The sequence below is a fragment of the Colletes gigas genome, unplaced genomic scaffold (assembly GCF_013123115.1).
Source record: "Colletes gigas isolate AHSC1104 unplaced genomic scaffold, ASM1312311v1 Colletes_gigas_Sc00040, whole genome shotgun sequence".
Lineage (NCBI taxonomy): Eukaryota > Metazoa > Arthropoda > Insecta > Hymenoptera > Colletidae > Colletes > Colletes gigas.
In genome coordinates, this window is record NW_025106669.1 from 1,592,015 (window position 1) to 1,728,179 (window position 136,165).

Genomic DNA, 136,165 nt, shown 5'->3' on the forward strand with positions numbered 1-136,165 from the left:
TGACATTTTTTTAAAGATTTTTATACAACTCTTGCAACAAATTTAGCTCGTTTTTACAATTCCGGTTACTTCTATTAAATAGCATAACAAATACGATTTATATTACTTTTAGTCGCCATTTATTGCTTATATAACAATTTTTATTTGATTTTTCATTATTCACAAAATAATACGTGATCTTTTAATGATTCGTTTTCAGTTCAATGGGTGTAAATGAACGAAGAATGAAAAATATATAACAACTAACACAGCTTTAGAAAAATATAACAAAATTTTAATAAACACCAAGTGTGCACGAGAACGTTGCCCATTATTAAATAACATAACATTAATAATAAAGTTAATCGATAAGAATCTAACTGTTACAAATCCTTATCTGAATAAATTAAGTGTTTATGTTTGCTCGAGACAAAATAAAAATACAATTTTAAATATATAAATGAGAAATATTTCATCCATCCCTGACTGTTTACTGTTACTGTAACTGTTATCTAATCAATGTTGAATATTTCGTTAGAAATTGATAGAAATTTTTTGTACAATATTGATCGAAAACTGAAAACATTTTCACCAGTTTATAAAAATTATCTCTCGATAAACTTTAAACCTATGTTACAATTACATTTGTCAGCGACAAAATAACCTTCGTGTTACTCGTTTCCTACCACACACAGCGAAGAGCAATAACAATGGATTAGTATTATACAATATCGCATGTAAGTTATAGCATTAGCAAATTCAGTTCTTTCCATCTGGGGACTGTTTTTTCATTTTAAATATCATAGCTTGTAACATTTCGAAATAATCTTTTATGCAAACTGTTCAGTCGTTGGCATGTCCTTGCGGAGAAATAGTACCTCGACTCTATGATACACTGCGTTGTAATTCTTAAATGATATTTATGTTCCGAGTAATTTCAGATTATCTTACTGAAAATCGATTTCGAAAGGATGTATGGTTTTCAATATCATGCGTTAGGGTTTCGCTCAAGCAGGACGTAGCTGTGATCCTACTTAGGAAATACTGCAAGATCATGATAAGAAAGGAACTACCAAGTCCTCTTTGTGCTCAACTTTTACGTCCTCTAACGCTGTCACAGCTTTATTGAGCATTTCGGTGATCTATAAATACAATTTAAATGATTATTTACTAAACTGCTTAAGCGAAGAAGTTTGTACCAAATCGACAAGAGCCATTTTTGATTCTTTGTTCCTTCTTCTTCTATTCTCAATTATAAAATACTTCTAAACGTAGCGAAAAGAGCTCGTAACCAAAAACTACCCTTATCGACATCTGTTCATTCTATTTACCAATTCATGATCTCCGACAGAAATAGGATCGGCTGCTAATATCTTTTCTGGAGCCGGTATATCTTTGAGTAGGCAAGACGTACTGTCAGGGACTTTAACGCCTCCGGTTTCTATGCGTTTTGAATATGTACGCGACCTATCTATGTATTCGTGCTGCTCCAAATTATGCGAATCCAACGCTCCAACATCTATCACATTGCTGGGGGAAAGAAATATTTATTTCTGTTTTATATGATGCTGCTGCTCAAATAAATATATAAAAATGCAACAGAAACATAAAAAGAAACAGTATATTCCTAGCAAAACCTAGTTCATCGATCGGGGTGAGTTATACGTCATTCGATTCGTCTAATTCAATACATTATTGATATGCATTTCATTATCTGAGGAAATTCGTTATTTTTTTATAAACTTGTTGTAAAGTTACGGTAAAAAAGTAAGGTTAAGTATATTTTGACAAGTCCACAGGTGGAAACAGGCGACTGTCGTTACTCTGTTCAAAATGCTAGCTAGTCGAATGCTAAATTGTTAAACATTTATCGAATGAAATTTCTACTATTTCTGCTAATATTTCATCGAATAAACCACCATTTTTCTGTTAGGTACATTTACTAAATACATAACGGCTCAGGCATTCGATGAAGTTACTCTTCTTAAAAATATAAAATATCGATAGTATTATATGTTATAAAAAAGATTAAAAAATGTGTAGCACGCCTCCAAGTGGTTTCAATTTAATTCGTGTAAGCATCGGTAATGGGATCTTCGAAACTGACGCTGTGATTAATTTTCAAGCGACCTCTGCGATATTTTCTATGACAAAATGTTGATTCATCGATCTCGACAATCCACTCTACTCTTCCAATCGCTGAGCAGTATTTTTATTTAATTTTAGTTATATAATAATACGACGTTGCTCATAATTATATGTTAGTATATACGTTAATTTTAAAACATCTACAGCCGAGTTTGTTTTTAGAAAACCCACGTTCTTTGCTTTGCAAATATCTTTATATTACGATGTCTTCTACGTTTAGTTTGATCGACAGATCCTGGAATAGTTATCCCGCATTGGCAATTTTCATAACATTTCCACGTTGCAGATAGTACAAGAAACAGAAGAAAAGCAGAAATTGTTCTCAATAATCATTCGTTTCGACTGTCATTTCTGATTTTCTTCTGTTACTTGTACTTTGCGAATTTTGTTCAACCGTGCTATAAAAATGACCGAATTAGTAGTTCCAGAAGCGTGGACCTTATTTAAATTGCACGAATTTTGTAAAAATAAAGAAGCTTTATTAAAATTTTTTGCAAGATAAAAAGTTGATTGGCAAAAATCTTAATTGTCCGCAGCGTGGAAACGTAATGAAATTGGACGATGAAAATTGGCGTTGTAGAAAAACAATTGCAGCATCACTTAGTGCTTGCAAACGAAAGCGAACTTGTGATGTAAAAATATGTGTAAAACGTGGAACGTGGTTTTCAAAAACAAAGCTTTCTTATGAAATGGTATTAAAATTAACTTGCACGTTAGTCCATAATTTTGATCGATATCAGATTGTACGAGAATTACAATTGAATAAAAATACTGTTTCTCGATGGAATTATTTTGTAAAACAAGTTATGACTGATTGGCTACAACATTCGTGCGAAGTACTTGGCGGACCAGGCAAAATAGTAGAAATAGACGAATCTAAGTTCGGACGAAGAAAATATCACAGAGGTCATCGTGTAGAGGGACAATGGGTTTTTTGGAGGAATAGAAAGAGGAAGTGGAAAAATATTCCTGGTGTCTGTTGAAAGTAGAGACACAGAGTCCCTGCTTTCAATAATTAAACAATGGGTGTTGCCTGGCGCAACAATTATTTCAGATTGTTGGAAAGCCTGTAACATCTTAGAGAAAGAGGGGTACAAACATCTTACCGTAAACCACAGCTTACATTTCAAAGACCCGGAAACAGGCGCTCGTACAAATACGATAGAAACTACGTGGAGGCATAGTAAACACTTTTTGCCTGAATATTGTCGGTTAGTATTTGTAATTTTGCACGTATTTTAATATTTTCTGTAACATACAATACCATAAAATTTTCTATTTTTAGCAAGAAAGATAATTTCATTGGGTATTTAAGCCACTACGTATTTTACAAATTTTCCCAAGCAAGGAAAGGATGTATTTAACCAGCTATTAAAAGAAATTGCAGAAATTTCATTCGATTCTACGGAAAACCAAACTATACCAGACCTGGATGATAATGAAATTTAATAATAAAAAAAAGTTAATCCAACGCACTGCATACAATAGTAATTTATTATATTCTCTACCCGTAAACACTGTTTGGGGGGGGGGCGCAACATTTTTTGCTCTTGCTGCATGTACTGTCTACGTATAAGTACTGTCCGAGTTGGTCTGGGTTATATTTGGGGGGGAATTGTTGCGGCACATGCGTCTACCTGACCGACTCATGGCAAAGTCTATCCGTAACAAAATGATTTTTATGCATACGCATTCTACAAATTCCCGTTCGGCAATCTAGCATTGTCAAATTAGATCAATCATTTATATCTGTAACATGAACATAGAAACGACAGTCACTTGTTTCTATCTGTGAAAAAAATGTACCTAACTTTACTTTTTTACTGTAACTTTGCGACAAGTTTATAAAAAAATAACGACAATGAAGATAATGAAATGCGTATCAATAATGTATTGAATTGTACGAATCCGAATGACGTATAACTCACCCCGATCGGTGAACGGTTTGCTGGGAATGTTCCAAATATACAAAAACGCAACGAAAACATAAAAAGAAACACTCACGCCGCAGTCTCGTGTAAAATTCTATTCAGTGCACTTTGTTCGTCCGTCTTCTTGGGCGCGGAACTTGCATATTGATTAACATAATCGTCGCTGGAAGAAAAAGCGAACGAAGAAGCTTCGTCAAATTTTATAAGTAATACGTAAAGGGAAGAACGATGACGTACCTGTGTACTCTGGGTATGTTCGTACTGTTACTGACGGGGTCTACCAACAAGTGTGTCCTTTCATTTATTTCCCCGCTCTGGGCAAAAGAATTTCAGAAAAAAAATTAGAAAAAAAATTACACTTTTCTCCAAATTGTTATAAATTGAAATTTAACTACTGGTCCGTTTGGAAATTGATACTCGGGTAGGCGTAATCGCGATTAGTTTCTACGGTTTAACGACCGTGCGATAAAAAGTTTTTCAAAACAACAACATCGATCGAAATGTATCGTTTACCTGCGGTCCGCTGTCCTCTTTACAAAAGCTATAACAACATCCCATACTTGGACGATTGATAAACTGTTTTCAACAGTAACACGTTGCGGCGCTCGTGTGTAATAAGAATCATCAACAGTGGATACAACCAACAAGTTTTGTTAAGAACAATATATGCCATGAATACGCACACACACACGCACACTGCCAAACTGACTCTCCGACTTTGGTTTCTCGAAAACTAACTAGGGAGATTCCCTAGGGGGTGGCAAAAACCACGACGTATTATGTTTTATCTGATTCCTGTAAACGATCGGATGAATCATACGTGTACGTACTTTCTCGCCCGCTATAAATAAATTATACATACTCCGAGGCGTGACAGGCTTTTCAAACCAGATATGAATACTCCAATGGGAAGTATCATTTATCAAGCACATGTGACCGACATGTGACGCGCGACTGGCGGAGTCTCGGCGTACTAAGCTCGAACAACATAACCACACTTATTCTCAGTGTACACAATTTACTCTATTTCAACACAGATTACTTAATCTGTTCAAATACACAGTTTCGTGTCGTATAATATTTCATACAATTTACACATATTCTTTCATTTAAGAAGCGTATTAAATTGAAAGTTGATTTTTAAATTATACTCCACAGCTATCAATAATATGCAATATACATGTACAATAAACTATAATTAATAGTTACACAATGTCGAGCATAAAGGTATGCGTTTTTCTGTTTATTTTACTATCGCTGTACGTATCGTTCATTTAAATTTGTTCTTTCGCTTTCAGGAGTTGCCGGAGTTGCAGGTCTTCAAAATAGTATTATTCTATTGCATAGTGATAATAGCCTTACCTGTCTTGCTATTCTTTGCTAGCAAGATCTTTATTTTTGATGGTACGACAGCAACAAACATTATCCGAATGCTCAATTCCATCAATCACATTTCAGCGTTCGACATCTACGAAATACAAATAAGAAAAGAATAATTTATATAAAAATTTACAGAAAAATTGTAACTAATTTCTTTCTCTATTGCTTAAATGTTACACCTTTTCAAGTTTTCTTTTTCTTTAGAGGTTAATTCCTGGCTTTTATGTACATTCGCAATGCAATTAGCGAACTGGAACTTAGCATTGCTCGATAGATAACATTTATGTGCCCCTTCGATCGGCATGCTTTGTACTGAAATATGTTTTTATACATTTTAGGTTTACTGGGGCTGAATCATGTGCCGAGCAATGTTTATTCAGCCGGTGTTGCGATCGTTGCGTTGCACCTGGCCCTGGGAGCTTTCATATACCGCGCGTATTTCGACGACCAGTCGAAAACACAAACGAAGCGAGATTAATCCTTCGTTCGCGTTACAAAAATGTAATTAATTACAACCTTCTTGATAACACATTTATTCGCGTATACTTATCGAAAGAAGGATGTTACATTATCTTCCCACACTTCTTTGCCAAATGTTAGGTAATATTTCTTCGTTTTTTTTTTTTATCGGATATCGTAAACTATGTAGATTGGGCGCGTAAACCTGCGCTGTGTATCGGCCGATGCGATATAACTGCTAAATAAAAAAAAAAGAAGCAAAGACATTCCCCACACAAAAGTTGCATATTGTACAGCGCAAACGTTTGTAACATACATACATCTATGTAGAATAGAATTCCATCGCATTCTATTATTATATTCAATGAATTTTTTAACAGATCTGTTTTATAGCGCCTCTATATGTTATACCGGATGGATAAATTAATTTCAGCGCACTTTGTAATCACAGTATTACGACGATCAGGGGCGAATTTGTAACATATATATATATATAGCTTTAGGCTGTTTGTAGCGTTTGTACCTTCTCAACAAAGTAGAATAATGTATTACAAAAGCGCTTAATACAAATCCGCCCCTGATGATACTGTATACCATACTTAATTTTTTCTTCCTTTTTTCTATGTAAAATAAATACAATGAATTGTGATTAATATACAAGGTAACAATACTATTCATTTAATACCAATGGAAAACAGTACCTTAGAAAAAGTATAAGATTCTTACATTACCGACCGATAACTTCTTTACCGACCGATAACTTCTTTACCGGCCAACACTTACCGACCGATAGCGTATTAGTCAACTACTTTACCGACCGATAAAGTCGGCAAAGTGTTAAAAGGCTGTGATCCGCTTCGAATTATTTCTGTTGTACGGAATTGAATCAAAACAGGGGGACATTTTCTCATTACGAAAGGCTACGAATTATGTACAACGTTATACATCTAACTAGAATTTCGTTTTTAGAAATTTCGTATCATCAAAACTTCCGTTTATAAAATGTACATAAATTTTAATCTGTAGCCCCGGTTACACACACGCCACTGAGATGGTACCGCAAAGCAAATCCTGTAACAAGCTTTCGACGAATTTCATTAATGAAATATTAATTTATTTAAGTATTATAAATGCAACAAAAAGTTCGTGTGACAGGATATTTCGCTGTCGGCCTAAGGAAGTGTTGGAATGAATGCTTATTGTATCATTAAATACATAAGATCGCCAGCGACATTAACTACTTCACAATTTAATTTAGTTCATTAGTTCTAACTTAGCGTCTCTCCTAAATATTATAGCTCGCAAAAGTATTAGATCTTTTCCACCGGCAATCGAATCGAGAGATCTTCTTCGAAAGGACTCCAGTGATTAAAATTTTGTTACACTTCAACGGTACATTAAAAGTTGAAGAATTTTTCGATTAAATATCTTTTCGGAAAAAATAGGGCGACGTATTTTTGTTTTAAACACCGTTCTCGGTGGTTTATTTTGCATTAAAATGGAAAATGTACAAATGTGGCAAAGAAAATTGTCATTCTTTTATACTTAAACTAACACCAAGGGATAACAACACCTTTAAGAGAAATTTCTTATCTAGCATTCTCAGTTACGTGTCAAATTTTATAACATTTATTTATTGAAATGGAATAACGTTCGTCAAAGTAAAATGGAACAAATACACAGGCTCGTGGCCTGAAAAAATTTCTTCAATTTTCAACATACTTTGTATCGAACGACACTTTGCCCTTAAATATGTCAACTTATCACATCGATAACAGTGAAAGGAGAGAAAAAGAAAAATCAATCGCGTGTGCCAACGAAAACGTTTCAGGTGCTTCTGTGGCATGATAAAGATGGCTTATATGATGAAATAATTTTCATTATTTTAATCATGATAGATTTAATAGTATTAAAACATAGGAAATGGGATGACTGTTACTCAAGGTCCATCTCTTCTTCCGCTGGTTGTTGTTGATTGGCCTGAGGATGACCGTCGCCTTGACTGTTTTGATTGTTCTTCTGATCTTCGTTAGTTTTATTATCTTTTGGTTGTTTCTCTTCCTTTGGGACCTCGACTTTCGGTTTTGGTTTATTTAGAATTGGAAATACGATATTATCCAACGACTGCGAAGCAAGAACGAGTATTAATAAACTGTTTTACCGACCAACACTTACCGACCGATAGCGTATTGATCAACTGTTTTACCGACCGGTACCGGTCGGTAAAGTGTTAACAAAGATGATTACAGTACTTCGTGTGCATTAAATACCTGTTTTTCTGCGCGCAATTGTGCTACGGTGACTGGTGGTTGTTCCGTACGGTCTGTGCTAGCAAGAAGTACACGTTTCTCTTCGAGCCATGCCCATTTCTCCTGTACAGTTTTCTCAACCTTCTTCACCTCTTCCTCCGTCAAGTGAGAATATTTATCATCCTTTCCACTGGACGCCTTGATCAGATCTAGTCCTTTTTTAGCTAGTTGTAAAGCCCCCGCCAACTCTTCCAGCGCATGATTTCTTCCTTCGAACTCCATTCGCCTTTCTTTGATCGGTTCACCTTGGGACTGATAACAATAATAAATACATTATTTCAAGTTACAAACATCATATTTTACCTTATACAAAAACTGATTATAGGTTACGTACTGATTTTACATTATTTAAATATCGAATAGAAATTAAGCACGACTCACCTGAAGGAGTGACAACCGTTTCGAATAAACTTCTTGATGACAATCTTGGCCTTCCTCGTAAAGCCAGATTTCTGTCTCCTCCAACATACGACAAAGTGCTTCTTTGTTTGCTTCCGTAACAAATGTAGCGAACTGATCTTCCTCTGATAGTTTAGCGCGTAAGTCGTAAACGTATTCTTCCAATGCGTTGCGAGCATCGACTCGTTCTTTCTCTTGTCTATCTTCAGCAATCATTTTACTCTAAAATGTACGATCAATATATAAAAACTTGGTTGAAATGTGTACGTGTATCACAATTGCTATTGCAACGTACCTCTTTCTCCACTGCGTTATCCAAGTCGCGTTGAGAAAGTCCACACGAATAGGATTCCACTGGTAAGTCGATAGTACGAATAGGAATTTTCTTTTTACCTTTACCATCTTCACCCTTGTCGTCTCCCTAAAAAAGAGAAGAGAAAAAAACGCAATATAATACGTAACACAAATTGATAATTAAATTTAATTAGTATAAGCTTGTTTATGAATAACTTTACTGTCGCATACTTTTTTTCTTTTTCTTATGTAAACGTGTGAAACATATGTACAAAATGCTTAACCCCTTACGCTGCATGAATTCTTCTTGTAAATAGAAAAAAAAGTTCTTTTGTTTGTAGACACTAATAATTACAAGCTCAACATATAAAATAAAGATAAATTCATGCTGAAAAACAAATATATACTACGCATTAATTGTCCAACGTTAAGTTCTTTTCGAATGACGAAGGTGAAAGAATAAAATGGACAAAAATTATTATATATATGGTAAGGGGTTAACGTCGAAAGACGAAGCGAATCAAATTTCGCAGTTTTGTACATTAATTTTGAAATTATTGATCGTTGTTGATGTAACTTAAAATTACAACGTATAAAAGAAAGATAACAATGCCCACGTATCGACAAAAGAAATATTTGATGCGAAACACATGTATTTAAATTGGAAGGTAGGTAATAATGGGAGAAAGTGGGGGATATTTTTATGCGAACAGTTTTCAATTCGTGGGTGCTCTAAATTTCAAGTTTTCGAAGCGTTGAGAAGGAAAAACTATATGCACGCATAGAATATTGTTGAAATTATTGGCACGAATGGAAAACCGAACCGCATTGCCTGCCTTCACAATTTTGAGGTATCGATAATTGTTCCGTTACTAAAAATTACTGTCTCTTTTCCTTCCTTGTTTATGAATAATTTTACTGTCGCATACTTTTTTTCTTTTTTTTATGTAAACGTGTGAAACATATGTACAAAATGCTTAACCCCTTACGCTACATGAATTCTTCATGTAAATAGAAAAAAAAGTTCTTTTGTTTGTAGATACTAATAATTACAAGCTTAACATATAAAATAAAGATAAATTCATGCTGAAAAACAAATATATACTACGCATTAATTGTCCAACGTTAAGTTCTTTTCGAATGACGAAGGTGAAAGAATAAAATGAACAAAAATTATTATATATATGGTAAGGGGTTAACGTCGAAAGACGAAGCGAATCAAATTTCGCAGTTTTGTACATTAATTTTGAAATTATTGATCGTTGTTGATGTAACTTAAAATTACAACGTATAAAAGAAAGATAACAATGCCCACGTATCGACAAAAGAAATATTTGATGCGAAACACATGTATTTAAATTGGAAGGTAGGTAATAATGGGAGAAAGTGGGGGATATTTTTATGCGAACAGTTTTCAATTCGTGGGTGCTCTAAATTTCAAGTTTTCGAAGCGTTGAGAAGGAAAAACTATATGCACGCATAGAATATTGTTGAAATTATTGGCACGAATGGAAAACCGAACCGCATTGCCTGCCTTCACAATTTTGAGGTATCGATAATTGTTCCGTTACTAAAAATTACTGTCTCTTTTCCTTCTGCGACCCAGTGAAAAGAACAACAGAGCAAAGACAGACAGCACGGCGTGACACAGCTGTACCTTGGACCCATATGCATAAAAACAGTTATTACGAAATCAAATTATGCATATTCTTGCATCTATGAATATATCGAAATATCATTTTCTATCTGATTGGAATTAACTACTTTAGTTCAGTTAATATTTTTTTCATAGTTATCCGAGTTTGCAGAAGAAATCGACACAGACTTAAGAACCCTGAATATAACTAAATGTCATGCACTAAGAGAACTACGATAAGTAACAAGCTTCTATAAGTGACGCATAAATTGCATTGCGCATTTTATGCTTTTATGTCCTTAACATTTAAACGAACTGAAATAAACAGAAATGACGGAAGTTGATTTACTATTTTATGCTTTTAACGCAACTTAATGATACATGTTTGTCTTTTTTTTTTTTCTTAAATAAAAAAGGAACAGATATCAAATATGGATGTATCGGTGTAAAATTGCAATACGTAGTTATTACAATCATGCAGGATATTTGTATTTGACTTAAACCGCAATGATCTTAGAACAGATGACTGACGATGCTGACGTGATGAAAGAAATAAAAGGTCTATGTCATCTTTGCGCATAAAAAGGTATTCGTGTTAAGAATTACAACAATGCAATGATCTAAGGCGTATGTCAGAAATCATTGCATGTGTTTCGGTTAACATATGCATATGGGTCCAAGTAATGATAGTGTGTCGCGTACCGAGCTGAACCAAGAGCGAATCCTGGAGGAGTAGGAAGGGGCACAACCCCTCGAACCTCTTCCACCATCATCAGCATTTGAGTTCCGTCGTGTTTTATCCATGCTCACCTAAACCACAACAAACTCACATAGTCATGCACCAGACACTCATAAAACATATGAATTTTGTACTTCTATAAAAATTTCTTTCGAATAGAATGGATCTGGTGATTTTAATTCGCACTTATTTGCTACTTGAGTTTTCATTTAAACCTTGGACGAGTAAAATCTCAGCTCAATAGTAGAATTTGCATTATCGTTCGGTCAAAGGTGAACAATATCAACGGAATACATAGACAGCGTATCTTACCCAAAATCGAGTAAATATCTTCAACGATTCTGATGATATAGAAATATTTCATTTTTTCCTGCGGGAGTTCTCAAGATTACTCATATTTTTTCCAGATATGTAACGATAACCTTGAATTGATCTTTGACACTAAAAATTACAATAAAACGAAATTTGTATCTATCTAAATTGCAAATGCAAACAACGTCTGGGAATTCTGTGAATGCGATTAAATGTTTCGTATAGAAATGGTGCGAAAACTTCTGTTAGAAAATTAAGCATCGTCTGGATTTTCATGGAGAAGATTTTGAAAATGGTAAATCATTTCTTGAAAGAAAATTGTTCGCTGATGAGGCATTGCCCATCAATCACATTGAGAAATATGAATTACTGGTCCGTAGAAAACTGAAATGGTTAACACATTACCGACCGATATTAATCGACTGTTTTACCGACCAACACTTACCGACCGATAGCGTGTATTAATCAACTGTTTTACCGACCGATACACCGTGAATTGTGAATGTTTGGTGTGGCATCTTGAATGATCAGACGATTGGTCCTTATTTTATAAATGGAACATTAAATGGAGCGAATTACGCAACATTCTTACATAATGAGTTACAAATGCTTCTGATGTACTATTAGACATAATAATATTCATGGAAGAATGGGGTATCAGCACGATTATCGAATTTTAAATAAAAAATTTCCAAATTACCGGACTGAAAATCATGAAAATGATTTTGTGTACGGGACCATTTAAAACTAGTTATTTTCAAGACCAAACTTCCTAGATAATACCTAATCGAGTACTATTTAGAATATGAAATAATTGTTTCGTCTGCACAGTTTGCGAGTTGGACAAAAATTTAGTTTCGTTGGAATTTTCAAAGTCAACGGTCGATTTAAGGTTATTGCACATGTATTATTTGTTACACGATGCAGCGAAATAAAATACACTCATATGTAAAAAAATATCAGCACGATTGCTCAGCTCATTCATCTTGCAAAATAAATTTTAAATGCAAAATTTCCAAATTACCGGACTGAAAATCATGAAAATGATTTTGTGTACGGGACCATTTAAAACTAGTTATTTTCAAGACCAAACTCCCTAGATAATACCTAATCGAGTACTATTTAGAATATGAAATAATTGTTTCGTCTGCACAGTTTGCGAGTTGGACAAAAATTTAGTTTCGTTTGAATTTTCAAAGTCAACGGTCCATTTAAGGTTATTGCACATGTATTATTTGTTACACGATGCAGCGAAATAAAATACACTCATATGTAAAAAAATATCAGCACGATTGTTCAGCTCATTCATCTTGCAAAATAAATTTTAAATGCAAAATTTCCAAATTACCGGACTGAAAATCATGAAAATGATTTTGTGTACGGGAACATTTAAAACTAGTTATTTTCAAGACCAAACTTCCTAGATAATACCTAATCGAGTACTATTTAGAATATGAAATAATTGTTTCGTCAGCACAGTTTGCGAGTTGGACAAAAATTTAGTTTCGTTGGAATTTTCAAAGTCAACGGTCGATTTAAGGTTATTGCACATGTATTATTTGTTACACGATGCAGCGAAATAAAATACACTCATATGTAAAAAAATATCAGCAAGATTGCTCAGCTCATTCATCTTGCAAAATAAATTTTAAATGCAAAATTTCCAAATTACCGGACTGAAAATCATGAAAATGATTTTGTGTACGGGACCATTTAAAACTAGTTATTTTCAAGACCAAACTCCCTAGATAATACCTAATCGAGTACTATTTAGAATATGAAATAATTGTTTCGTCTGCACAGTTTGCGAGTTGGACAAAAATTTAGTTTCGTTGGAATTTTCAAAGTCAACGGTCGATTTAAGGTTATTGCACATGTATTATTTGTTACACGATGCAGCGAAATAAAATACACTCATATGTAAAAAAATATCAGCACGATTGCTCAGCTCATTCATCTTGCAAAATAAATTTTAAATGCAAAATTTCCAAATTACCGGACTGAAAATCATGAAAATGATTTTGTGTACGGGACCATTTAAAACTAGTTATTTTCAAGATCAAACTTCCTAGATAATACCTAATCGAGTACTATTTAGAATATGAAATAATTGTTTCGTCTGCACAGTTTGCGAGTTGGACAAAAATTTAGTTTCGTTTGAATTTTCAAAGTCAACGGTCGATTTAAGGTTATTGCACATGTATTATTTGTTACACGATGCAGCGAAATAAAATACACTCATATGTAAAAAAATATCAGCACGATTGTTCAGCTCATTCATCTTGCAAAATAAATTTTAAATGCAAAATTTCCAAATTACCGGACTGAAAATCATGAAAATGATTTTGTGTACGGGAACATTTAAAACTAGTTATTTTCAAGACCAAACTTCCTAGATAATACCTAATCGAGTACTATTTAGAATATGAAATAATTGTTTCGTCAGCAGTTTGCGAGTTGGACAAAAATTTAGTTTCGTTGGAATTTTCAAAGTCAACGGTCGATTTAAGGTTATTGCACATGTATTATTTGTTACACGATGCAGCGAAATAAAATACACTCATATGTAAAAAAAAGTATCGATAACCTTGTAAATTCCAGCAAAAAAAGAAAGAAAAAAGAAAAATGTTTTCAACGACATACTCAACTCTCATTATCACTCAAATTGCATATAAAATATTTTCCATATCATCAAAGTCGATGGAGATATTTAGGTGTCTTACGTTAGGTTAGACACCCTGTGTATGTGTATATACATACTATTTAAATCGCAATATCATTCGAATATACCCATTCTTGCATAAAAGTTAATTGAAAATAGTTCTCCATGTGCATAGAATTATTTATCTTTCTTGAATAAACGAAATCATTACGTACCTCAGGTGCTGGTGGTTCGTTGGCCTGCGCTTCTTGATCAGGCTTATCCTTTTTATCTTGCTGCTGATCCACGTCCATGTTATTCTGTTGAGTTTGTTGTTGTTGCTGCTGCTGTTTCTCCTCCTCTTCTTTTTCTTTTTCTTGTTGCGTGAGTTCACGTTTCTCGATCAGCGACGCGGAAATAACAGTGAGGATTCCATTCAAATTAACCCTAACCTTCACTTTCACTTTCGATGATTCACCTTCCGGCGTCGGTTTAATATTTTTAATTACAAACACACCTACAAAAAGATATTATTAACAAATTACCGACCGATAGCCTACTAATCTTCTTTACCGACCAAACGCTTATCGACCGACAGCGTATTGATCAACTGTTTTACCGACGAACGCTTACCGACCGCTACCGGTCGGTAAAGTGTCAAGTATACAAGGATATTACGAGTTACTAGAAAATAAAAATCACGTGCATACCAATGTGTGTTTCGGGATACGACTGTGGCGGTGTACTGTAGCTAGCAGTGAGTGAAAATGGGCTTGATCGATAAAATGTCAACATCTTCGAGAACGGTACAGGATGATTGTGTCCAAAAATCTCCATCTCACTAAAATAATAGGTATCATAAAATTTAAAAAAATTTCAACGCTTAAATATAATTAAGAGGCTTTTCTACCTGTCCGAGTAAAAAAAATCAATTTTGTATTAATATTTTCTGGAAGATTAAAGCATTCGTAAAAAATCAAATTTTTCGTTCAACGAGGTAGAAAAGCATTTTTGAACAACATGTAAATGTCGAGGTTAACGTACCCTTCTTCGCCTTGATTAGCATCCCATGTTAGTTTAATTGAATATGGTTGAATGTCGGTCACTGCAAAGTCACGGACTCTAACTGCAGGACTTAACATTGCGCACTGTAGCGCGCATCCACGAGCAACAGCTTCATCTTGATTCAGTGTCGTGGACCCGGTACGGCCAAACATTTCCTCAACTATTCGTTTAATAGCGGGAACACGGGTAGAACCACCCGCTAATTCAATCGAATGTACATCATCCAATTTTAGTTCTACAAAAAAAAAATATTACGAGTTGAGAGATTTACTGTTTTTGAAATTTATAGAAAGCGAAACGTACTAGAATCTTCAAGGCACTGCCGCAAAGTTGATTCCACGCGTTTGAATAAATGCGCGCACATTCCCTCCATGTCAGCACGTTTCAAGTCACCGTGTACATCTTTCTCATCCATGAAACACTCGATATTAAGAGGAAGCGTCGTTGAATTTGCTGACATTTGTTTCTTCAACTTTTCCACCTCTCCTAATAACCTTAAGTATGCACGCGGATTGGTGTGCGCATCGATATTGTAACGAGATCGAAACTCTTTACAAAAGTGTTCTGCTAAAATAGAGTCTATATCTCTGCCACCTAATTGACTGTCCGCTGAACTTGCTAACATCTGCGAACAATATTTATGAAATATATTTCTTGAAATTAACTTTCAATTCAGAAGTTTAATTTAGATTGATTCTTGTTACTGACCTTCAGTTTTCCTTTGTGGAACGCGCAAATGCTCACTTGTAGGCTGGCGTATCCACAATCGACAAATACTACATTTCTTGGGGGCGCATCGGACGATGGTAACCCTTCTTTGTAAATACCGTAGCACAAAGCGGTAGCAGTTGTTTCATTAAATAATCTAAGAACGTTTAAATCTGCGATCCTTGCAGCGTCGAGCAATGCTTGACGTTCAGCTTGTGTGTAATAAGAAGGAACGGAAATGACACAATCATTAACGACAGTTTGAAGAGCAACCTCGGATATATCTTTTAATTTTGTGAACAACATCGCAGTTATTTGTTCCGGTGTAAATATGTGCTTTTCTCCCAAGTATTGTACCTGAAATTTTGTCAACGAATGTAAACAAAACCTTTATCATTAATCATTACCATTGTTACGATGTATGATCTATTAATCACAGGCGATATGATTCATCGTGTTTTAACTGCTCTATAGAGATATAAATAAGATACGAGACTCCATAAACGTGAGAAACCTGGCAAAATGCCAAGATTACTATTGAATTTAGTCACATTAAAAAGAACATTAATAGCATATATCTTAAACGGGATCTAAATAACATTAAAACAGCACAGAATAATTACAAAGTTGTTCTTTGGTATGTATCATTATAATTATTTTATAATACTGCGTTGAAAGTTTCTAATATCGACAAACGTTATCGGAAGACACTAGAATTGTGTTAAAAACTTACATGTATACCGATACCCCCATCTGGCTGCTGAGTTACCGTGAAAGGTAACATTTGAATCTCTCGCTGTACTTGCGGGTCGTTAAACTTCCTACCCAATAATCTTTTGAATCCAAAAATAGTGTTTTTCATATTGGTTACCATTTGATTCTTGGCGGCTACGCCAAGAATTCGATTTTTCCAACTAAATGCTACGCATGATCTAGAACCAAGTTATTAGTTCCAATATTAGTGAAATTTGTGAATAATTTTTAGCTTACAGGCTAAAACAATGATTATTTTACCATGCACAGGCATGCGTACACGTTACGTTGATCAAACTATGTTTCAACTACTATTTTATGTATATTAGACGAAAAGAATGATGAGAAAAAGTTGTTTATCGTTCGTACACGTCTTTGTTTTAAAATAGAGGTATCCGAGGTCATAAAATGAGGTTACTAAAAACTATAATGATTATTTTACTATGCACAGGCGTGCGTACACGTTACGTTGACCAAAACTATGTTTCAACTACTATTTTATGTATATTAGACGAAAAGAATGATGAGAAAAAGTTGTTTATCGTTCGTACACGTCTTTGTTTTAAAATAAAGGTATCCGAGGTCATAAAATGAGATTACTAAAAACTATAATGTAAAATTAATCTTGAAGTATCGTTTAATTTACCAAAATCATTGCTTAACCCCTTAACGAACCATCGAGTTTATTCGAACGCGTTAAACTAGCTAAACCGTGGACGCTCGAGATAATTAGAGCTGCGTTGCATTATACGCTGCTGTAATTGATCTTTTTTGGCCGGTTTTTTAAAAAAAAACTGTGCGTTAACCCCTCAACGTTCATGCCCCGAGTCTGACCGCTTTGAAAAGCAATATTTGTTGATCTAACGGTTCAAGGGACGATAATATTTGTTTTCCTTTGGATACGACATTGTAATTAAGGAAAACCGCAGTTTTAGAAACAAATTTGATAAAGAAAACTGATCGTTCTTGGTTAACCTGAAAACTATGAGCGTTAAGGGGTTAAGTTATATATCTATATATGTATACAAAGATCTCCGATATTGCAACGACTTACAATTAATACAAATAGCATAATATTTCTTAAAAAACTTTGTTGTTATCATTATCTGTGCATTTGGAATATTTTAAAACTATCGTGGAAGAAAATGAAATAGAACAAATGTGTTTCATTGCAAAAAATGAAATTAAACATATAAATTTCTAACTTTCGGATCATTTTTTTTTAAAAATCGAAATTTCTTTGTTCCTCGTACGAAGAATAAAAAGTGAAATATTGTTAGAATAAGAAAAAAAAAAAAAAATTTGATCCAAATCGTCTCGTAAACAAATAAGCTAATCGATCGCACAACTATGGACCTTTTTTGCGCTTAACGCGAAAGCGAGAATATCGAAATAGAGAAAACGTTTTCGAGATAAACGACACCGATAAAATAATCGCCCGCGAATTCTTATTGATGGATTCACGTGACATTCCATCGTTCGTTGTTTTCATCCCATTTCTGTTTTTTCTCGCCGTAAATTTCCACGGTAAGATTCGCGAATAGGTGAATACTCGAGGACCGGTGCGCACCGGCATCGGACACCGTTGGGCAAAGAATTAGCAAATGATCGTTCGAATAAAATTGACTCACGGTGTGCCCCGTAGACTGTAATCGTTCGCTATAGTTTCAATGCCGCCCGCGCGTGCTACGGCCACATAACAGCTCTCGTTGCCAAAGTCGATTCCGATCACGGACATAGCAGCCATGGCTGATAAAACTGGTTCGACGGTTTTCTTCACACGACACTGAACAAAGTCGTCGATCTTAGACCGTGAATTCGATGTTTGTCCTCGAGATTCGATATAAGAACGATCACACGAACGTTCCTATATTTTCCGTTTGTAATTAACAGTGAACGTTAAATTCACAAATCTCCCTTGTTTCTGGCCCCGATCACGCAATAGACTTGAACGAAATGCCCTCCGCACGGTGACTGTGATTACTTCCTTCTGCTAACTTCTGCTGCGAATTCACCAATCGTGGCGCTGCGGTGACCGGCTCCTATTGGCCAGACGGTCGCTCTGGAACATTCTGGAATTATGCGCCGTAGAAATCTTCTTCCGTGAATAACGTCTGCTTTCTCTCTCTCGGTCGGAAACCGACGGATCAATATGAAGCAGAAGTCACCAGAAATAAATTACCAGATCCGTAAATGAAAATCGGATCGTAACGATGAATTTTTATTTATATTCTTACAATTTTTTTTAGGTACACATTGTGGACGAGAACGATTGGTTTATATACCAATGTGTCGTGAAAACGAATTTTCATACGTTCGATAGAAATATACATTTTGCGATGATTTAAGTCCGACGAAATTGTATTTTGTATTTCAACGTTTTCATTTCCGTTGATATTGTATTTTACATTTATGTAAACTTCGTATTATCTATAAAATTGTTATTCATTGTATGGAAATACACGAAATATACTTTTAAACAAAAATTCGAGCTAAATGATTGGGATCACATTATTGAAATTTTCTAAAATGTTCGAATGATAGCTTTTCTTAAAATAACAGAATTAAAAATATATAGTTAATATAAATAATACGGTTCTAAGAAAAATTGGCAATTATTCAATGATTTTACGCATCGATAAGTTAGTAACAAGCAACGTTATGTAGTGTACTGATTCTCGAAAAGTCACATGGTTTGAACGCACAAGCATCTGTCAAATTTGTATAAAATGGCACGTTTATATAATTTGCGATTTAATTTAAGTATAAAAAATGCTAAAAATTCAAACGTTTTATTAAGTTTTATTAACCCAAATGTAAAGAGAATTAGCGAGTCGAGAAATATTCAGTATCAAAATGGTAGAGGTTATGTACAACTCTATTGGAGATTGAAAAGACATATCTATCCATTGTATAAATTATTAGTTATGTTTACGCCAAAGTATGTAAATTCTTCGTTAGTATTTAATACGTATAACGTTAACTATAGAAGGAAATATTACAAGAATTTAGGATTTATATTGAGCGGCTTTGGCCTGACCATAGCATTTTGCGAAGCATCTAATTTTAAACCAGGTATGTATCTCTTATGTTACAAAATGAATAGTAGTCTGTAACATCTCGTTATTCGTTAACAGAAAAGCGATTCTTTCGAGCAGTGCAGTACGACAATATCTCAGAATTAGAAAAGGTAAATACAAAGACTATTTTGTTATACATATATGTTACCGTGAATGACCGAAATTGGAGAATGTCAACATTCACCGGTGAATGTCAACAGATACCAAATACATAGGTGAAAGATCGAATATTTCATTACATTGTTGTACATTCGGACCCTCTCCGGTGTGTGTCGACAATCACAGATATGCTCTGGTGGAGGTCCAAAACAGAAGAGTCAAAAAACAAGCGACTGGCTCTCTCCCGCCAAATCCTTCGTTCTGCTCGGAGTCAATCAGCTTTGTCAGTCATATACAAGCTTTGATAACGCAAGCAACGTTTTCTTAATTTTTTTTCCGATACCCTAATTTATACTAAATGGATACTGCAGTAAATCGTGATCTTTTTCTAACCCAGACCTAACCCAGACTTAATTCAAACTTATTCCAGACCTAACCCAGACCTAACCCAAACCTAACCCAAACCTAGCCCAGACCTAACCCCGTTATCAGCAATGAATTGGTCTGGGTTAGGTCTGGTATAAGTCTGAATTAAGTCTGGGTTAGGTCTGGGTTAGGTCTGAATTTAGTCTGGGTTAGGTCTGGGTTAGGTCTGGGTTAGGTCTGAATTAAGTCTGGGTTAGGTCTGGGTTAGGTCTGGGTTAGGTCTGAATTAAGTCTGGGTTAGGTCTGGGTTAGGTCTGAATTAAGTCTGGGTTAGGTCTGGGTTAGGTCTGGGTTAGGTCTGATTTAAGTCTGGGTTAGGTCTGGGTTAGGTCTGGGTTAGGTCTGAATTAAGTCTGGGTTAGGTCTGGGTTAGGTCTGAATTAAGTCTGGGTTAGGTCTGGGTTAGGTCTAAATTAAGTCTGGGTTAGGTCTGGGTTAGGTCTGAATTAAGTCTGTGTTAGGTCTGGATCAGGTCTGGGTTAGGTCTGAAAGAAAAATTAGATTTTCTAATTAGCAAACTCGTCTTTTTAAGAGTAAATTAAGACCTAACCCAGACCTAACCCAGACCTAATCCAGACCTAACCCAGACCTAACCCAGACCTAACCCAGACTTATTCCAGACCTAACCCAGACCTAACCCAGACCTAACCCAGACTTATTCCAGACCTAACCCAGACCTAACCCAGACTTAATTCAGACCTAACCCAGACCTAACCCAGACTTATTCCAGACCTAACCCAGACCTAACCCAGACTTAATTCAGACCTAACCCAGACCTAACACAGACCTAACTCAGATCTAATCCAGACCTAACCCAGACCGAACTCAAATCTAATCCAGACCTAACCCAGACCTAACTCAAATCTAATCCAGACCTAACCCAGACCTAACTCAGATCTAATCCAGACCTAACCCAGACCTAACCCAGACCTAACTCAGATCTAACCCAGACCTAACCCAGACCTAACTCAAATCTAATCCAGACCTAACCCAGACCTAACTCAGATCTAATCCAGACCTAACCCAGACCTAACCCAGACCTAACTCAGATCTAATCCAGACCTAACCCAGACCTAACCCAAATCTAATCCAAATCTAATCCAGACCTAACCCAGATCTAATCCAGACCTAACCCAGACCTAACCCAGACCTAACTCAGACGCGAAAAAGTCACGTCACCCTTGTGACGTTTTATAGCGACTGAATTACGGGGAAGAAAATATAAATCTCCAACATGTTCAACACTCACCATTAGTGCATGGTGAATGTCAACATTTACCGGTGTAAGTCAGAAATAAGGGTGTTTAGCAAATATTTCGGACACACACTAAGCGACTATGTGAATGTTGACATTCACCGGTGAAAGTCGACATTCTCCAGATTTCGGTGTTTCACTGTAACATATATACTAATAATTAATAGGATTCTTGGTTATAGCTTTTGAAAGACGGCGTTAATGTAAATGCACGCCATGCATTGGGTTGGACGGCGTTACATGTCGCTGCTATCAACGAAAAACTAGAAGTATTGAAACTGTTGATAAAGAAAGGCGCAGACGTTAACGCAGCAGATGAGTTCGTCAATGTTTACAAAACTGCTATGGAAAAGGGGATACATTCTTTAGATGGTATAACTTGTAAATAGAAATTGTAATAATTATGTAATATAGTAATATTGTAATACATATATATCTTTTCAAAACTTTCAGTGCTCATGATAAGGGAAGAAGAATTTTCTGACCGTCTGAACAACAGAGCTACGTTTAAAGGTTTTACGCCATTACATTATGCAGTATTAGCTGATTCAGAGGCCTGCGTAAAAGCATTGCTAGATGGGGGAGCAAATCCAACGATAGAAAACGAATCTGGTCACCGTGCAGTAGAATACGCTAGGGACGGAAAGCTCAAAGAAATGCTAATGAAACATACGTTAAAATACGATGGAATAATGAAGGAAAAAGTATATATGTTCAAAGTTCTTCTACATAGTATTATTTTTCATCCATGTTTTTACTAAGTATTGTAAACAGGAAATAGAAGAACGCCGTAGGTTTCCAATAGAACAACGCTTAAAACAACACATTGTTGGACAGGAAGGAGCTATATCGATTGTTGCATCCAGTAAGATTTGTATTATTCAATAAATAAAACAAATTAAAATTGTGTAAAACTTTGTATGATTGTAGCTATCAGGAGGAAAGAGAACGGCTGGATCGACGAAGAACATCCCTTGGTATTCTTGTTCTTAGGTTCGTCAGGGATTGGAAAAACTGAATTAGCCAAGCAGTTGGCTGCGTACATCCATAAAAACAAACAGGATGGATTCATTCGATTGGATATGTCCGAGTATCAGGAGAAACATGAAGTTGCAAAACTAATTGGAGCGCCACCAGGGTATATATCATACTTATATCATATAAACTATATTACTTTTAAATATTACTTTATTTCAATGTTACGTGTAGATATGTAGGTCATGACGATGGTGGACAATTAACAAAGCTTCTAAAAAAATGTCCAAACGCTGTTGTGTTATTTGACGAGGTTGACAAAGCTCATCCTGACGTATTAACAGTTCTGTTACAACTTTTCGACGAAGTAACGTTACTTTCGTGATTTACATGTTGTATCGAAAATTCCATCCAAGTTGTCAGTATTAATTTCTTTTTAGGGAAGATTGACAGACGGTAAAGGAAAAACGATCGAATGTAAGAATGCGATTTTTATAATGACGTCGAATTTAGCGAGCGAAGTAATTGCAGAGCATGCGATACAGCTCAGAGAAGAAGCTGTACGTGCTTTGAATCTTAGACTCGATGCAAACTCTGACGAGGATCAGGCCCCGGAGCAAATCGAAATATCCCGTAACTTTAAGGATAAAGTGGTACGCATTAACTTGTCCGATGTGCATATGTGCATTGCGGTTTGCTTAATTTAAAACCACGCATTACAGGTACAACCTATATTGAAAACACATTTTCGAAGGGACGAGTTCTTGGGAAGAATAAATGAAATTGTTTACTTTCTACCATTCTCTCGGTCTGAGCTTATAAAATTAGTGGCCAAAGAATTGGACAATTGGGCGGTGCGTGCGAAAGAAAGACATTTGATAGAATTAAAGTGGGACAGAGAGGTTCTCTCGGTGTTGGCGGATGGTTATGATGTTCATTACGGTGCTCGTTCGATCAAATACGAAGTAGAGAGACGTGTTGTCAATCAATTGGCGGCTGCACACGAACGAGGCCAACTTGGTACGTATATTCCTACCTGTTAATAACCTATAATCACTTCGACTGCTTTATAACAATTCTGTTACATCTAGAAAAAGACTGTTGCGTATTACTTAAAGTTAAGTGGCACGAAAATGGTGCTCGTATAATATTATCGGTACGATCCAAAGGCGTAAAAACCTTTGTTGACATTGCGGACACTGATAACTTGATAAAGAATGTGAATTCTACGTTTTAATGTTACACACGATTATTTTGGTCGTACAGCTACGTTAAACAAAGAACATGTATTATATAGATAGCTTGATCTCGTAATACATACGTAAAAGAGATTTTGTAGTACAAGGAAACGTAACTACTCGCAGTAATATATGTATTATTTATGTATAGAAAGATAAGTATGTTGTACATGAACTTATTTTCGTAAAACAAAAATACTCTCGCACGTTATGTGTCGTACATAATAAAATGTTAAATAGAATTAAAAGAAGAACAACTTTTTTACCTGCGTCCTCGTTGTTGAAGATAGTTTGCAAAATGAAGGTTTAGGTTGGGTTAGGTCTGGGTTAGGTCTGGATTAAGTCTGGGTTAGGTCTGGGTTAGGTCTGGGTCAGGTCTGAATTAAGTCTGGGTTAGGTCTGGGTTAGGTCTGGGTTAGGAGTGAATTAAGTCTGGGTTAGGTCTGGGTTAGGTATGAATTAACTGGGTTAGGTCTGGGTTAGGTCTGGATTAAGTCTGGGTTAGGTCTGGGTTAGGTCTGGGTTAGGTCTGGGTTAGGTCTGGGTTAGGTCTGGGTTAGGTCTGGGTTAGGTCTGGGTTAGGTCTGGGTTAGGTCTGGGTTAGGTCTGGGTTAGGTCTGGGTTAGGTCTGGGTTAGGTCTGGGATAGGTCTGGGTTAGGTCTGGGTTAGGTCTGGGTTAGGTCTGGGTTAGGTCTGGATTAAGTCTGGGTTAGGTCTGGGTTAGGTCTGGGTTAGGTCTGGGTTAGGTCTGGGTTAGGTCTGGGTTAGGTCTGGGTCAGGTCTGGATTAGGTCTGGGTTAGGTCTGGGTTAGGTCTGGGTTAGGAGTGAATTAAGTCTGGGTTAGGTCTGGGTTAGGTATGAATTACACTGGGTTAGGTCTGGGTTAGGTCTGGATTAAGTCTGGGTTAGGTCTGGGTTAGGTCTGAATTAAGTCTGGGTTAGGTCTGGGTTAGGTCTGGGTTATTTTATTCTTTTATATATATATGTAAAAGAATAAAATAGATCCTTTCTCGGTAGTAATCTTCTGGATATCCCTAACCCAGACCTAACCCAGACCTAACCTAACCCAGACCTAACCCAGACATAACCCAGACCTAACCCAGACCTAACCCAGACTTAATTCAGACCTAACCCAGACCTAACCCAGACTTATTCCAGACCTAACCCAGACCTAACCCAGACCTAACCCAGACCTAACCCAGACCTAAACCAGACCTAACCCAGACCTAACCCAGACATAACCCAGACCTAACCCAGACCTAACCCAGACTTAATTCGGACCTAACCCAGACCTAACCCAGACCTAACCCAGACCTAACCCAGACATAACCCAGACCTAACCCAGACTTAATTCAGACTTATTCCAGACCTAACCCAGACCTAACCCAGACTTAATTCAGACTTATTCCAGGCCTAACCCAGACCTAACCCAAACCTAGGTCTGGGTTAGGTCTGGGTTAGGTCTGGATTAAGTCTGGGTTAGGTCTGGGTTAGGTCTGGATTATGTCTGGATTAAGTCTGGATTAAGTCTGGGTTAGGTCTATAGTAGAGAGACGTGTTGTCAATCAATTGGCTGCTGCACACGAACGAGGCCAACTTGGTACGTATATTCCTACCTTTAAATAACCTATAATCACTTCGACTGCTTTATAACAATTCTGTTACATCTAGAAAAAGACTGTTGCGTATTACTTAAAGGTAAGTGGCACGAAAATGGTGCTCGTATAATATTATCGGTACGATCCAAAGGCGTAAAAACCTTTGTTGACATTGCGGACACTGATAACTTGATAAAGAATGTGAATTCTGCGTTTTAATGTTACACGCGATTATTTTGGTCGTACAGCTACGTTAAACAAAGAACATGCATTATATAGATAGCTTGATCTCGTAATACATACGTAAAAGAGATTTTGTAGTTCAAGGAAACGTAACTACTCGCAGTAATATATGTATTATTTATGTATAGAAAGATAAGTATGTTGTACATGAACTTATTTTCGTAAAACAAAAATACTCTCGCACATTATGTGTTATACATAATAAAATGTTAAATAGAATTAAAAGAAGAATAACGTATATTATTCGTGCAACTTTTTCTTACCTGCGTCCTCGTCGTTGAAGACAGTTTGCAAAGTGAAACGTACGATTTTGACGGAAATAAGTGATTCTTTATTTTCAATCGAATCATGAAGATACATTACAAGAAAATATCGGTTATACGTCACATTTAGGATACATTGTACATTTGTTTTCTTTTACGACGTAACGAGAGAAGAGACATTCTCGAAAACGCTGTAAACCGCGTTTCTTTCTTCGATCATTTGTACTACGAGAATCATATTTCGACTTATCGATCGTTGACAACGCAACAAGTCGAAGCTTTTAACGTTTTCGCTCGTCGTGGAGTGCAGGACAAATTCAGGTCCGATAACAGAGGTCTGTTGATTTTAAAAACTATTCGACGCATCGATAGAACCTTCTCAAAATCAGCGTATAAAGTATCGGTGATAGAAGGACGATAGAAACTGTTCGTTTCGTACAGCGAGTCGCAGCCAAAATCGTACACCACCGTATGAAAATATGTTTCGTTCGAAAAAAGAGGTTTGAGGATGATTTAGAAAAAGAATAAGGCAGTTATATTATTGTAAATATTTCTGTATTTATTAACATAAAAAAAACAAAGTTACTGTAAAGGAAGAACGTTAAACAAAAGAAAATGAAGCAAACGACATTAGAGGCGCGAGAAATTTAAATTGTCGCGAAGAACTTTATTTTTTTTACGTTAACACTAGATTGCCCAAGGAAGTCATTTTGACTGCTTTTTAATTTCAATTAGAAAAACAATTATGTATATAATGACACAATTTCTTAGAATTTTGTGACTTTTTGCAGAACATATAAATGCGTTTATTAATAATTGTAGTTACCTCCTCCCTCCTTCATTTCCGGTATATGTGTTATACCTATATTGGTCAAAAGCAGTCATTTTGACTGCTTGGGAAATTTTAAATAATCAAATGACTCTTATTATTGAATTGAGTAAATTTCTTATATGACCAGTTCGACTCTGTATTGAAATAACAGTTTTCATTTTTTTTCGATTACCAACACATGATAACATACAAGTACATGATAAATTGTCGATTTGGGCGTACCTAACACAGACCTAACCCAGACCTAACCCAGATCTAATCCAGACCTAACCCAGACATAACCCAGAGCTAACTCAGATCTAATCCAGACCTAACCCAGACCTAACTCAGATCTAACTCAGATCTGAATTAGATCTGGGTTAGGTCTGGATTAGATCTGAGTTAGCTCTGGGTTAGGTCTGGATTAGATCTGAATTAGATCTGGGTTAGGTCTGAATTAGATCTGAATTAGATCTGGGTTAGGTCTGGTTTAGGTCTGGGTTAGATCTGGGTTAGGTCTGGGTTAGGTCTGGATTAGATCTGAGTTAGCTCTGGGTTAGGTCTGGATTAGATCTGAATTAGATCTGGGTTAGGTCTGGTTTAGGTCTGGGTTAGATCTGGGTTAGGTCTGGTTTAGGTCTGGGTTAGATCTGGGTTAGGTCTGGGTTAGGTCTGGATTAGATCTGATGTAGATCTGAGTTAGGTCTGGGTTAGGTCTGGATTAGTTAATAATCTAAATTATCTTAACCCTTTGCACTCCTATGTCGAGTGTGATTCGACATAAATTTTGATCTCAGGAGCACTTTCGTCAAGTCTCACTCGACATTCTTTCAAGTCCAAACCAAACAGATATCATACACTTGGAAATTACAAAATACAACAACAGTGTAAATAAAACACTTATTTTAACAGGTAAATTTCAAATAAAACACTTAAAAGCATTGTTCGTCAAGTCCCATTCGACATTTTTTCGAGTCCAAACCAAATCATACACTTGGAAATTACAAAATACTACAACAGTGTAAATGAGACCTAACCCAGACCTAACCCAGACCTAACCCAAATCTAATCCAGACCTAACCCAGACCTAACCCAAATCTAATCCAGACCTAACCCAGACCTAACCCAAATCTAATCCAAATCTAATCCAGACCTAACCCAGGTCTAATCCAGATCTAATCCAGACCTAACCCAAATCTAATCCAAATCTAATCCAGACCTAACCCAGACCTAACCCAAATCTAATCCAAATCTAATCCAGACCTAACCCAGATCTAATCCAGATCTAATCCAGACCTAACCCAAATCTAATCCAAATCTAATCCAGACCTAACCCAGACCTAACCCAAATCTAATCCAAATCTAATCCAGACCTAACCCAGATCTAATCCAGATCTAATCCAGACCTAACCCAGACCTAACCCAAATCTAATCCAAATCTAATCCAGACCTAACCCAGACCTAACCCAGACCTAGGTTTGGGTTAGGTCTGGGTTAGGTCTGGATTAAGTCTGGATTAAGTCTTGGTTAGGTCTGTGTTATGTCTGGGTTAGGTCTGTCTAGCAAAACGTATTAAACGATTAGATCAACATCACTATTATAGTCTTTCTAGTGTTAAGCAATATTCATTTCTTTCATCATCATTATACAATAAATACAGATATATTTACGATAATATGTCTGCCTCATTTTGTATTTCAAATCATTCCTAAACTTTTTTTTTTATAATGAAACATATTTTCACACGTGGTGTACGATTTTGACTGAGTCGCTGTATGCCAACCAGGACACATGAAACTTCACACTCCCATAAATTTCTTCACAGCAATTACAAGTGCACTACCGACCTCAACGATATATCAACAACGTCGGAGAACAATAAAGAATTAGAATGAAATTCGCTGCTACAAGTTCGGTAAGTCGAACGAACAATTAATCATTCATCGTTCGTTTATTATTACAGGTTATGTCAGAAATTTTAAAAAATGAATCAAACAGCATCGTCTCCGTATGGTCGGTAGTGTGTATAGGAATGTTAAAAACGTGTTTGCATTAAACATCCAACATGATTGTTTATACGACACGATATACATATAAGAACATCTTTATAATAATATGTATATATATATATATTTTTAATATAAATACCATGTACCTTTTGTGGTACGTAGAATATAATAGAAATACTGTTCAAGTATAAATTAAGCGTACAATTCGGACCACGCTCATACAGTTAAGCGTTTCTTCCCAACGAGACTCAATAGTTTCCCATAATCTTTACGTTTCATGTAAACGTATCGTTATGTTTGTATTTATAATATACATATACATGATATATATTTAACATACTCAACGATGATCAACATTTAATTTATATACTCTTCGTTTCAGTTTCCATCTTTCTCGCCAACCAACCAGAAACATTTAGTCGCTGTAATACACGTACAAGAGCCTAAAGTATTTTATGATACGGCAGGTTCCTTGATCGAGCTCTTAAATTCAGAATAAATAGATCTAAGCTCCGAAGAATTTTTTCAAAATTATCAATATACATGTATATATATATGATATGACGAACTTTGGTCGGAAGTGTTCATATATTTTCATTTTTTACTCTTTCGTATAAATCAGACTTTTTTTTTTTTTTGCATTATCCTTGTACGTAATTGGTGTACAGTGCTCGGAGGAGAACGTAAAAAACGAGAGGCGTGTAACACGTGTTATCGCCTCGTAACAAGAAGCGTTATCTGAAGACTTCCGGTTCGCTCGATTCTGTTTTTAGTTTTTTGTTTATTTGCATTCTCTGTTGCTGCTGTCGGTTACATACTCGGCGAACAGTATTCGACATTTAATAACGATAACGGTGGCCAGGACTATACTTATTGGTGAAGAAATCGTTTCTTAGGCTTTCAAATTCACTGTGAACCGTCTTTCCTTGAGGTCAGTTTTGTTGTATAGTACGTTTAGGCTTAGGAAGTAGGTACATATGTATACGCGTATACCTCGTTTTTTTTTTTAGTTCGGACTGTAATAAAAAATCACCCGTTTGCTGGAAGAAAGTGTTCCTCCTTCGGCTTCCATTTTGTTTCTTTATCGAAAACGCGTCTTGTCTGGAAAATTTGTTTCAAGGAAAACACGGAACGGTCCCCTGTAAAGTGAAGCTTAGGTTGTCGCGACTGTCCGCCATTGTTACCAACTGTCGCGGTTACATAAGACACGACTTGGCCGATAGAAACAAAAATTTTAACCCGTAAAAAAAGGAACAAAATTCGTCTTTCTCACGAAGATTGGGGGGAAGAAATAAAAATGAAATGAAAAGGGCCCGTATAGGAAACAAAAATTTCGTAGATGGGGAATCGAAAGGGTATAGCCGAATAAGGGGGTGAAATGTGCCCTTGAACGAAATGTGACATACGATGGATCCATCGATAGAGCATCAAGAAAAAACGTTCTGTGCCAAATTTTAACCCTCTATCTTGTTTGGAAGGGTAGTTATTGAGAAAATTCGGATTAACGAATTTCTGCCTATTTTCCCTATTTAATCGAGTAGAAAAATTATGAAAAAAATCTGGTGCATTGTGGTTATTGAGATACGTGTTTGAGAATTTTTTCCGATTTTTCGATTCCAAATTCTAGGCGTGAAAAATTGAAAACGCAAAAAAACACAGAAAAATACGGATTTCGTATTGAAGCTTTCGAGACACTAGATTTATATAATTACTGTAAATTCGTATTGTCATTGGTTATCTCCCTGAATTTTTTCAGATTTTTTGGTAGGGTGCGCCGTCGTAGGAAAAATCAAAAACCGATTTTTTCGACGTTTTTCGCGTGAAAAAGCATCTTATACTTTGAAGTATAATTAGAAATATAATTATAAATGTTTAAAACCATACAATATAGTTATCTATTAAAGAGAATACAAAAATTCAAAGTGTAGGATGCTTTTTCACGCGAAAAACGTCGAAAAAATCGGTTTTTGATTTTTGCTACTACGGTGCACCATACTAAAAAATCTGAAAAAATTCAGGGAGATAGCCAATGACAATACGCATTTACAGTAATTATATAAATCTAGTGTCTCGAAAGCTTCAATACGAAATCGGTATTTTTCTGCGTTTTTGATTTTTCACGCCCAGGATTTGGAATCAAAAAATCTGAAAAAATTCAGGGAGATAGCCAATGACAATACGCATTTACAGTAATTATAGAAATCTAGTGTCTCGAAAGCTTCAATACGAAATCGGTATTTTTCTGCGTTTTTGATTTTTCACGCCTAAGATTTGGAATCAAAAAATCTGAAAAAATTCAGGGAGATAGCCAATGACAATACGCATTTACAGTAATTATATAAATCTAGTAGCTCGAAAGCTTCAATACGAAATCGGTATTTTTCTGCGTTTTTGATTTTTCACGCCTAGGATTTGGAATCAAAAAATCTGAAAAAATTCAGGGAGATAGCCAATGACAATACGCATTTACAGTAATTATAGAAATCTAGTGTCTCGAAAGCTTCAATACGAAATCGGTATTTTTCTGCGTTTTTGATTTTTCACGCCCAGGATTTGGAATCAAAAAATCTGAAAAAATTCAGGGAGATAGCCAATGACAATACGCATTTACAGTAATTATAGAAATCTAGTGTCTCGAAAGCTTCAATACGAAATCCGTATTTTTCTGTGTTTTTTTGGGTTTTCAATTTTTCACACCTAGGATTTGGAATCGAAAAATCGGAAAAAATTCTCAAACACGTATCTCGATAACCACAATGCACCAGATTTTTTTCATAATTTTTCTACTCGATTAAATAGGGGAAATAGGCAGAAATTCGTTAATCCGAATTTTCTCAATAACTACCCTTCCAAACAAGATAGAGGGTTAAAATTTGGCACAGAACGTTTTTTCTTGATGCTCTATCGATGGATCCATCGTATGTCACATTTGACCCCCTTAATCGGCTATACCCTTTATGGAAAGCCTGGCCAGCAAAATATTGATAGTGTGGGGGCAACAAAACACGATGGTGGTTTTCGTTTTCGTTTAGCGGTCTCGACAGTACATCCATAGAAGCGGTTTCACATATACAACATGGCTACTTTGTTTACATATACCGTTTACCGATTAATTTACCCTAGAATCTGATTGTGTGCCTGACTCCGCCATCGGGAGGGGGGAGTAAACGGGAGAAAGGGTACTCTCGATCGATAATCTAGTGCAAAGTGTGCCACATGGCGATGGTGTCCCTCGGCGATTGGGTCATGTGGAGCCAGTGCTCCCTTCCCTGGCTACCGTTGTACTCCGCCCCTGGTACAGCTCCTGTGGCAGGGCCGATAATGCAAGATCCAACGATTACGCTCCCTCCGATGAATTCGTTACTGGAGTCCATTACGCGTACCTTACGAACAATCAGTTTATTATTGGACATCGAACGGAATTACCAAAAACCATTATTACAGGGTGTACCAGCTAAAGTGCGACAGTCGCGATACTGCAATAACTATTGATGATACGGAAAAATTGTTTATATGAAAATTGCAGGATAAAATAGGATCTTTATTCTGGCGTAAACGAAAATTTTATTTATGTTATTAATTTCAAAGATACGACGATGAAGTTTCGTTTTTTAAATGGTGCTGTATATTTTTTTTTCGATCATGCGATAGTGTTTTTTAATACGAATTCATTGACCTGCAATTTATTTACCCGATTTTCATTAGTTTTCAAGATATAGCGCTTGGAAATTTTCATATAAACAATTTTTCACAACTGACGAAACGTTTCGATCCTGACGAAACGTTTTTTACTTTCTTTGCTGAGTTATTTCCTTTATGGCAAATAAAAACGCGACCATTTAGACCGGGGAAATTGATTGAGTTCCGTCCTGCGTTCAGCGCTGAAAGCAGCTCTTCCCACCCTTTGCAACACGTTTCCCCGTAGTACGTGCGATAGAATATTCATCGATCAGCAAACAATTCTAATATTTCGAGTTCGAGCCTTCTCGGTGCGATTCTCCGTCTGATATTCGAAAAATCCTCGTCGAACGGAAACCATTAAATATCCGGGGAGAGAAAAAAGAAAAAATGAACAAAGGATGAGAAGGAAATTACGTTCCGTGGCATAAAATTTTCAAATTAAATTTTTCTCGCGCCTTTTTCCCTTCTTTTTTAGAGAAACGTAACATCTGTCGATGGAATTGTGTTATGCATTTCGAATTTAAATAACAATTTCGCGACGTGTTCAATTGTAAATACGTTTATTCTACACGCGATATACAAAATGTATTGGCACAGAGCGTATTTTCAAATAAAATGTTACGTAGCTGTGAATAAAGTACGTCTTCTTTATTTTTGGTATAAAATATAAGTTTGAGGTTTGAACTTTAAGTATCACGCGAAACAAAGCGGTTAAGTAGACTTGTAACAATGAAAAATAGTAACAAATACACGGAGGACAGTTTTCGACGAAACAAAAGTATTGGCACTGGGTTAGGTCTGGGTTAGGTCTGGAATAAGTCTGAATTAAGTCTGGGTTAGGTCTGGGTTAGGTCTGAATTAAGTCTGGGTTAGGTCTGGGTTAGGTCTAGGTTAGGTCTGGAATAAGTCTGGGTTAGGTCTGGGTTAGGTCTGAATTAAGTCTGGGTTAGGTCTGGGTTAGGTCTGGGTTAGGTCTGGAATAAGTCTGGGTTAGGTCTGGGTTAGGTCTGAATTAAGTCTGGGTTAGGTCTGGGTTAGGTCTGGAATAAGTCTGGGTTAGGTCTGGGTTAGGTCTGAATTAAGTCTGGGTTAGGTCTGGGTTAGGTCTGAATTAAGTCTGGGTTAGGTCTGGGTTAGGTCTGGGTTAGGTCTGGATTAGGTCTGGAATAAGTCTGGGTTAGGTCTGGGTTAGGTCTGGGTTAGCTCTGGAATAAGTCTGGGTTAGGTCTGGGTTAGGTCTGGGTTAGGTCTGGGTTAGGTCTGGGTTAGGTCTGGAATAAGTCTGGGTTAGGTCTGGGTTAGGTCTGGAATAAATCTGGGTTAGGTCTGGGTTAGGTCTGGGTTAGGTCTGGAATAAGTCTGAATTATGTCTGGGTTAGGTCTGGGTTAGGTCTTAATTTACTCTTAAAAAGACGAGTTTGCTAATTAGAAAATCTAATTTTTCTTCCAGACCTAACCCAGACCTAACCTAGACTTAATTCAGACCTAACACAGACCTAACCCAGACCTAATCCAGACCTAACCCAGACCTAACCCAGACTTAATTCAGACCTAACCCAGACCTAACCCAGACTTAATTCAGACCTAACCCAGACCTAACCCAGACTTAATTCAGACTTATTCCAGACCTAACCCAGACCTAACCTAGACTTAATTCAGACCTAACACAGACCTAACCCAGACCTTTTAACCCTCCACTTACCCCCACACCGCAGGGCGGAACTGCTTTCCGCATTACTTCACCCCGCGGAGGTCACCAAGGAAGTCTTGGCGACAAATGGGCACACAAATGCCCACCGTCAGGAGAAGCCTGAGGGTGGGGTTTCATTCCAGGTCGGAGTTGCTCTTTCTTTATTATAACTCCCTCAGATTGCATTACAATATTCGAGTACATGTATGGTTTATCACCAAGAAAAAGAAAATAACAAGACATAGTATTAATAAAAAGTAATAAAAGAAAATAAAAAGATAAAGAAATAAATATAAGAATAAGGAAAATATAAAAAGAAAAAGTAAAATGAGATATAAGGAAAGTGTAACCAAATAGCGGTTGTAAGGAGACGTTTCTGTATTAAGGTACGCAGTATGTGCGTGTGTATAGGGTAAATAGTAAGTACGTCAATAAACTAGTAATAAAATACAACTAAAAGATGTATAGTGTCAGTAAAATAAATAATAAATAAATAAGACAGTAATAAGTCTATAAATAAAATAAATAAGTGAGTTAATAAATAATTTAATAAATAGTTAAATAAGTCCCTCAAATAAATAAGACAATGAATAAATATATATATAAATAAATACATAAATAAATAAATAAATAAATAAATAAATAATAAATATACAGGCGCCAACACCTAATATAATACCAGTACGGATCCTGGTGGGGTTGGGCTGATGTTAGGCCCGTCCTCTCCTCCACCCTCGTCTCTGTGCAATGTCCATCTCTTTTTCATACCGCAGACCTAACCCAGACCTAATCCAGACCTAACCCAGACCTAACCCAGACTTAATTCAGACCTAACCCAGACCTAACCCAGACTTAATTCAGACCTAACCCAGACCTAACCCAGACTTAATTCAGACTTATTCCAGACCTAACCCAGGCTTAATTCAGACTTATTCCAGACCTAACCCAGACTTAATTCAGACTTATTCCAGACCTAACCCAGACCTAACCCAGACTTAATTCAGACTTATTCCAGACCTAACCCAGACCTAACCCAGACTTAATTCAGACTTATTCCAGACCTAACCCAGACCTAACCCAGACTTAATTCAGACTTATTCCAGACCTAACCCAGACCTAACCCAGACTTAATTCAGACTTATTCCAGACCTAACCCAGACTTAATTCTGACTTATTCCAGACCTAACCCAGACCTAACCCAGTCTTAACCCAAATCTAACCCAGACCTAACCCAAATCTAACCCAGACATAACACAGACCTAACGTAGATATAACCCAGACCTAACCCAGACCTAACCCAACCAAGTCAAGCATTTGATTATCGAAGTAACTTGAATTTGATCAAACTTGAGAAAAATCAATCTTTACAAATGTTTGAACGACTCGATTGTTTACACAAAATGTGACAATGTATTAATCTATTGGCACACTTGTGAATTTAATGTTTCTATGAAACACTTGTGTAAATATTTATAATATTGGCACGACTGTTGTATCCAGGGAAGTCCCGAGATTCAATTTGGTATTCATTTGTTATTTCTGATGGAAGTTTGTCACACATCCCGGGTAGCGTGCGCCTGTGAGTATGCGCAGAGGAGTGTGCGCGAGTGAGAACGCGCGCATGAGTGTTGCGTCGCTTTCCACCGAGTTCGTTGCGTGGTCGTCGTGCGTTGTTGCGTGCACCAACATGTATCACTTCTGTATTGTTCATTATTATTAAACCGTTATATATATGTGGGTTCAGTACGTGTCGAAGAATGATTACAATGTAACGAGAGTGAATCGTAGTGCCGCGTGTAAAAGACAAGCTCTCGTTTTCGTGTGCCTTCGTTCCGCGAACGTTCGGCGACATTGTTGACTCAGCTGGCCCGACCGTTACGTTAACGGACAACGTGGACGAGCCGACGAGCTGGAGAAACGTTCGGCATCGGGCAATTCTCGTCGAGACGTAGAGAAGCGCACGTCGAAGCATTCCTGTAAATTATCGTTTGTCTTTCTTTCTGTTAAATATATTCGTTAAAATACCAACGGGTTTTTTGTCAATTACGTAATATTTTATTTGAAAATTTGCTCTGTGCCAATACTTTTAAGTCTTGTTATTTCTAACTATCGTCCATTTCGTATAAACGTGTTCCAAAATGAAACTTCTCGAGATAAATTGGCTGATTTAACGGTTGATAAATCGGCTATCGGCCGGTAAGCGTTGGCCGGTAAAACAGTTGATTGATAGCCTCTCAGCCGGTAAGCGTTGGTCGGTAAAACAGTCGATTAATAGGCTATCGGTCGGTAATGTGTTAATATTACTCTTTTTTATTGTAAAGAATTTCCTTCGTACCGCAACCATCTGTCTATTTTTCGTCTATTTTGCATTATAACATGGGAAATTAAAAAACAGAGCTTGAAATTTGCTTACCTCGATGGCGGACGACGCGAGAGAGCTTGCGGGGATGTCGAAGGACATTGGCTCGTTCCAAACAGGACTGGTGGTCGCTTTCTTCACCGTAGTCTTCTTTTTCATACGTTTCTCCCCGCAAAGAAGGTTCACCTTCACGAAGGAGTCTAGGGTCTCCTTTTCCTACATAACACAAATTGAAATGTGTGTCGTGACACATAAAATGAATAAGAACATTGAACTTATTTTACACCACCAATCTACCGATAAATAATACATTATATATTTATAAGATCGATAAGAAGATGTCACCTGCGGGGGAAACAGATTCCTCGCCTCCAAAATGACGACTTTCAATCGCTCGGCGCTTGGCAGGTAGGAAAGCGACAAGTGAACTTCTTGAATCTGCTCTCGAGGTTTTCGTTCGCGTTCGATCTCACCCCAAACTTCTTCTGAAGAGGTAGGGGAGTCTAATCTCAAGATATGTAGCGGTACTTTCACCGATCCCACCACGTCGTTCCTAGAAAATCGATCGTAATCCAGCACCTGTTGTACAAGACAAAAAGGTCCATTATAAATCTTAAAAAAAAAACAAAAAATTAATACACTAAGAGATCACAAATTCATATCAATAGCATCGATATTAAATTAACCTCTTAAAGTATAAATTATCAAAGTTAATACACATTTTACTCAGACTTAAATCGGCCATTTTTATTGAACCGTGAAACAGATACGCTAATGTGTGTCAAATCTAACCTCTTACGATTTACGATTTAATTCTAAATAATTTCTCAAATGTATGAAACTTAATTTTGGTTAAAATGGGCATGATAAGAATTTTTAGAAATTTAGAAATTTGTTTTAGATGATAAATATCAATAAAACGATCCTTTTTCTTTGCTTTCATATTGTTGTTTTCGATTCTCGACTGTATTTGAGTGTGAAAAATTATAGCAGCATATAATAGAACGCCGCTCGAATTATCTCGAGCGTGCACTGTTTGGCCAGTTTAGCGCGCTCGGATTAACTCGAGCGTGCGCGTTAAGGGGTTAAGAGTGATCGTGAGAGCTGTGATGTATAAGGTACAGGCGGAAGGCGCATGCGCGTGAGCGCATATAGAGAGGACAGCGCGTCAGTCGCAACGAGACGCGAGAACAGAGAACACGTGCGTCAGAGGCAGTTGCTGCGTATCTTGTGACTGTGATGTCTACAATAAGTGGTGGATTTATCCGTTTATGATTACGTTCATATTAAACAATAAATACCATAGCAGTATTCTCATCTAATATTAAAAAAATCTCGAATTAAACATCGATTTGATATATCTCCAATCAGAAATTTCTATGATTTATAGATATTCTCTTGTTTACTTGTTTCTGTTTTCCTCTGTTGTGCATTCAACGAGGTTTCGATAGGATGATTGTGAAATAAGTAATGTGTTAACACTTTACCGACCGATAGCCTATTAATCGACTGTTTTATCGGTCGGTAAAGTGTTACTTGCCTGCAGAATGAGGGTCTTGTCGTAGAGTTCGTCGTTGCTGACGGGAAATTTGAATTGTTGATTGAAGAAGGGGTTCGCCTCGTTGCGATATATCTGAGTTTGGCGTTTCCTCGAGTCCACCTCGGGCGTTAGGGTTAGTTTCACGTAAGGGTCGTTGAATCCACCTTGCTCGCTGCCAGCTAGATCGTGGGCCTCGATCAGGTGAACGTGTAGATCCGATCGATCGAAGTCGTACTTGAAACGCAGGTGCAATCTACCCAAACTCTTCCCGTGCCTAAAATTATCGTAAAATCACGCGTTTCTTTTGTTTAGTTTTTTTAGAATAAGTTCCATTGCTTGTATAATTGGAAATCAAGTTATAAATGTACCCTTGAACCAAATATGACACACGATGGATCCATCGATAGAGCATCGAGAAAAAACGTTCTGTGTCAAATTTTAACCCTCTATCTTGTTTGGTAGGGTAGTTATTGAGAAAATTCGGATTAACGAGTTTGTGCCCATTTCCCCTATTTAATCGGGTAGAAAAATTATGAAAAAAATCTGGTGCATTGTGGTTATCGAGATACGTGTTTGAGAATTTTTTCCGATTTTTCGATTCCAAATCCTAGGCGTGAAAAATTGAAAATGCAAAAAAACACAGTAAAATACGGATTTCGTGTTGAAGCTTTCGAGACACTAGATTTCTATAATTACTGTAAATGCGTATTGTCATTGGTTATCTCCCTGAATTTTTTCAGATTTTTTGGTAGGGTGCGCCGTAGTAGGAAAAATCAAAAACCGATTTTTTCGACGTTTTACGCGTGAAAAAGCATCTTATACTTTGAAGTATAATTAGAAATATAATTATAAATGTTTAAAACCATACAATATAGTTATCTATTAAAGAGAATACAAAAATTCAAAGTATAGGATGCTTTTTCACGCGAAAAACGTCGAAAAAATCGGTTTTTGATTTTTGCTACTACGGTGCACCATACTAAAAAATCTGAAAAAATTCAGGGACATAGCCAATGACAATACGCATTTACAGTAATTATATGAATCTAGTGTCTCGAAAGCTTCAATACGAAATCGGTATTTTTCTGCGTTTTTAATTTTTCACGCCTAGGATTTGGAATCGAAAAATCTGAAAAAATTCAGGGAGATAGCCAATGACAATACGCATTTACGGTAATTATAGAAATCTAGTGTCTCGAAAGCTTCAATACGAAATCGGTATTTTTCTGCGTTTTTAATTTTTCACGCCCAGGATTTGGAATCGAAAAATCTGAAAAAATTCAGGGAGATAGCCAATGACAATACTCATTTACAGTAATTATAGAAATCTAGTGTCTCGAAAGCTTCAATACGAAATCGGTATTTTTCTGCGTTTTTAATTTTTCACGCCCAGGATTTGGAATCGAAAAATCTGAAAAAATTCAGGGAGATAGCCAATGACAATACGCATGTACAGTAATTATAGAAATCTAGTGTCTCGAAAGCTTCAATGCGAAATCGGTATTTTTCTGTGTTTTTAATTTTTCACGCCTAGGATTTGGAATCGAAAAATCTGAAAAAATTCAGGGAGATAGCCAATGACAATACGCATTTACGGTAATTATAGAAATCTAGTGTCTCGAAAGCTTCGATACGAAATCGGTATTTTTCTGCGTTTTTAATTTTTCACGCCCAGGATTTGGAATCGAAAAATCTGAAAAAATTCAGGGAGATAGCCAATGACAATACGCATTTACAGTAATTATATAAATCTAGTGTCTCGAAAGCTTCAATACGAAATCGGTATTTTTCTGCGTTTTTAATTTTTCACGCCCAGGATTTGGAATCGAAAAATCTGAAAAAATTCAGGGAGATAGCCAATGACAATACGCATTTACGGTAATTATAGAAATCTAGTGTCTCGAAAGCTTCGATACGAAATCGGTATTTTTCTGCGTTTTTAATTTTTCACGCCTAGGATTTGGAATCGAAAAATCTGAAAAAATTCAGGGAGATAGCCAATGACAATACGCATTTACGGTAATTATAGAAATCTAGTGTCTCGAAAGCTTCAATACGAAATCGGTATTTTTCTGCGTTTTTAATTTTTCACGCCCAGGATTTGGAATCGAAAAATCTGAAAAAATTCAGGGAGATAGCCAATGACAATACGCATTTACAGTAATTATATAAATCTAGTGTCTCGAAAGCTTCAATACGAAATCGGTATTTTTCTGCGTTTTTAATTTTTCACGCCCAGGATTTGGAATCGAAAAATCTGAAAAAATTCAGGGAGATAGCCAATGACAATACGCATTTACGGTAATTATAGAAATCTAGTGTCTCGAAAGCTTCGATACGAAATCGGTATTTTTCTGCGTTTTTAATTTTTCACGCCTAGGATTTGGAATCGAAAAATCTGAAAAAATTCAGGGAGATAGCCAATGACAATACGCATTTACAGTAATTATATAAATCTAGTGTCTCGAAAGCTTCAATACGAAATCGGTATTTTTCTGCGTTTTTAATTTTTCACGCCTAGGATTTGGAATCGAAAAATCTGAAAAAATTCAGGGAGATAGCCAATGACAATACGCATTAACAGTAATTATAGAAATCTAGTGTCTCGAAAGCTTCGATACGAAATCGGTATTTTTCTGCGTTTTTAATTTTTCACGCCTAGGATTTGGAATCGAAAAATCGGAAAAAATTCTCAAACACGTATCTCAATAACCACAATGCACCAGATTTTTTTCATAATTTTTGTACTCGATTAAATAGGGGAAATGAAATTCAGCCAGAGGTGGTTCAAGAATAATAGTTTTCATTTCTATTTCAAATACTTGATTAGTGGCCATTTTTTCACGATCGTCGAACAGTCAATTGTATATTCCACGATAAACACGAATTTACTGTCCAATTACACAGACATTTTGCACTCTAATTACTAGACGCAGCAGCTCGAAGCTTTAACGTGCTTCCTAGTATTGATCAAAGGATTAACCGTCAGCGTGTCTCACGTTCGGATCGCATAAAATCACTGGCTTTCGTATTCGATTGCCGTATATCCGGTAATTTAATCCTTTTTGATACTATGTGTGCATTCAGACGGGAATGGATCGACATTTATGTAGGTCAACGTATAATACTTTGCCCAAAGTGAACGTAGCGAATGAAAATCACCGGTAAGATCAAATTTTCTGTAAAAATTCTCAAGAATAGCGTACATAAAGATAATATTAGGAACGCTGTACAATTTGGTCTTAAAAGGATATCGATATTATCATTAACTATCATTAGGTATTCCTTAAATAACCTTTTGTTCGACAATTATTAATAATAACATTATAATTGAATGTCTGTGTCATTAATAATAACATTAATTTATAATAACTTATCATAAACACAATATTATTATACGTATTTGTAATAAAAATAATACGAAAGTAATCCTCAAACATTTTCAAAATATCAGATTGTTTTCGATCATATAAAATACACGAAAATATAGTTAAATATTTTCTTGTGTGACTTTTTAATCATTTTGGGAACGAAAGAAGTAAGACAAGCTGTTATACGAATTTATTAAAATGGAATCGAGAATGTCTCTCGTAATTTCAAAAAGATATAAAGATATTCGATGAAAGTTCTCTGCGACAGAATTAGTGAAACATCCTATTGTCTGTATTACATGTAAGAAGATGTAATAAATGGAAAAATAAGTTGTATACGAACCCGTGAGTCTTCAGGAAAATTGGACCGTCTCTTCGTTGATAGAGATCAGGCTGTATAGAGCCTAAAGGCGATGCTGGAGGAGGTGGTCCGCCATCGCTGTCGTACAAACAAATTTATGTATCGTTAAACAACATAATAATAAAAGGCAATAAATGATTTTCGAGTATTCCAATATACTACGCACTATTAAGTAAATACGTTCGTTCAACGCAGCGATAAAATGGCGTCTCTATCAATTACCCACCCCTTCTCGAGCTCTATTTTCCGTGAGATAAACGACAAAGTTTCCCTGGGTCCCGAAGTACCCAGAAACCATCGCGATACCATCATACACTGTGGAGCATAACTATAGCACCACTATAATTTTCAAGAGTTTTGTAGTTGTAGTGATTTCTAAATGTTAATGATACCACGTGAAAGGGACTAGAAAAAAATTATAATCAATGGAAAAAAATAGAAAAATAACATTTATTTAACGTGAAGTATAATAATAAATGAAATATTGCAATGGTGCGTAACTATAGCACCAATGTATTTGGAACGTAATAATAAGGTTAAATGGCTATAAAGTGTTAAATTTCTAATTCAGTTTATTAAAGTGAACACTTTCGATAATGAGTGGGACCACCTTTTTTATGTATTAATTCAAAAATACGATTGTTCGTACTTGTAATGAGTTTTTTCTAAGTTTCTAATTTGATTCCACGCTTCGATAACTGCTGTTTTTAGCTCCGAAATGTTCGAAAATTGTCGATTATTTCCATAAATATGCCGTATCCATGATACCCCATAGGTTTTCAATTTTGGTCTGGGTTAGGTCTGGGTTAGGTCTGGATTAATTCTGGGTTAGGTCTGGATTAATTCTGGGTTAGGTCTGGGTTAGGTCTGGATTAATTCTGGGTTAGGTCTGGGTTAGGTCTGGATTAAGTCTGAGTTAGGTCTGGGTTAGGTCTGGATTAAGTCTGGGTTAGGTCTGGGTTAGGTCTGGATTAAGTCTGGGTTAGGTCTGGGTTAGGTCTGGATTAAGTCTGGATTAAGTCTGAGTTAGGTCTGGGTTAGGTCTGGATTAAGTCTGGGTTAGGTCTAGGTTAGGTCTGGGTTAGGTCTGGATTAAGTCTGGGTTAGGTCTGGATTAAGTCTGAGTTAGATATGGGTTAGGTCTGGGTTAGGTCTGGATTAAGTCTGAGTTAGGTCTGGGTTAGGTCTGGATTAAGTCTGAGTTAGGTCTGGGTTAGGTCTGGATTAAGTCTGGGTTAGGTCTGGGTTAGATCTGGGTTAGGTCTGGGTTAGGTCTGGGTTAGGTCTGGATTTATAGATAACATTATTCCCCCAGGGAATAGATTTATTTTGTTTTAAATAGATTTAACCCAGACCTAACCCAGACTTAATTCAGACCTAACCCAGACCTAACCCAGACTTAATCCAGACCTAACCCAGACTTAATTTAGACCTAACCCAGATCTAACTCAGATTAAATCCAGACCTAACCCAGACCTAACTCAGACTTAATCCAGACCTAACCCAGACCTAACCCAGACTTAATTTAGACCTAACCCAGACCTAACCCAGACCTAACCCAGACCTAACTCAGACTTAATCCAGACCTAACCCAGACCTAACCCAGACTTAATTTAGACCTAACCCAGACCTAACCCAGACCTAACCCAGACTTAATCCAGACCTAACCCAGACCTAACCCAGACTTAATTTAGACCTAACCCAGACCTAACCCAGACCTAACCCAGACTTAATCCAGACCTAACCCAGACCTAACCCAGACTTAATTTAGACCTAACCCAGACCTAACCCAGACTTAATTCAGACCTAACCCAGACCTAACCCAGGCCATTTCAATACATTGACATCAAACGTTTCAAACTGTGGTTTATCAGTGTTTATGGATCGGAGCATTATCTTGTTGATAAGTCCATGAAATGTGATTGTTTGCACGAATAAAAGGCAATAAATGATTTTCGAGTATTCCAATATACTCCGCGCTATTAATTCGTGTAGTTGGAAAAGCTAATCCGAGCTTGCCACAGGAGCAGAATGCACCCCACACGATAAGCGTCCCCCCACCGAAATTACGTTTCGAAAAGTATTTTTGTTCTTTACGAAGCTCCCTCCAATATGAATCAAATCCATCCGGACCGTCCAAATTGAATTTTTTTTCGTCAGAGAAAATAACCTAAGTTGAACAAGGAATATCGAATATGAAGCTAAAATCTCGATTTACGAATGTCTAAACTTAACTTACATCATTCCAATTTCTGCTCATGTTTTCTCGCGCGTCGTCAAGCCTGGCTATTTTCTGACGTTTCAGAAGTGTAGGTGCGGACATCATTTTTTGTCTCATAATGTTTGAATTATGTTTAAGGACACGTTGGAACAGTCCAAAGGGGGTAACTAGTGGCTACACAATGGACGCTAGGAAATAAATGGAAGCTTTGGATTTCGAATGAAATCTGACCACATGATAAATCAGGGCTGCCTCACCTGCCGGAAGTGCGCAATGGCGGGATGAGAAGGGGCGACAGACTTCGGCCAATTGATCTCGAGGCTCCGTGTGCGACGCTTATCGAGGATCCGCCGCAAGAGGAGCTTACACCTGTTGCAAGAGACGACAGAGAAGTCTGAGAGCGTGATGCATTGCTGCTGATAAGGCTTCCGGAACAACTGGCTGGGCTCCCACACCGTGCATCCAGCGACGCTGCACGGCCAGGTGACGGTGATCTGTGTAAAAATTATAATAAAAAGAAAAATTATTTTCAGTTGCAGGGGTCAGTTACAATCATTTTTGGTGAACAGACACACCCTCGAAATCCAACGCATTATCGAGAAAAAAAATTCTGTAAATGGACTTTGTCGACAAAATTAAAAAATTTTGAATCATTTTAAAAAAATTATTTTTATTTACAGGGGTCACTGATGATCATTTTTGGTGAATACACATATCCCTGAAATCCTACGCATTTTCGAGAAAAAAATTCTTTTACCGAAAATATACTGTGTGGCCAAAAATGTTTCGATTTTCGTTTTATTTTGGCCTCTAGAATCTTCCATTAAAATGTTTATTATTGTCGCATCTTATTGACCTATTTTATTTGTCGCAGAAAATTATTTGCGTCCTTTTAGGAGTGAATTTTGACTTACTGTGCGTGGCAGTGCATGTTGATCGTCTAATTTATACAAAAATAAACACCGACGAGTCCGTAGGCCGAGAATTGAGACTTCAGAACGCGAATTGCTCTGCTTTGGAACCGACGAAATTAACGTTGGCCCCTGTCGAATCGAAAACCACCGACATCGAACGACAGATGCTCGTCGTGTACACGAAATATCGATAATAAACATCGATAACAGACCATCTGCTCCTGCGAGACTGTTCTTTCCCGTCAGTCGCGATATCGCGTTAATATGGCGGCCATTATTCGATGTTCGATCGGAGAACGTGTCAGCTGTCAGTCCAGTTAATCGAAGCAATTTTTTTTTTATTTTTAATTCATTTTTTACGTCTACCTTCGAGTCATTAACGACGAGTTTGGATTCTCTTCTTTTGGTGTATATTTTGTGGCAGATGTTTGCTTCTTTTAGCTATTTCAGGCTATTTTCTATACGTTTCCGTGACATCGAGGCTGTTGGGCGATGTTATCTTGTATTTTTGTCTTTGGACGTTGTGTCTTCCATTTATTGCGAGGTCTCGATGTGGGATTTGTGTCGAGACGAATGATCAAGAAACATTGGCTTCGAATTTATATACAATTTTTACTAAAAAGATCGTTGGTTTAGCAAAATACGCCTGGATAATTAAAATAGATTCAATCAACGATGGAAAAGTCTCCCAAAATTCGAACAAAAATATTTAGTTAGCGTATTTGTTTATTACATTCGCTTTTCGTGATACTTTGATACGCAAAATGGCCAAAAGTGTCGATCTATATAAAAAGACACGTTCGATTTCGTTCGAAAAATAGCGTAATCATACTTTGGAGATGCATTGTTGCACTGATTAAAGAATGGAGGTCACAGGAAAATTGGCTTGTTGCAGTTCAACTTTTCCCTTTGTATTATTTTTTATCTTTGACGTTGCAAGAGGTACACGCGTTCTAATTATACGATAGATGCTCTATCACTATAAAATGCATTGTTAAATTTCAAAATTTTGAAACAAGTTGACGATACTAAAGATCAAAAATAATTTCATCATTATTAAAAATCATTAAATAAAAATCATATAATCATATAATCATATAATCAATAAAATCATTGTTAAAAATTTCATTATTTTTTACGATATTTATAATTGAAAACGATTCCTAAACTTTGATTATTTATTTACAAGTCGTATATTACTCCAATGTGAGTTGACTAAAAAAATTTATTCAATGCAAGAAAGTGTCAAATATTACGCTTTTTTAATTTCCTCGTACATTAGTAACTTATTCCTGACCAATTAGTAGAAGTTTTTCTAATCGAGAAATGGCAGATTAGAACCCAATGTAGGAAATAAAATTAAAATGTAAATAAAGAACGTTAAATTTATTTAAACATAGAAGAAAACAAAGATAGTAACTACGCACTACGTCTCAACTCTTCGACGACTCGCTCGACTCTGCCCTTTGCTTAGGGCCAGCCACGTGCGTCTTCCAAACGAACGACGCCACACGCAACACAGTCGCCATCTATATCGACCCCCTTTCATAAACAATCAGTCGATTCCAAGCATTCTTTACTCACTCATACCACTCATGATTCACACACAAACACACACACACACCACACTAATAAATGGTGACCTAATTCAGACCTAACCCAGACCTAACCCAGACTTAATTCAGATCTAACCCAGACCTAACCCAGACTTAATTCAGACCTAACCCAGACCTAACCCAGACTTATTCCAGACCTAACCCAGACCTAACCCAGACTTATTCCAGACCTAACCCAGACCTAACCCAGACCTAACCCAGACTTAATTCAGACTTATTCCAGACCTAACCCAGACTTAATTCAGACCTAACCCAGACCTAACCCAGACCTAACCCAGACTTAATCCAGACCTAACCCAGACCTAACCCAGACTTAATTTAGACCTAACCCAGACCTAACCCAGACTTAATTCAGACCTAACCCAGTCCTAACCCAGACTTAATCCAGACCTAACCCAGACCTAGGTTTGGGTTAGGTCTGGATTAGGTCTGAGTTAGATCTGGGTTAGGTCTGGATTAAGTCTGGGTTAGGTCTGGGTTAGGTCTGGGTTAGGTCTGGGTTAGGTCTGGATTAAGTCTGGGTTAGGTCTGGATTAGGTCTGGATTAAGTCTGGGTTAGGTCTGGGTTAGGTCTGGATTAAGTATGGGTTAGGTCTGGGTTAGGTCTGGATTAAGTCTGGGTTAGGTCTGGGTTAGGTCTGCGTTAGATCTGGATTAAGTCTGGGTTAGGTCTGGGTTAGGTCCGGATTAAGTCTGGGTTAGGTCTGGGTTAGGTCTGCGTTAGATCTGGGTTAGGTCTGGGTTAGGTCTCGGTTATTTTATTCTTTTATATATATATATATATGTAAAAGAATAAAATAGATGCTTTCTCGGTAGAAATTTTTTGGATAACCCTAACCTAGACCTAATCCAGACCTAACCTAACCCAGACCTAACCCAGATCTAACCCAGACCTAACCCAGACCTAACCCAGACTTAATCCAGACCTAACCCAGACCTAACCCAGACCTAACCCAGACTTAATCCAGACCTAACCCAGACCTAACCCAGACTTAATCCAGACCTAACCCAGACCTAACCCAGACCTAACCCAGACTTAATCCAGACCTAACCCAGACCTAACCCAGACTTAATCCAGACTTAACCCAGACCTAACCCAGACCTAACCCAGACTTAATCCAGACCTAACCCAGACCTAACCCAGACTTAATCCAGACCTAACCCAGACCTAACCCTGACCTAACCCAGACTTAATCCAGACCTAACCCAGACCTAACTCAGACCTAACTCAGACCAAAAAATTTATAATAAATTATAATTCTTTACTCACTCATACCACTCATGATTCACACGCACACACACACACACCACACCACACTAATAAATGGTGAGACAGTCGTCAATGAAACGTCTTGAGGCAACCGTTTAGACGCAAAAAGATGATTTTTAATAGTCATTGTGAAAGTAAGCAGATACAGTGTGTCAAAGAAGAAGCTTCCCAGGTCAAGTAGGGTAGCTTTCATGGGAATGTTTTGTTCTCACATGCTTGTTAGATATTTTGTATGAACAACTCTCCTCAGTCCCGGTTCTGGGGTAAGTGCCAAGAGGTGAAGCTTAGTCCTCCTACCAGAAGGCACCCTTGCCTTCCCCACTCCGTGGCCAGATCCTCAAGGAACAGAGTTCCTATTCTTTAAATCAAGACAACGTCGGGTCGCTTGCCTTTTTCTAACATACCTACGTTTCCTTTCAACAAGTAATCCTATGACGCCCGATAGCTGCGTTACTTCGAGTCACCAGCCATCGACGGCCATCTGAATTGTGTCCTTGCAACCATCCCTCTTGGGCTAAGTCTCTATCATAAATCGTTTGAGAACGAAATATCGTCGAGCTAAATGCCCTCGACGTCCCTTAAAAATAAACCGTCGCTAACATGCTGTAGGACACTTTGTAAGTCAAACCTTGAGCTCCTGCTGGGTGGATAGGATGACGCAGCGTGGAGAGCGTCACGGTGATGATGGTGATGATGATGGCGGCCATCAGGTCCAAAGGATCGAACCTGCGACGTGGATCCACGGTGGCTGGAAGGACCCTCTAAAGAGCTCTGAGAGCTCACGGATGAATTTCTGGTCAACAAACGACTGCCACCACCCGGATAACTGCGACTCTGGTGTGGCAGGCTCGCTGCTTCAAAAAGTAATTAAAAAATCGCGTGTCAGTGGTAAAAACGGGATCACTTGTTGCGATGTGGCTCATTGATCCCCGATTTTCGAAACAAACTGGGAGAATCTGCGTAAAATCTTCGAAATCCTCGAGGATCAAACATTCGTAGAATATTTTAACAGAGAAAATTCTTACTTGATTCAACCACCACGGAGGAGCATGGCTGCACAGCGTGCTTTTCCTTGGCGACGTTGAATTCCTGAAACAAGATGTTAAAAAAATCATAAGGATGTAAATTAATTGGATACTTTCTTCTTGATAGAACCAGGCAACAAACAGTCACTTTCGACCAGTCGGATTGAAGATTACACATTCAACGATATCCAAAAAACGGATTTCGATTTCAAAGTTAACACTTTACCGACCGGTAGCGGTTGATTAATCGGCTATCGGTCGGTAAGCGTTGGTCGGTAAAACAGTCGATTGATAGGCCATCGGTCGGTAAAACAGTCGATCAACAGGCTATCGGTCGGTAAAGTGTTAAGATCGTGAATTTTATACATTCACAACAAAATAAAATATTGATATTACATCAATCTATTCGAAAAAATAAATTTTCGAACATTCGGTCGAGTAAATTTTTTACAAATTTTATTGAAAATTATGGGTCATTTTGACTGCTCTGGTAGTTCCAGTGTTAACGAAATTGAAACTAATTTCTTGTTCGTACGTTCTGTCTGAATAAAAATTGAAAAATGTAGTTTCTTGGTTGTTGGATGGATGAAACGAAGTTCCAAGGATAGCAATCACGCGTTACGACTCTCCTACGGCGCGAAACTGTCGAAAGGGAGTTTTGGGCAGAACGACGACGGGCTGGTCGTCATCAGGTAGGGGCGAGGTCGCTGGAAGCTGTCTTTCACGGGTCGATACTCTGAGCAGCGCGAGCAGAACCCATGGTTCCCGCCCATCGAGCCGAAATATCAAATCTTCGAAGCGAATTCCACTTTTTTTCACCCCCCAACGGTGTCGATTCACCCTCCACCTCCCCTCACCCTGCGAGCCATCGAGCAGCTGTGTCGACAGTTTCGCGTTTCGTGGAAATTTCACAAACGTGATGACAAAATTCGAAATTGAAAAAAGATCCAAAGGTGATCGAATTTTTAATGGCTTCAATTTTTATGGGCTCGAATTGCCAGAAATCTGAAATTCCAGCTGGTACAATGCCTCCTGTCGATTGTGTATACTGCATCATTGGGTCATTTGTGACCCTTCGATGCATTGCAAGTAAAGCGACGACAACATTCGAAATTGTAAGGAGATCCAAAGACGTTCGAAGATTCCTAATATTGATGGGCTAATTTCCTAATTTTGGACCCTTCGATGCTTTGCAAGTAACGTTGGAAGTGAAGGATTGAAGATTACACGTTCCACGATATCCAAAAAACGGATTTCGATTTCAAAGTTAACACTTTACCGACCGGTAGCGGTTGATTAATCGGCTATCGGGTCGGTAAGCGTTGGCCGGTAAAACAGTTGATTGATACGCTATCGGTCGGTAAGCGTTGATCGGTAAAACAGTCGATTAACAGGCCGTCGGTCGGTAAAACAGTCGATTAACAGGCTATCGGTCGGTAAAGTGTTAACATTACGCGTACGTGCCGTTTTTGCTAAACAAAGGGACACCTCTGTGTATATGTGTGTGTATGTGTGTGTGTATATGTGTGTGTGTGTGTATGTGTGTATGTGCGTGTGTGTATGTGTGTATGTGCATGTGTGTGCGTGTGTGTGTGTGTGTGTATGTGCGGGTATGTGTGTATGTGTGTGTGTGTATGTGTGTGTGTGTGTATGTGTATGTGTGTGTGTGTGTGTATGTGTATGTGTGTGTGTGTAACATATTTTCATAATACCAACAATATATTCTTTCGAGCAACGCGCAAAAATCATCGCGATTTCATCATCGATCGAACACTTTTTCTTCTTTTTTCATATCGAATTTGAATTCATCGAAAAGTGGGTGGTCGACACGAGTCTACGCGGGTCATTTTTTACCCTTCGATGCATTGCAAGTAATGTGACGACAACATTCGAAATTGGAATACGTATGCCATCGCGGAAATGGGACAAACCAAACCACATTGGTTTTCGTTTCCAAACCGACGTCCAGAACTGGTTGTTTATTAATTACTTTTGATCCCGAGGCTCGTAAATTCGCTACGTTCGTTGCTCACCGCGTATTCGATACGAACTCTCGATCACGTTGTCGACGAACAGACAACGATCGCTGCGGTTGGATTCGAAACTGTTTTTAATCGGACGTCAACGAACCAGAATCACTGTTATACGAACTGCGTGGGCGACAAAATCATCTGATTGAAATTTTAGAGGTCGAAATAAAACGAAAATCAAGAACATCTATTTCTCGGCTGAGGCTTCGTTAAAAAGTTATTAAAAAATTAAATTAAAAAATTTCAAATCGTTCTAAAAAAATTATTTTTAGTTGTAGGGGTCAATTGCAATCATTTTTGGTGAAGAAACATACCCCCGAAATCCTACCCAGTTTTGAGAAAAAAATTCCTTACCGAAGACGATGTCTGACCATATATTGATATGTTTCCCTGAAATTTCATGTGTTTCAAATCGTTCTGGAAAAATTATTTTTGGCTGCAGGGGTCAATTACGATCATTTTTTGTGAATAGACATATTCCTGAAATCTTACGCGTTTTCGAGAAAAAAATTCATTACCGAAAATACGATGTCTGACCATACGTTGATATGTTTCCCTGAAATTTCGGGCGTATCTTTAAAACGCCATAACTTCTGAACGGATTGGAGGATTTCGGTGTTTCAAAATGCAAACAACGCGTATTTTAGTCAAGAATATTTGGAAATTTTAAGAATATTGGAAAAGTTGTTCCCTAACACCGTAAAGTTAGAAAAACCCCCCAAAAGATAGTCGAAACTTCAAACGACCATAACTCCTACTATAGTGAATATATTTCAATGAAATTTAGACTAGGAGTAGAGCTCATCGATACCTACAAAAAAGTATTAGACAACTTCTCTATAGGGAGTCAAACAAAATTAAAGACGAATTTTTAAGAAAAAGCGACAGGGGTAGATGCTTAAATTGTCCGACAAAATTAAAAAATTTCAAATCATTCTGGAAAAATTATTTTCGTTTGCGGGGGTTAATTACAATCGTTTTTGGTGAACAGACACGCCCACGAAATCCAACGCATTTTCGAGAAAAAAAATTCAGTAAATGGACAAATTTTCTCGACGAAATAATAAATTTCGAATGGTTTTAAAAAAATTATTTTTGGATTCGAGGGTCAATTACAATCATTTTTTGTGAATAGACATATTCCTGAAATCTTACGCGTTTTCGAGAAAAAAATTCATTACCGAAAATACGATGTCTGACCATACGTTGATATGTTTCCCTGAAATTTCGGGCGTATCTTTAAAACGCCATAACTTCTGAACGGATTGGAGGATTTCAGTGTTTCAAAATGCAAATAACGCGTATTTTAGTCAAGAATATTTGGAAATTTTAAGAATATTGGAAAAGTTGTTCCCTAACACCGTAAAGTTAGAAAAACCCCCCAAAAGATAGTTGAAACTTCAAACGACCATAACTCCTACTATAGTGAATATATTTCAATGAAATTTAGACTAGGAGTAGAGCTCATCGATACCTACAAAAAAGTATTAGACAACTTCTCTATAGGGAGTCAAACAAAATTAAAGACGAATTTTTAAGAAAAAGCGACAGGGTTAGATGCTTAAATTGTCCGACAAAATTAAAAAATTTCAAATCATTCTGGAAAAATTATTTTCGGTTGCGGGGGTTAATTACAATCGTTTTTGGTGAACAGACACGCCCACGAAATCCAACGCATTTTCGAGAAAAAAAATTCAGTAAATGGACAAATTTTCTCGACGAAATAATAAATTTCGAATCGTTTTAAAAAAATTATTTTTGGATGCGAGGGTCAATTACAATCATTTTTGGTGAATACACATATTCCTGAAATCTTACGCGTTTTCGAGAAAAAAATTCATTACCGAAAATACGATGTCTGACCATACGTTGATATGTTTCCCTGAAATTTCGGGCGTATCTTTAAAACGCCATAACTTCTGAACGGATTGAAGGATTTCAATGTTTCAAAATGCAAACAACGCGTATTTTAGTCAAGAATATTTGGAAATTTTAAGAATATTGGAAATGTTGTTCCCTAACACCGTAAAGTTAGAAAAACCCCCCAAAAGATAGTCGAAACTTCAAACGACCATAACTCCTACTATAGTGAATATATTTCAATGAAATTTAGACTAGGAGTAGAGCTCATCGATACCTACAAAAAAGTATTAGACAACTTCTCTATAGGGAGTCAAACAAAATTAAAGACGAATTTTTAAGAAAAAGCGACAGGGTTAGATGCTTAAATTGTCCGACAAAATTAAAAAATTTCAAATCATTCTGGAAAAATTATTTTCGGTTGCGGGGGTTAATTACAATCGTTTTTGGTGAACAGACACGCCCACGAAATCCAACGCATTTTCGAGAAAAAAAATTCAGTAAATGGACAAATTTTCTCGACGAAATAATAAATTTCGAATCGTTTTAAAAAAATTATTTTTGGATGCGAGGGTCAATTACAATCATTTTTGGTGAATACACATATTCCTGAAATCTTACGCGTTTTCGAGAAAAAAATTCATTACCGAAAATACGATGTCTGACCATACGTTGATATGTTTCCCTGAAATTTCGGGCGTATCTTTAAAACGCCATAACTTCTGAACGGATTGGAGGATTTCAGTGTTTCAAAATGCAAATAACGCGTATTTTAGTCAAGAATATTTGGAAATTTTAAGAATATTGGAAAAGTTGTTCCCTAACACCGTAAAGTTAGAAAAACCCCCCAAAAGATAGTTGAAACTTCAAACGACCATAACTCCTACTATAGTGAATATATTTCAATGAAATTTAGTATAGGAGTAGAGCTCATCGATACCTACAAAAAAGTATTAGACAACTTCTCTATAGGGAGTCAAACAAAATTAAAGACGAATTTTTAAGAAAAAGCGACAGGGGTAGATGCTTAAATTGTCCGACAAAATTAAAAAATTTCAAATCATTCTGGAAAAATTATTTTCGTTTGCGGGGGTTAATTACAATCGTTTTTGGTGAACAGACACGCCCACGAAATCCAACGCATTTTCGAGAAAAAAAATTCAGTAAATGGACAAATTTTCTCGACGAAATAATAAATTTCGAATGGTTTTAAAAAAATTATTTTTGGATTCGAGGGTCAATTACAATCATTTTTTGTGAATAGACATATTCCTGAAATCTTACGCGTTTTCGAGAAAAAAATTCATTACCGAAAATACGATGTCTGACCATACGTTGATATGTTTCCCTGAAATTTCGGGCGTATCTTTAAAACGCCATAACTTCTGAACGGATTGGAGGATTTCGGTGTTTCAAAATGCAAACAACGCGTATTTTAGTCAAGAATATTTGGAAATTTTAAGAATATTGGAAAAGTTGTTCCCTAACACCGTAAAGTTAGAAAAACCCCCCAAAAGATAGTCGAAACTTCAAACGACCATAACTCCTACTATAGTGAATATATTTCAATGAAATTTAGACTAGGAGTAGAGCTCATCGATACCTACAAAAAAGTATTAGACAACTTTTCTGTAGAGCGTCAAACAAATTTATTAAAAATGAAAAACAAAGTTCTAAGGAAAAATCGACTTAAATTTTTCAGCGAAATTGGAAAGTTTCAAATCATTCTGGAAAAATTATTTTTGGTTGCGGGGATTAATTACAATCATTTTTTATGAATAGACATACCCCCAAAATCCTACTAACTTTCGAGAAAAAAATTCAGGAAGGTAGACTTTGTCGACAAAATTAAAAAATTTCAAATCATACTAAAAAAATTATATTTAGTTAGAGGCGTCAATTGCAATCATTTTTGGTGATTACACATTTTTCCAAAATCCTTAGCAATTTCGAGAAAAAAATTCAGGAAGGTTGACTATGTCGACAAAATTAAAAAATTTCAAATCATACTAAAAAAATTATATTTAGTTAGAGTCGTCAATTGCAATCATTTTTGGTGATTACACATTTTTCCAAAATCCTTAGCAATTTCGAGAAAAAAATTCAGGAAGGTTGACTATGTCGACAAAATTAAAAAATTTCAAATCATACTAAAAAAATTATATTTAGTTGCGGGGGTCAATTACAATTATTTTTGATGAAGAGACCCACCCCCAAAATCCCACCCACTTTCTAGAAAAAAATTCAACACTGTCAGAACTTTAAACGTTAATAACTTTTTAACGAAGCCTCCATCAACAAATCGATATTCTTTATTTTCGTCCTATTTTGGCCTCTAGAATCTCCCATTACAATTTTTCCCCCCAGTACAGTTACAATATTTAAGTAAAATCGAATAAAAATTTAGCAATAATTACAGTAAGATTTCTAAAAAATTTTTGTATCTCATCTTAAGAAATGGATATTTTTTTTTAGCAAGGTTGTCAGAGACGTAAGAAATCGTTAAACGTAAAGCTGTCAATTTCAATTTCGTTTAAAAATTTGAATTTCCGCTTTATGTATTCATCGGTATACAAAACTTTCTCAACTCCATTTCCTATCTCGAACTACTGTTATGGGTTTTGGCTCGAAGTCGGCCAGGGACACCGTCACAATTTCAGATTACACCCTTTGCCCTATTTTCCGCTCCGCTGAGAACGAAAGTTTTTTTTTTTTTACGCGCCTCGTATTTCATATTCTGGTGTGACTGATTTCTGTTTAAGGTGTGTTGGAATGTTCAAAATTTAGCGCCATTAAAAAGAATTCGTGAGCTCTTATAATTATGGTCTTTGTACGTGGCTTTCGATTCCGTTTTCTGCGACCTTGCGGTTTCATACAACGCGTAGCTACAGAACGGTTAACCTAGGCCTCCGTTACCGTATCTAATTCTAACTGCAACGTGTTGGCCCGATAATCTGATTATGAAGATCAGGAAGTGACGTGATAATCGAGCGATCTGTCGGTTAAGGTCACTAGAAACAGACACGCTTCCCAGGATACTTAACCCGATTATACGCGACAATCGTTGGACCAAACATTGTTGATTGTGTCTTTTATTCAAAAATCGAGTTCTACGGTTTGGCGTACGGTGGCTGACGAAAGTATTCGAACGCTCGCATATGCAAACAGTTACGGTCCTGGGTAGTCGCAGCGCCACGCGGCGGACAGCGAGAGAGTGAGAGTGTGGCGAGCGAGTGAGGAATCGCCACGAGACGAGCCAATTCTTTGTAATTCACGTATACCTATATTAAACCAATTATTCACTACGCAAAACCACGACTGGGTTATTCAGACACTACACTAAATAACTAACTAACTAACTAACAAACTAACTAACTGCAAACTAACTAACAAACTAACCATCTGACATAGTAACTATCTAATACCAACCCAACTAATGATTTTCATGGCGGAGTACCGCGAAAGATATATTAATGCAGTAAATCCGTAAAAAAAGATTGACTTTTGCGGAAACCTACGTTAATAAAGATGATACTATTTGGGATAAAGTCATCTTTTCTGGACGAGTCAAAGTTTAATATTTTTGGCACGGATGGTAAAAATTATGTGTGGAGAAAACCAAATACAGAATTGGAAATTGGACATTTACATGAAACAATGAAACACGGAGGTGGGTCGGTGATAGTATGGGGGTGTATGGCCGCCAGTGGCATCGGAAATTTAATATTTATTGACGGAATACTTGATAAATATAAGTATTTAAATATTTTAAAGAATAATCTTAAAAATAGTGCCAGTAAACTAGAATTAGGATTATTGGCAGATTTCCACTTCCAACAAGATAATGATCCGAGGCATACTGCTAGAATTGTAAAAGAATGGATCGTATATAACACACCACACATGTTAATTACTCCACCGCAAAGTCCAGACGTAAAATTGATGGGCTGAAATCGGAGAAAGATTAAATAAATTTCAAATAACATCGAAGCAAACACTGAAAAATAAAATTATAGAAATATGGACCTCCATTGAGTGTAGTTTTACAAAATCATTGGTTTATAGTATGGAACGTCGGCTAGGAGACATTATAGCTGCTAAAGGTGGTCCAACAAAATATTAATATTAAATAATTTAATAATACATGTAGCGTTCGAATACTTTTGTGAGTCTCTCACCATACGTGTTTCTAATAAATGTATCATAACTCCTACTTACGTTGCTGTATCACTTTTTACTATCTGACACTGGCTTTTCTTTGTTTTAAATTAATAAGTTCATCTATTTAATCGCATTGGAATGGAGAACACAGAAATTATTTATGTCCTGTGTCCAGAAGATTTCTACCGAAAAAGCATCTATTTTATTCTTTTACATGTATATATAAAAGAACAAAATAACCCAGACCTAACCCAGACCTAACCCAGACTTAATTCAGACTTATTCCAGACCTAACCCAGACCTAACTCAGACTTAATCCAGACCTAACCCAGATCTAACTCAGACTTAATCCAGACCTAACCCAGACCTAACCCAGACCTAACCCAGATCTAACTCAGACTTAATCCAGACCTAACCCAGACTTAATCCAGACCTGACCCAGACCTAACCCACACTTAATCCAGACCTGACCCAGACTTAACCCAGACCTAACCCAGATCTAACTCAGACCTAGGTTTGTTAGGTTGGGTTAGGTCTGGGTTAGGTCTGAGTTAGATCTGGGTTAGGTCTGGGTTAGGTCTGGATTAAATCTGGGTTAGGTCTGGGTTAGGTCTGGATTAAGTTTGGGTTAGGTCTGGGTTAGGTCTGGGTTAGGTCTGAGTTAGATCTGGGTTAGGTCTGGGTTAGGTCTGGATTAAGTCTGGGTTAGGTCTGGGTTAGGTCTGAGTTAGATCTGGGTTAGGTCTGGGTTAGGTCTGAGTTAGGTCTGAGTTAGGTCTGAGTTAGATCTGGGTTAGGTCTGGGTTAGGTCTGAGTTAGATCTGGGTTAGGTCTGGGTTAGGTCTGGGTTAGGTCTGAATTAAACTGGGTTAAGTCTGAATTAAGTCTGGGTTAGGTCTGGGTTAGGTCTGGGTTAGGTCTGGGTTAGGTCTGGGATATTTTATTCTTTTATCGGTGATAGTATGATAGTATAAATAAAAGAATAAAATAACCCAGACCTAACCCAGACCTAACCCAGACCTAACCCAGACTTAATTCAGACTTAACCCAGTTTAATTCAGACCTAACCCAGACCTAACCCAGACCTAACCCAGATCTAACCCAGACCTAACCCAGACCTAACCCAGACTTAATCCAGACCTAACCCAGACCTAACCCAGATCTAACTCAGACCTAACCCAGACCTAACCCAGACTTAATCCAGACCTAACCCAGACCTAACCCAGATCTAACTCAGACCTAACCCAGACCTAACCCAGACCTAACCCAGATCTAACTCAGACCTAACCCAGACCTAACCCAATCTAACAAACCTAGGTCTGAGTTAGATCTGGGTTAGGTCTGGGTTAGGTCTGGATTAAGTCTGAGTTAGATCTGGGTTAGGTCTGGGTTAGGTCTGGATTAAGTCTGGGTTAGGTCTGGGCTAGGTCTGGGTTAGGTCTGGGTTAGGTCTGGGTTATTTTATTCTTTTATATATGTATGTAAAAGAATAAAATAGATGCTTTCTCGGTAGAAATCTTCTGGATAACCCTAACCCAGACCTAACCCAAACCTAGGTGCCGTGCTGGGATATCATTCGAAAATTGTTGGTGTTGGGAACCGGGTAAGAAACTCGTAGACTGTCGGTATATACAGGTATAATATATTTCGCAGTGGTTTCTAATATTACTCGGTTACAGCAACTAAAGTTCTACGATAAGACTAAACGAGGAATGACGTGACGTGAACTGATCGTATTCGAATTCGTACTGAATCTGAGTCCCTATGTTTTGACTCCTATATATATATATATATATTCTATATTCTGGTAAATCGATGGGGAAGGGCGAGCCCTTAGCGACGGAGGTGATGGAAGATGATCTTTGCACGAAATTGTACTTTGAGCGACTTAGTCAGCGCAGCACATACATGTATACATGTTACGGCAAAAATGTATTTCACTTTTGTGTTCCCCTCTTCGAGACCTACAATTTAAAAAACAAAAAACGTCGATCCGACAACTTCGAAATTTTAAACTTTAAGGCCATTTTTTAAACAAAATGGCTGGCCATAAACGTCTAGTATTTTACAGAATGCATTTGGACATCAGCCCCAACAACTCTGCCAAATTTGGTTGAAATCCCAGGTTGACAGGGTATGACCTCCCCTTGTAAGATGTTTTTGCGGAATTCGTCTATTTGACGGCAGGGTATTGTCACTCAGGATAGATACAGATAGTAAACAGAGGACTGGTCTTCCAACATTGGATTATTGGCTTTTTGAATGATGTATCGACGGTAAATCGTTTCTTACTAATTAATTGAGGACGTCGCGTAAAGGTTGCACAATAATGCGCCCGCTAATATCGTTAAAGTGAATCCAGGCCAGAGGTAATGAAATTTGAGATCAACGACCAGTGGGAGGTCGATGCCTCGAACTCGACTCTCTGCCCTAGGCCTACAATAGCAATGATGCTTTCAGCGCGCCTAATTGAGAGTAGCGATACATTTCCCAGTGCAACAATGGAAATTACATTGGGTCGACACTGTCTGGAGAAAAGGGGACCCGAAATTCGAGGCGTTCTCGTTGCTTTCGATATCCCTAACTCTGCAATTAGAATCGCTATCATGCTTCAATTCAAGCTAACGTTGTGATGTACTTATGTATGCATATTCAAATTTTTCTCTCTCTCCAGCAGTTCTTGAAGCACGTAACTAGATGTTTCACCCATAATTCTTGAATTTTAACGAAAAATTTGCGTTTAATGCAGCGATACTTGTCAAACAAGTAGTTCAACAGCAAGGTCACACATAGGTGACATGATTTTTCCACTGAGGAACTAAAAAAAATTGATTCTCGAGATTAGAAGTCGAAGAAAATAAATCCAGATGGAACTCTTCAATTTTAACAAGATTATGCAAATAAATTCTATGACAAATTGTGGGTATGCTACTTTCTAATTACTTAAAAACAAAATTTCCTTCTTCATGGACAATTTGAGCGATTTGACCCGACAGTCGACGCGTTAGGACGTAAAAATTGATAAAAAAACCTCCCAAGTCTTGTTCATTGCACCGTGGCGTCGTTTAGGAACTCGAGGCAGGGGGTCGCGACGACGCGTCTCCTCCTAAGTAAATACGTTCGTTCAACGTGACGATAAAATGGCGTCTCTATCAATTACCCCTCCCTTCTCGAGCTCTATTTTCCGCGAGATAAACGACAAAGTTTCCCTGGGTCCCGAAGTACCCAGAAACCATCGCGATACCATCATACACTGTGGAGCATAACTATAGCACCACTATAATTTTCAAGAGTTTTGTAGTTGTAGTGATTTCTAAATGTTAATGATACCACGTGAAAGGGACTAGAAAAAAATTATAATCAATGGAAAAAAATAGAAAAATAACATTTATTTAACGTGAAGTATAATAATAAATGAAATATTGCAATGGTGCGTAACTATACCACCAATGTATTTGGAACGTAATAATAAGGTTAAATGGCTATAAAGTGTTAAATTTCTAATTCAGTTTATTAAAGTGAACACTTTCAATAATGAGTGGGACCTCCTTTTTTTATGTATTAATTCAAAAATACGATTGTTCATACTTGTAATAAGTTTTTTCAAAGTTTCTAATTTGATTCCACGGTTCGATAACTGCTGTTTTTAGCTCCGAAATGTTCGAAAATTGTCGATTATTTCCATAAATATGCCGTATCCATGATACCCCATAGGTTTTCAATTTTGGTCTGGGTTAGGTCTGGGTTAGGTCTGGGTTAGGTCTGGGTTAGGTCTGGGTTAGGTCTGGATTAAGTCTGGGTTAGGTCTGGGTTAGGTCTGAATTAAGTCTGGGTTAGGTCTGGGTTAGGTCTGGATTAAGTCTGAGTTAGATCTGGGTTAGGTCTGGGTTAGGTCTGGATTAAGTCTGGGTTAGGTCTGGAATAAGTCTGAATTAAGTCTGGGTTAGGTCTGGGTTAGGTCTGGATTAGGTTTGGGTCAGATCTGGGTTAGATCTGGGTTAGGTCTGAGTTAGATCTGGGTTAGGTCTGGGTTAGGTCTGGAATAAGTCTGGGTTAGGTCTGGGTTAGGTCTGGGTTAGGTCTGGTTTAGGTCTGGATTAAGTCTGGGTTAGGTCTGGAATAAGTCTGAATTAAGTCTGGGTTAGGTCTGGGTTAGGTCTGGATTAAGTCTGGGTTAGGTCTGGATTTATAGATAACCTTATTCCCCCAGGGAATAGATTTATTTTGTTTTAAATAGATTTAACCCAGACCTAACCCAGACTTAATTCAGACCTAACCCAGACCTAACCCAGACCTAACCCAGACTTAATCCAGACCTAACCCAGACCTAACTCAGATCTAACTCAGACTTAATCCAGACCTAACCCAGACCTAACCCAGACTTATTCCAGACCTAACCCAGACCTAACCCAGATCTAACTCAGACCTAACCCAGATCTAACCCAGACCTGACCCAAACCTAATCCAGACCTAACCCAGACCTAACCCAGACTTAATTCAGACCTAACCCAGACCTAACCCAGACTTAATCCAGACCTAACCCAGACCTAACTCAGATCTAACTCAGACTTAATCCAGACCTAACCCAGACCTAACCCAGACTTAATCCAGACCTAACCCAGACCTAACTCAGATCTAACTCAGACTTAATCCAGACCTAACCCAGACCTAACCTAGACCTAACCCAGATCTAACTCAGACTTAATTCAGACCTAACCCAGACCTAACCCAGACTTAATTCAGACTTATTCCAGACCTAACCCAGACTTAATCCAGACCTAACCCAGACCTAACTCAGATCTAACTCAGACTTAATCCAGACCTAACCCAGACCTAACCCAGACTTAATCCAGACCTAACCCAGACCTAACTCAGATCTAACTCAGACTTAATCCAGACCTAACCCAGACCTAACCCAGACTTAATCCAGACCTAACCCAGACCTAACCCAGATCTAACTCAGACTTAATCCAGACCTAACCCAGACCTAACCCAGACCTAACCCAGACTTATTCCAGACCTAACCCAGACCTAACCCAGATCTAACTCAGACCTAACCCAGATCTAACCCAGACCTGACCCAAACCTAATCCAGACCTAACCCAGACCTAACCCAGACTTAATTCAGACCTAACCCAGACCTAACCCAGACTTAATTCAGACCTAACTCAGATCTAACTCAGACTTAATCCAGACTTAACCCAGACCTGACCCAAACCTAATCCAGACCTAACCCAGACCTAACCCAGACTTAATTCAGACCTAACCCAGACCTAACCCAGACTTAATTCAGACTTATTCCAGACCTAACCCAGACTTAATCCAGACCTAACCCAGACCTAACCCAGACCTAACCCAATCCTTGGTTTGTTAGGTTGGTCTATTTGTCTTCAATTTCATTTCTTGCTGAGCAATGGTGGATCAAAAAGATGTCGAAGGTCCAACAAAAACTTACGAATAGACTGCGAATCTTTATGCAAATTCACATTTTTATTAACAGAATTAACGAAACGGAAGCTTCTCAAAGTGCTGTCTCAACCCCCAAATACAATAATTCGTATCTTACTTTAACTATCTCTTATATTTTTGCTAAATGCATTCTGTAGTGTTTTGAGGATTAAAATTTCCCCGATAGATGCATAAACATCCGTCTAATGATAAATATCGATACTTTGGACGTCGAAAGTATAACGTTGGTTGAAGGCGTAGGAAGAAAGGCGCGAATAAATCGGGAAAAGATAAGGATCAACGGGATAGACGTCGTGAGGAGAGGGTTGGAGGCTCGATCATAAACGTACAGTCGACAATCGTGTTTCTGTCAGCTACTTCAATGCCAATTAACCGCTCTTCCGTTTCTCGCCGAGTGGGAAGCATCGATCCGCGAACACCGAGTGCATCGTCGGCTAGGCAGCTACTCGGCGGACTTTAATTAATCGTGACGATCATTGCCTGTCGTTCTTAAGTTCCCTGGCTGGCTGACACACCCGTGGAAGCCCCAACGACAACTTTCAACGTCATCCATGAGCGCCGTCGATCGTCTCGATCTCGATACAATTAATCGTGCAACGACGTACCACTGATCTCCATAAAGATTTTTCAACTATTACTGTATCATTGTACTTTATAGCGCTATCCTTAAAGAGGAGTTTTACCAGAAACGTTGAGTTTGATATTACATTTCAACGATTAGGAATTTAATTATTTGCTACACCAACCAAGCTCCTATTCGTTTGATTGCAACTTGTTTGACCCAGTGTATGTATCGATTAAGAATTTGCAAGTTGTTTTATCGCCACGAAACTATCGCGTTTCTGTCGTTCACTTTGTGTCGTAAACACACAAAGTGGCAAGTAAAATTGTGCACCCCTCTGGTCTAGTTTTCTTCTAATCTCCCTGTGCATTGCACGCACTCGCACGGCCGGGAATTAGAGCATGGAAAAACTGGACAGATGACGTACATTTCGATCGCCGATTCGACATTCTAATTGAAATTAATGTATTATATATCAACGTTCTGTTCTGTTATCATTAGGATCACGTGTATCGTCTTGCATGTGACTTACCATGTTACAACGAGGAAACTTGAATACGGTTCTCAGTATGTACATCACGCTATCCGAGTACGGTGAAGTAAATTTAGAAATGAATCCAGTTTCTCCGTAGTAATTGACGTATCGTAAATTCAACGTTTCATGAGATCTCCGATACATTTAAATTAATTCAGACCTAACCCAGACCTAAGTGACTGAGTGCAAAGGGTTAAAAAGGGAAGAAACCAATTGCCTGTATGATGTTTATTTCCCTGGTACTCGAGGACTCTTCCTATGCAGACGATAAACACTGTTTCTCACTGTTGGATTCAATTTTTGCAATGATTATTTATCAATAATCCAACAGTTTTAGGTGAGACACAGTGACCTCGACAGACGATCGCCTATTCTTTTGTCCCAACGTTTCTATGGTCACCCCCGTTTTCCATATCGATTATACGCAGTATAAGCCTCCCCCCCCCCCCCAGCTTTTCAGGGGCGCTTTTGTGCATCCCTGCTTTTGAGAGCCGCGTAAGGTGATAAGCAATCACCGGTGACGTCACCAGCGGGTGTACCTATCCGAACGCCTTTGTTGTTACGCATTGTCAGAGCCACTTCGACGCAATGGCGAAGGTGCATTCGCGTTTTTCGTTAGACGTCGCGTCTACACTGCGGAGCATAACTATAGCACCACTAACATTTTTAACATTTCCGACCTGCAAGAAAATAATTTGAAACAACCAGTTATATGGTATGAAAAAGCATTGTAAATAATGGATTTTAGGTGAAATTCATTGAAGTTGTCCACTTGTATGTCATGATTTGATCGATAAACGTTTGACGATCGGTGCAAAACGATAGAACCGGTTCATTTTTAACGCACTTCAAGGGTTTCTGTTGGAATTTTTTTTAGTAAACCCGGGAATTCTTAGTTAATTGATACAATGCCACCTGGCAGCTAGCTTAATGAACAAGAGCAAGGTGCAATTTCAGCGTACAGAGAGCAACAAATCGGGATACGTGAAATCGCAAGTGAACTCGACCGATCTCATAAAGTTGTACTGAATTTTTTACGCGATCCTACTAAGTATGGGAAAAAATAAGAAAGGGGGACCCAAGAAGAAGTTATCCCCTCGTACTGAAAGGCAAATTGCTAAAGTTGGCGAGCAATTCGTTAAAAAGCTGTAAACAAATTGCGAAGGAACGTGATCTCGGCGTTTCTCGTTGGACCGTCCAACGTGTCCTTGAACATAATTCAAACATTATAAGACAAAAAATGATGTCCGCACCTACACTTCCGAAACGTCAGAAAATAGCCAGGCTTGACGACGCGCGAGAAAACATGAGCAGAAATTGGAATAATGTAAGTTAAGTTTAGACATTCGTAAATCGAGATTTTAGCTTCATATTCGATATTCCTTGTTTAACTTAGGTTATTTTCTCTGACGAAAAAAAATTCAATTTGGACGGTCCGGATGGATTTGATTCATATTGGAGGGAGCTTCGTGAAGAACAAAAATACTTTTCGAAACGTAATTTCGGTGGAGGGACACTTATCGTGTGGGGTGCATTCTGCTCCTGTGGCAAGCTCGAATTAGCTTTTCCAACTACACGAATTAATAGCACAGAGTATATTGGAATACTCGAAAATCATTTATCGCCTTTTATTCGTGCGAACAATCACATTTCATGGACTTATCAACAAGATAATGCTCCGATCCATAAAAGCTGATAAACCACAGTTTGAAACGTTTGATGTCAATGTATTGAAATGGCCTGGGTTAGGTCTGGGTTAGGTCTGGATTAAGTCTGGGTTAGGTCTGGGTTAGGTCTGGATTAGGTTTGGGTCAGGTCTGGGTTAGGTCTGGATTAGGTTTGGGTCAGGTCTGGGTTAGGTCTGAATTAAACTGGGTTAGGTCTGGATTAAGTCTGGGTTAGGTCTGGGTTAGGTCTGGGTTAGGTCTGGATTAAGTCTGGGTTAGGTCTGGATTAAGTCTGGGTTAGGTCTGGGTTAGGTCTGGGTTAGGTCTGGGTTAGGTCTGGGTTAGGTCTGGGTTAGGTCTGGATTAAGTCTGGGTTAGGTCTGGGTTAGGTCTGGATTAAGTTTGGGTCAGGTCTGGATTAGGTCTGAATTAAACTGGGTTAGGTCTGGATTAAGTCTGGGTTAGGTCTGGGTTAGGTCTGGGTTAGGTCTGGGTTAGGTCTGGATTAAGTCTGGGTTAGGTCTGCGTTAGGTCTGGGTTACTATATTCTTTTATATATATATATATATATATATATATATAACACCGGTGTTAAACGGTGTTTACGAATAAAATCCCATCCCTTCTAATCGTTATTCGTAACCTAACCCAGAGTTAATCCAGATCTAACGCAGACCTAACCCAGACTTAACCCAGACTTAATCCAGACCAAACCCAGACCTAACCCAGACTTAATCCAGACCTAACCCACACCTGACCCAGACCTAACCCAGACCTAACCCAGTTTAATTCAGACCTAACCCAGACCTAACCCAGACCTAACCCAGACTTAATCCAGACCTAACCCACACCTGACCCAGACCTAACCCAGACCTAACCCAGTTTAATTCAGACCTAACCCAGACCTAACCCAGACCTAACCCAGACCTAACCCAGACCTAACCCAGACCTAACCCAGACTTAATCCAGACCTAACCCACACCTGACCCAGACCTAACCCAGACCTAACCCAGTTTAATTCAGACCTAACCCAGACCTAACCCAGACCTAACCCAGACTTAATCCAGACCTAATCCAGACCTAACCCAGACCTAACCCAGACTTAATCCAGACCTAACCTAAATCTAACTCAGACCTAACCCAGACCTAACCCAGATCTAACTCAGACCTAACCCAGACCTAACCCAACCTAACAAACCTAGGTTTGGGTTAGGTTAGGTGTGGGTTAGATTTGGGTTTTTCAAAAAATTTTCAACAAATTTATAATAAATTAAAACTTTATATAAAATTCAATAAAACAAAGGATTTTAAAACTGACTAATGAAGAATTAATTCGTAAAATGAAATGAACCAGAACGTTACGTATTGTGTTCGCGATCAAAGCATCGAATCGTGACGCGAGAATGCTTGGTGTGTCGTGAAAACAAAAAAAACAAAATCGAACTTCCAGTTATTTCCCCCTTTGTCCAGAAAAAGCATCGTCCGTTGTGTTTGTTACACGACCGGATGAAATATTTCGTATATTATTCCAGGAAATTTGAAACAACACCGGTTTCGTAGCAGCAATGCTTGAAAATATACGACAGAGAACAGTTATTAAAAGTATGTTTCCTTTATATCAAAAAATAATTTACCAAAGAATTAATAGAATTCTTTTTAATAATACATACATTGTACGTTTATTTAACTGAAAAATAACGTTGGAATTGCTTTCACTGGCTAAAACACGTAGAAATGTTCGAAACCACAAAAAAAAGAAGCAAACTGTTCTCGAATATAACATTTTCTTTATTTAGAATGTAATATAATAACTGTTATAGAAAATTGTGTTTAACCCTTTGCACTCCGAATTATATTTCAATTTTCTTACCAGCAGCTCCATGTTACTCATGTTAAATAAATGTTATTTTTCTATTTTTTCCATTGATTATAATTTCTTTCCAGTCCCTTTCACCTGGTATCATTAACATTTAGAAATCATTAGTTACAACTAGAAAACTCTTGAAAATTATAGTGGTGCTATAGTTATGCTCCACAGTGTACGAGCAACGATTAATCGACAGATTTATTATGCAGCAAGATAACGACTGAAAGCACTCGTCTAAATTGTGTAGGAGACGCTTAGAAAAGTAACAGAGGGGTCCTGAGAAATATTACATAGTTGGCATAGTCGTACGAACTTGAACTTTTTCCCAAAAAACACGATAAAGTCATAACTAAATCACTTTTATCGCGAAAGGACAATTCAACAAAAATATCTATTATTTTACTAAAATAAAATGGCAGAAAAACACAGAAATTTAAAGATTCCTTTCTTAAAAAGAACGCATATCCAATGCATGTACTTGAATTTCAAACTTTTGGCGGGAAGTGTTCATAATTTGAACATTCCTGGTTTATGATATTCACTCATTTAAATTACTCATAATTATGATTCTTAAAACCTTGGATGTTGACCTTATATATACCAAATTTTTAAATTGGAACCTTATATCTTTTTATTCATGATATTTTTCATTAGATCTATCAACAATTTTAATGTGCAGAGTGTAAATCGAGGTACAAATTCAAAAATTCAGAATATGGCTGTAATGGTAATGACATACAATTTCCTTACTCCGAAGCCTAAGAACATACGTCAAATTTGATAAGAAAAATATTCTGTTCACGGTCAGAGATAAAATTCAAAAATTAAGGCGTTCAAAAATTCTTTTTATAATTTCTAAAGTTACAAAACTTAGCAAGGGGTTGATCTATAGGATCGAAAGGTTCAAAATCGACGATGACGAGGTTCCTAATGCGAGTGCTCGTTATTTCGTTTATCTTTAGCTTGGAATCTTCGCGCCATTAATCTCGCTGGTCCGAACGTCCCCTAAAGGTGCCTCGTTTACACGGGCGGAGATCAATGTCGAGTGGTTGTTACTCTTGACCGAAAAGCGGGTCAGAGTTCAACGATTAGAGGGTGAAAACGCCACGAGAATTGATTCCGTCTGCCGAGGCCCAAACAATATAATCCGGATTTGAATGCCTCATTAACCGAACCGATAAACGCGCCGCTATGCTTCCACGACGACGCGATCCAGACGTGTATTCGATCCGTATGGATTGAAAGTCATCATTTGCAGTAATTATATAAGTCTAGTGTCTCGATAGCTTCGATACGAAATCGGTATTTTTCTGCGTTTTTAATTTTTCACGCCCAGGATTTGGAATCGAAAAATCTGAAAAAATTCAGGGAGATAGCCAATAACAATACGCATTTACAGTAATTATAGAAATCTAGTGTCTCGAAAGCTTCGATACGAAATCGGTATTTTTCTGCGTTTTTAATTTTTCACGCCCAGGATTTGGAATCGAAAAATCTGAAAAAATTCAGGGAGATAGCCAATGACAATACGCATTTACAGTAATTATATAAATCTAGTGTCTCGAAAGCTTCGATACGAAATCGGTATTTTTCTGCGTTTTTAATTTTTCACGCCTAGGATTTGGAATCGAAAAATCTGAAAAAATTCAGGGAGATAGCCAATAACAATACGCATTTACAGTAATTATAGAAATCTAGTGTCTCGAAAGCTTCGATACGAAATCGGTATTTTTCTGCGTTTTTAATTTTTCACGCCCAGGATTTGGAATCGAAAAATCTGAAAAAATTCAGGGAGATAGCCAATGACAATACGCATTTACGGTAATTATAGAAATCTAGTGTCTCGAAAGCTTCGATACGAAATCGGTATTTTTCTGCGTTTTTAATTTTTCACGCCCAGGATTTGGAATCGAAAAATCTGAAAAAATTCAGGGAGATAGCCAATGACAATACGCATTTACGGTAATTATAGAAATCTAGTGTCTCGAAAGCTTCGATACGAAATCGGTATTTTTCTGCGTTTTTAATTTTTCACGCCTAGGATTTGGAATCGAAAAATCTGAAAAAATTCAGGGAGATAGCCAATGACAATACGCATTTACGGTAATTATAGAAATCTAGTGTCTCGAAAGCTTCGATACGAAATCGGTATTTTTCTGCGTTTTTAATTTTTCACGCCCAGGATTTGGAATCGAAAAATCTGAAAAAATTCAGGGATATAACCAATGACTATACGCATTTACGGTAATTATAGAAATCTAGTGTCTCGAAAGCTTCGATACGAAATCGGTATTTTTCTGCGTTTTTAATTTTTCACGCCCAGGATTTGGAATCGAAAAATCTGAAAAAATTCAGGGAGATAGCCAATGACAATACGCATGTACAGTAATTATAGAAATCTAGTGTCTCGAAAGCTTCGATACGAAATCGGTATTTTTCTGCGTTTTTAATTTTTCACGCCTGGGATTTGGAATCGAAAAATCTGAAAAAATTCAGGGAGATAGCCAATGACAATACGCATATAGAGTAATTATAGAAATCTAGTGTCTCGAATGCTTCCATACGAAATCCGTATTTATCTGTGTTTTTTTGCGTTTTCAATTTTTCACGCCTAGGATTTGAAATCGAAAAATCGGAAAAAATTCTCAAACACGTATCTCGATAACCACAATGCACCAGATTTTTTTCATAATTTTTCTACCCGATTAAATAGGGGAAATGGGCACAAACTCGTTAATCCGAATTTTCTCAATAACTACCCTTCCAAACAAGATAGAGTCTAATTTAAAAAAAACAATGCAATTAAAATTATAGATTTATGTAAATACTCAAGACCTTCTATTATAGGGACTATTTTTATAACTGAAGTAATAAAATAAAATTAAAGAATTATAAACGTTTCGTTGTTTCGCGAATTATAAACATTGTACAGGGATTAACGGAGTACAAATTGTAAAAACAAAGCAAACCCAAGCAAAGGAGACAATTAAAAAGCAATTTCGACGTTGTCGTAAAAAATATTGGACCAAAACTAATTTCAGCTTATTCAGCGCTATCTTGGGCATAATTCTGGTCATACCACGTTCGAAGCTAATTTACATGCATATGGGAACGCGTAGTTTCGGGCGTACAATTATATCCGTGACTACTAGCTCGCGTCGCTCTTTGGGGAAAGAAATTTTTCGAAAAAAAAAACCACCAAGCGACTCGTGTTTGCTAATTACTCGACGCTGGGGGCTCTTTTCGCGTTGTTTACGGGGAAAACAGAGGGAAACACCGATCCGTGTGTCTGTCTGACGTCTCATTTTATCACGTTGACACTCGATCTGCATCGAAACGACAAGATGAAAGCGGATATCTTTTGTCTGGTCGAAGGAAACTCTTAATTCCGTTCGAACGGAACGACTGAACGGATCCACCGGCCATTTTGCGTGAAATTTGCATTTCGCGAGCTTACGCTACAGGGTTATACGTTTTAAAGCAGATGGAAGAACAATGGAGACTCTAATTCTCTGAATCGCAGGATATCTTCGAGACAATTAGATGCAAATAGAAAGTATATTTAAGATTAAAAGTAGTAAGAAGAGAGGGACATATATATCCGCGATAATGCAATTCTCTCGCGAGAAAGCGCTCGAGAAGCTACGCCACCTGGCGGTGACATCGCAGTACTGCTACGGGCGAGGTAAAAATTGATTTCCTTTAACGTTTCAACTTGAGAATTCATTGTTTTAGTTCCGCTGTTAAAAGTTCTGTCACCCATATATACGTATATTTAAATTTACCACATTTAAACTTGAATATAATCGAGCAATGCCAACCAATTTCATTTATATAACGTTTGAACAAGCAATCACGATCAAAGAAAATGTTGTTACGTGAATTTCCACAGTAGAACGATAAAAAATAAGTTTAAATCGCGAGCGAATGAGATCAGTCGTTGAATTTTCAATCCCTAATCGCGCGATTCTTACGAAATATCGTTGCACGTTCGCAGCTGCAAATAAAATTCGAATCACCGTACCAGTTGCAGCTGCACCGAGCCAGATTGATCTCCACGCGTTGCAATCAACGGTCCCTTCTTCCGTGTACAGGATTCCCTTATTACCACGGCGCAGAAACACGATGCGTCCGATTCAGACGAGACTCGCGAAGCAGAATTCGCGTTACCGTCGAATCCATTCCGATCAACGAGATCTCCCGGTCGATCGTAAATCATATCTCGATAATCAGAGAGCCTCGAGCTGTAGGATGACGATAACCGTTTGAGAATCGTGAGATTGCAAATATGCTTAACAAGGTCTTTAATTCAACAACAATAATTAATAAGGACAGATGAGTGGCAGTCGTGAGATTTTACCTCGAGAAAATAGCGACATTATTTATTTAATTAATAATTATTTAATGGGGGATTCTAGAGGCCAAAATAAGACGAAAATCAAGAATATCAATTTGTTGATGGAGGCTTCGTTAAAAAGTTATTAACGTTTAAAATTTTTAAGAATTTTTTTTCTCGAAAATGCGCGGGATTTCGGGGGCATATGTAATAACAAAAAATTATTGTATTTGAACCCCACAACCGAAAATAATTTTTTTGGAACGATTTGAACAATTTTTTTTTCACCAAAAAATTTCAGCTCCTACCGGATTTTTTTTCTCGAGAGTGGATAGGATTTCGGGGGTATGTGTATTCACCAAAAATGATTGTAATTGACCTTGGAACCGAACATAATTTTTTTAGAACGATTTGAAATTTTTCGATCGACGAAAAATTTAGTGTCGATTTTCCTTGAAAGTTAGTTTTTGATTTTTAGTAATTTTATTTGACGTCCTATAGAAAAATTGTCTAATACTTTTTTGTAGGTACCTACGGGCTCTACTTCAGAAAAAAGTTTCATTCAAATATATTCACTACTGTAGGAGTTATGGTCGTTTGAAAATTGGACCATTTTTATTAGGTTTTTCTCGTTTTGCAGTTTCAAGGAATAACTTTTCGAATATTTTTGGAATTTCTACAGATTCGTGATCGAAATACGCGTTGTTTGCCATTTCAAACATTAAAATCGGCCAATCTGTTCAGAAGTTATGGCGTTTTAAAGATTCGCATGAAAATTCGGCCAGAATTGATATTTTTGGTAGGGAATTTTTTTGTCAAAAAACGCGTAGGATTTCGGGGGTACGTCTAATGACCAAAAATGATTGTAATCGACCCTTGCAACTGAAAATAATTTTTTTAGAACGATTTGAAATTTTTTATTTTCGCCGAAAAGTTAGGCATCTTCTGAATTTTTTTCTCGAAAATGCGTAGGATTTTGGGGGTATGTCTATTCATAAAAAATTATTGTAATTGTACCCCACAACTGTAAATAATTTTTTCAGAACGATTTGAATTTTTTCAATTTCACTGAAAAATACCCTGTCGATTTTTCTTACAAATTTGTTTTTCATTTTTAATAAATTTGTTTGACGCTCTGCAGAAAACTTGACTAATACTTTTTTGTAGGTACCTACGGGCTCTACTTCAGAAAAAAGTTTCATTCAAATATATTCACTTCTGTAGGAGTTACGGTCGTTTGAAAATTGGACCATTTTTATTAGGTTTTTCTCGTTTTGCAGTGTCAAGGAATAACTTTTCGAATATTTTTGGAATTTCTACAGATTCGTGATCGAAATACGCGTTGTTTGCCATTTCAAACATTAAAATCGGCCAATCTGTTCAGAAGTTATGGCGTTTTAAAGATTCGCATGAAAATTCGGTCAGAATTGATATTTTTGGTGGAGAATTTTTTTGTCAAAAAACGCGTAGGATTTCGGGGGTACGTCTAATGACCAAAAATGATTGTAATCGACCCTTGCAACTGAAAATAATTTTTTTAGAACGATTTGAAATTTTTTATTTTCGCCGAAAAGTTAGGCATCTTCTGTATTTTTTTCTAGAAAGTACGTAAGATTTTGGGGGTATGTCTATTCATAAAAAATTATTGTAATTGTTCCCCACAACTGTAAATAATTTTTTCAGAACGATTTGAATTTTTTCAATTTCACTGAAAAATACCCTGTCGATTTTTCTTACAAATTTGTTTTTCATTTTTAATAAATTTGTTTGACGCTCTGCAGAAAACTTGACTAATACTTTTTTGTAGGTACCTACGGGCTCTACTTCAGAAAAAAGTTTCATTCAAATATATTCACTACTGTAGGAGTTATGGTCGTTTGAAAATTGGACCATTTTTATTAGGTTTTTCTCGTTTTGCAGTGTCAAGGAATAACTTTTCGAATATTTTTGGAATTTCTACAGATTCGTGATCAAAATACGCGTTGTTTGCCATTTTAAACATTACAATCGGCCAGTCCGTTCAGAAGTTATGGCGTTTTAAAGATTCGCATGAAAATTCGGTCAGAATTGATATTTTTGGTAGGGAATTTTTTTGTCAAAAAACGCGTAGGATTTCGGGGGTACGTCTAATGACCAAAAATGATTGTAATCGACCCTTGCAACTGAAAATAATTTTTTTAGAACGATTTGAAATTTTTTATTTTCGCCGAAAAGTTAGGCATCTTCTGAATTTTTTTCTCGAAAATGCGTAGGATTTTGGGGGTATGTCTATTCATAAAAAATTATTGTAATTGTACCCCACAACTGTAAATAATTTTTTCAGAACGATTTGAATTTTTTCAATTTCACTGAAAAATACCCTGTCGATTTTTCTTACAAATTTGTTTTTCATTTTTAATAAATTTGTTTGACGCCCTACAGAAAAATTGTCTAATACTTTTTTGTAGGCGCCCATGGGCTCTGCTTCTGAAAAAAATTTCAATGAGATACCTTTTCTATTGTAGGAGTTATGGCTGTTTGCAATATTGGACCAGTTTTAGGGGGTTTTTTCTCACTTTACGGTGTCAAGCAACAACTTTTTCAAAATTCTTAGAATTTCTACATATTCTCCACTAAAATACGCGTTGTTTGCCGTTTGAAACATTAAAATCCCCCAATCCGTTCAGGAGTTATGGCATTGTAAAGATTCGCATGAAATTCCAGGGAAGCATATCAATGTATGGTCGGACATTATATTTTCACTAATGAATTTTTTTCTCGAAAATACATAGGATTTCGGGGGTATGTCTATTCACCAAAAATGCTTGTAATTGACTTCTCTAACTAACTATAATTTTTTTAGTATCATTTGAAATTTTTGAATTTCGTCTAAAAAATTCAGTATCTACTCCAATTTTTTTCTCGAAAATAGTTAGGAATTCAGGGGTATGTCTATTCACCAAAAATGCTTGTAATCGACCCCTCTAACTAACTATAATTTTTTTAGTATCATTTGAAATTTTTTAATTTCGCCTAAAAAATTCAGTATCTACTCGAATTTTTTTCTAGAAACTGGGTAGGAATTTAGGGGTATGTCTATTCACCAAAAATGCTTGTAATTGACCCCTCTAACTAAATATAATTTTTTTAGTATCATTTGAAATTTTTTAATAATTTATTAATGAAGCCTCATTCAAGAAATTTATATTCTCGATATTCGTCTTATTTTGACCTCTAGAATCTCCCACTAAAAGTTTGCATTTTCCTCGTAAATACATAACACAAGACCGCGCTTCAAACAAATTCAAAACACATGTAACATTTAAATTGAAGTGATTCGTTTCGAACCTGCATCGTTTCCATACATACACATGTATCACGTTAGGCAAAACTCTTTGAAATTACATTTCAATTGCGTAAATTATTAATGACACGCGTTTAACTGCACAACGAGTCCGCCGTTCCGTTTCCCAACACGAAAATCGACCAAGTACCGTGAAATCGTAGCAAAACGCCCAGCGAGTCGAACCGCCAGCGAGAAACGACGTTATCGTAATAATTGAAATTATTTATTAAACGTCGTTCGAACGGTGGCAACCTTCACCCGTGCACGTGAAATGACCTAAATTTCACTGCGCCGCAACATCGCGATGCACAAAGCAAAATAAGGCTCAAAGGGAATCCCCACGCGAGAGAGATACAGGATCGAATACAATAAAATCAAGTATATCGAGTTCGCTGACTATTGGATTCGGAATAACAACGATATTAGTTTTCCTTTAAACGAAACCAGGTGTGCTATCGATCATCGATACGTTTGTGTCTCGAACACGGACGTCAGAAGCTCACGTGCAGCGATATGCAAATGCAACAACTGCGGTAAGATCGATGCAACAAGTGAATCTAGATTTCAGACGTCGGGCGTGGAAAACGGCATATCTGGCTGAGAATTTTCACAGAATCTCTTTTACGACGACGTACATCTATATCTATACTATTATATAAAGAGAGAGCCGATTTTTATGTTCGCGCAAAACTCAAGACCTATTGAACCGATCTTCCTCAAATTTTGACACGTTATTCCTGCATACTCTAGGACGGACATAGGCTATGTAGCATGTCTCAGAAGCGCGTTATTAACATGTAATTTATGTGCAAAGATTTCATGTGCACGACTGTTTGGCGGACCACGCGAACCCTGTATACGACAGTCTACTTGCGCGCGCATACGCGTATTCGGCCCGCGCGATACCTCGCCCGTAGCAGTACTGCGATGTTACCGCCAGGTGGCGAAGCTTCTCGAACGCTTTCTCGCGAGAGAATTGCATTATCGCGGATATGTATGTCAGGACGATCGTCTGTTCATTAATTGCTTTTGCACAAAGTCGGGCGAAGCCGAGACGGGGCATGCTAGTAGTTATATATGTTTGCTTTAACATTGACAAATTATGGCGAAGCTAGTATTCGTCGTTGTTCGATCTCAAAGCTTGTTATTGGGGAAACGTAATTGGATAGTTTTGTGCTCCTCTTTTTTTTTTTCTAGAACGATACGTAGAGACGTATTTCATTCTTTCAGGTCCACTCGAACAATCGAACGTTCCAGTTTTTTCAATAATGACTCTGGTAACATTCAATCGTACGCAAAGTCTAGTTATGGGTGAATAATTGCACAGTAATTGTAAAGATTAACTTTCCTACATTTTCTTAATTTGTTTATTTTCCATTTATCGACGCAAACGTAACTAAAAGTGTAATAATCGTGAAACATTGATCAGATTTTATTATTGTCGATGAGATGGTTCAACAGGATTATCTAAATTGTTCTGAGAAATATTGATCTATCTAAATATTGAATAACGTTTTAAAATTTCTCTCTACCACGTAAACGAGACTTTTCACGTTATTTTACGTGGACACGTGTCGTTATCATTTTCTCGTTAATTTCTTCCGATTCAGCGAAATATTTGCGTCGTTTGCAAATATATTTCCGTTGAATAGCAACCCAGGCGAAAATTTGCGAAAGGTTATGCGGAAATGCAAGCGAAATATCCGCCAATATGAGGATGTGATACTAAATTTAATTTCAAAACCTATATTAATCTATTCGAGAAGCTATGGAAATTTAACGTCGATTTACTTAATCGTCGATTAATCGTCGAAAAGAAAAGGTCTGGGTTAGGTCTGGAATAAGTCTGAATTAAATCTGGGTTAGGTCTGGGTTAGGTCTGAATTAAGTCTGGGTTAGGTCTGGGTTAGGTCTGGAATAAGTCTGGGTTAGGTCTGGGTTAGGTCTGAATTAAGTCTGGGTTAGGTCTGAATTAAGTCTGGGTTAGGTCTGGAATAAGTCTGAATTAAGTCTGGGTTAGGTCTGGGTTAGGTCTGAATTAAGTCTGGGTTAGATCTGGATTAAGTCTGGGTTAGGTCTGGGTTAGGTCTGAATTAAGTCTGGGTTAGGTCTGGGTTAGGTCTGAATTAAGTCTGGGTTAGGTCTGGGTTAGGTCTGAATTAAGTCTGGGTTAGGTCTGGGTTAGGTCTGGGTTAGGTCTGGGTTAGGTCTGGGTTAGGTCTGAATTAAGTCTGGGTTAGGTCTGGAATAAGTCTGAATTAAGTCTGGGTTAGGTCTGAATTAAGTCTGGGTTAGGTCTGCGTTAGGTCTGGGATATTTTATTCTTTTATATATATATATAACACCGGTGTCAAACGGTGTTTACGAATAAAATCCCATCCCTTCTAATCGTTATTCGTAACCTAACCCAGACTTAATCCAGATCTAACGCAGACCTAACCCAGACCTAACCCAGACTTAATAGAGACCTAACCCAGACCTAACCCAGACTTAATCCAGATATAACCCAGACCTAACCCAGACTTAATTCAGATCTAACCCAGACCTAACCCAGACCTAACCCAGACTTAATCCAGACCTAACCCAGACCTAACCCAAACTTAATTCAGATCTAACCCAGACCTAACCCAGACTTAATTCAGATCTAACCCAGACCTAACCCAGACTTAATCCAGACCTAACCCAGACCTAACCCAGACTTAATCCAGATCTAACGCAGACCTAACCCAGACTTAATCCAGACCTAACCCAGACCTAACCTAGATCTAACTCAGATCTAACCCAGACCTAACCCAGATCTAACCCAAACCTAGGTTTGTTAGGTTGGGTTAGGTCTGGGTTAGGTCTGAGTTAGATCTGGGTTAGGTCTGGGTTAGGTCTGTATTAAGTCTGGGTTAGGTCTGGGTTAGGTTTGGAATAAGTCTGAATTAAGTCTGGGTTAGGTCTGGAATAAGTCTGAACTAAGTCTGGGTTAGGTTTGGAATAAGTCTGAACTAAGTCTGAATTAAGTCTGGGTTAGGTCTGGGTTATTTTATTCTTTTATATACAGGGTGAGGCATTTTAAACAGGTCACCTGAATAACTCGCTTGTTTTTGAAGATAGGAGAAAATGCATTAGACCAAACTTATTTGGTATCGGGGGGCTCATAATCTGGTATTACCAATTTTTTTGTAGGTGGAGGCGTCAAGGAGATATGAAGGTCAACTTTGTTTTTTTAAATGGAACAGTATATTTTATTACTTACATTCTGATAGAGTGTTTCAAGGCGAATACAATGACCTATTATTAAGGTCATTCAAGGTCACCCAAAGTCAACTGCAATAGAAAATAAATTGTGTCAGAGTACATTTCGAATACTTGTGTATCACGTGTGTGTATTGCGTGACACGGGTCACAAAAGATAAACAAACATTCAATCACATTGTACGCTTATCCGTATCCTCAAACATTATTGGTAATTTTACTACCGACTAGAGCACAGCTTCGTAACATTTATTCAGTCTAAGTGTTTAGTTTTCTAAAATGCGTTACACGATAGCAGAGAAAGTAGAAATGGTTCTTATTTATGGTGAATGTCATAGAATTATGAGGGAAGCGGTACGTGTGTATAGTGAAAGATTTCCCGATCGTAATAATAGACCTTCACTTTCTGTCTTTACAAACATTATAAAAAAGTTCCAAGAAACTGGAACTGTGGATAACAAAACACGTAATCTTGCCAAACGAGCAACTGATGATGGAAACTCGATAAATATTGTAGCAGCTGTAATACAAGATCCACATGTTAGTACAAGACAACTGGAACGCGAAAGTGGCATCAGTCAACGAAGTATTTTACGAATATTACACATTAACAAATTTCATCCGTTCCACATATCACTTCATCAACAATTAACTGAAAATGATTATACAAAACGTTTACAATTTTGTGAATGGGGCTTACAAAAACTACAAGACGATGAAATGTTCTTGAGTAAATTGTTATTTACCGATGAGGCCACATTTACAAACCATGGAGCAATTAACCGTCACAACATGCACTACTGGTCGGTAGATAATCCACGATGGTTGAGAGAAGTCGACAAACAGAGACCTTGGTCTGTAAACGTCTGGTGCGGTCTTCTTCATAATAAAATAATTGGTCCATATTTTATTGATGGCACGCTAAATAGTAGTAAGTACCTGAGAATCTTAGAAGACGTTTTGCCAGAATTGTTAGAAGACACTTCACTGGACATACGACAATCCATGTGGTTCCAGCAAGACGGATGCCCTGCTCATTCAGCACGCAATGTTACAGAATTTCTAAATAGAAAATTTGGAGATTCTTGGGTAGGTCGATCAGGAAGTAACAAATGGCCGGCACGATCCCCAGACCTGACACCTCTCGATTTTTATTTGTGGGGAAAATTAAAGGCAGAAGTGTACCGCGAAAAACCAACTACCAAACTTGACATGCAAGAACGTATAAGAAGAGCTTGCTCTGTAATAGATACAAATGAAATTTGCCAGGCAGTGTCATCAGTATTGCAACGATTTAGACTATGTATCCATGTTCAAGGTCGCCATTTTGAACACTTGTAATAGCAGTATCAAAGTATCCAAGTGTTCGAAGAGTGCTTTGACACAATTTATTTTCTATTGCAGTTGACTTTGGGTGACCTTGAATGACCTTAATAATAGGTCATTGTATTCGCCTTGAAACACTCTATCAGAATGTAAGTAATAAAATATACTGTTCCATTTAAAAAAACAAAGTTGACCTTCATATCTCCTTGACGCCTCCACCTACAAAAAAATTGGTAATACCAGATTATGAGCCCCCCGATACCAAATAAGTTTGGTCTAATGCATTTTCTCCTATCTTCAAAAACAAGCGAGTTATTCAGGTGACCTGTTTAAAATGCCTCACCCTGTATATATGGGTGACAGAACTTTTAACAGTGGAACTAAAACAATGAATTCTCAAGTTGAAATGTTAAAGAAAATCAATTTTAATAGGCTACACGTTAACCCTTTGCACTCCGAATTATATTTCAATTTTGTTACCAGCAGCTCCCAACAAAAAAGAAAAATGATTAATAATTATGTATAATTTTTAGTTTTATAATAAAAATTGACTATAGTGGTATCTTAAAATGAAACACAATAAAATTCTTATGAAATAGCCTTATGGTATAAAAAAAAGTAATTTAATAATAAGAGAAGTTAATTTTCAGTTGGATAATAAAAATCGACTATACTGATATTTTAAAATGAAATTTCTCGATCGAGTTAAGTGTTTTATTTGAAATTTACCTGTTAAAATATCTGTTTTATTTACACTGTTGTTGCATTTTGTAACTTTCAAGATATCTCTTTGGTTTGGATTTGAAAAAGTGTCGAATGGAACTCGACAAAGGAGCTCCTCAGATAAAAATTATGGAGTGTAAAGGGTTAAACTAGATTCTTCATTACTACCAACCCTCAAACGAATCATTCACTCAATCCCAACATCCCCAAGTTCCTATGTACCATAAATTCATCCCTCAGAGAATCCATCCCAGGTCGATGGTCTCAAACTTACAGGTGAACGAAGAATGCTCGGAGAGAAAAAGAGGAAAAAAAAATGGTTCGAAGAAACTTACTGACCTCGGAGCTGGTCGAGGTGGTGCTGTCGGCGCTGTCGGTGTTCGCCACGGACGAAAGCGGTGATCTGTGACCGCGTTGAGCCCATCTGTCCCTTATGGTCGCCACGCCCGCGACAACACCGATCCTGCTAGCCGTACCGATCGACGAGTTCGCGGATTTCCCACCAGAGTCGCTGGTGGCGCCACTTGCAGCCCCGCTGGCGGCAGCGCCACCTCCTCCTCCGCCGCATGCCAGCTCCAGGACATCGACCAGGACCTCCGACAATTTGCTCGGCACTTTGACGAGGGTGTCCAAGACCACTTCTCTACAGACAAGGCGCGCTGGGGTCCTCCGGGACCCTGGGTGGTTGGGTTAGCTCTGAGTTGCTCCCTCGAGGTCGAGCAAAAGGTCACTGATAGACGAGCTTAGATCTTTGCTCGTCAACGGGACACTAGCGCGATCCAAAGATCCGCTTCCGTGTCTGAAGCGTTACAACGAGGACACCTGGATGAACGTTAATGTTGGTTAAGGTCACCGCGGTCGTAAAAACTACGTTCTTTCTCTTTATCGTCGAATTTTAAGTCTCTTTCGCCGGGAAATGTCGGTTTCGTAGCTTCCAACGGGGGTCTCCCTCGAGTCAGTGAAAATTATTAATAATTAAATATTATAAATTGACTATAGCAATATCTTGAAATGATATACAATGAAATTCTTATGAAATAGCTTGATGTGATCTAAAAATGCTATTTAATAATAGAGAAATTTTCATATATCCAGTGAAAATTATCAATAATTAAATATAATTTTCCGACAACACAACAATCTCGGTGGAAAGCGACGCAACGCTCATGCGCGCGTTCTCACTCGCGCTCACTCCTCTGCGCATACTCACAGGCGCACGCTACCGGGATGTGTGACAAACTTCCATCAGTATCTATTTTGAATTAGGTGTCATTGAAGCAGGTGTCACGTGTTACGAGGTATATTCACACTCTGTATACTGAGTGGGTGGTATAAGTGGTACAATTTGACAGGGGATGGAGACAAAATGTCAAAATAAACTGAGAAGAAAGAATCAGCAGAGACGAGAGGTCTGGGTTAGGTCTGGGTTAGGTCTGGATTATGTCTGGATTAAGTCTGGGTTAGGTCTGGGTTAGGTCTGGATTAAGTCTGGGTTAGGTCTGGGTTAGGTCTGAGTTAAATCTGGGTTAGGTCTGGGTTAGGTCTGGATTAAGTCTGGGTTAGGTCTGGGTTAGGTCTGGATTAAGTCTGGGTTAGGTCTGGGTTAGGTCTGGATTAAGTCTGGGTTAGGTCTGGGTTAGGTCTGGATTAAGTCTGGGTTAGGTCTGGGTTAGGTCTGGATTAAGTCTGGGTTAGGTCTGGGTTAGGTCTGAATTAAGTCTGGGTTAGGTTTGGATTAAGTTTGGGTTAGGCCTGGATTAAGTCTGGGTTAGGTCTGTGTTAGGTCTGAGTTAGATCCAGACCTAACCCAGACTTAATTCAGATCTAACGCAGACCTAACCCAGACTTAATCCAGACCTAACCCAGACCTAACCCAGACTTAATCCAGATCTAACGCAGACCTAACCCAGACTTAATCCAGACCTAACCCAGACCTAACCCAGACTTTATCCAGACCTAACCCAGACCTAACCCAGACTTAATCCAGATCTAACGCAGACCTAACCCAGACTTAATCCAGACCTAACCCAGACCTAACCCAGACTTTGTCCAGACCTAACCCAGACCTAACCCAGACTTAATCCAGACCTAACCCAGACCTAACCCAGACTTAATCCAGACCTAACCCAGACCTAACCCAGACCTAACCCAGATCTAACTCAGACCTAACCCAGATCTAACTCAGACCTAACCCAGACCTAACCCAACCCAACAAACCTGGCTTAGGTCTGGGTTAGGTCTGGATTAAGTCTGGGTTATGTCTGGGTTAGGTCTGAGTTAGATCTGGGTTAGGTCTGGGTCAGGTCTGGATTAAGTCTGAGTTAGGTCTGGGTTAGGTCTGGATTAAGTCTCTGTTAGGTCTTGGTTAGGTCTGGGTTAGGTCTGGTTTATTTTATTCTTTTATATATACATGTAAAAGAATAAAATAGATGCTTTATCGGTAGAAATCTTCTGGATACAGGACATAAATAATTTCTGTGTTCTCCATTCCAACGCGATTAAATAGATGAACTTATTAATTTAAAACAAAGAAAAGCCAGTGTCAGTTAGTAAAAAGTGATTCAACAACGTAAGTAGGAGTTATGACACATTTATTAGAAACACGTATGGTGTGTGACTCACAAAAGTATTCGAACGCTACATGTATTATTAAATTATTTAATATTAATATTTTGTTGGAGTACCTATAGCAGCTATAATGTCTCCTAGTCGACGTTCCATACTATAAACCAATGATTTTGTAAAACTACGCTCAATGGAGTTCCATATTTCTATAATTTTATTTTTCAGTGTTTGCTTCGATGTTATTTGAAATTTATTTAATCTTTTTCCGATTTCAGCCCATCAATTTTACGCCTGGACTTTGCGGTGGAGTAATTAACATGTGTGGTGTGTTATATACGATCCATTCTTTTACAATTCCAGCAGTATGCTTCGGATCATTATCTTGTTGGAAGTGGAAATCTGCCAATAATCCTAATTCTAGTTTACTGGCACTTTCTTTAAGATTATTCTTTAAAATATTTAAATACTTATATTTATCAAGTATTCCGTCAATAAATATTAAATTTCCGGTGCCACTGGCGGCCATACACCCCCATACTATCACCGATCCACCTCCATGTTTCATTGTTTCATGTAAATGTCCAATTTCCAATTCTGTATTTGGTTTTCTCCACACATAATTTTTACCATCCGAGCCAAAAATATTAAACTTTGATTCGCCCAGAAAAGATGACTTTATCCCAAATAGTATCATCTTTATTAACGTAGGTTTCCGCAAAAGTCAATCTTTTTTTACGATTTACTGCATTAATATATCTTTCGCGGTACTCCGCCATGAAAATCATTAGTTAGGTTGGTATTAGATAGTTACTATGTCAGATGGTTAGTTTGTTAGTTAGTTTGCAGTTAGTTAGTTTGTTAGTTAGTTAGTTAGTTAGTTATTTAGTGTAGTGTCTGAATAACCCAGTCGTGGTTTTGCGTAGTGAATAATTGGTTTAATATAGGTACATATATGTGAATTACAAAAGAAGAATTGGCTCGCCTCGTGGCGATTCCTCACTCTCTCGCTGTCCGCCGCGTGGCGCTGCGACTACCCAAGGACCGTAACTAGCCGATTCACGGCTACGACCACGCAACGAACTCGGTGGGAAAGCGACGCAACGCTCATGCGCGCGTTCTCACTCGCGCACACTCCTCTGCGCATACTCACAGCGCACGCTACATGATGCGTGACAAACTTCCATCAGTAATCCTCGAATCCATCAGATTCACCAGTTAGTTTACCTAACCAATACTGCATTAAACTCTCGTTGATCGTTTCAGCAGTTTCCAATTATTCGACAGTTAATTACTGGATAATTAGTTTCGATAAATTGTTTAAACAAGCAATAGCGTTACGTTCGAGGGAAATTCTAGATAAACGAGTCCAACTGGTGGATCTAATTAGAAAAGAAAAGATATTTGTTAGTTTCTGGAAATTTGAAGTCTCTTTAGAGTTTCGATGGACGTAAAGGTCTTCGTGAAAAGCGTCTGGCGAAGTTAACGTCGACCAGGATTTATTGATCGAACTGTCGAATGCATTCGAAACAATTCCCAAGAACGAGGAACATCGATACTGAAACGCTAGAAAAGACCTGAAGCTACGAAACGACTCTGTTTGTACGAAACTTGTATCTTTTCGAAACGTTTCGCGGGAAACTCTCGAACTATCGCGTTTCGAAACAATTTCACGCGTTTCTTCTATTCTTCGATACGTTTAGCCTTGGAAACTCGTTCCAACTTTAGCAATGATTTCTCCCTGGCGAATGGTCATCTAGAAATTTCAAAATGGCGGACACGACGAGATGATTTCGAAGAACAATGAGGTTCTCGTTCAATTTTTTGATAATTTTGAACTTAATTCAAGCTAAAAGGATTTTCTGATTTTCGTTGCAATTTCTTGCCTTTTTCCAAGAATAAACAATCGTGAGGATGTTGCATAAAAATATAGTATTTTATGGTCATGATTTTACTAACTTTTGCAAGCTTTTAATTTTGCAGTTGAAAGTTTGTTTTCACGATAATTGAAACAAATGAAAATCTGTTGGAATGTTTTCTTATTTTATGTAGAATATTTTATTTTTAGAAAACGTTCTAAATAAATACATTTTGGAAGCTAATGACATGAAAAAAAAACAGTTGAGGCTGTTCACTCAGAAAGTGGTATTTAATTTAATTCAACGATTACGTCTCGTAATTGTTATTGAAATTGAAAAGAAATGCACGATATATCCCCTCGTTATTTCGAGCAATTAAAAATGCGAGGCGAATATCAATATCTGCCCATTGGATTTGAATGAACCATCCGCCATTACGCGAAAAGAAGCTCGTTCCATGAGTTTGCAACATCGAGTGTCTGTCCAGGCGTTTATTAGTTGCATAACGAGCTAGTCGTAGTCGAAGGACATCTTGGAAAAAGGATTCGAACGGAAACGTCAGTCAGTTGGGAACGAAGGTCGTCGAAGTGTTCGCGAATAAACTAAAATTTAATTGCCTTTGTGCGTTCGGGAAAACTTTCGTACAAAATGTCTTAATTAGCTTAATGAACGACTCGAGGATTCGATGTTGTTCGCGGAAAAGCCAGCGGCGCGTGTTGTCATCGACCTTCGAAACAACTCTCGCGTGGCTTTCTTCCGCGATTATGCGAATCCACGATCGCTGAGTGATTCTAGTAATTGGCTCTCAGTCTGGTCGAAAGTGAAAATGGACGAAAGGGTATATAAGGGGGTCAAAATTGACATACGATGGATCCATCGATGGAGCATCAAGAAAAAACGTTCTGTGCCAAATTTTAACCCTCTATCTTGTTTGGGAGGGTAGTTATTGCGAAAATTCGGATTAACGAGTTTGCGCCCATTTCCCCTATTTAATCGGGTAGAAAAATTATGAAAAAAATCTGGTGCATTGTGGTTATCGAGATACGTGTTTGAGAATTTTTTCCGATTTTTCGATTCCAAATCCTAGGCGTGAAAAATTGAAAACGCAAAAAAACACAGAAAAATACGGATTTCGTATAGAAGCTTTCGAGACACTAGATTTCTATAATTACCGTAAATGCGTATTGTCATTGGCTATCTCCCTGAATTTTTTCAGATTTTTCGATTCCAAATCCTGGGCGTGAAAAATTAAAAACGCAGAAAAATACCGATTTCGTATCGAAGCTTTCGAGACACTAGATTTCTATAATTACTGTAAATGCGTATAGTCATTGGCTATCTCCCTGAATTTTTTCAGATTTTTTGATTCCAAATCCTGGGCGTGAAAAATTAAAAACGCAGAGAAATACCGATTTCGTATCGAAGCTTTCGAGACACTAGATTTATATAATTACCGTAAATGCGTATTGTCATTGGCTATCTCCCTGAATTTTTTCAGATTTTTCGATTCCAAATCCTGGGCGTGAAAAATTAAAAACGCAGAAAAATACCGATTTCGTATCGAAGCTTTCGAGACACTAGATTTATATAATTACCGTAAATGCGTATTGTCATTGGTTATCTCCCTGAATTTTTTCAGATTTTTTGGTAGGGTGCGTCGTAGTAGCAAAAATCAAAAACCGATTTTTTCGACGTTTTTCGCGTGAAAATGCATCTTCACCTAAAATATACGCAAAAACAATTATGCAACAGTTTCTATTCCACCATTTCTCTAGTCGTGTATTTGCTTAAATACCCCACTGTTTAATTTTTTCTACGTTAAATGAATATACGTATGTAATCAGTTTTAAAATCGCAACCCTTTAATAACTTTGAATAGTGGAAGATTTCTTCGATCCACGATTCTCGACTCTCTGGTGACCTTTATTATCCTGAGAGGAGACTTTTCCCCCCAGGAATTGTATTTTTTCTTTTGCACGGTGTTATCTGATTTGTTTACTTGTATCGATTTCTTGGATTGCGTGGAAAGGTACAGGGGGTAAATAGAAACTCAATTTCTTAGGGCAATATCCACGGAATCGATTTATGCAAATATCAAATTTATGCAAGGCAGCTCGATTTTGTGGGAAAGTGCAATTGCAATTTGAAAGCACGTCGATGGGCTCGATAAGAAGGTCGTTGAATAATAATGTACTTTCAGAATTTTTTTAGAATTCTTCTGAATAATTAAATTTGACGAACGAATAAAATTGTTAACAAAAAAAAGAAAAATGAAATAAACGTTAAATTAAAATTAGAGCTCTCCAGATGGATAAAAAAAACGATGCATTTAAATTTCGATCAGTTAGTAATAATAATAAAATTGTAACTAATTAGGAAAAAATCATAATAGGTATAATTTTTGATTAAACGCATCTTTTCTTCTCACCAGATGCTACATTTTAATTATTGTTACAGAACAATGTACCATAGAATGATAAAGGGTCTACCGTGCGTAATAACGGGAATTTAATTAATTCGTTATTAATTAGAATTAATTTAATAATGACCCAGCGGACGCATTGATTATCTTTGTTCGTATACCTTCTCGTATCAACGAATATTTTCAAGCAAAAACGAATAAAACTTTCCTTACGACTACGCGTTTCCATTTCACATGGATTTTCTTTTCAACCGTGTGCAATAATTATTTCAATAGAGGCGATTGGCGTTGAATTATAAATATTGCTTCGAGGCGACGTATTGTTATATAGTACGGCGGAAAAAACGGGGGGAAATTAATTTGGAACGGTAAAATGTTTATCGAAAAAAGCAAATATCCGAATTCGCAGCGATTTTTCGGAATTTTATGAAAATAATGTGGGATAATTGTGTTGAATATTTGTGTCACGCTGTAGTTTGGAGTAACGAGTAACGAGTGATTGGAAAAGACAGACGTGATATGGATTTGCGTGGACAATTAATGAGATTTTGATTTGTGTAAAAAGATTGCGTGTTTGTTGTATTTAAAATTCGTTCATTCAGTTATATTATTTGTACAATTTCTTCCAAATGCAATTCTTTTTTGTTAAATCCTACAATAATATATGTAAGTTTGTATTTACGCGCCAAACTTGGTCGCTTGACTCTGACGGTTATGCGAGGCGACGCGGGGGAGGTTAGAACGAAGACACTGCGAAAGACACGTGTCTCAGTGATAAGTAGACTGCGGATTTTTATGCAAATTCATATATTTATTAATAAAATTAATAAAATAAGAGCTTCGTAGAGGGTTCTTTCAACCCCTAAATACAATAATTCTTATCTTACTTGAGTTTTTGTTATATTTTTGCATATTAAATGCATTCTATTGTTTTTTGACAATCTAAATTTCCCATAAATGCATAAATATCCGCAGTCTAGTGATAAGGCTATTTCTTAAGGATTATTAATGACAATCGTATTGATTCAGGTATGTTAGTAATCATCTCTCTGTAAATATGTTATTAGCCTTTAGGTAATCTGTACGTATGTTTATTCTTAAAAACAGTTGTTTTCCTGCATCAACACGTGTCTATTTAACACTAGATTGCCCGAGGAAGTCATTTTGACTGCTTTTTAATTTCAATTAGAAAAACAATTATGTATATAATGACAAAATTTCTTAGAATTTTGTGACTTTTTGCAGAACATATAAATGCGTTTATTAATAATTGTAGTTACCTCCTCCCTCCTTCATTTCCGGTATATGTGTTATACCTATATTGGTCAAAAGCAGTCATTTTGACTGCTTGGGAAATTTTAAATAATCAAATGACTCTTATTATTGAATTGAGTAAATTTCTTATATGACCAGTACGACTCTGTATTGAAATAACAGTTTTCATTTTTTTTCGATTACCAACACATGATAACATACAAGTACATGATAAATTGTCGATTTAGGCGTACCTAACCCAGACCTAACCCACATCTAGGGTCTGGGTTAGGTCTGGGTTAGGTCTGGATTAGATCTGAGTTAGGTCTGGGTTAGGTCTGGATTAGATCTGAATTAGATCTGAGTTAGGTCTGGGTTAGGTCTGGAATAAGTCTGAATTAAGTCTAGGTTAGGTCTGGGTTAGGTCTGGATTAGATCTGAGTTAGGTCTGGGTTAGGTCTGGATTAGATCTAAGTTAGGTCTGGGTTAGGTCTGGATTAGATCTGGGTTAGGTCTGGGTTAGGTCTGGATTAGATCTAAGTTAGGTCTGGGTTAGGTCTGGATTAGATCTGAGATAGGTCTGGGTTAGGTCTGGAATAAGTCTGAATTAAGTCTAGGTTAGGTCTGGGTTAGGTCTGGGTTAGGTTTGGGTCAGGTCTGGTTTAGGTCTGGGTTAATTCTGGGTTAGGTCTAGATTAGTTAATAATCCAATTTAACTGAACCCTTTGCACTCCTATGTCGAGTGTGATTCGACATCAATTTTGATCTCAGGAGCACCTTCGTCAAGTCTCACTCGACATTCTTTCCAGTCCAAACCAAACAGATATCATACACTTGGAAATTACAAAATACAACAAACCCAGACCTAACCCAGACCTAAACCAGATGTAATCCAGATCTAATCCAGACCTAACCCAGATCTAATCCAGATCTAATCCAGACCTAACCCAGACCTAACTCAGATCTAATCCAGACCTAACCCAGACCTAACCCAGACCTAACTCAGATCTAATCCAGACCTAACCCAGACCTAACCCAGACCTAATCCAGACCTAACCCAGACCTAACTCAGATCTAATCCAGACCTAACCCAGACCTAACTCAGATCTAATCCAGACCTAACCCAGACCTAACTCAGATCTAATCCAGACCTAACCCAGACCTAACTCAGATCTAATCCAGACCTAACCCAGACCTAACCCAGATCTAATCCAGACCTAATCCAGACCTAACCCAGACCTAACCCAGACTTAACCCAGACCTAACCCAGACTTAATCCAGACCTAACCCAGACCTAACCCAGACCTAGGTTTGGGTTAGGTCTGGAATAAGTCTGAATTAAGTCTGGGTTAGGTCTGGGTTAGGTCTGGAATAAGTCTGAATTAAGTCTGGGTTAGGTCTGGAATAAGTCTGAATTAAGTCTGGGTTAGGTCTGGAATAAGTCTGAATCAAGTCTGGGTTAGGTCTGGGTTAGGTCTGGATTAAGTCTGGGTTAGGTCTGTGTTATGTCTATGTTACGTCTGGGTTAGGTCTGTCTGGCAATACGTATTAAACGATTAGCTCAACATCACTATTAATTATCGAAAATTATGTTCAATTTCACGTTTTATAAAACACCTTGTACACGCTATCCATCTACGTTTCTTTCTCCATTTTGATATCACATCGTCGGTAGAAAGCGCTAGAAGAAGGTTATCGATCATCGATTGAATGCATCATGATCGAGCGAAAAGAATTGATTCCAAAGGCAACCACAGGAATAAAAACACCGAAGACATGAAGTTGGAACAATACTCGATTGTTTTCCTGTGTAAGAGTCGAGACTCGAGACGAGGTCGATCGGACCCACCTGGTCAGAATCGATATTCACCCTAATTGTTGCCCCTGTAGTCTCGTGCCTTCCCTGGCAAAGTCCTCTCATCACCTTTACAACCGTTCCTCAACAATTATTATCCTCTACCAAGAGATCAATGCTCAAACGAATGGCAATAATCACACGTTACAATGGAAACAAACACAGAATACTCGATGTCTACCTCGCTGAAACCATTATACGCGGTTAACAATTAACAATTAATGGATTACGCCCCGGGAACAATGCTGCTTTTCTTCCCTTCCCGTATAACAGAAGATCCTTTTCGAATCCTGCATTCACGAGAACTAGTCGACGATACCGAGAAACAACGTGGAAAAGAACGCGAAACAATTCGTTTCGAATTGTCTCGTATTTGATTCGTCGCACGAGCCAAGTTTCGCGCACAATCGGGCACATTTCGAGGTTCCTCTATTTGCGTATGTATTTCGCGGATGAATGACCACTGCGCGCTCCTTTGACCCGACCACCCGCAAGCGATGGTTACAATTAATTCACCGACTCTAGCCTGACCTAAAGTGTTACCTACGATTCCGTTGCGTCCAAAAACGTCTTATCATCGATGGTTCCGTTCGAGTGAATGGAAACTCGTCTCGTGCGCGATCGAGGCGTCGATCGGTTGTACCGATCCGAATGTTTGATGATTTACCGTGATCGTCGGGCGGTGTACGAGGTTAAACACAGAGTATTCGTTGCAATCCTTTAGCTGATGTGGAGGAGCATGGTGTTCAGGCCTTCCCCCGTGGTGTTCACAAGCGATACGCGTCCGTTCGACGATTACTATGCTCGACTCTGCTGGCGTGGTGGCCTGGCTGCGACTAACTCTCCCCGTGTGCGCGTTGCCTACACCGGGGGGGTTCGTGTGCCACCAGAAAACGAGGATTCGCGGATCGTAGCCAGCCAGGGGAGGCAAACGGTGGTAGGGCGGGCATTTTGCTCGACGCTGAGTGAGACGGAGACACCTGGGGCTCCAGGCGACGAAGAAAGACAGAGACCACCACGTACACCAACACAGGGGGAGGGGTGTTTTGGTGCGCGCGACGAGCAACAGCCACTGGGAGGCGAACAAGGACGCAGAACGAGTATGCGTGCGCCGCAACAGGTTACTCTCCCCTTCGATACGCTCCTGGAATCCTTCTCGACCCTTTTCCACCTTCCTCCCACCTCGACCTTCCTTCGTATCTGGATGTATCCTGCCCACCCCATCATTCCGCTCGAGCTATTTTATCTCGACCCTCGATTTCCCTTTTTTCTTGCGTTCTTTCTTCGTTCCTCTGTGCTCACCGGTGCTTGGAATCGCGTCCAGGCAGAATACGATTACATTCAAAATTATGGTATCGATGGTTTTCGAAGACACTGATCGCTAATACCAAGTCTAATTACTATTCTTTTGAGGATTATTTTCAGACTTAATTCAGACTTATTCCAGATCTAACCCAGACTTAATTCAGACTTATTCCAGACCTAACCCATACCTAACCCAGACTTAATCCAGACCTAACCCAGACCTAACCCAAATCTAGGTCTGGGTTAGGTCTGAGTTAGGTCTGAGTTAGATCTGGGTTAGGTCTGGGTTAGGTCTGAATTAAGTCTGGGTTAGGTCTGGAATAAGTCTGAATTAAGTCTAGGTTAGGTCTGGGTTAGGTTTGGGTTAGGTCTGGGTTAGGTCTGGTTTAGGTCTGGGTTAGGTCTGGGTTAGGTCTGGTTTAGGTCTGGGTTAGGTCTGGGTTAGGTCTGGGTTAGGTCTGGATTAGATTTGAGTTAGGTCTGGGTTAGGTCTGGGTTAGTTCTGGGTTAGGTCTGGAATAAGTCTGAATTAAGTCTGGGTTAGGTCTGGGTTAGGTCTGAATTAAGTCTGGGTTAGGTCTGGGTTAGGTCTGAATTAAGTCTGGGTTAGGTCTGGGTTAGGTCTGGGTTAAATCTATTTAAAACAAAATAAATCTATTCCCTGGGGGAATAAGGTTATCTATAAATCCAGACCTAACCCAGACCTAACCCAGACTTATTCCAGACCTAACCCAGACTTAATTCAGACTTATTCCAGACCTAACCCAGACCTAACCCAAACTTAATCCAGACCTAACCCAGACCTAACCCAGATCTAAGCCGGACCTAACCCAGACCTAACCCAGTCTTAATCTAGATCTAACCCAGACCTAACCCAGACTTAATCCAGACCTAACCCAGACCTAACCCAGATCTAACTCAGACTTAATCCAGACCTAACCCAGACCTAACCCAGATCTAACTCAGACCTAACCCAGACCTAACCCAACCTAACAAACCTAGGTTAGGGTTAGGTCTGGGTTAGGTCTGGGTTAGGTCTGAATTAAGTCTAGGTTAGGTCTGGGTTAGGTCTGAATTAAGTCTAGGTTAGGTCTGGGTTAGGTCTGAATTAAGTCTAGGTTAGGTCTGGGTTAGGTCTGGGTTAGGTCTGGATTAAGTCTGGGTTAGGTCTGGGTTAGGTCTGGGTGATTTTATTCTTTTATATATATATATATATGTAAAAGAATAACATAGATGCTTTCTAGGTAGAAATCTACTGGATACAGGACATAAATAATTTATGTGTTCTCCATTTCAACGCGATTAAATACATGAACTTGACTGTATTAATTTAAAATAAAGAAAAGCCAGTGTCAGATAGTAAAAAGTGATTCAATATTTTTAACTATTCGACAAAGAATATTATGTCGTTAATAACCACTTCCTTATGACCGTTTCGTTTCAAAGTTAGACAATATGTGTATATTGTAGGTTAACCTATGGTCTTTCTCTCTTTCTCCATACGCTTTATTTCAGAACGATCGAACTGTGTTACTAGGTCAAAATTACAAATTCTGAATGTATACCAAAGTAGCAATCAGGGAAAAACACAGTTGTACAATTTCCACATAAAAGAATCCAGAGCATCCACATCGTTTCAATTCTACAAAATTCGAAATCGATTATAATTATTAGTATGCGTATGCATCTAAAGAGTGAATATATCTAAATTAATCAATGTCTAATGCTATGTGTTAGATTGTAATAGATGTTTATTACGTTCTGCATATGTTCGTAACCGAGAGTTAACATAATCAGATTGCAACCTCGTTGCCTGAGACCGTTTTATATCCTCGAGCATACTGATGAGATTCAGGCGTGTTTTGATACCATTGATACATTCACGTTTGAAATTAACATTTCTGTATCAAACCACTGCGAGGGAATCTCTTCAATCGATTCGAGACTTATTGAAACACTATCGTCGTCGATACCTATTACATCAAGTTTGATATCCGTTTAATTACATTTGCGAATCGTGAGAAATACAAAGAACCAAGGCAATCCGATTCGAACGAACATTATCAGTGACTTTCTAACGAATAATAAGTAATTAAATGTCAATATTTCTAATTTAACGGAGAGAAGCGAATGCAATTGGTTATACTAACGCTGCAAATTGCTTCAATGTACATTATTTCGGCCATTCAAGTTTGCATATGTAATTAGTAGACTGCGGATGTTTATGCATTTATGGGGAATTTTAATTCGAAGAATTCCTTAATAAAATCATTATTAATTCATAACTTTAATTGTTTCAACCTGTTAGGTCTGTGTTAGGTCTGTGTTAGGTCTGGATTAAGTCTGAATTAAGTCTGGGTTAGGTCTGGGTTAGGTCTGGGTTATTTTATTCTTTTATATATATATATATATATATATATGTCGGAGAAACAGAATCATGAACCACTTCTCTAGGGCGGTTAGCATTTGGTCCTCTCGGGCGACCAAGCCTTTGTCTTGTTATCATATGCATTTTTCTAAACTTCGAACTAAATAAACTTTCACTAATAATAAACTCAAACACTTAAACGCGACGAAAAAATGTTCAACGTAAACTGATGAGTCCTTTGCAAGGATTTCTATTTTGATTTTCTCGCACAACCTTTCTGTCTGATCACCCTTTTTCAATTCTCTTCTTTTTCTCAAAGTTTCGGTAACCAGACAACAAACTCGGCTACCTTCAAAGGCCACATTCAAACGCCAACCAGACGTACGTTTGCGTTTCCGATGACATTCTTTGCATCGATAAAATTTAAGAATCGATAAGGGGCAATATAACTTTATTACCACAAACTGAAGTAACATTCAATTAGAACAACGACAACTGTTTAATGGATTCCGACATATATAAAAGAATAAAATAACCCAGACCTAACCCAGACCTAACCCAGATCTAACTCAGACCTAACCCAGACCTAACCTAGGTTTGTTAGGTTGGGTTAGGTCTGGGTTAGGTCTGAGTTAGATCTGGATTAAGTCTGGGTTAGGTCTGGGTTAGGTCTGGGTTATGTCTGGGTTAGGTCTGGAATAAGTCTGAGTTAGATCTGGGTTAGGTCTGGGTTAGATCTGAATTAAGTCTGGGTTAGGTCTGGGTTAGGTCTGGAATAAGTCTGAGTTAGATCTGGGTTAGGTCTGGGTTAGATCTGAATTAAGTCTGGGTTAGGTCTGGGTTAGGTCTGGGTTATGTCTAGGTTAGGTCTGGAATAAGTCTGAGTTAGATCTGGGTTAGGTCTGGGTTAGATCTGAATTAAGTCTGGGTTAGGTCTGGATTAGGTCTGAATTAAGTCTGGGTTAGGTCTGGAATAAGTCTGAATTAAGTCTAGGTTAGGTCTGGGTTAGGTCTGAGTTATGTCTGGGTTATGTCTGGGTTAGGTCTGGAATAAGTCTGAGTTAGATCTGGGTTAGGTCTGGGTTAGATCTGGATTAAGTCTGGGTTAGGTCTGGGTTAGGTCTGGATTAAGTCTGGGTTAGGTATGGGTTAAATCTATTTAAAACAAAATAAATCTATTCCCTGGGGGAATAAGGTTATCTATAAATCCAGACCTAACCCAGACCTAACCCAGACTTATTCCAGACCTAACCCAGACTTAATTCAGACTTATTCCAGACCTAACCCAGACCTAACCCAGACTTCGTCCACATCTAACCGAGACCTAACCCAGACCTAACCCAAACTTAATCCAGACCTAACCCAGACCTAACCCAGACTTAATCCAGATCTAAGCCAGACCTAACCCAGACCTAACCCAGACCTAACCTAGGTTTGTTAGGTTGGGTTAGGTCTGGGTTAGGTCTGGGTTAGGTCTGAATTAAGTCTGGGTTAGGTCTGGGTTAGGTCCGGGTTAGGTCTGGAATAAGTCTGAATTAAGTCTGGGTTAGGTCTGGGTTAGGTCTGGGTTAAATCTATTTAAAACAAAATAAATCTATTCCCTGGGGGAATAAGGTTATCTATAAATCCAGACCTAACCCAGACCTAACCCAGACTTATTCCAGACCTAACCCAGACTTAATTCAGACTTATTCCAGACCTAACCCAGACCTAACCCAGACTTCGTCCACATCTAACCGAGACCTAACCCAGACCTAACCCAAACTTAATCCAGACCTAACCCAGACCTAACCCAGTCTTAATCTAGATCTAACCCAGACCTAACCCAGACTTAATCCAGACCTAACCCAGACCTAACCCAGATCTAACTCAGACCTAACCCAGACCTAACCCAACCTAACAAACCTAGGTTTGGGTTAGGTCTGGGTTAGGTCTGGATTAAGTCTGAGTTAGATCTGGGTTAGGTCTGGGTTAGATCTGGATTAAGTCTGGGTTAGGTCTGGGTTAGATCCAGACCTAATGCGCCATGTAGTCGTGCTCAGGCGTATGCTTATTTGAGTTTGCATTTTTCTGCTTATAATATATCTGTATTATGTGTGACAACTAAATATATATTGAGTTATGTGTGCAAGTGGAATTATTCAAAACCCCAACATAAATTATAATAGTATTTCAATGCAGAGTATTTCGATCTCAGAGTTTTCGACAAGTGCCTTTTTTCCTATTTTCGCGCTTGTTTTGCACGCCACTTGAACGGAAGTCTCCAATTAAAATGGAAATTCCAGGGAATGAGGCGTTCCTTGTACCAGCGAGGATCAAGTAATTTCTTGTTAATGGCGACGGGCCATGTTAATCTGATTATGAACCAGAATTCATCGAATACACCCTCGCGAGACAAGAGCGAACTTCGTGTTTCGATTATAAATTTCACGCTGCCTAAGAAGCCGAGCTTCTCGCAATTATAGCGCCATATTTCGTTCACAATGTTCCTTTCCACTTACAGTATTACCACTCCATCGATGTTCACGCGTACAGGTTAAAAATAAATAACTATACTTTCAGAGCTTATCGTAATAACCTGGAAAAGAATATCTGTTATGTTTTATACAGTATCTAAAATTAAACTCTGAAAATGAGTCGTTTAATTAGACTGAATAAATATGAAATCATCTTCGAAAGGTGATAGTTCATCGAGTTTAGTTCAGAGAAATTAACTATAAATTAATTCGTGATTCGACGATTGTTCATAATGAACATATTTAACGATAAAACTATTTGATATTTAGGTGTTTATAAAATGTTAAACACTTCTTTCGTATCACCGAAAACGAGGAATATTTTGGGACGTAATTATACTAAATAGTTTAACTAATAGTTTATATACAGGGTGACAAATTCAATCATACAGATCGAATTCACAGTGCACAACCAGTGTTCTAGATTTATAAATAGCAAACCGTAAGCCTTTTGATACCATCTTCAAAGCAGCTTGAAACCCCTCTAATCTCCAATGATTATTTCAACGATAATTCCAGGGAAGATCGATTATGAAATTATAGATGAAACTGCTTTAACTCGGTGCTCGACGCGACGACAGCAGTTAAGTTTCAGTTTAAAAAATCGTTTAAACTCATCATTTACCGCGCGGAGCAGCTACTCGCGAGATTAGTAATAACTTCGAAGAAATTTAAGAGTCGGCGGTTTTCCCTCCTCTCGCACAATCTAATAAATTTATCCCCGTTGTAAACGAGGGCGAAACGAGGCTGGGGCACGACCTTGCCGTGTACCTTTATCGCAAATGAAAGACGAACGACGCCTTGACCTTGCCTCTACGCTCGGAGGCTGGAAAAATGAAATTTCACCAGGTGAAAAATCGCGGGAAGATCGAGCTAAACGTCCGAGACTTATCCGTTTCAGAACGTTCAATATATGGATACTTTGTTGGTGCCCCTCAAAGGCGGTGAAGTAATCGCATTCGTTCGAGGAATTGGTTTACGGGGAAACGTGCACGTTTCTCGCGTCTTTCGCGAGATTATCCAACGGGGACACGCGAGATAGATCCTGAAATCGCTTTCCAATTCAATGAAACAACGAAAGTAAAGAAATGTTGCGGGATAATAATTGTGTTCTCGACAAAAGTGCCTTTGGTTACGAATAACGAGTATAAGGGATGGGATTTTATTTGTAAACACCGTTTAACACCGGTGTTATATATAAAAGAATAAAATAACCCAGACCTAACCCAGACTTAATCCAGATCTAACCCAGACCTAACCCAACCTAACAAACCTGGGTCAGCTCTGGGTTAGGTCTGGGTTAGGTCTGGATTAAGTCTGAGTTAGTTCTGGGTTAGGTCTGGGTTAGGTCTGGATTAAGTCTGAGTTAGATCAAGGTTAGGACTGGGTTAGGTCTGGAATAAGTCTGAATCAAGTCTGAGTTAGGTCTGGGTTAGGTCTGGATTAAGTCTGAGTTAGATCTGGGTTAGGTCTGGGTTAGGTCTGGGTTAGGTCTGGATTAAGTCTGAGTTAGATCTGGGTTAGGACTGGGTTAGGTCTGGAATAAGTCTGAATCAAGTCTGGGTTAGGTCTGGGTCAGCTCTGGGTTAGGTCTGGGTTAGGTCTGGATTAAGTCTGAGTTAGTTCTAGGTTAGGTGTGGGTTAGGTCTGGATTAAGTCTGAGTTAGATCTGGGTTAGGTCTGGATTAAGTCTGGGTTAGGTCTGGGTTAGGTCTGGATTAAGTCTGGGTTAGGTCTGGGTTAGGTCTGCCTTAGATCTGGATTAAGTTTGGGTTAGGTCTGGGTTAGGTCTGGATTAAGTCTGGGTTAGGTCTGGGTTAGGTCTGAGTTAGATCTAACCCAAATCTAACCCAGACCTAACCCAGACTTAATCCAGACTTAATCCAGACCTAACCCAGACCTAATCCAGACCTAACCCAGACCTAACCCAAACTTAATCCAGATCTAAGGCAGACCTAACCCAGACCTAACCCAGACTTAATCCAGACCTAACCCAGACCTAACCCAAACTTAATCCAGATCTAAGGCAGACCTAACCCAAACCTAACCCAGACTTAATCCAGACCTAACCCAGACCTAACCCAAACTTAATCCAGATCTAAGGCAGACCTAACCCAGACCTAACCCAGACTTAATCCAGACCTAACCCAGACCTAACCCAAACTTAATCCAGATCTAAGGCAGACCTAACCCAAACCTAACCCAGACTTAATCCAGACCTAACCCAGACCTAACCCAAACTTAATCCAGATCTAAGGCAGACCTAACCCAGACCTAACCCAGACTTAATCCAGACCTAACCCAGACCTAACCCAAACTTAATCCAGATCTAAGGCAGACCTAACCCAGACCTAACCCAGACTTAATCCAGACCTAACCCAGACCTAACCCAGATCTAACTCAGACCTAACCCAGACCTAACCCAACCTAACAAACCTGGGTTAGGTCTGGATTAAGTCTGGGTTAGGTCTAGGTTAGGTCTGGGTTAGGTCTGGATTAAGTCTGGGTTAGGTCTGGAATAAGTCTGAATTAAGTCTGGGTTAGGTCTGGATTAAGTCTGGGTTATTTTATTCTTTTATATATATATATAACACCGATGTTAAACGGTTATGTTAACGGTGTCAGAGCTTATCGTAATAACCTAAAAAAGAATATCTGTTGTGTTTTCGTACATGTTTCAGAACATTGTATAAATAATACAGTATTTAAAATTACTACTTTAAATAAGAGAGAAACTCTGAAAAAGAGTCGTTTAATTAGACTGAATAAATATAAAATCATCTTCGAAAGGAGATAGTTCATCGAGTTAAGTTTACAGAAGTTAACTATAAATTAATTTGTGATTCGACAATTGTTCGTAATTGTTGGGGTGTTGAATAATTCCACTTGCACACATAACTCAATATATATTTAGTTATCACACATAATACAGATATATAATAAGCATAAAAAATACAAACTCAAATAAGCATACGCCTAAGCACGACTACATAGCGCATACTAAGATGGCGCTGCGATGGAACGAGCAAACCCCCTTCAAAATGGCGTCGATTTCTTTCGATACCGGATAAAATCGAAGAAAATACATACAAATATGAAATCTTTCAAATTTTCAAACATAGGAATTAATTACGATTTCTAAACAGCGGTGAATTTTATTAAATTACGAAACTTATCAGTACCAGTACGGAGGCGGATCCTCGGTTAGAAGACACCCCCCAAATTTTGGCTCCCCTTCCAACGGAATTTTCATCTTAAATACCACCGACAGACTCCGCGCAGGGAGTCTTCTTCAAAAATCAGATTCGAAACCACATCACTCTCACAACCCGAACATATCTTTACATAGTGTTAAGTTACTAGTTATCATTAGAAGTGTTATTTGTTATCATAAATAAAATTAGATTGTGTTCAATAAGGTTCTTCGCAGTCCTTCCGTCCCATTATATCGTCGCGGAATTCGCGGAAGTGACTTTACAACTCGCTTTAATAAAATTGCGATTGGTAGGACGGTTCGCCATTCCAGCCATTCTTTTTGGACCACAAAAGTGTTGTGAAATAGAATATTTCTAAAATAAACGTACATTCTATTTACCATCCATGTAATTAAAATCAACGCGAAGAAATGACTGCTCTTCGAGATTGAATTCCTTTTGTTTCACCGTGTGGCGTCGCCTCCCATGCTCGCCGCCAGAGGGCTCGCGCTCTCACAAGCGTTCGACCGACCCCTCGTGTATATACACTCCTCGAACGACTTCCCAATATCCCAGTCGTCTGCTAGAAAGCCTTACTGACGAGTCCAATGGCAGGCCCGGACGAAACGCGCCCGAATTTAGGTATTTCTATTGATATTAGTAAACGTCGGTCAGAAATGACCCGATCTCGGTATTTGTAAACGTGCCCCCTCCTTTCCTTTTCTGTCCTCCTACAATTCTCTCGAGATCCTCTACCCGCAGCGCCACAAGCATTATGCTCGTCGCTGATTAATCGTGTTTCCCATCGACGATGAAAAAAGACGATTCGTCGATGGCTACTGGGCACGATATCATGCAAGGATGATGTTATCGATTAAGAAAACGTCCGTTTAACGTGCAAAGGAGCGTCCATTCTCTCGAAACTAATCAAATATTCTGCGTTACGTAAAAGAACAGTGGATGCATAACGCGCGTGCAGCTCGATCATCTATCAAAAAACGGTCGATCGCTGTAGAGACGTTCGTTATTGATATCGTTATTAAATTATTCACCCAGCGAGCTGATCGTGAAAGGAAAATTAGTTTCCACGGAAGAACCGGGGGACAGAGACGGTTTCTCGGAGCAGGTCGATCGATTTTGAAACTTTGGCCACGTGGATCGCGACCAATGATCGATGAAACATCGACTTTATTGTTTTCCCTCCGGTATGGTCGGTAATGAAATTTAAAGTTTGATAGGTACTCTGTTTTGGAACGCTTCTCATACTTTTACGATGCTTCTTCTGAATTCTGTATGATTTGAGAACAGATTACGTTTAGAATTTGTCCCTAATCGTGCTTGGGACGCGTGTACAAGGTTTAGGTGACTTTAGGATCTGTAAGTAAATTTATATATGGTAGTTTGAGAATTTTATACACTGGGGTGTTCAGACCACACTTGGGGAAACATTTTAATAGGAGATTTTGGAGGCCAAAATAGGGCGAAAAACCAAGAATATTGATTTTTTGAACAGGGCTTTGTTGAAAAGTTATTAAAAAATTTCAAATCGTTCTGGAAATATTATTTTTGGTTGTGGGGGTTAATTAGAATCATTTTTGGTGAATAGACATACCCTCGAATTTCTACGCACTTTCGAGAAAAAAATTCAGGAATATGGATAAATTTTCCGATAAAATAAAAAAATTTCAAATCGATCTAAAAAAAATAGTTTTATCTAGAGGGGTTAATTACAATCATTTCATGTCATTACATATACCCTTGAATTCCTACGCATTTTCGAGAAAAAAATTCAGGAATATGGATAAATTTTCCGATAAAATAAAAAAATTTCAAATCGATCTAAAAAAAATAGTTTTATCTAGAGGGGTTAATTACAATCATTTCATGTCATTACACATACCCTCGAATTCCTACGCAATTTCGAGAAAAAAATTCAGGAATCTGGATAAATTTTCCGACAAAATTAAACAATTTCAAATCGATTTAAAAAAATTATCTTTAACTAGGGGGGTTAATTGCAATCATTTCATGTCATTACAGATACACACAAATTCCTACGCATTTTCGAGAAAAAAATTCAGGAATAAGGATAAATTTTCCTACAAAATTTAAAAATTTCAAATCGATCTAAAAAAATTGTTTTTAACTAGGGGGGTTAATTACAATCATTTCGTGTCATTACACATACCCTCGAATTCCTACGCAATTTCGAGAAAAAAATTCAGGAATCTGGATAAATTTTCCGACAAAATTAAACAATTTCAAATCGATTTAAAAAAATTATCTTTAACTAGGGGGGTTAATTGCAATCATTTCATGTCATTACAGATACACACAAATTCCTACGCATTTTCGAGAAAAAAATTCAGGAATAAGGATAAATTTTCCTACAAAATTTAAAAATTTCAAATCGATCTAAAAAAATTGTTTTTAACTAGGGGGGTTAATTACAATCATTTCGTGTCATTACACATACCCTCGAATTCCTACGCAATTTCGAGAAAAAAATTCAGGAATCTGGATAAATTTTCCGACAAAATTAAACAATTTCAAATCGATTTAAAAAAATTATCTTTAACTAGGGGGGTTAATTGCAATCATTTCATGTCATTACAGATACACACAAATTCCTACGCATTTTCGAGAAAAAAATTCAGGAATAAGGATAAATTTTCCTACAAAATTTAAAAATTTCAAATCGATCTAAAAAAATTGTTTTTAACTAGGGGGGTTAATTACAATCATTTCGTGTCATTACACATACCCTCGAATTCCTACGCAATTTCGAGAAAAAAATTCAGGAATCTGGATAAATTTTCCGACAAAATTAAACAATTTCAAATCGATTTAAAAAAATTATCTTTAACTAGGGGGGTTAATTGCAATCATTTCATGTCATTACAGATACACACAAATTCCTACGCATTTTCGAGAAAAAAATTCAGGAATAAGGATAAATTTTCCTACAAAATTTAAAAATTTCAAATCGATCTAAAAAAATTGTTTTTAACTAGGGGGGTTAATTACAATCATTTCGTGTCATTACACATACCCTCGAATTCCTACGCAATTTCGAGAAAAAAATTCAGGAATCTGGATAAATTTTCCGACAAAATTAAACAATTTCAAATCGATTTAAAAAAATTATCTTTAACTAGGGGGGTTAATTGCAATCATTTCATGTCATTACAGATACACACAAATTCCTACGCATTTTCGAGAAAAAAATTCAGGAATAAGGATAAATTTTCCTACAAAATTTAAAAATTTCAAATCGATCTAAAAAAATTGTTTTTAACTAGGGGGGTTAATTACAATCATTTCGTGTCATTACACATACCCTCGAATTCCTACGCAATTTCGAGAAAAAAATTCAGGAATCTGGATAAATTTTCCGACAAAATTAAACAATTTCAAATCGATTTAAAAAAATTATCTTTAACTAGGGGGGTTAATTGCAATCATTTCATGTCATTACAGATACACACAAATTCCTACGCATTTTCGAGAAAAAAATTCAGGAATAAGGATAAATTTTCCTACAAAATTTAAAAATTTCAAATCGATCTAAAAAAATTGTTTTTAACTAGGGGGGTTAATTACAATCATTTCGTGTCATTACACATACCCTCGAATTCCTACGCAATTTCGAGAAAAAAATTCAGGAATCTGGATAAATTTTCCGACAAAATTAAACAATTTCAAATCGATTTAAAAAAATTATCTTTAACTAGGGGGGTTAATTGCAATCATTTCATGTCATTACAGATACACACAAATTCCTACGCATTTTCGAGAAAAAAATTCAGGAATAAGGATAAATTTTCCTACAAAATTTAAAAATTTCAAATCGATCTAAAAAAATTGTTTTTAACTAGGGGGGTTAATTACAATCATTTCGTGTCATTACACATACCCTCGAATTCCTACGCAATTTCGAGAAAAAAATTCAGGAATCTGGATAAATTTTCCGACAAAATTAAACAATTTCAAATCGATTTAAAAAAATTATCTTTAACTAGGGGGGTTAATTGCAATCATTTCATGTCATTACATATACCCTTGAATTCCTACGCATTTTCGAGAAAAAAATTCAGGAATATGGATAAATTTTCCGATAAAATAAAAAAATTTCAAATCGATCTAAAAAAAATAGTTTTATCTAGAGGGGTTAATTACAATCATTTCATGTCATTACATATACCCTCGAATTCCTACGCAATTTCGAGAAAAAAATTCAGGAATCTGGATAAATTTTCCGACAAAATTAAACAATTTCAAATCGATTTAAAAAAATTATCTTTAACTAGGGGGGTTAATTGCAATCATTTCATGTCATTACAGATACACACAAATTCCTACGCATTTTCGAGAAAAAAATTCAGGAATAAGGATAAATTTTCCTACAAAATTTAAAAATTTCAAATCGATCTAAAAAAATTGTTTTTAACTAGGGGGGTTAATTACAATCATTTCGTGTCATTACACATACCCTCGAATTCCTACGCAATTTCGAGAAAAAAATTCAGGAATCTGGATAAATTTTCCGACAAAATTAAACAATTTCAAATCGATTTAAAAAAATTATCTTTAACTAGGGGGGTTAATTGCAATCATTTCATGTCATTACAGATACACACAAATTCCTACGCATTTTCGAGAAAAAATTCAGGAATAAGGATAAATTTTCCTACAAAATTTAAAAATTTCAAATCGATCTAAAAAAATTGTTTTTAACTAGGGGGGTTAATTACAATCATTTCGTGTCATTACACATACCCACAAATTCCTACGCACTTTTGAGAAAAAAATTCCTTAGCGAAAATATGTCTGACCATACATTGATGTGTTTCCCTGAAATTTCATGCAAATGTTTAAAATATCATAACTTCTGAACGAATTGGAGGATTTCAATGTTTCAAAAGGCAAACAACGCGTATTTTAGTGAAGAATATGTAGAAATTTCAAAAATAGTCAAAAAGTTGTTCCTTAACACCATAAAGTGAGAAAAACCTCAAAAAAATTAGCCCGACTTTCAAACATCCATAATTTCTAGAATAGTGAATATATTCCAGTGAAATTTATGTCTGAAGTAGAGCTCATGGATACCTACAAAAAAGTATTAGACAACTTTTCTATAGGGCGTCAGACAAAATTAATAAAAATTAAAAACAAGGAAAATCGACAGGGGTAGGTGCCTAAAATTTTCGACGAGATAAAAAAACTTGAAATTATTCTAAAAAAATTATTTTCGGTTGGGAGAGTCAATTGCGATCATTTTTGGTGAATACACGTACCCTTGAAATCCTACCCATTTTCGAGAAAAAAAATTCGAGTAAGTACTGAAATTTTTAGACGAAATTAAAAAAATTTCAAATCATGCTAGAAAAATTATATTTAGTTAGAGGGGTCAATTACAAACATTTTTGGTGAACAGACATACCCTTGAAATCCTACCCATTTTCGAGAAAAAAATTCGAGTAAGTACTGAAATTTTTAGACGAAATTAAAAAATTTCAAATCATGCTAGAAAAATTATATTTAATTAGAGGGGTCAATTACAAGCATTTTTGGTGAATAGACATACCCTTGAAATCCTACCCATTTTCGAGAAAAAAAATTCGAGTAAGTACTGAAATTTTTAGACGAAATTAAAAAAATTTCAAATCATGCTAGAAAAATTATATTTAGTTAGAGGGGTCAATTACAAATAATTTTTATGAATAGACATACCCTTGAAATCCTACCCATTTTCGAGAAAAAAATTCGAGTAAATTGTTCCAACAGAAGGATCTACAAATTTGAAAAAAGCAGTTTCTGCAGTTTCGACACGGACAGAAACGGTTTTCATAGTCGATCGCCTGTAAATCGATCGATTTGAGAAAGTCGAGGACGGATGTTTCTCGTTTGAAATTCTATCTAACGGCGAGCACGACGCAACACGGTGATCTATAATGCAAAAGTGTTCTCGAACGACGCGAAACGACCCCGTTATGCGCTCGTATATACGTGGCCCCGGGGATGAAACCTATCGAAACCAATCGATGAAAGAATTTCACGAATTGTGTCGATTTCCACGACAATTTGAGGAATAACCCGTTCGAACGTGAAAACCTGCCAACAGGAAGTGTCTCGCAGGTCATACTTCCGGGGATTTTATTAAATCGAGAAACGATAAATAATAGGAAAATTTTCGACAAGTTTTTTGGCCCCGAAAACTTGTTTCTGTCTGGTGTCTGACACGATTTGCAACGCTAGGGATATTTTGATAATTCCCCTAGCTATTAGGAGGATTTTTCACGAATATTTTATCGAAATTACGAAATTACGGTTTAACCATCCCCCGAACTCCATCATTGGTTCGATTTTCCTGGCTAAATTTGGGTAATGTTTGGTTTAAATTTTGTAATTTTATTCGATCCAAATATTTGGTAATTTTTGGTTTAAATTTTGTGATTTTATTCCATCCAAATATTTGGTAATTTTTGGTTTAAATTTTGTGATTTTATTCGATCCAAATATTTGGTAATTTTGGATGGTTAATATTTGGTAATTTTGGATGGTTAATATTTGGTTTAAATTTTCTAATTTTATTCAATCAAAATATTTGGTAATTTTGGATGGTTAATATTTGGTTTAAATTTTGTAATTTTATTCAATCAAAATATTTGGTAATTTTGAATGGTTAATATTTGGTTTAAATTTTGTAATTTTATTCAAACCAAATATTTGGTAATTTTGGATGGTTTATTCAATCGTTGAGTTTAATTCCTCAATTATCAACCATCCCCAAAGCCAATCATTGGTTCGATGTTTTTAGCTAAATTTGGATGATATTTGCAGAAGAATAAAATAAGTAGAAATGCGAAGGAATGGTCAGACAAATTAGTCAAACTTGTATTCTTTTTATTTGAATTAGGTGATTGTAAGCATTGTTGTTGATACAATATTATTTGTTTACCTGGTTCTAACTAGTTAGAAACTGATGAGATCAGTCACAAATATCATATCACAATCAATGCTTAACACTTTACCGACCGATAGCCTATTAATCGACTGTTTTACCGACCAACGCTTACCGGCTGAGAGCCTATCAATCAACTGTTTTACCGGCCAACGCTTACCGACCGATAGCCGATTTATCAACCGTTACCGGTCGGTAAAGTGTTAAGAACACTAAAATAAGTAGAAATACCAAGGAATGGTCAGACACGCGAGTTAAATTGTACTCGATCGTACAAAAGATCGAAAAAAATCGTTTCAAAAACAATTTATGAACAAATGCTACTCCAGGCGAAGAGTGAACAAATATTTGTATAAATTCAGTTTCGGTAACATTCAATGAATTAGGATGATCTTCATTATTATTTGTAACGGTCTGCTATTTCAAAAATTAGAACATGTTTATATTTTCAATGAAACTTATTTATGTTGTTGTTCAATATTTAGCTCTGAGTTGAAAGCATGCATTAACAATGCTTCTAACAATAATCGATATAATGATCATATTTTACTATTTATACGAAGTCTCTTCAATTTTCTCCAAATATCTTAAATATCAGTAAATTAACCATTATAGCGATTATTACAAATTTTACGCACAAATCAAGAATATTCAAAATTACTTTATGTAATTTAAAGTACCTATTGTAGGAAATATCTCCTTTAAATTACCTATCGAGATTGGCTATCGAAATTTGATAAGGAAGGCTATGTTAAATATCAATGCTCGATAAGTATCAATCAGACTCCTATCGAAGTTTCTTACCAACAAAAGGTCATGCAGGGATTTGCATTATCGACAACGGAGAAGTCGATATCTACTTTACCTACATCCCGGGTAACGAAGATCCCCTCCATACCAGTTTATCGATTATCTAAAATGTTTTACCGACATTACACAACAGAGTCTAGACACTCTATTCTCAGTATCGAATTTCCAATATCGAATAAAATTACAGTGTTTCCAGTGGTGAGAGTTTAAATAAACAGTAAACGAACCAATGTTGAACGGTAAATAAAAGTATTTCAATTAAAGGTCATGCAGGGATTTGCATTATCGACAACGGAGAAGTCGATTTCTACTTTACCTACATCCCGGGTAACGAAGATCCCCTCCATACCAGTTTATCGATTATCTAAAATGTTTTACCGACATTACACAACAGAGTCTAGACACTCTATTCTCAGTATCGAATTTCCAATATCGAATAAAATTACAGTGTTTCCAGTGGTGAGAGTTTAAATAAACAGTAAACGAACCAATGTTGAACGGTAAATAAAAGTATTTCAATTAAAGGTCATGCAGGGATTTGCATTATCGACAACAGAGAAGTCGATTTCTACTTTACCTACATCCCGGGTAACGAAGATCCCCTCCATACCAGTTTATCGATTATATAAAATGTTTTACCGACATTACACAACAGAGTCTAGACACTCTATTCTCAGTATCGAATTTCCAATATCGAATAAAATTACAGTGTTTCCAGTGGTGAGAGTTTAAATAAACAGTAAACGAACCAATGTTGAACGGTAAATAAAAGTATTTCAATTAAAGGTCATGCAGGGATTTGCATTATCGACAACAGAGAAGTCGATATCTACTTTACCTACATCCCGGGTAACGAAGATCCCCTCCATACCAGTTTATCGATTATCTAAAATGTTTTACCGACATTACACAACAGAGTCTAGACACTCTATTCTCAGTATCGAATTTCCAATATCGAATAAAATTACAGTGTTTCCAGTGGTGAGAGTTTAAATAAACAGTAAACGAACCAATGTTGAACGGTAAATAAAAGTATTTCAATTAAAGGTCATGCAGGGATTTGCATTATCGACAACGGAGAAGTCGATTTCTACTTTACCTACATCCCGGGTAACGAAGATCCCCTCCATACCAGTTTATCGATTATCTAAAATGTTTTACCGACATTACACTGTCGGTAACACACTAAACTGTTTTACCAACATTACACAACAGAGTCTAGACATTCTATTCTCAGTATCGAATTTCCAATATCGAATAAAACTATAGTGTTCCTAGTGGTGAGAACTTAAATAAACAGTAAACAAACTAACGTTGAACAATAAATAAATTTCAAACTTGACGTATAAAAAGAAGATAGATTTTCGAAATCATGTTAAGGCTACTGGAACTTGACTCTAACTATTTATTATGCAGAAATAATAATGTATCCATATTATTGATACAAAAAAAATTTGTTTCTGTTGAGAATTATTGCACGAAATTTATAAAAATTTTAACGAGATGACAGAATATGACACGAACTGTTTTATCTCGTTCTGTCATGAAGATTATCAGCAATAAAATATAATTTTTAATTTTATATTGTAAATTGACTATATAGCAATATCTTCCCTTCTCTTTAACGAACATAAATTCTTGGAAATTCTTCAAAGAAGATCGTAATGAACTTTTAAGTGTTGTTTCATTACTCTTCTACCTAATATCTTCATATAAGACATTATGAAGTGAAGTTTCAGAGTAAATGAGATTTAGAAAATTTTAATAACGTGACTGAACAGTGGTAACTTAGAAAATGTTCTTAGTTCCGTGTCTGCTCAACATAGAAATGTTTAAAACCATACAATATAGTTATCTATTAAAGAGAATACAAAAATTCAAAGTGTAAAGTGAGAAAAACCCCATAAAGATGGTCCCATTTACAAACAGCCATAACTCCTACAATAGTGAATATATTTAAATGAAACTTTTTTTCTGAAGTAGAGCTCATCGATGCCTACAAAAAAGTATTAGACAACTTTTCTGTAGAGAGTCAAACAAATTAGTTAAAAATGAAATTTTTCGGCGAAAAAAAAAATTTCAAATCGTTCACGGAAAAATTATTTTCAGTTGAGGGTGTCGATTACAATCATTTTTGGTGAATGGACATACCCCCGAAATCCTACGCATTTTCAAGACAAAAATTCAGGAATGTAAATAAATTTTCCGACAAAATTAAAAGATTTAAAATCGATCTAAAAAAATTGTTAAATCGTTCTTATATAAAATAAATAATATAAAATGTATATTATTCATAAGAACTAAAGAACCGTGTACCGTGTAACTACTACGATAAGATTTATCATGCAGCAAAGTGCTCCTTCCTAAACATACTCCAACACCTATTAAACTATCGAAAGCTATTACAACTGTTAATAGCAAGTTCGACGAAAGTTATTTTAGCGTAGCACGAGAAGGTTCCAGACTATATCAAACTTATGCAATGTGCAGAGTCGACCTTTTCGCTTAATGATAATTCTTCGACGGTGTTCGCGACACGTAATCGCGATAAATTAAAATTCCTCGAAGGGGATGATCGAGAAAATTACGTCGAGACAATACATATACAACCCCAGTATATTATATTACAAATAAAATTAAATTCTCAAACATTCTCATCAAATACTCAGTGCAAAATGCATTAATATATTCACTGATATACTTATTCTAATTTTAGTTTTTCTCCTTTGACACGTTATTCCTGCATACTCTAGGACGGACATAGGCTATGTAGCATGTCTCAGAAGCGCGTTATTAACATGTAATTTATGTGCAAAGATTTCATGTGTACGACTGTTTGGTGGACCACGCGACCCCTGTATACGACAGTCTACTTGCGCGCGCATGCGCGTATTCGACCCGCGCGATACCTCGCCCGTAGCAGTACTGCGATGTCACCGCCAGGTGGCGAAGCTTCTCGAGCGCTTTCTCGCGAGAGAATTGCATTATCGCGGATATGTATGTCAGGACGATCGTCTGGTCATAAATTGCTTTTGCACTAGGTCGGGCGAAGCCGAGACGGGGCATGCTAGTAGTTATATATGTTTGCTTTAACATTGACAGATTATGGCGAAGCAAGTATTCGTCGTTGTTCGATCTCAAAGATTGTTATTGGGAAAACGTAATTGGATAGTTTTGTGCTCCTCTTTTTTTTCTAGAACGATACGTAGTGACGTATTTCTTTCTTTCAGGTCCACTCGAAGAATCGAACGTTTCAGTTTTTCGAATAATGACTCTGGTAACATTCAATTCTACGCAAAGTCTAGTTATGGGTGAATAATTGCACAGTAATTGTAAAGATTAACTTTCCTACATTTTCTTAATTTGTTTATTTTCCATTTATCGACGCAAACGTAACTAAAAGGGTAATAATCGTGAAACATTGATCAGATTGTATCATTGTCGATAAGATGGTTCAACAGGATTATCTAAATTGTTCTGAGAAATATTGATCTATCTAAATATTGAATAACGTTTTAAAATTTCTCTCTACCACGTAAACGAGACTTTTCACATTATTTTACGTGGACACGTGTCGTTATCATTTTCTCGTTAATTTCTTCCGATTCAGCGAAATATATGCGTCGTTTGCAAATATATTTCCGTAGAATGACAAACCAGGCGAAAATTTCCGAAAGGTTATGCGGAAATGCAAGGCAAAATATCCGCCAATATAAGGATGTGATACTAAATTTAATTTCAAAACCTATATTAATCTATTCGAGAAACTATGGAAATTTAACGTCGATTTACTTAATCATCGATTAATCGTCGAAAAGAAAAGGTCTGGTTTAGGTCTGGGTTAGGTCTGGAATAAGTCTGAATTAAATCTGGGTTAGGTCTGGAATAAGTCTGAATTAAGTCTGGGTTAGGTCTGGGTTAGGTCTGGAATAGGTCTGGGTTAGGTCTGGGTTAGGTCTGAATTAAGTCTGGGTTAGGTCTGGGTTAGGTCTGGAATAAGTCTGGGTTAGGTCTGGGTTAGGTCTGGAATAAGTCTGAATTAAGTCTGGGTTAGGTCTGGAATAAGTCTGAATTAAGTCTGGGTTAGGTCTGGGTTAGGTCTGAATTAAGTCTGGGTTAGGTCTGGGTTAGGTCTGGAATAAGTCTGGGTTAGGTCTGGGTTAGGTCTGGAATAAGTCTGGGTTAGGTCTGGGTTAGGTCTGGAATAAGTCTGAATTAAGTCTGGGTTAGGTCTGGAATAAGTCTGAATTAAGTCTGGGTTAGGTCTGGGTTAGGTCTGAATTAAGTCTGGGTTAGGTCTGTGTTAGGTCTGGAATAAGTCTGGGTTAGGTCTGGGTTAGGTCTGGAATAAGTCTGAATTAAGTCAGGGTTAGGTCTGGAATAAGTCTGAATTAAGTCTGGGTTAGGTCTGGGTTAGGTCTGAATTAAGTCTAGGTTAGGTCTGAATTTATAGATAACCTAATTCACCCAGGGAATAGATTTATTTTGTTTTAAATAGATTTAACCCAGACCTAACCCAGACCTAACCCAGACCTAATCCAGACCTAACCCAGATCTAACGCAGACCTAACCCAGACCTAACCCAGACTTAATTCAGACCTAACCCAGACCTAACCCAGATCTAATTCAGACCTAACCCAGACCTAACCCAGACCTAACCCAGATCTAACCCAGACCTAACCCAGACTTAATCCAGACCTAACCCAGATCTAACTCAGACCTAACCCAGACCTAACCCAGACTTAATACAGACCTAACCCAGACCTAACCCAGATCTAACTCAGACCTAACCCAGACCTAACCCAAACCTAGGTTTGTTAGGTTGGGTTAGGTCTGGGTTAGGTCTGGATTAGGTCTGAATTAAGTCTAGGTTAGGTCTGAATTAAGTCTATGTTAGGTCTGGGTTATTTAATCCTTTATATATATATGGGTGACAGAACTTTTAACAGTGGAACTAAAACAATGAATTCTCAAGTTGAAATGTTAAAGAAAATCAATTTTACCTCGCCCGTAGCAGTACTGCGATCTTACCGCCAGGTGGCGAAGCTTCTCGAGCGATTTCTCGCGAGAGAATTGCATCATCGCGGATATATATGTCGGGACGATTGTCTAATCATGAATTGCTTTTGCGCAAGGTCGAACGAAGCCGAGACGGGGCATGCTAGTTTATTACAAATTAATTAGCTTTACCACAGTATAGCACAGTAGTAAATGCTGTTAAAATGTTATTGATAGAAGCATCGAAATAATGAAACGAACTTCCACACTTTGGCGATGAAGTTACGATCTGACACCAGCTGATAGTCACTCTCAAGTGTTGGGGTGAATTTTCGAACAGTGAAACCGATTTAAAACATTACTACGAAAACTTGCTAATTCTGCAGTTACTCAAACTTGATATTTCACACAAGGTTACTGGTTTGAATTAATAATAATAGGAGAAACAAAGTAATATAAATTGCAACAAATTCCCCTAACTATGGATCAAGGCTGTCCATCAATGAGTAATACCAAGAATGTCAATGAATAATCGTCGATTCGAAGCAACCGTGCAAAGTATTATACAAAAGGAACGAACGTACTACTCACCCCAGTCTGCACGGTATAGTAGTTCTTTTGTTGTTTACGCCAACAATTGAGCACGTGCGAGGACGCGGTGTCTTCGTAATGCCGAAGACGATCCTCGGGACGTGGATCCGGTTTCCTCGTGGTGGGTGGATCAGGCCAACGATCCAGGTTGCTCCAGTACTTTCCCTTGCGTTTCACCGCGTAATATCGATAAACCACTATCGTCATCGCGACGACCAGGGCCAACCCCGTGCCGGCAGCTGCCCCGAAGATCGCCGAGGAAATCATCCCACCCCGTCCCCTTTCCAACGTCTCTGCTTCTACTTTTTCTTCTTTCACCTAATTGTCTGGACGAGTTAGCTCCGCCCTGCGCCACCGAATCTGGAAAAAGGTCACCTTCGTTAGAATGGAATCTCAATTAGGTTATACAATTAGGTTTGGTTGCTCTTTTCTCTTTTCCTTGTGGAAAAGTATTTGAAATTCTATATAATACACATTTAACACTTTACCGACCGGTAGCGGTTGATTAATCGGCTATCGGTCGGTAAGCGTTGGCCGGTAAAACAGTCGATTAATACGCTATCGGTCGGTAATGTGTTAAGTAACAAAGTATATCGATCGTAGATAAAAAATATCGCTTTTTTTTAATTTCTTTCACTGTGTATAACGATTCTTGGATGTTTGATTTCACATAGACTCATCTAGAAAACTAGAATTAAATAAATCTTAATTTTTCATTTGAGAAACGCCTTCTACGAAAGATATATACGAAATAACTCGTGTAATTCCTCGTTAAAAAATGAAACAAAAACGTGAAGTGTAATTTTTGCATAAGAGGCCCCCCTTTCGAGACAATTTGTTTTAAAAATATGTCGCACATGTCGATGTAAATAAAACGCTGTTCGATGGATCTTATTATAGATGTTTGTCACGTTTGTATGTGACGTATAAAGTCAGTACTATATATACAAACTAACCTAATTATTGAAAACATTTTATAATTAGAAGGAAGATTGTTCAAACGTGACGTAAAAATTTAAACTTTATCAATCAAGTATGTGCTCCTTCTATTTTTAAAATTTATTATCCGGAGAACGGAGTCTCGTGCAAACAAATTTTTATTTTTTTTTTCATCGAAAAATTTGTCCATTTACTGAATTTTTTTCTCGAAAATCCGTAGGATTTCGAGGGTACGTTTCTTCACCAAAAATGATTGTAAACGACCCCCGCAACCGAAAATAATTATTTCAGAATGGTTTGAAATTTTTCATCTAATTTGAACATTTATGGGAAATTTTAATTATCAAAAAACTACAGAGTGCACTTAATACGCAAAAATACAAGGAATACTTGAAGCAAGATACGAATTAATATATTTAGGGATCGAAACAACCCTCTACAAAGCTCTCATTCCGTTAATTCTATTAATAAAAATTCGCAGTCTAGTTATTATAATAGTATTTAATGAATTACAACATGTAATCAGTAAATATCAATAAAAAAAATTCAATTACGAATGAATTGAATTTTTAAGCGTATATTTTTCCCCCCCCAAACAGAAAACCACTGTTTTAGAAATTTCATAATATAAAATTTAGATCGAAATGCTGAAATCCAACGCATCCGGTATACTGGTTAGCCATTTTTAATAAAGTTGCGCGAGGAGAAACTGGAGTCTGGGTGAAACTGATGAAACTGACCCAATCTTAAAGGTCACGCTTTAGTGCCCGACAACCACGAAGAACAGAGAAGTAAAAATACGATGAAGAAGGTTTAATACGATCGCTGCCATATATATCAGAGGGATGTTGTTGCGTTACGATCGCGTTTACGAGTTCCCAGAACGCGGATGATCACTTAACACGAATGCTAGAAAAGGAACGAGCGGTTTCAGACACCGAGCACGAACTACGATGCGAAGCTTACGAGCCACGCGAGTTCTGCGACGTTCTCGAATCGTTCTACAACCGTGAAAACAAATATAAAATTCAGAAAAAATAGGATCAAGTACCTGTGTGTAACATACATCGATTCAAAGATAAAAGATAAAATCTTTGATAACGTTTCAGCTTTTAAATTCGTTCACGTTTTATGACTGTTCGTGATGGTGTTCCATTTAAAACTCTGTCATTGTTTCTAATTTTAACGACTTCTGGTATCTTTCAACTTTTATTTTTTATTTGATTAAAAGGTATAATATAACTAGGTGCCTTTGTGAGTCACTCACCATACGTGTTTCTAATAAATCTATCATAACTCCTACTTACGTTGTTGAATCACTTTTTACTATCTGACACTGGCTTTTCTTTGTTTTAAATTAATAAGTTCATCTATTTAATCGCGTTGGAATGGAGAACACAGAAATTATTTATGTCCTGTATCCAGAAGATTTCTACCGAGAAAGCATCTATTTTATTCTTTTACATGTATATATAAAAGAATAAAATAAACCAGACCTAACCCAGACCTAACCAAGACCTAACAGAGACTTAATCCAGACCTAACCCAGACCTAACTCAGACTTAACCCAGATCTAACTCAGACCTAACCCAGGTTTGTTAGGTTGGGTTAGGTCTGGGTTAGGTCTGGATTAAGTCCAGGTTAGGTCTGAGTTAGGTCTGGATTAAGTCTGGGTTAGGTCTGAGTTAGATCTGGATTAGATCTGGGTTAGGTCTGGGTTAGGTCTGGGTTAGGTCTGGATTAAGTCTAGGTTAGGTCTGAGTTAGGTCTGGATTAAGTCTGGGTTAGGTCTGGATTAAGTCTAGGTTAGGTCTGAGTTAGGTCTGGATTAAGTCTGGGTTAGGTCTGAGTTAGATCTGGGTTAGATCTGGGTTAGGTCTGGGTTAGGTCTGGGTTAGGTCTGGGTTAGGTCTGGATTATGTCTAGGTTAGGTCTGAGTTAGGTCTGGATTAAGTCTAGGTTAGGTCTGAGTTAGGTCTGGATTAAGTCTGGGTTAGGTCTGAGTTAGATCTGGATTAGATCTGGGTTAGGTCTGGGTTAGGTCTGGGTTAGGTCTGGATTATGTCTAGGTTAGGTCTGAGTTAGGTCTGGATTAAGTCTGGGTTAGGTCTGGGTTAAGTCTGGGTGAGGTCTGGATCTAACTCAGACCTAACACAGACCTAACCCAGACTTAATTCAGACTTATTCCAGACCTAACTCAGACCTAACCCAGACTTAATCCAGACCTAACCCAGACCTAACCCAGATCTAACTCAGACCTAATCCAGACCTAACCCAGACCTAACCCAGATCTAACTCAGACCTAATCCAGACCTAACCCAGACTTAATCCAGACCTAACCCAGACCTAACCCAGACCTAACCCAGACCTAATCCAGATCTAACCCAGACCTAACCCAGATCTAAGTCAGACCTAACCCAGACCTAACCCAGACTTAATCCAGACCTAACCCAGACCTAACCCAGACCTAACCCAGACTTAATTCAGACCTAACCCAGACTTAATCCAGACCTAACCCAGACCTAACCCAGACCTAACCCAGACCTAATCCAGATCTAAGTCAGACCTAACCCAGACCTAACCCAGACTTAATCCAGACCTAACCCAGACCTAACCCAGACCTAATCCAGATCTAAGTCAGACCTAACCCAGACCTAACCCAGACTTAATCTAGACCTAACCCAGACCTAATCCAGACCTAACCCAGACCTAACCCAGACCTAACCCAGACCTAACCCAGATCTAAGTCAGACCTAACCCAGACCTAACCCAGACTTAATCCAGACCTAACCTAGACCTAACCCAGATCTAACTCAGACCTAATCCAGACCTAACCCAGACTTAATCCAGACCTAACCCAGACCTAACCGAGACCTAAGCCATACTTAATCCAGACCTAACCCAGACCTAACCCAAACCTAGGTCTGGTTATTCGGTTCGAATACTTTTGTGAGTCACTCACCATACGTGTTTCTAATAAATCTATTATAACTCCTACTTACGTTGTTGAATCTATTTCAAATTTTACTGGCATAATCTTAAGACTTCCATCTTTCTATTGACATCTACTTGTTTCAGCAAATTGCTGTAATGTACATTATTTCGGTCATTCAAGTTTGCATATGTAAGCGTTCGAATACTTTCGTGAGCCACTGTACGTAAGTAGTCAATAGCGGTTCGAGTCCATCAATTCTCCTTTCGAGGAATTTTTAATTCCTCGAGATGTTTAATCTCGATGGCGGATCGCGGTAAATGGAAATGGACGAGCCTTTGGAATTGATTACTGGGGATCGAGGGATCGCGCCCAACGGGAGAAGTAATTAACAACGATAGATCAATATATCTTACTTTGCACGCTTGGAGCATCGTCTGGTCAGAAGGCTGCGTTGAGAATCTTGAAACGTAATTATTGGCGATCTATAAATTTGCCTTTATTTATCCGTTCATCTATTTTTTTACGAAGCAACAACGTGTTTGCTCGAAGTTCTAATTAGTTATTCTGTTACACGTAAAACGGAAGTTCCTACCCGTAAAAATAACTCTTCACTGTGTAAATACCATGATAGATCGACTTTGATCACCGTCGCGATAAAATTGACTTTGGATTTAAACTTGCTCGACGCGATTCAAAATTACGAAAATAATTCGTCGTCGTCCTTGAATAAACTAATTTTCGAGATGATCGACGACAACTTTACTACACAGATCGTTTCGATTCCAGCCTAATCGATCGAGTAAATGGTAGTTTCCCTAGGGAATTTAACAGTAACCAGAAACCATTTTCTCCTGGAAAAAAGATTTTCAAACTTCGAAAAACAATTACAATAGATGGTAATTAATATTTGTTATTTATGGTTGATTGGGTTCAATAGAGTTGGCATGCTTTAAACAATTAAATTTCAAGTAAAACAAAATTTAAATATAACTCGGAGTGCAAAGGGTTAAGGTGATTATTACGCGTGTCGAGAACACTTTGTGCAACGTTTATCGAGTCTCGAGGATATTCGTACGAGAAACAGACTTTCGTTTTCGTTTTTATGCCGGGACTAAAATTGCCTATGGCTTATCGCCATAGCAACGGAATGGATTAATCCGCGGTGAACGCGCGATGACGCGAATCACGTCAGCTTCAGAGTTCAACGAGCTCCCCCTTGCACCTGCAAGCGGGGATGCATTTACGCCACGAGAACCGAGTCTGTTCGACGGGGAAATTGCATGACGCGCGTCGAAATTTAATGGGGAGGCCAGACGCGCGAACATCCCCTCGAAATTTAAAGGATAACGAGGACGTCGCGTTTTTTTGCGATCATTATTGGCCAACGACCCGCGAACTAATTAAATCCGCGCAGCAATTACGAAGTAATTGTCTCTCGCGTGCAGAAATTACAGTCGCGAGGCGAATAATCGATTTGAAGGAGACGCGAAGCTAACGAGGGCATAATTGGGGAAATACTTTTGAAATTATGTAAATTTAATTGACAACGCGGGGAATCAATTTAACCAATACCATTGACTCTTTTATTATAGAATTTTAAAGCGACTCTGATTTTTAATTAGCGTTGTTCCTTTTATATTGGTTCGTTCGTTATCTTCTTTTCTATTAGGGTATTGAGTCGATATAAATTTTTATTTTGATCGTTTTTATTTTTGGGAAAGATACATATGTTCTTTGTGGTGGTGAACGAAGCCGTACTTAACCCCTTAGCTTAAAATGGCGTCTCAGAAACGTGATAATTAAATCGTAAAGCAAGGGGTTAAAGAATCTTAAATTAAGGGGCTATCTTTGTGATTTTTTTTTGCTGGCTATTAAAGAGCGATTGATTCCAGGTTTCGTGGATATATTTACTATATATTTAGCTATATTTACGAATTCTTGCAACGCATAATATTTATTGATTACGCTGTTTTCGTTGATCAACGAACAACAGTTTTTACGAATGGCGCCTCGACTGCGTATGTGACAAACTTGAATGGCCGATATAATGTACATTAAAGTAATTTGCTGAAACAAGTAGATGTCAATAGGAAGATGGAAGTCTTAAGATTATGCCAGTAAAATTTGAAAAGGATTCGACATCATAAGTAGGAGTTATGATAGATTTATTAGAAACACGTATGGTGAGTGACTCACAAAAGTATTCGAACCGAATAACCAGACCTAGGTTTGGGTTAGGTCTGGGTTAGGTCTGGATTAAGTCTGGCTTAGGTCTGGGTTAGGTCTGAATTAAGTCTGGCTTAGGTCTGGGTTAGGTCTGGGTTAGGTCTGGGTTAGGTCTGGAATAAGTCTGAATTAAGTCTGGGTTAGGTCTGGGTTAGGTCTTAGTTAGATCTGGGTTAGGTCTGGGTTAGGTCTGGGTTAGGTCTTGGTTAGGTCTGAATTAAGTCTGGGTTAGGTCTGGGTTAGGTCTGGAATAAGTCTGAATTAAGTCTGGGTTAGGTCTGGGTTAGGTCTTAGTTAGATCTGGGTTAGGTCTGGGTTAGGTCTGGGTTAGGTCTGAATTAAGTCTGGGTTAGGTCTGGAATAAGTCTGAATTAAGTCTGGGTTAGGTCTGGGTTAGGTCTTAGTTAGATCTGGGTTAGGTCTGGGTTAGGTCTGGGTTAGGTCTGAATTAAGTCTGGGTTAGGTCTGGAATAAGTCTGAATTAAGTCTGGGTTAGGTCTGGGTTAGGTCTTAGTTAGATCTGGGTTAGGTCTGGGTTAGGTCTGAGTTAGATCCAGACCTAACCCAGACTTAATCCAGACTTAATCCAGACCTAACCCAGACCAAACCCAGACTTAATTCAGACCTAACCCAGACCTAACCCAGACCTAACCCAGACCAAACCCAGACTTAATTCAGACCTAACCCAGACCTAACCCAGACCTAACCCAGACCTAACCCAGACTTAATCCAGATCTAACCCAGACCTAACCCAGATCTAATTCAGACCTAACTCAGACCTAACCCAGATCTAACTAAGACCTAACCCAGACCTAACCCAGACCTAACCCAGACTTAATTCAGACCTAACCCAGACCTAACCCAGACTTATTCCAGACCTAACCCAGACCTAACCCAGACCTAACCCAGACTTAATCCAGACCTAACCCAGACCTAACCCAGACATAATCCAGACCTAACTCAGACCTAACCCAGATCTAACTCAGACCTAACTCAGACCTAACCCAGACATAATCCAGACCTAACCCAGACCTAACCCAACCTAACAAACCTGGGTTAGGTCTGCGTTAGATCTGGATTAAGTCTGGGTTAGGTCTAGGTTAGGTCTGGGTTAGGTCTGGGTTATTTTGTTCTTTTACATATACATGTAAAAGAATAAAATAGATGCTTTCTCGGTAGAAATCTTCTGGATACAGGACATAAATAATTTCTGTGTTCTCCATTCCAACGCAATTAAATAGATGAACTTATTAATTTAAAACAAAGAAAAGCCAGTGTCAGATAGTAAAAAGTGATTCAACAACGTAAGTAGGAGTTATGATACATTTATTAGAAACACGTATGGTGAGTGACTCACAAAAGTATTCGAACGCTACATGTATCATTAAATTATTTAATATTAAAAGAAAGTATGAATTCGATAAAAATCCATGCAACTCTATCAAACTTGCTGAATTATTCAATAGATTTAATACACAAACTGTTTACCGACGAAACAATGACAACAGAGAGTTTACAGAACATATAGTGGAAACTAAAAGAAAATGAATTAAACGTGACAAGGAATATTCAATATTCCAAGAAGGTTGATAAAACAATTCATCTAATATTTTGTTTTAAACAAATTAACAGCGAGTTCGTTAAACAAAGAAATATCTTGCAGGTCAATACCAAGCACTTTCTGACCTTATCAGGAATTAGAGATCTTTTTCTAACTTTGTCGCTTAAAATCTACCGTGGGAATCTTAATTAATCGCAATTAAAAGTAAAGGGCACGTATTTTTGCTCGAGCAAAATTTCACTCGCTGGAGAGAGGATCTCCCTCGCTGTGTTTTCGTTTTATCGGGATTGAGATACAGGTGCCAGCGTGGAAATTAAATTTGTCTCGTTACGTAAACGTGCCCCGCTCCTGGTCTCCGTGACTTCGAACAGTATTATACGGTCCAGCAGGAATTCATGTGACTTTTGATAAATTGAGAACGTTCAACGTAATTCTCATTCCCCTTCGTTACGTTTTCGAAACGATTCGAGCCATCATCGATCGAGATAAAGTCCTTTATAAACTTCTTACACGTTATCTCATCGAAACGATCAATCGTGCTCCAATTTTCAGCACTTTGCCTAACGCAACGTGAGTAAAAGAGATCGAGAAATTGTAAAACACATTACAGACAAAGAGCTTGAACGGTACGAGTCGAAATTTTCGTTAACACATTACCGACCGATAGCGTATTAATCGACTGTTTTACCGGCCAACGCTTACCGACCGATAGCGTATTAATCAACTGTTTTACCGACCAACGCTTACCGACCGATAGCCGATTAATCAACCGCTACCGGTCGGTAAAGTGTTAAAATATCTCCTCTGATACAATTTATCAAAGCACGGTTGTACGAATGGACAGGAACGCTTCGAAATTGCAGAAATCGTTCACATAAAGTGGATAAATTTTATTTACCTTTCTGTAATTTGCTCATAACGCGTCACTCTCGTACAATTCACCGACAATTTGGGATTAATAGAAAGCTTGCAGCTCTGCAGTTTGATAGAAAAGTTGAAATGTTTTGAACACAAAAATCAAAGAACAAATAACTTGAATTAAAGTCATTGAATTTAGTTTTAAAATGAATCTCTAAAAATTGTATTTGTTAATTGTGAATGAAATCTGCCCAATTTTGTTCAGATACTGATAAAAAGAGTTCAGAGTTAATTGCTATTGTAAAATCTCTAATTCTGATTAGATTAGTATGGGAATTCGAGGTGTCTGAGGATCATTGGACCGGATGAAAGTTCAATAGGAAAAATAGAGGCGAAAAGTACGCGCGATTGCGAACGATTGAATATTATTCGTCTCCGTGAGAAGAGATGAGACTTTGCTCTGACAGAGATAGTATCATCCACCTTGGGAGATCCTTTTATCTTCGTATTTTACGATCTCTATCCCTTTCCGGAGAATTTTCTTATCCCGCGTTCTGATATTCAGTCACGTCGCGAATATGCAAGGAATCGATCTTTCTTATTAAGTAGTTCTCGAGTGAGAAGTTGCGCCATGCGTAGCAACATCACTTTTGAAATTAAATTCTGTCGCGAAATCGTCGGTGGAATTTTAATACTCTGCGTTGGATTTCCTAACCGTCTCACGTTGTTACAAAAATCATCGAGTGACGATTGTATATGTCTGGTGTTTTGGATATGGGGTCTACGAACTCAATGGTGTTTATTATAGAAAGATCTGGGTTAGGTCTGGGTTAGGTCTGAATTAAGTCTGGGTTAGGTCTGAATTAAGTCTGGGTTAGGTCTGGGTTAGGTCTGGAGTAAGGTCTGAATTAAGTCTGGGTCAGGTCTGGGTTAGGTTTGGGTTAGGTCTGGATTAGGTTTGGGTTAGGTCTGGGTTAGGTCTGGGTTAGGTCTGGGTTAGGTCTGGGTTAGGTCTGGGTTAGGTCTGGGTTAGGTCTGGGTTAGGTCTGGGTTAGGTCTGGGTTAGGTCTGGGTTAGGTCTGGGTTAGGTCTGGGTTAGGTCTGGGTTAGGTCTGGGTTAGGTCTGGGTTAGGTCTGGGTTAGGTCTGGGTTAGGTCTGGGTTAGGTCTGGGTTAGGTCTGGGTTAGGTCTGGGTTAGGTCTGGGTTAGGTCTGGGTTAGGTCTGGGTTAGGTCTGGGTTAGGTCTGGGTTAGGTCTGGGTTAGGTCTGGGTTGGGACTGGGTTAGGACTGGGTTAGGTCTGAGTTAGGTCTCTAGGTTGGGCGGCCGAGCACGACCTCCGGCTGGTGAATCGGGGCTCAGAAGCCACGTTCGTGGGGCCGCAGGGAACGTCCATCATCGATTTGACGTGGGCAACCCCTGCGGCCCTGCGACTCGTGTCGGGGTGGCGAGTGGCCGTAGAGGTGGCCACACTCAGTGACCACCTCTACATCACCATGACGGTGAGAGCCACCCGGCGCGTAGGGAGCCCCTGGGCCGGAGGCGTGCGGCAGATGCTGCAGCCCCCCCGCGATGGTCCCTGAAGAGGATGGATTGGGCGATGGCGGAGGCAGCCGCGACGGTGGCAGCCTGGTCCGAACCAGAGGATGGACCCGTCGACGACGTTGAGAGAGAGGCCGAGTGGTTCCGGGGCAAATGCAAGGAGGTGTGTGATGCCTCCATGCCCCGGGTCAGGCCTCCCGGATGGACGGGCGCGGCGTATTGGTGGTCGCCGCACATCGAGCAGTGCAACGCTCGGTGTGCGCGCGCCCGCCGAATATACACCCGCGCCCGAAGATCACGTCGTCGACGCCCGACCGCGGAGCAGATGGCGCGCATTTACGAGGAGTTCGCCATAGAGCGGCGGACCCTCCAGCGCGCCATCCGAGACGCTAAGGCACGGGCATGGATGGACCTCCTCGGGGAGCTGAATAGGAATCCGTGGGGGCGTCCGTACAAGCTTGTAATGGACAAGCTTCGTCCATGGGCGCCCCCTCTGACGGAGTCCCTCGACCTCCAATTTCTAGAGGAGGTGGTATCAACCTTGTTCCCGGGTGCTAACCGGGACGGGGTACCACCTCCTCGAGAACCCTGGGACCCTACCATCTGGTCCCAGGAGCTGGAGGTCACACCCGAGGAGATGGGCCGGGCCGTGCGTCGGATGAGTGCTCGGAGCGTGGCTCCGGGTCCTGACGGCGTGCCCGGCCAGGTTTTGGCCCGTGCCCTTGGCGTCTTAAGTCCGCGGTTCGGGAGGCTGCTCAGCAGTTGCCTCCGCCGAGGGGTATTCCCCTCGCCCTGGAAGGCGGCGCGGCTGGTCCTTCTCCAGAAGGCGGGAAGGCCCGCAGGTGCGTCCTCCGCGTACCGGCCCGTGTGTGTGTTGGATGAGGCGGGCAAGTTCTTTGAACGCATTGTGGCTGCCCGCCTCACCAACCACCTGTCCACAGTAGGACCCGACTTGGCCCCCTGCCAATTCGGCTTTAGAGAGGGACGGTCCACGCTCGATGCCATCGAGTTGGTCCGTTCCCTCTCTCAAGGCGCCACCTCCCAGCGTAGGGTGGTTCTGGCGATATCTCTAGATATCGTCAATGCCTTTAACACCCTGCCCTGGGAGGCGATTATGGGGGCACTAGAGTATCATCGTGTGCCCCCATACCTGAAGAGGATAGTCGGGTCCTACCTTAGCGATAGGTGGATCAGTTGCACCGGCCGGGATGGAGTAAGCATGCGGAGGGGGGTCGTACGCGGTGTTCCGCAGGGGTCGGTTTTAGGACCTCTGCTATGGAACATCGGGTACGACTCAGTATTGCGGGCCCCCCTGCCCACTGACGTAGCGCTGGCGTGTTATGCCGATGACACGCTGGTGCTCGTCAGTGGGTCAGACTGGAGAGGGACAGCGCGCGTGGCAGAGGTGGCGGTGGCCACTGTCGTCGCCGAAATCCGCAGGCTGGGCCTAGACGTGGCGCCCCAGAAAACGGAGGCCATGTACTTTCAAAGACTTGGCCCCCGTGGGTGCCACCGGCCGGCCTGCGGATCCGAGTTGGGACAGCCTACGTCGAGGTGAAGGCCCACATGAAATATCTGGGCCTGATCCTCGACAGCCGGTGGCGCTTCGTCGACCATTTCGACCGCTTGGCCCCCCGGGTGGAGAAGGCGGCTGCTGCACTAGGCCGCCTTCTCCCGAATATCGGGGGGCCCGATGATGGAGTCCGCCGCCTCTACGTGGAGGTGGTGCGGTCAATTGCCCTCTACGGGGCCCCGGTATGGGCCCCAAACCTGGATGCCAGCCGGCGCAGCATGGATATGCTGCGCCGTGTCAACCGTCGGCTGGCCATCCGGGTGATTAGAGGGTATCGCACCATCTCCCACGAGGCGGCGACTACTCTGGCGTGTCTCCCGCCCCTGGAGCTCCTAGCTTGGAAAAACCGGCAAGTATACCGGCTCTCCAGGGAGCTCCAGGAGGCTGGGAGACCGCCAGAGGAGAGGAGGCAAGCGGTCGAGGAGACGAGGCGCCGTGCCCAACGGACCGTTGTATTTATGTGGTTCCAGCAAATGATTCGGACTGGAGCCACGCAACGGTCCGTTGGTGCAGTCCTGCCACATTGGCAAGAGTGGCAGGACAAACCGGGTAGGCTGTCCTACAGGATGACACAGGTACTCACTGGGCATGGTTCCTTTGGTGAGTACTTGTGTCGAATCGGGAAGGAGGCGACGACGGTGTGCCACCATTGTGGAGGACCCCAGGACACGGCGCAGCACACGCTGGAAGTCTGCCCAGCGTGGGCAGATGAGCGCCGTGTTCTGGAGCAGGAAGTGGGAAGAAATCTCTCGCTGGCTACCATAGTGGGAAAGATGGTGGCCAGCGAGAAAACCTGGCAAGTGGTGGCCTCCTTCTGTGAAGTTGTTATGTCACAGAAGGAGGCCGCCGAGCGGGAGCGCGAGCGGACCGCGCATCCCGCTCGGAGAGGGAGGGCTCGGAGAGGGGCCAGAGCGAGGCATCCTTCGCCTCCTGGCCCCCTCCGACGCCCTTGAGGTCTAGTGGGACCTCCAGAAGTGGGGCGGCCCGCCAGCACTCTCCTCCGACCACCACGTCGGTGGTCAGGAGATTGGCAGGCCGCCCCTGGGGGTTGCAGGTGCTCGGTGCAAGGGGCCCGAGCACCGAAGGCAGCCCCGGGGCTGCGGGCGTCGGGTGACCTGGCGTCCGTGGCGGAGAAATCAGGGGGGGGAAGGACATGTCGTCCTTCCCCCCGGGATGAGCCTCGACAGGCAAGGCGCGGCGGGGGACTCTGTGATGTCTCACTAGAGTTCCCGGTCCCTCGCCGCAGCGCCGGAGGACGGTCACCGTGGGGTTTTAGCCGGTAAGAGTCCGGCACTACCCCGAGGCCCCCCCCTACTTAGGGCCTCGGGGTGTCCATGAGGATTTCCCCACGTACAAAAAAAAAAAAAGGGCAGGAAGGGCGCCCTTTGTCCAAATGCCAAGTGTCGCCAAGATGGCTCCTCCCGATAATAGATTTCCCAAACACCCCCTTTCTCTAGTTCTAGGCAACTGACAAAAGAAAAGTATAAAATTTTAATGAATTTATTATCTTACATTCCACTAATTTATCACAAATATTTTAAAGCTATTAGACATATTATAAAACTTCAATGGGTTCTGAAGAGGATTGTTGTTTCCATTATTTACTACTTCATTATTTACTTTACAACACCTGGGCAAACAGCTTACCCAACTTGACACGTCTGTTGCCGACGTGCATTAATTGATTTAATAATAATTGCTTTTCAACGTAATACCTCACACAGCCTTGTCACCGAAATTCGACAAAATCGTTCGAACAGTCGATAAACAGGAGAGCTAATTCGACGTTTTTGCCCTACTATCGCTGCCATTAAATCTAGATTTTCCATTCCAAACACCGACGAAACAATCGTAAGCAGTGAAAAGAAATCTAATTAATAAGAAAGTGGAATCAGTTTTTCACTGTTTGAAAATTCACCCTAACACTTCAGAGTAATTATCTGCTGGTATCAAATCGTAACTTCGTTGCCAAAGTGTGGAAGTTCGTTTCAGTATTTCGATGCTTCTATCTATGACATTTTAATAGAATTTACTACTGTGCTATACTGTGGTAATATGGCCAGACGATCGTCCCGACATATATATCCGCGATGATGCAATTCTCTCGCGAGAAAGCGCTCGAGAAGCTTCGCCACCTGGCGGTGACATCGCAGTACTGCTACAGGCAAGGTATCGCGCGGCCGAATACGCGCATGCGCGCGCAAGTAGACTGTCGTGTACAGGGGTCGCGTGGTCCTCCAAACAGTCGTGCGCATGAAATCTTTGCACATAAATTACATGTTAATAACGCGCTTCTGAGACATGCTACATAGTCGATGTCCGTCCTAGAGTATGCAGGAATAACGTATCAAAATTTGAGGAAGATAGGTTCAATAGGTCTTAAGTTTTGCGCGAACATAAAAATCACAAAACACAGATTGTTTTCGAAGCTTAAATCTGTTAAAGAGGTGTAGATTACTCGATTATGGGAACTAGAATTTTTACTCCTGAACTGTCCAGTTTCGAAACATTACTTTTCGTGATATGAAGAATGTAACGATTACTTTATCATCGTTCAATGTTTTCACTTTCATACGTTCTTCGAGACACGTCCACTAGTGGATTGAAATATGACTCTCCGCATATAGAATTAATCTTGATTTCCCCCATACCCGTAATACCCAACCTTCAAAACAACCACACCCACGATTCAAACGTCTGGTAACGATAAGTCAATTAAAATACCATCTTCGACGAATTGTTTCTTTAACGCGTGACAGTAACTCACTCTGTTCCTACAGTTAGCATAATTAATCGCTATTGATGCACGTGATCCATCGTTGTTGCTTCCAAAAGGAAGTTACAATCGATACAGAACAATTACCACGGCCACAGCCACGCAACGGGTGGTTCGAGTTATTTCTGCCTTCTCGACTAATTCACCGAATAAACCTCCAAGTGGTACGAAACGAGATATCGATCACAAGCAGATCGGGTCTATTATCGACTAATTAAAGTTGCAAGCTAGTTGCCTAGCTAACTTCTTGGCACCTGAGAATTTCCAATCAATAACTACTCCCCGGTGATCGGTATTTGTTAGACCCGGAGGCTATTGGCGTAACGAAATTCCTTTCGGCGATTTATCTTCTTCCAGAACTATATATATATACAGGGTGTTCGATCACCCCCGGGGAAAAGTTTTAATGGGAGATTCTGGAGGCCAAAATAAGACGAAAATCAAGGACACTAGTTTGTTGATTGAGGCTTCGTAAAAAAGTTATGGAAACATTTCCGGCCACCCGGTATATTTTCTGAAAAGAATTTTTTTCTCGAAAATGCGTAGGATTTCGGGGGTATGTGTATTTAACAAAAGTGATTGTCAATGACACCCGCAAATAAAAATAATTTTTTTAAAATCATTTCAAATTTTTTATTTCATTGAAAATTTGTCCATTTACTGAATTTTTTTTCTCGAAAATGTGTAGGATTACGAGAGTATGTGTATTTAACAAAAATGATTGTAATTGACTCCCGCTGTCGAAGTCTGGGTTAGGTCTGGGTTAGGTCTGGGTTAGGTCTGGAATAAGTCTGGGTTAGGTCTGGGTTAGGTCTGGGTTAGGTCTGGAATAAGTCTGGGTTAGGTCTGGGTTAGGTCTGAATTAAGTCTGGGTTAGGTCTGGGTTAGGTCTGGAATAAGTCTGGGTTAGGTCTGGGTTAGGTCTGAATTAAGTCTGGGTTAGGTCTGGGTTAGGTCTGGAATAAGTCTGAATTAAGTCTGGGTTAGGTCTGGGTTAGGTCTGGAATAAGTCTGAATTAAGTCTGGGTTAGGTCTGGGTTAGGTCTGGATTAGGTCTGGGTTAGGTCTGGGTTAGGTCTGAATTTATAGATAACCTAATTCCCCCAGGTAATAGATTTATTTTGTTTTAAATAGATTTAACCCAGACCTAACCCAGACCTAACCTAGACCTAATCCAGACCTAACCCAGACCTAACCCAGACCTAACCCAGACCTAACCCAGACCTAACCCAGACCTAACCCAGACCTAACCCAGACCTAACCCAGACTTAATCCAGACCTAACCCAGACCTAACCCAGATCTAACTCAGACCTAACTCAGACCTAGGTTTGTTAGGTTGGGTTAGGTCTGGAATAAGTCTGAATTAAGTCTGGGTTAGGTCTGGGTTAGGTCTGGGTTAGGTCTGGATTAGGTCTGGGTTAGGTCTGGGTTAGGTCTGAATTTATAGATAACCTAATTCCCCCAGGTAATAGATTTATTTTGTTTTAAATAGATTTAACCCAGACCTAACCCAGACCTAACCTAGACCTAATCCAGACCTAACCCAGACCTAACCTAGACCTAATCCAGACCTAACCCAGACCTAACCCAGACCTAACCCAGACCTAACCCAGACCTAATCCAGACCTAACCCAGATCTAACGCAGACCTAACCCAGACCTAACCCAGACTTAATCCAGACCTAACCCAGACCTAACCCAGACCTAACCCAGACCTAACCCAGACCTAATCCAGACCTAACCCAGATCTAACGCAGACCTAACCCAGACCTAACCCAGACTTAATCCAGACCTAACCCAGACCTAACCCAGATCTAACTCAGACCTAACTCAGACCTAGGTTTGTTAGGTTGGGTTAGGTCTGGAATAAGTCTGAATTAAGTCTGGGTTAGGTCTGGGTTAGGTCTGGGTTATTTTATTCTTTTATATATATATGGGTGACAGAACTTTTAACAGTGGAACTAAAACAATGAATTCTCAAGTTGAAATGTTAAAGAAAATCAATTTTACCTCGCCCGTAGCAGAACTGCGATGTTACCGCCAGGTGGCGATGCTTCTCGAGCGCTTACTCGCGAGAGAATTGCATTATCGCGGATATGTATGTCAGGACGATCGTCAGATCACTCGCTTCAACGATTGATATGCAAGATTCTGACTGAGTTTAGGGATATTAATGCAGATATACGTTTGAATATCAGTGATCTGCATGAAGAGTATTACATGCATTATATCGAAGAGCATACTATGAAGAGAAATCGATAAATTAAGATAATAGATTACGAAACACTTCTTCGAAGAAAGATTAAAATTGCACGAAATAAACAGAAAGTAATGTACTACTGGAGACAAAAAAAATTGTTTTTTTATTACTTTCTGAAAATTTTAAGCTTGAAAACTATTCGAAATGTGACCATTTTCAGCCCATTCCAGCTTTTCACAGTTAACGAATCGATTTCGTACGAATATCAAGCGAAGAAAGGGACTAATAATGTCAATTGAAATCGTGCACGGACATTTTGTTTCAATTTAAATCTCGCAGTTTAATATTTCATATAGGATCGCGTTCGACAATTTTGGAACGGAAAATTCACTTTTAAATGCCTCTTGTTCGATCGATGTATTGAATTTAAATTAACAAATCGTTGGACGTCGAGTTAAATGGATTTAACGAAATTTCTATTAAAATACGGACGCATAACACGCTCGCGTGTTTTTCCACTTTGCTTTTCTGCAGAGACTCGATTATGTTGGTCGTAATTAGCGGAGAAACAGTGTTTTTAGAACTTGCCGTGTTTCTCTGCGTGTCTTTAATGTTTCAAAATGCAAACAACAGTGTATTTTAACAAACAATATTTATAATATATCAGGAGAATCAAATGAGTACGTTATTACTATAATATGCAAACTATTTCATATAACTTCTAGATATGGATGCATTCTTATTTTCTTTTCGATTTTTAATAAATTTGTTTCACGCTCTACAGAAATGTTGTTTAATACTTTTTTGTAGGTATTCATGAACTATACTGCATAAATAAATTTCAATGAATTACATTCACTACAGTAGGAGTTATGGTCGTTTGAAAATTGGAACATTTTTATGGGGTTCTTTCTCATTTTACGGGGTTAAGGAACAACTTTTGTAACATTCCTAGAATTTCTAAATATTTTTCATTAAAATACGCGTTGTTTATAATTGAAAAATAGTTATTGAATTCTCAGAAAATAGCTCCTTCGAGCACCAGAATATATTCATGACTTTTCATTAACTAGTGAATTTATTACTCGAACGTAATGTGTATTCTCCTCATTTTGTTACCTTAAATTATGTGTTATTGACAAACTAGAGGGTTTTTTCGTTAATAATAACAATTGTATCAAATGCAGAATTAAATTTTATACAAATTTATCAAAAAAAAACAGTCTTGTCTGAATGAAATCATGCTAGGTTTACTTTCTTCGATGCCCAACTTCGAAAGAAAGATTCGAAATCTCTCTCTCGAGGTTGAATTCTACGTATAGACCTCCTTTTCAATTGAAAATCACATCTTTACCTTATTCCAGCCTTGGAAGTTTGATGAAATTTGGAAAAAGGAGTTTAAGTTTCCGAGATTATTAACACTTTACCGACCGTCGGTAAACGCCGACCGATAAAACAGTTGATTAATATGCTATCGGTCGGTAAGCATTAGCCGGCAAAACAGTCGATTAATAGGCTATCGGTCGGTAAAGTGGATTTCCTCCACCTTGGATCGTAACTTTAGCAATAAACAAGTTTTATTTCGCTCTTAAAGGTACAAGACGGAAACACGTGCATGAAATAACTTCCTCGGGTATCTTTTCCACCGATAATTGTCACAGTTACAAACGGTGTCATTTTATTATGTCCGCTGTACTACTTTTCGTGGTTTTAAACTTTACTTTAGCTCCTTTCGTGCAAAAATTGGAAAACTTTTCTTTGAATATTTCATACAAGTTTCGTGATTTTAAGAATTCCAGGATGAATAATGCGTAGGCTACGTAATTAATTGTAATTTATATTCGAGTCTCGTTTTGAGTGGAAAAAGGAAACGAGACTGGAATCGATGGCGCATCAACGATAACGAGTTTACCAAGTTTTTATTCGTCTTTTTTAAGTTATGGAATAAATAATGGAAGATCCAGAATCTTTAAGAGTACGAGTATCTCCCAATTTGCATTTTATATTCGAGTTTACAGAGCTGGAAGAAATTGGATCGCTCGAGTTTGTTTTTCTCGTGTCGTAGCAAACCGTTGTGCAAAACTAACAATAAGTAATATTTACACAACTCTAATGTTTTGCTTTCGCTAATTGGAAGGGTTCCTGATGTTAAAATTTTTGTTTTTTTTTATGTGAATTTCAGAATGTTCATCGTTCTTTTTTTTTTACTTTTGCCAGATATTGTATACGTTTTTAGTGAAACATCGGAGGAAGGAATTCTGTTGTATACTAAGTTCAATCTGATTAGTTTAGTGATTGCTTTTATGGCGACCCTTTATGGCTACTACTTTATTTCATTAAACTGTTAATCGAAACACCGTGTTTCTGTGCAGAATAATGTTTACATGGGAATCTTCTTACGCAAAATGAATTTTCTATTATACCAAAATCTAACAATATTATCTCTTAATGTGGCAATGAAATTCGTATTAAAGCGAACACTTGATAAAACGTTTTAAGTTCCTTTTTCGCAAAAAGAGTTAGTATCGTTTAATACGAAATTATTCGTTTTCATACATATCTTATTCGTGCATAGAAAAATTCTGAAGAACATTAAAATTAACTGATTTGATTAAAATTTACTGAAATTAACTGATCGAGTAATTTAAAACTAATATTAAATAAATAAGAAATTTTTCGATGAAATAAACAATTTTTAATTATTCGAAAAAAATTATTTTCGGTTGAGAGGGTCAATTACGGTCATTTTTTGGTGAATAGACATACCGTCGAAATCTTACGCATTTTCGAGAAAAAAATTCAGCAAATGGACAAATTTTTCGATGAAATAAAAAATTTTAAATTATTCTAAAAAAATTATTTTCGGTTCCGGGAGTCAATTACAGTCGATTTTGGTGAAGAAACATATCCCCGAAATCCTGCGCACTTTCGAGAAAAAAATTCTTTACCGAAAATATAATGTCTGACCATACATTGATATGTTTCACTGAAATTTATTAACATAACTTCTGAACGGATTAGCGGATTTTAATGTTTCGAAATGCAAACAACGCGTAATTTAATGAAAAATATTTAGAAATTCTAGGAATGTTACAAAAGTTGTTCCTTAACCCCGTAAAATGAGAAAGAACCCCATAAAAATGTTCCAATTTTCAAACGACCATAACTCCTACTGTAGCGAATGTAATTCATTGAAATTTATTTATGAAGTATAGTTCATGAATACCTACAAAAAAGTATTAAACAACATTTCTGTGGAGCGTCAAACAAATTTATTAAAAATCAAAATGAAAATAAGAAAAATCGACAGGGGGCAAAATTTCAAATCATTCTGAAAAAATTAGTTTTGATTGCAGGGATCGATTACAATTATTTTTCGTGATAACACATACCCCCGAAATCCTACGCACTTTCGAGAAAAAAATTCTTTACCGAAAATATAATGTCTGACCATACATCGATATGTTTCACTGAAATTTATTAACATAACTTCTGAACGGATTGGCGGATTTTAATGTTTCGAAATGCAAACAACGCGTATTTTAATGAAAAATATTTAGAAATTCTAGGAATGTTACAAAAGTTGTTCCTTAACCCCGTAAAATGAGAAAGAACCCCATAAAAATGTTCCAATTTTCAAACGACCATAACTCCTACTGTAGCGAATGTAATTCATTGAAATTTATTTATGAAGTATAGTTCATGAATACCTACAAAAAAGTATTAAACAACATTTCTGTGGAGCGTCAAACAAATTTATTAAAAATCAAAATGAAAATAAGAAAAATCGACAGGGGGCAAAATTTCAAATCATTCTGAAAAAATTAGTTTTGATTGCAGGGATCGATTATAATTATTTTTTGTGATAACACATACCCCCGAAATCCTACGCACTTTCGAGAAAAAAATTCTTTACCGAAAATATAATGTCTGACCATACATCGATATGTTTCACTGAAATTTATTAACATAACTTCTGAACGGATTAGGGGATTTTAATGTTTCGAAATGCAAACAACGCGTATTTTAATGAAAAATATTTCGAAATTCTAGAAATGTTACAAAAGTTGTTCCTTAACCCCGTAAAATGAGAAAAAACCCCATAAAAATGTTCCAATTTTCAAACGACCATAACTCCTACTGTAGTGAATGTAATTCATTGAAATTTATTTATGAAGTATAGTTCATGAATACCTACAAAAAAGTATTAAACAACATTTCTGTGGAGCGTCAAACAAATTAATTAAAAATCAAAATGAAAATAAGAAAAATCGACAGGGGGCAAAATTTCAAATCATTCTGAAAAAATTAGTTTTGATTGCAGGGATCGATTACAATTATTTTTTGTGATAGCACATACCCCCGAAATCCTACGCACTTTCGAGAAAAAAATTCTTTACCGAAAATATAATGTCTGACCATACATTGATATGTTTCACTGAAATTTATTAACATAACTTCTGAACGGATTAGGGGATTTTAATGTTTCGAAATGCAAACAACGCGTATTTTAATGAAAAATATTTCGAAATTCTAGAAATGTTACAAAAGTTGTTCCTTAACCCCGTAAAATGAGAAAAAACCCCATAAAAATGTTCCAATTTTCAAACGACCATAACTCCTACTGTAGCGAATGTAATTCATTGAAATTTATTTATGAAGTATAGTTCATGAATACCTACAAAAAAGTATTAAACAACATTTCTGTGGAGCGTCAAACAAATTAATTAAAAATCAAAATGAAAATAAGAAAAATCGACAGGGGGCAAAATTTCAAATCATTCTGAAAAAATTAGTTTTGATTGCAGGGATCGATTATAATTATTTTTTGTGATGACACATACCCCCGAAATCCTACGCACTTTCGAGAAAAAAATTCTTTACCGAAAATATAATGTCTGACCATACATCGATATGTTTCACTGAAATTTATTAACATAACTTCTGAACGGATTAGGGGATTTTAATGTTTCGAAATGCAAACAACGCGTATTTTAATGAAAAATATTTCGAAATTCTAGAAATGTTACAAAAGTTGTTCCTTAACCCCCGTAAAATGAGAAAGAACCCCATAAAAATGTTCCAATTTTCAAACGACCATAACTCCTACTGTAGCGAATGTAATTCATTGAAATTTATTTATGAAGTATAGTTCATGAATACCTACAAAAAAGTATTAAACAACATTTCTGTGGAGCGTCAAACAAATTTATTAAAAATCAAAAAGAAAATAAGAAAAATCGACAGGGGGCAAAATTTCAAATCATTCTGAAAAAATTAGTTTTGATTGCAGGGATCGATTACAATTATTTTTTGTGATAGCACATACCCCCGAAATCCTACGCACTTTCGAGAAAAAAATTCTTTACCGAAAATATAATGTCTGACCATACATCGATATGTTTCACTGAAATTTATTAACATAACTTCTGAACGGATTAGGGGATTTTAATGTTTCGAAATGCAAACAACGCGTATTTTAATGAAAAATATTTCGAAATTCTAGAAATGTTACAAAAGTTGTTCCTTAACCCCGTAAAATGAGAAAAAACCCCATAAAAATGTTCCAATTTTCAAACGACCATAACTCCTACTGTAGTGAATGTAATTCATTGAAATTTATTTATGAAGTATAGTTCATGAATACCTACAAAAAGTATTAAACAACATTTCTGTGGAGCGTCAAACAAATTAATTAAAAATCAAAATGAAAATAAGAAAAATCGACAGGGGGCAAAATTTCAAATCATTCTGAAAAAATTAGTTTTGATTGCAGGGATCGATTACAATTATTTTTTGTGATAACACATACCCCCGAAATCCTACGCACTTTCGAGAAAAAAATTCTTTACCGAAAATATAATGTCTGACCATACATTGATATGTTTCACTGAAATTTATTAACATAACTTCTGAACGGATTAGCGGATTTTAATGTTTCGAAATGCAAACAACGCGTAATTTAATGAAAAATATTTAGAAATTCTAGGAATGTTACAAAAGTTGTTCCTTAACCCCGTAAAATGAGAAAGAACCCCATAAAAATGTTCCAATTTTCAAACGACCATAACTCCTACTGTAGTGAATGTAATTCATTGAAATTTATTTATGAAGTATAGTTCATGAATACCTACAAAAAAGTATTAAACAACATTTCTGTGGAGCGTCAAACAAATTTATTAAAAATCAAAATGAAAATAAGAAAAATCGACAGGGGGCAAAATTTCAAATCATTCTGAAAAAATTAGTTTTGATTGCAGGGATCGATTACAATTATTTTTCGTGATAACACATACCCCCGAAATCCTACGCACTTTCGAGAAAAAAATTCTTTACCGAAAATATAATGTCTGACCATACATCGATATGTTTCACTGAAATTTATTAACATAACTTCTGAACGGATTGGCGGATTTTAATGTTTCGAAATGCAAACAACGCGTATTTTAATGAAAATATTTAGAAATTCTAGGAATGTTACAAAAGTTGTTCCTTAACCCCGTAAAATGAGAAAGAACCCCATAAAATGTTCCAATTTTCAAACGACCATAACTCCTACTGTAGCGAATGTAATTCATTGAAATTTATTTATGAAGTATAGTTCATGAATACCTACAAAAAGTATTAAACAACATTTCTGTGGAGCGTCAAACAAATTTATTAAAAATCAAAATGAAAATAAGAAAAATCGACAGGGGGCAAAATTTCAAATCATTCTGAAAAAATTAGTTTTGATTGCAGGGATCGATTATAATTATTTTTTGTGATAACACATACCCCCGAAATCCTACGCACTTTCGAGAAAAAAATTCTTTACCGAAAATATAATGTCTGACCATACATCGATATGTTTCACTGAAATTTATTAACATAACTTCTGAACGGATTAGGGATTTTAATGTTTCGAAATGCAAACAACGCGTATTTTAATGAAAAATATTTCGAAATTCTAGA

The 136,165-nt window shown here is 37.9% G+C and overlaps 5 protein-coding genes across 6 annotated transcripts in view; 2 read left to right on the plus strand and 3 right to left on the minus strand.

The window, feature by feature from the left end:
• LOC122402792 (ragulator complex protein LAMTOR1-like) overlaps positions 1–5,021 on the minus strand; it is a 5,144-nt gene extending 123 nt beyond the window's left edge. The window contains exons 1-6 of the mRNA XM_043405886.1: positions 4,921–5,021; positions 4,572–4,853; positions 4,296–4,372; positions 4,132–4,221; positions 1,311–1,509; positions 1–1,121 (exon numbers count right to left, since the gene is read on the minus strand). The exon at positions 1–1,121 is cut by the window's left edge and continues 123 nt beyond it. Coding sequence (XP_043261821.1) covers positions 1,032–1,121; positions 1,311–1,509; positions 4,132–4,221; positions 4,296–4,372; positions 4,572–4,616 — 501 coding nt within the window. The 5' untranslated portion in view covers positions 4,617–4,853; positions 4,921–5,021 and the 3' untranslated portion in view covers positions 1–1,031. The remainder of the gene's footprint in view (positions 1,122–1,310; positions 1,510–4,131; positions 4,222–4,295; positions 4,373–4,571; positions 4,854–4,920) is intronic.
• A 65-nt stretch (positions 5,022–5,086) lies between these two features.
• Positions 5,087–6,616, plus strand: LOC122402793 (vacuolar ATPase assembly integral membrane protein VMA21 homolog). The gene is made up of 3 exons (XM_043405888.1): positions 5,087–5,285; positions 5,357–5,462; positions 5,777–6,616. The coding sequence occupies exons 1-3, from the start codon at positions 5,271–5,273 to the stop codon at positions 5,914–5,916; spliced, it is 261 nt and encodes an 86-aa protein (XP_043261823.1). The 5' UTR covers positions 5,087–5,270; the 3' UTR covers positions 5,917–6,616.
• An 801-nt stretch (positions 6,617–7,417) lies between these two features.
• On the minus strand, positions 7,418–18,728 carry LOC122402851 (97 kDa heat shock protein). 2 transcript variants are annotated; one of them, XM_043405992.1, is made up of 12 exons: positions 18,385–18,728; positions 16,734–16,932; positions 16,001–16,357; positions 15,596–15,917; positions 15,272–15,527; positions 14,938–15,068; positions 14,464–14,744; positions 11,238–11,345; positions 8,901–9,026; positions 8,588–8,827; positions 8,168–8,458; positions 7,418–8,021 (listed from the first exon to the last, which is right to left on the minus strand). In XM_043405992.1, exons 1-12 carry the CDS (start codon positions 18,498–18,500, stop codon positions 7,833–7,835), a joined length of 2,616 nt encoding a protein of 871 aa, XP_043261927.1. In that variant the 5' UTR covers positions 18,501–18,728; the 3' UTR covers positions 7,418–7,832. The 2 variants fall into 2 exon arrangements, with proteins under 2 accessions (XP_043261927.1, XP_043261929.1); XM_043405994.1 differs by lacking the exon at positions 11,238–11,345.
• Positions 18,729–19,417: 689 nt separating this feature from the next.
• LOC122402817 (caseinolytic peptidase B protein homolog) lies at positions 19,418–23,969 on the plus strand. The gene is made up of 10 exons (XM_043405932.1): positions 19,418–19,828; positions 19,891–19,943; positions 21,796–21,985; positions 22,067–22,317; positions 22,388–22,478; positions 22,544–22,751; positions 22,823–22,955; positions 23,029–23,241; positions 23,311–23,608; positions 23,680–23,969. Exons 1-10 carry the CDS (start codon positions 19,483–19,485, stop codon positions 23,823–23,825), a joined length of 1,929 nt encoding a protein of 642 aa, XP_043261867.1. The 5' UTR covers positions 19,418–19,482; the 3' UTR covers positions 23,826–23,969.
• Positions 23,970–31,731: 7,762 nt separating this feature from the next.
• On the minus strand, positions 31,732–112,869 carry LOC122402818 (synaptotagmin-5). The gene is made up of 9 exons (XM_043405933.1): positions 112,603–112,869; positions 48,801–48,864; positions 48,404–48,626; positions 44,233–44,469; positions 41,737–41,832; positions 38,023–38,296; positions 36,828–37,061; positions 36,537–36,698; positions 31,732–32,135 (listed from the first exon to the last, which is right to left on the minus strand). Exons 1-9 carry the CDS (start codon positions 112,867–112,869, stop codon positions 31,950–31,952), a joined length of 1,743 nt encoding a protein of 580 aa, XP_043261868.1. The 3' UTR covers positions 31,732–31,949.
• Positions 112,870–136,165: the final 23,296 nt, after the last annotated feature.

Bases quoted from the DNA above. Each gene is read 5' to 3' on its own strand.
- LOC122402793 (XM_043405888.1), top strand. The intron at 5,463-5,776 runs GTACGACAGCAA...TATACATTTTAG, and splicing joins CAAGATCTTTATTTTTGATG to GTTTACTGGGGCTGAATCAT.
- LOC122402851 (XM_043405992.1), bottom strand. From the start codon at position 18,500: ATGGCTGCTATGTCCGTGATCGGAATCGACTTTGGCAACGAGAGCTGT. The intron at 16,358-16,733 runs GTAAGTTTTTAA...ACAAAATTTCAG, and splicing joins ATGGGGGTATCGGTATACAT to GTACAATACTTGGGAGAAAA. The intron at 8,828-8,900 runs GTACGTTGCAAT...CGTACATTTTAG, and splicing joins ATAACGCAGTGGAGAAAGAG to AGTAAAATGATTGCTGAAGA.
- LOC122402817 (XM_043405932.1), top strand. From the start codon at position 19,483: ATGGCACGTTTATATAATTTGCGATTTAATTTAAGTATAAAAAATGCT. The intron at 21,986-22,066 runs GTATAACTTGTA...CAAAACTTTCAG, and splicing joins GGGGATACATTCTTTAGATG to TGCTCATGATAAGGGAAGAA. The intron at 23,242-23,310 runs GTACGCATTAAC...CACGCATTACAG, and splicing joins GTAACTTTAAGGATAAAGTG to GTACAACCTATATTGAAAAC.
- LOC122402818 (XM_043405933.1), bottom strand. From the start codon at position 112,869: ATGATTTCCTCGGCGATCTTCGGGGCAGCTGCCGGCACGGGGTTGGCC. The intron at 48,627-48,800 runs GTAAGAATTTTC...TTTTTGAAGCAG, and splicing joins CTCCGTGGTGGTTGAATCAA to CGAGCCTGCCACACCAGAGT. The intron at 41,833-44,232 runs GTGAGGCAGCCC...TTTGTACGACAG, and splicing joins CCATTGCGCACTTCCGGCAG to CGATGGCGGACCACCTCCTC.